The sequence below is a fragment of the Blennius ocellaris genome, assembly GCF_963422515.1.
Source record: "Blennius ocellaris genome assembly, chromosome: 8".
In the NCBI taxonomy this organism is placed as follows: domain Eukaryota; kingdom Metazoa; phylum Chordata; class Actinopteri; order Blenniiformes; family Blenniidae; genus Blennius; species Blennius ocellaris.
In genome coordinates, this window is record NC_137657.1 from 3,055,788 (window position 1) to 3,199,966 (window position 144,179).

Below are 144,179 nucleotides of genomic sequence, written 5' to 3' on the forward strand. Positions count from 1 at the left end.
TCAAGAGGGACGGGCCGGATGGAAACAAATACAGGCAATGTAGGAGGAAAACATGTTAAGAGTCTGCAGAGGACTTGAGACTGGAGCAGAGGTTTAACTTTCAGCAGGACAATGATCGATACATCCAGCAGAGCCACGATGAAACGTTTAGATCAAAGAATATTCATGTGTTGGAATAGATGTTAAGTTAAAGTTATCCAGATCTTCATCCAATTAAAAATCTCCAGCTTGACATGAAGATCACTGTTCACATGAACTCTCCATCCAATCTGGCTGATTGGAACAATTTGAAAAGAAGTGTTTAGAGTTGGCAAAGACTTTCTGCACTGACTACAACTAAAGGTGGCTCTGCAAAGTATGGGCATGAAGGGGAGGAAGACTTATACACTGCAAAGTTTTCAGTTTTTTATTTGTGAAAACAATTGACAAACATGTTTCATTTTGTTTCCACTTCATGTTTTGTTGGTCCATCACATAAAAACCCCAAATAAATTACATTTGTGGTTGTAATGTGTCAAAAAATGGAAAAGTTCAGGTGATAAAGACTTTTACAGGCCAGGGTATGTACAGTGTGTGTGTGTGTGTGTGTTGGTGGTGCACATATAGGTATATGTGCACCACCAACACACACACACAGGTGCCCTCAGTGACCTCCATATTTACATATATAGAGCTTTTGTTTTTCATGTAATACAGCATACGTTACACCAGAGGTGCCTAATAGTGTATCAGTAACCTTTTACTGAACGGAGAAAATCATTCAATTTCAAGAGTATTGTATTACACTGAGGGAGAACTTGTAAAAAAATTCATTCTGGGCAGTGTAGTTACTTCCAATATATTGCATTACATATAAATGGCACACAATGAAAGGTTAATTACTGGTACACAAAAATGTGTCTGAAGGATGAAGGATGTAACTAATAAAGAATATTTATGTAACATTCCTACCAGGTCAACTGTTACCCCCACGTTACATCTTAAGGATGGAACTATGTTTGGATCCAGCATGGCTGAGCAGCTCTTGGGAGGGTCTGAGGCTCCAGGCAGCGTATGAATAGACATGATGAGAAAAGCTGGGATCATTAATGACGACAGTTTAAATCAGTGGAACAGTTTTGGCTGTGCAGATTAGAAATGCGGAGATGAATGAGGATATATGATGCATTCTGATAACTTCTCATCTTCCTGGTGCTTTCACTGATAATCAGTTTTATGTGCAGCTCCAGCACAAAGGACTGGAGCCTAAACGCCCGACATGTATACAACAGGTTCCACCTGCCACCTACTGAATAAATTAGGCTCAGAAAACACACTGGAGTAATGGTTCATCTCAAAGTAGGACCTTTATTAAGGGCTATACACTAGAACAAGGATATGGTAATTAGAAAAGTAGAAACATGGCTCCTGGTCAGTCCAGACTTTAGCAGTGATGCGATGTCAATGGGTCAGAATATGTTGAAAATTGGTAATTTCTATAAATTAAATCTGCTTGTTAGCGTGCTATGATAAGAAACTTCTACACAAACAGAGAACAAGGTAAACTTACAGCGCGATTGTGTTCGGTCTACGGACTTCTGCACCATCAAGACAGAATACCATCAAACAGACTGGACGACATCAGCAAATACTAGAGTGGTGAACTAATTCTTCAACAAATACTACAGCTGTGCTAATGTTATGTTAGTATAATGACAAACTGGAAGGAGCTCGACTACATTAACATCACCCAGTGCAAACCTACAGCTGATGAAGCACAGAAAGTGTCAAGAGAAAGGATTTCTGCAGCAGATTTGTAAAGAGCAGGTCAGCAGCGCCCTCCCTGGTCAGTTTTTAGAACTGCACATGATGAGTGAAGCACAATAGTGTTCATGTCAGCATCAATGATAAACGTCTCCTAAAATCATATAAACAAACATGTGCACATTGTGTACTCAGTATTTTTTTTGTGGTTTTTCAAGATTTTTTTTCCCTCCAAGCAGAGTCACTCAGGATCAAACTTATCTCAACTCTTCACTGATTAGTGTCAGACCACATACAGCGGCTTGCAAAAGTATTCATACCCCTTGAACTTTTCCACATTTTGTCACATTACACGCCACAAACATAAATATATTTTATTGGAATTTTATGTGAAAGACCAACACAAAGTGTCACACAGATGTGAAGTACAAAGAAAATTATACATGACTTTACATTATTTTCACAAATAAAACACTGAAAAGTGCAGCGTGCAAAAGTATTCAGCCGCCTTTTCTCTGAGTGTAACCAATTACCTTCAGAAGTTGCCTGATGACTGCTGAATGATTGAATGTTGACCTGATGACTAAATAGAGTCCACCTGTGTGTAATGTAATCTCAGTACAAATACAGCTGTTCTGTGACGCCTCAGAGGTTTGTTAAGAGAATATTGGGGAGCAAACAGGACCATGAAGTCCAAAGAACACACCAGACAGGTCAGAGAGAAAGTAGTGGAGAAGTTTAAAGCAGCGTTAGGCGATAAAAAGATTTCCCAAGCTTTGAACATCTCCCGGAGCACTGTTCAATCCATTATCCGGAAATGGAAAGAGTATGGCACAACTGCAAACCTACCAAGACACGGCCGTCCAGCTAAACGTCCAGGCCGAACAAGGAGAGCACTGACCAGAGATGCAGCCAAGAGGCCCATGGAGACTCTGGACCAACTGCAGACATCCACAGCTCAGGTGGGGGAATCTGTCCACAGGACAACTATTGGGCTGCACTCCACAAATCTGGCCTTTATGGAAGAGTGGCAAGAAGAAAGCCATTGTTAAAAGAAAGCCGTAAGAAGTCCCATTTGCAGTTTGCCAGAAACCATGTGGGGACACAGCAAACATGTGGAAGAAGGTGCTCTGGTCACATGAGACCAAAATGGAACTTTTTGGCCTAAATACAAAACGTTATGTGTGGCGGAAACCAAACACTACACATCACCCTGAACACACCGTCCCCACTGTCAAACATGGTGGTGGAACCATCATGCTCTGGGTGCTGCTCTTCAGCAGGGACAGGGAAGTTGGTCAGAGTTGATGGAAGATGGATGGAGCCAAATACAGGGCAATCTGGGAAGAAAACCTGTTGGAGTCTGCAAAAGACTTGAGACTGGGGCGGAGGTTCACCTTCCAGCAAGACAAACATCCTAAACATAAAGACTTGAGACTGGAGGTTCACCTTCCAGCAGGACAAACATCCTAAACATAAAGACTTGAGACTGGGGCGGAGGTTCACCTTCCAGCAGGACAACCATCCTAAACATAAAGACTTGAGACTGGAGGTTCACCTTCCAGCAGGACAACCATCCTAAACATAAAGACTTGAGACTGGAGGTTCACCTTCCAGCAGGACAAACATCCTAAACATAAAGACTTGAGACTGGAGGTTCACCTTCCAGCAGGACAACCATCCTAAACATTAAGACTTGAGACTGGAGGTTCACCTTCCAGCAGGACCACTATCCTAAACATAAAGACTTGAGACTGGAGGGTCACCTTCCAGCAGGACCACCATACTAAACATAAAGACTTGAGACTGGAGGTTCACCTTCCAGCAGGACCACCATCCTAAACATAAAGACTTGAGACTGGAGGGTCACCTTCCAGCAGGACAACCATCCTAAACATAAAGACTTGAGACTGGAGGTTCACCTTCCAGCAGGACAACCATCCTAAACATAAAGACTTGAGACTGGAGGGTCACCTTCCAGCAGGACAACCATCCTAAACATAAAGACTTGAGACTGGAGGTTCACCTTCCAGCAGGACAACCATCCTAAACATTAAGACTTGAGACTGGAGGTTCACCTTCCAGCAGGACCACTATCCTAAACATAAAGACTTGAGACTGGAGGGTCACCTTCCAGCAGGACCACCATCCTAAACATAAAGACTTGAGACTGGAGGTTCACCTTCCAGCAGGACAACCATCCTAAACATTAAGACTTGAGACTGGAGGTTCACCTTCCAGCAGGACCACCATCCTAAACATAAAGACTTGAGACTGGAGGTTCACCTTCCAGCAGGACAACCATCCTAAACATTAAGACTTGAGACTGGAGGGTCACCTTCCAGCAGGACCACCATCCTAAACATAAAGACTTGAGACTGGAGGGTCACCTTCCAGCAGGACCACCATCCTAAACATAAAGACTTGAGACTGGAGGGTCACCTTCCAGCAGGACAAACATCCTAAACATAAAGACTTGAGACTGGAGGTTCACCTTCCAGCAGGACCACCATCCTAAACATAAAGACTTGAGACTGGAGGGTCACCTTCCAGCAGGACAACCATCCTAAACATAAAGACTTGAGACTGGAGGGTCACCTTCCAGCAGGACAACGATCTTAAACATAAAGACTTGAGACTGAGGTGGAGGTTCACCTTCCAGCAGGACCACCATCCTAAACATAAAGACTTGAGACTGGAGGTTCACCTTCCAGCAGGACAACCATCCTAAACATAAAGACTTGAGACTGGAGGGTCACCTTCCAGCAGGACCACCATCCTAAACATAAAGACTTGAGACTGGAGGTTCACCTTCCAGCAGGACCACCATCCTAAACATAAAGACTTGAGACTGGAGGTTCACCTTCCAGCAGGACAACGATCCTAAACATAAAGACTTGAGACTGGAGGTTCACCTTCCAGCAGGACAACCATCCTAAACATAAAGACTTGAGACTGGAGGTTCACCTTCCAGCAGGACAACGATCTTAAACATAAAGACTTGAGACTGGAGGTTCACCTTCCAGCAGGACAACCATCCTAAACATAAAGACTTGAGACTGGAGGGTCACCTTCCAGCAGGACCACCATACTAAACATAAAGACTTGAGACTGGAGGTTCACCTTCCAGCAGGACCACCATCCTAAACATAAAGACTTGAGACTGGAGGTTCACCTTCCAGCAGGACCACCATCCTAAACATAAAGACTTGAGACTGGAGGTTCACCTTCCAGCAGGACAAACATCCTAAACATAAAGACTTGAGACTGGAGGTTCACCTTCCAGCAGGACCACCATCCTAAACATAAAGACTTGAGACTGGAGGGTCACCTTCCAGCAGGACCACCATCCTAAACATAAAGACTTGAGACTGGAGGTTCACCTTCCAGCAGGACCACCATACTAAACATAAAGACTTGAGACTGGAGGGTCACCTTCCAGCAGGACCACCATCCTAAACATAAAGACTTGAGACTGGAGGTTTACCTTCCAGCAGGACAACCATCCTAAACATAAAGACTTGAGACTGGAGGTTCACCTTCCAGTAGGACCACCATCCTAAACATAAAGACTTGAGACTGGAGGTTCACCTTCCAGCAGGACCACCATCCTAAACATTAAGACTTGAGACTGGAGGTTCACCTTCCAACAGGACCACCATCCTAAACATAAAGACTTGAGACTGGAGGTTCACCTTCCAGCAGGACCACCATCCTAAACATAAAGACTTGAGACTGGAGGTTCACCTTCCAGCAGGACCACCATCCTAAACATTAAGACTTGAGACTGGAGGTTCACCTTCCAACAGGACCACCATCCTAAACATAAAGACTTGAGACTGGAGGGTCACCTTCCAGCAGGACCACCATCCTAAACATTAAGACTTGAGACTGGAGGTTCACCTTCCAACAGGACCACCATCCTAAACATAAAGACTTGAGACTGAGGTGGAGGTTCACCTTCCAGCAGGACCACCATCCTAAACATGACACCAGGGCTCCAATGGAATGGTTTAAAACAAAACATATTCATGTGTTAGAATGTCCCAGTCAAAGTCCAGACCTAAATCCCATGGAGAATCTGTGGCAAGATCTGAAAAGCGCCGTGCTGGAGACCTGAGACGGTGTCAGAAGCTGCTGTGGCTGAAATGGCTGGACGTCACAAATATTGCATTGTTTGCCTTCTTTTAGTAGCAACTTCAAATGCAAATCTGGCAAGTGAGTTTAAAGTGTTACGCCTCCTCGCCCAGCAGCTCCGAGGGCGTCGGCGACTTTGGATATGTGCTTTCAAAGTGCTGCTTGAAGGTCTTCAGGTCAGGCATTTGGGTCTGGAACCAAAACAACAGATGACGACATGAGCAACAATGATTGAAGGCTCGGTCGGTAAAGCTGCTTTGAAGAACTCAAAAGATGCCACATTCAGGTAGCCAGAGAGAGAAACAATAGAGAAATGTCATCTCTTCCACTGATCTGGCAGCAGTGTTTTAAATAAGCTGAAGAGGCATGACAGACAGGGAGTGTCTGAGCAGGTGGGGGAGCACTGCAGCATACACACCGCCTCTTCAGAAGAGAGGAGTAAAGATGAGGTCAGTAAAGTTGCCCCGTGGAAGAAAAGTGTTACCGAGGTAAAAGCTGGACCATGACAGTGGAATGTGAGGCAGGCTGAGACACTGCATACGCTTGTTTACAGGCCACCAGATGAAGAAGAGAAAAGTCCAGCCTGCCCACTGCACAACATGGTGGAAGTATCATCAGGCTGAAGGGCTGCCACTCACACTCGGCACACCAACTGATGGCCTGCTTACAAGACATCATTTTAACGTAAAAACAGAAAACCTTTGCTGCATTTTGTCCGTTGACGTGACAACAGTGCTCAGAGACACTGAAACACAACGTTTTGAAAACGCTCTGATTATGTCTCCATGGAAATGGGGGAAATGCAATCTGAAACGCTACTGCTCACGCTGTAGTCGTTTTTCTGCATGATGCACAAAAACACGACTCCCAGTCCACATTCTCCAGGGCCTGGGCAGTTTCATCACTAGTACGATCTCCTCGTACAAGTGATCCAACTTCATCAACTGTCCGTGTTCTCCTGTTGTTCATGTTTCTAGCATGTTTTTCTCTGCATGCATGTGTGTGGCTTCATTACAAAAACAAACAACAGCTCCCACTAGTGGTCCAGCATGAATACTACTTTGTTTTCAGCTTTCCTGCTATTGCAGTGCAAACGGACATCATTTTCAAATGTTACAGTCGAAACCATTCCAACAAGCAAACACAGAAACATCGTTCGTCATCGTGAAAATGGAGCCTAACTAAAAAGGAATAATTATTTCTGAATATTACTGTGACATTCATGAGAGGAATGTTGAAATCATTGTCAGAAATGTGGGTGTGTGATGACACTGCTTGGTGTTTGACAACAACAGGTGAAAGCTGTAATCCAGCAGCATAAAAGAATCACTGAAGAGGAACGAGAAACAAATCCTGACCTTAATCCAAGTTGTGGATACCTGAGTAAGATTAAGCATATCAGTGTAAAAGCCCTAAATATGCCCAACACAAAACAGACATTTGGAGCGCTTCATTTGTCTTCTGCGCTCATAACGTACAAGATTTAGTACATGTTCAGGGTGCTTGTGGATGTGGAGCAAACTGAGTAATACCACTAATGGCCATGAGGCGGCGTTGCACAGTATCGCTCATGTGTGACCAGCAAAAGGAACAAAGAAAAAGAAATGGTAGATACAGGCATACCTATGACTTTATCACGCCTGGGCATTGGGACAGAGAAGCTATAAAACACAGTTGGTAGCACTGTTGATCATCCATATTACACTCCCCTACATTCCACTGCCCCCTACTGGATGCACCACTCAACAACCACAATGCAACCACAGGATGTCAGTAAGTCAGTGACACACGGCAGCGTTTGAGTTGCAGGATGGTCGTGGGGTTTTCACACGGTCTGTATTTGAGTTTTTGGTTGGACTTGGGTGTGGCTGCCAAACTAACCTGCAATCGTTGATCCTAGTCGGGCCTGAGTTTAGTGTGAAAAGCAATCTCAGTCAAACGTGGACCAAATGCCACAGGTTTGAGCTGAGAGGTCGTCTAATGGGCAAGGCAGATAACTTTATGGACGCAGTTATCCACAACACACAAAAACTGTGATTTATTTACAGTGTTCAGTAAACGTCTCATAGAAAGGGGCAGCAGTTTCATAACGAGAACACATAAAGGCCAATGACAGTGATGCTTGTTTTGTTGTGAGATACAGAAGTCATGGTAAAATTAAGCTCTACTCTGTTAATGCATCATTTGATCTTGAGAGGAAGTCAGTGTGAAAGCAGCCGTACTAAACTACATCGACTCATTTGTGTGCAAGAGTAAATGTGAACTGTGCTTGGTACCAACCGATTTGGACAGATGCAAGAAGTTTCAAGAGCAGATGTGGGCAGTGTTGGTCCTGGTGGGCCACAGCCCTGCATGCTCAATGCCTTCCTGCTTCAACACACCTGAATGTAGTGAACGCATCGTCACAAAACTCTGGACAACAAGTCACTTATCACAATCACACACGTGTGACGAGTTTTCAGTGACTCCCAACGCTAAAGCTTGTGGTTTGCAATGTTGTGCAAGTCTGCAGAATACGAGTGGAAATAAATGAAATGCGCCAGAAGACTATATCGTTGTGTGTGTGTTTTTGCCCATGGAGATTCATGCCTCTGTGGGGATAAATGGAACATTTCTCCAAAGTAAATCCTCACATTTCTACTCGAAATTGGTTTAAGGTTAGGATGAGCGAGTCAGCCAGAGGCTGCAAATGATGCAACATCCTATTAATGACAGAAGCTAATAATTGATGGAAAGGTAAACTCCTGTATAGTTGATCATCAACTAAACAGACAGAACGCACACTCTGCCTGGCTCACTTCATGCTGATGAGACCAGGGGTCTCCAACTCCGGTCCTCCAGAGAACCTGTCCTGCGGGTTTTAAGCCCTGTTTCCACCGCACAAAAAGGGCGGTGATAGACCGATATAGTCCATTACGGTTTGCGTTTCCACCGCAGGAATTTGTGATTTTCCGGAAACGACCACCCCAAAGGCGGTCGCTTTTCCGCTACCCCTCTGTTGGGGTATCCGGGACCATGGAACAGGTCTGAGTTTGGGGAGCCGTGCGCGCTGGGGTGTGTGCGGGGGAAAGCTAAAGGCTCCCGTGTCCCGGAGCAGCACAGAGCCGCACCGCCCTCGGGTGCGGGGCAAGTCAACGGAGCGTTCGCTCTCTCAGGACAAACACGGAAGTTGTGGCTGCAGCTCTGCGGCTGCAAAAAATAAAAGTTAACTAAACAAGCGCAAAGTGGAGGATGTAAACAACAACAGAGGATTCATAAGATCAAGATCTGCCGCCAGGCTGAGACGACTGTTATAACGTCACACATCTGCGGAGCTCTTAAGCCCCGCCTACTTTTAAGCTCCTTTCTGCGGTGGAAACGGGTACCGGATTTGGCTCCGGTTACGCTTTGCCGTACCGCTCCGTAACGCTCCGTTCCGTCACTACACTTTTTGTGCGGTGGAAACACGGCTTTAGTCTCTCCCTACTTCAGCATTCCTGAAACTCTTGCTGACGTCATCACCAGGGATGTGAAAAAGCCCAATAACGAGTCCTTCATTGCAACCAGGTGTGTTGAAACTGGGAGAGAACGAAACCCTGCAGGACCGAGTTTGTATACCACTGTTCTAAACAGCCTTCCAAAAGATACCAAGATGCAAAGTGAGGTTGATTTAGTTCCAACAAAGAGACGTGCAAGTGATTCAGGACTCATTCAAATACAGGGGAATGTAGTAGCCGGTGTTTCGGATCAACTGGTTTCACTGTTAACTGGTGACGGATTTCCTTTAGCTTCCATTCTTACAGCGGATGATTGAATACAACTCGCAAAAGGCACGACATTACGAAACTTTATTGTAAATGCGGTTAAACAGACTCCACAAAGACAGTTACGGATTTCTGTCGAGTTTTTAACATTTGCTGTTACTTGCAGGAACAAAGTGAGCCGGACACCAGGTTACAGCGAAACCATTTAATCAGCAATACCAGTCACTGTCTCAATTGGCTGGGCGAGTTCGGTGGATGGAAAAATGCGTGCAGAGCATACGAATGTGAGGAGGGCTAAAAAAGGTTAACACCTATACAATTCAGCAAACGTCTTACCAGTAACAAACTTGTCAGTGAAGGCAGTCGACGAAAGAAAGTTGGTAGTCCTGGATGAGACCTCCGGACAGAGTTGACCTCACTAGTGTGCATGCGCAGGGAAATTAATGGCCCGCTGCAAAAATTTAACTATTCTAAATGCAGAAACGACCACTCAAAAATGATCTTGTGATTTTTAAATTTTGTCTTTTAGTTTCAAGATTTAGACTTTTCTTTCATATATTCACCCCATTCTCTCTCTCTCTCTCTCTCTCTCTCTCTCTCTCTCTCTCTCTCTCTCTCTCTCTCTCTCTCACACACACACACACACACAATTAATTTTCCAAAATTCCATCTTCATACAGATATTTGGTCAGACATATTTCCTGCATGTAATATTCATTCATGTTTTTTCAATTTCATTCCACAATCCGGAGAATCCGTTTAAACCATGATTTTATATAGTCTGTATAAAGAGAGGAAAGATTAAGTGAGATTCCACCAAACTACAGACCCCTGTTATTGTGTTTGTATTTGTTATTTCCTGCTGAAGAATTACCTTCTGCGATTAATAAAGTATTTCTATTCTATTCTATTCTATTCTATGTGTCTGAGGACAGCCTGAAATGCATCACCAGTTTCATTATTCCTTGTGGAAATGGGAAAACTTTTATAAATCATACTAAAAATAATTAATTGTTAATGCTCCTTGTTTAACAAATGACTTTTTTTGTGAGTTTATGTTTGAATAAGAGTTTTTGTGGAGATCGTGGTGGACTGATTGTCTACCACAAGGTGTCACAGTACAACAGTAAACTGTCCTGAGAGTTCACGTTCCTCCAACTGTACACACGCGGTATGCTTTATGTGATACACTGTGTATAACTACGGGTATTGTTTGGTTTCATTTGCAACTATACTTCTTATATTTATGGATATCAATTTACCTGTACGAAAAAAATAAAACAAATTGCAACTGAGGTAAAATGCTGCATTTTGTAACCCTGCACCTTTTTCATGCTGGAACCGACAAAACCAAAAGATATTGATTTAGAAACGGCCAAAATATAGAAAAAGCTGTATTGTCATATTTATTTTTTGTATCACACAAACGGTCACAACGTTCTGATCGGGATTAACCAATGGTGTGCGAGTATTCCACCTGCGTAAAAGCATCCAGCCAGTCAGCCGGGCGGGTTTGGATGCGTCTTGAGGCGGCGTCTCCAGCCGCTGATCTGCGCACATCTCTCAGGTTATTCACCTCCAAACAATTACAAAATCCAACACGCGCCACGCGAGGGACTCTAATGTTTTAAATTGATTTGACTTGACATCGGTCAGCGTGGAGTTACTCCTAGAGGACAAGGATACAGGTGGTTTTATTGGTGGTTTTCAGTGAAGTCATTTAGAGCCTTTCTCCTGTGGACAAAGTGAATCTGCTCATGGTAGAAAGCCCAGTTTTTCACGCAAGTCTTTACAAACATCAGAGCGCTGGATGCAACATGGACAGGTAAGAGAAAACATTTGTATTACAGTTCTCCCCTTCACGAAAGAAGAATGGCATATTTCAGTGTCTTAACTGTCTATATCATTTTTTTTAATAATAAGATTAGTGTTCGTACACTTGTTATATTTTGAGTAAAACACAGTAGTCATCACACAAATCACAAAATGTGACAATTTTTTTGTTTCATTATTTTTTTCAGCAGTACTTAAACTAATTGAATTACAGGTAATTTGAGTTATTTTAATGAATATAATTTTTGACTATATGTCAGCCATCAGCTTTCAGTGTACAATTATTATCTTCAGCTTGCAGTTAGTCTGCTTTGTTTAACTGGTATGTACACAAGCAGCTGTTCCTCAGAAGTGACTCTCAATAAACAAACCTCACATGTTTCTGTCAATTACTTTGCAGTTTGGTGAGAAACCGCCTGGGGCCGAGCTGCTGACTTCTCTTGACTCGTCTCTCCTCTCTCAGTAAACGGGAGCTGATAGTGGGACCAGACGAGGCGTCTGCACCTTCCTGCAGGGTGTTCAGCTGCGAGGACCAGGCGTGGAGAAACTACATGGAGAACCCGCTGACGGCTGCCACCAAAGCCATGATGAGCATCAACGGAGACGAGGACGGTGCCGCCACTCTGGGGCTGCTCTACGACTACTACAAGGTGAAACGGGCTTCACTTGTAGAAGCCAAAATGACGAGGAGCAGTTTCTAACCTTGTTCTTTGTGTGGGCTTTAGCGCTGTCAGGCTCCCAGAGAAACCAAGTGTACAACCGGTGGTTTTAAACCTGTGGACTACTCCGTAATGGAGCTGCAGAAGCGCTCGAGCCAGGATATACTCAATCAGTACGTCCAGGCTCTGACATCCATACCCATCAACCTCTCCAGCAACTACAGCACTACTGGACATCTGGGCTCAAAGTCTGAGGCCAGAAACGTCTCTGGAGTCCAAGGTGGAGACGGCGGGCCTCGTCCCCTGATCCGGACAGAGAACCAGACGTCCCTGCTGGACTGTGGTGGTAGTGGCTCCTACCAAGAAGACCCCAGGGAGGGGAAAAGGCTGGTCTTGGAGCAGAGCCGCTATGACCTACCTCTCACTGGCTGTATTAAAAAGAGCCGTCGAAGCTCTCTGGACTCGTATGACGGTGCTTTGAAAAAAGAGGTCAGACCAGCCATTTAAGGAGAGGGGGGCAGACAGTTGGATTTGATCATTTCACATTTGTTTTGCATGGCTGTGTCCAGCAAGTTTCAATCACACAGTATTTATTTTTTCTCTCCAGGTGTACTACAGAAGTCCCTCCGCAGGAACTGATGCCTCGCATTCCATCCTTTCAGCGTAAGTTACCAAAGAAATCACACGACATTTGCATGCAGACACAATGCGAACAGTACAGATGGTTTTAATGACAGATTGCACAAAAACACCAAAATCAAATGCTTATTTTTAAATCAAAAGCTTCTTTTTGCAGCAATGTCACTTTTTGATGGGTGAGAGGGACCAACATATCTGTCCATGCTATTATCTGAAATATAAAGGCACCAAAAGACTTTAGTGGGAATTATATAATTTTTCTGGGATTAAATGGAATTTAAATTCTCAGATAAAAAAAAAAAAAAAAGGATGAGAAGTATATTGTCTATATTTTCCAACATGTCTGGAGCCCCTGAACAGGATAAGCAGTGATGAAAATGGATGGACATTTGGGAATTGGGGTCATCATCAGCAAAACTAACTTGCACAAAATCAATTCTCCATTTTCTACATCAGGGCCATCAAATGTGTTGAGGGGCCACATGAGGTCCAGTTTCCTCTTAGTGTCATTCCTAGTGTCATAATAACCTTTAAGTTTAATCTTTACAGTTTTTTTGTTGTTGTAATGCAGCATGTACATGATGAAAATGTCCATGTTTTCATAAAACCAAACAGTTGCTACTGAAAATGATTACATCTTAACATGAAGCCAATTTTAATGTAACGATAAGGTGCAAAATACAGTGAATTGTTCCAAATAAAGTTCTCCAAAAGCTGTCATGCATGTTTTTACAAACTCACCGCGACCGCGTGTCTCTGAGGCGATAACTTGATAGCAATGAGGTTGCTAGCTTTCAGGGCAGCGTCACAGATCCCTCATCTCACGTCTGTGTTGGTGTGTCCCCTGCTCTTAAATGTATTAAAAATTAATTGCTTTCTTTGCATTTTTTTTTACCATTTGCTTGGTGGCATCCTTGCCAACGCTGAGCAGGTTGCTAGCCCGTCGCTAGCCCGTCGCACGACTAACAGAGAGACACCCACAGAGGAGTTGGTCACCGGTTTAGCTCACGGGCATGTCTTTGGATTGTGTCAAAAACCCCAAACATGTATGAGGGGAAAACATGTAAACTCCTCACAGAAAGGGACAAGCCTGGAGGCAAACTGTCAGAGGACACGTGCTCCTCACTCGTCTTTACTGCCATTTTCATTGAGTTCATTCTTCTATAGTTAAAGCTGTTTATTGGATTCATCTGAAAAGCAATAGCCATGTTCATGTCCATTCAGCGAATCTTCCAAGTCCAATTTCTGCTCTGTATTTACACAACTATGTTTTGCAGTTGTATGTCTGGGGAATGTCTTCGCTCACTGTCTGTCCTTCCCCACAGCAGCAGGTTTCAGTACAGTTTGGACGCCAGCATGTCCCTGCGGCCGCGGCAAGAAGACGGACCCATGATTTATCTGAACCGGGGCCAGTTCTACGCTCTGACGCTATCTGACCTCGGCTTCAGATCGTCCCCGTGTCCAACCGAGGACAAGCTGCAGTGCGGCGGAGCGACGCCGTCTCCGTCTGGAAAGGCGTCCAGCGCTCGCCAGCACGCAGATGTCTGCCAACTACCGCGGGACAGTATTGTTCAGGTGAGTGAGGTGGACGGGTAGCAGCACAGAGAGAGTTTGACAGAAAATGAAACCCTTGACTGGATGACGCTCACCCCACCCCACCCCACCCCCCGCAGAGTGTCGTCATGGTTGTTTTTGGTGAGGACAAGGGCAAAGAAGAGCAGCTGAAGAATTGGAAATACTGGCACTCCCGCCAGCCCACTGCTAAGCAGAGAGTCCTGGACATTGGTGAGATGATCGTCTTTGACTCCAGCTGCTCTCTTCTGTGACCGAAGTCCCACAGAGGTACAAAGATGGGGAGAGACCGCAGGCAACAAACCTGCAGGAGGCTTGACGAAGATCCTGTTCTGTATTCTCAGGCAAAATCCGAAACGATTTAAATAACAGTCGTGGCCCAGTTCCCACAGAAATCCTGTGACGAGCCAGCCAATGAGCGTTTACATGAACGGTGGCGGGAGGAGTGGGCGGGGCCTGGACTGTAGCCATATCCTGAACGATCTGCAGGAGACAGGCCTCGACCTGTGGTGGAAGTCGTGTATTCCTTGTACATCTGTCTCATTCTGTTCAACAGTCTGTATTTCACAGGAACTTCATTTGTGAATTGAATTGGTGTGGTGAACGGATTTCTTTTTTGGATGCAGGACCAGCACATGGTTGAAATTTCATCTGTGGTTGACTGAGCTCCAGTGCAGCGAGAGAAAGTCCATTAATGATTTTACTGGTTTGCTTATAGCAACGGTGTTGAATGCATTTTAGTTTTCTACATTCTGCCCAATTTCATGTGGAGTGGGTCAGACGGGTAAAATGGTACTATAGTAACCTTTAAATTTAAACAAACTTTAATGTCTTTCTTTGTTGTGACACACAGACACTCTCAATGCAAAGTCAATTTCGATGAAACTCTCTTCACAGGCCTTGTGTTTGACACCCCTGCTCTATACAATGTCCTCAGCCTCCAGTAGTTGTAGTTTAATGCTGTGGTAAGGGAGCTGTAACCACCATGAGAGGATGGATATGATCATATATTGATACGGTGATTTAATCTCACCCATCCTGACTGCAAATCGCTTCTCTCTGTTGGTCCAGAGCGTGTGGCTGTTACAGGCAGCAATTTACCAAATATTGCTCTGAGAAGTGTCACATCCTTGGTTCTTCTTAAATATCTGCCGTTTCCCATAACGGCAGGATCTTTGTGTATTTGAAGGATGAGACTTGACCGCAGAAGAGATTGTGATTTTTCTTACAGGTGAGCTGCTACTATTTTAATTAGAGGACAGGTAGAAACAAATCGGGGCACCTGGTTCTTAAAGAAACCAGACGGATAAGCGTATTTGAGGTTTAATCCAAAACACTAATGATTCTAAGTAAATAGGAACCACTCCTTTCAACAATGTGCTGGACTTTAGATGTGCACTTTAGATTTAGGTAAATTAAGACTGTGTGTCATGTTGGGCTCTCTGTGGGTTTTGAAAATAACCTACAATTATAAAAAATGAATCACTGGTATATTCAGTGCCCCACCATGGTGTAAAGGCTGGCACTGTTGACTCATGACCGTATCAGCAATTACAGGCTGGGCTTTAAGTTTTCCCTTTGGGGAGTTTGCATGTTCTCTCTGCATGGATTATTCTGGACACCCTAAGGTTTATAATGCTGTCTAGAAGATGGATCAGATATTTCAGCCATTCTTATTAATGTTGCCTTACTGTTGGAAAATACCGAATCTGTTGCAGAGCGTCTTTGCTTTGTTTCCTCGTGTGTCATGCAGCCGACTACAAGGACAGCGTCAGCAGTATCGGGAACATCGAGGAAATTGCCTACAACGCTGTCTCTTTCACGTGGGACATCAGTGAAGAAGCCAAGGTAAATTATAAAAAGACTTCTGGACAGACTCTTCTGTTTTGGTCCAACATGTCCGATTTTCAAAACTCTGGGATCAAAATCTTTCTGTCAACATGTTCTCCTGAGTCTGTCAGATGAGTAGTTGCAGCTTTTTACATTTGCTAGTAAATAATTACGACTCCTTTTTGCATTCCTGCAATTGTGGGTTTTTTTTAAGGCCAGGACAATATGAAAATAGCTGCGTACAGTCATGTGCTATTGCAGCATCATATTGCTGCTGTGGCTCTGCAGCAGATAAACAATCATTCTCAGACAGTGAGCGATAGCACTGTTGTCATGATTCGGTGTCAGAAGATGAGCTGTTGCAGCTTGATGTGCTCCAACCTAAATGGTGAATAAAGTAATACGACTCGATCAAAACAAATATGATCCAACAACAGCAAGAAGCATTGCCTGTTTTCTAATCTGTAATTTGGAGCTGAGCCTGAAGACACTCCGTCCTACATTTCCATTAATATCTTCTCTGCCTCATAAACATCCACGGCCATTAAAAAAACACATTTCTTGCCCAGTTTAAATTTGATCACATACCTTTTTAAAGTCAGAGAATCTGGTGTGGGAGAGTTTCAGTCTTTACCGTCGATATGAACGTCTTCGGTCGGCTCATCTTCGGCTCAGAACTTCACTTTGTCCTCCAGATGTTGGTGCAGTGACTGACTTTCTAAAAGGTTCACGTCCTTCCTGTGTGAAGCACAACACATCCAATTGATGAGCTACTGATGACCAAGCCTTCAAAATGGTCATCCAACGCTTTAACGTAGAATCCTGAATCTCTCCATTGGACAACTTCATTTGACTCTGAACTGTTTTGGTTGATCCTACATTGGATTTAGTGCTGGACACGTGGTGGACAACCAAGGACGGTCAGCATGCTGAGCCTCTTCCTGAAGGAATGATTTGGTCTATTTTTATGTGCCTTCTAAAGTAAAGGTGTCAAAACATACAGCCTCTGGATGGAAACGTACCACTCCAACCCCACATTTACACGTCTCCATGGCAATGTTTTAAAAATGTCAGTTTACATGGAAACGGCAGAAACTCTGAAAATGACGTCATCAAAATGCCGGGCCATTTCCTATGGCCATGATGTTCATGACCAGCAGCATTCTCACAGTTTACACAGAGACGGAATTGGAGAATTTTCAAAAAGTTGTATTTTCAGTGGCTCTGAGCACCGTTGTCGACATTACAGTATAAATGGGGCCTACTGGTGTCTTGACCTTGGATCATTTAAAAAAGACAGAGAGCAGAATGACAGTTTTTAATCCATGTACTTGGGATCGCATTGCTTTAAGTGTAGTGACCTGAGCAGGGAAATATGGCACCTTTAGTACCTAAGCTACACTGTGATGACCAATTTTTTCAATTCTGTTTCTGTCGACGGTCTTTAGATGCTTCATGATTCTACATGACAACAAGCCACAGTACTTGGTCTTTAGAATGTGTTGCAGTGCTGCAAAGGAGGAGTGGGGCTTTGCAGTGGGGCTTGGATTCTAAAGTGTTGTTGGTTGATTACAGACCAGTTTTTAATTCATTATATCTTATTAATATAAATATAACATTAACCGTTAAAGTGACAACTGATGAAAGCTCAACTCCACATTATTTCTAATTTACAATCACTGACAAAAGTTTTTTTTTTTTTTATCAAGGCACAGCATAAAGCCTCCGTCACTGAAACTAACCTTTTTGCATAAAAAAACCCCACAACATGGCATGGAATTATTAGACATTTTTCAATTCCATAATCCCGCAAGACATGAGTTGTCAGAAAATTCCTTTTTTCATTTTGATTGACTGTTTTAAAAAAACAAAACAAGTTTTTGTTCAGTTTTTTTATGTATTGCTTATGCAAGTCAGAGAATTTCCAGTTCCAATGGAGCGTTTCCACAGTGAGCAATGTTTCCCACATGGAAAGAACCTATATGAGGATATATGCACATATATGACAATATATATGCTGCATCTATGCATATATATGCCACATATAGGCAAAATTGAGGTGCATATATGTGAATATACAGGCCATATAGGTCTCCTGTACTGCTTCTTTATTTCCACATGTGTATGTACAGCCCATATCTCACTTTGGCAACTGTCGTATCAAGGCAATAACTAAGAACTAACTAAAAAACAATTATGCAAGAAGAACTTATGTATGTGCGAACACGTGAAATTGGTATCACATGTCATTGGCATGTTATGTAATTTAACTATGGCAACTAAGTGAGAGGAGATGGAAAGCTATGATGTCTACATGTTTTCCAGAAACATTTATGAGGACAATTCTTTCTTGTATGAAGATAGTGGAAAAGAAGGAAATATATAACAAAATGGTTTGTCGTTTTCTTTATTTTGTCAATCAAGCCTTTTTTACAATTTCAAGTCACTTCCAGATTCACATTCCAGCTTATACACATTCACCGTTACACCCACCAAATGTGTAGAGGCTTTAATATAGTTATGTTATAGAGAGAATGGAAATAGACACCCCACCCATAAAACTTATTTTTATTTTATTTGTTTAGAATCATTTGGTTCAAATACAAGCTCTTTTGAGTCAAGTGTAATTCCTATACTGTCCATTAGACGGCGCATGTCAGGAAGTAAACGGCTTCAACGCATGTGCTCTCTCTTTTCTTTATCACAGGTTAGTAAATACTTAAGATTCACAAATGTAAAGCATATTATCTGGGTTGTAACATGTTAAGGATAATATTGTGTGAGTAAGGAGTCGTAAAACTAAGATTTTTCGAGTGAAATGGGAACGGTGTTGATGCTAACCTGCTAAGCTAATAATCCCACATGGAAAGAACCTATATATAAACATATGTTTTAATATAGGTTTTGATATAGGTTTTGAATATATGTGACATTTATAAAATTGGCCCTTTTCCTATATTTTATGTACATATATGTGTTTTATGTACATATATGTACATAAAATATAGGAAAACGGCCAATTTTATATATGTCACATATATTCAAAGCCTATATTAAAACATATATGTTTATATAGGTTCTGTCCATGTGGGTTGCTTAGCTGCCTTCCATCATTAGTTTGCCTCCTGGAGCTGAATTGATAAGAGAAATAGAAGATTTATTGTTGGAGGGTGAAGAAGTGGCGTGTGGCAGAACTTTGACATAAAAAGAAACGCATGCTGGATTCCAGCTTTGCAAGGTGCTTTTATCGTTTCACATCGAAGGTGCTTTTCCAACAGATCAGACAAGAAGTTCAGACTCTGAAGTTGAGTGTAACGTCACAATACAGATGGTTAATGATCACACAAAATGGTGACTATCTGTGACAGTGGACAGTTTTGTTGCTGCATCATAAAGATTTTATTTCAGGAATTTCATCCAAAACCTCTTGATCAAGAGTGAAGATGACCAGATCTACAAAATGTGCTTTTTTTGGTTTCTAGATTTACTTTTTACGACTTTCCTTTTTAATAAGCACATTTTAGAATGGTGAAAGTTGATGTATTATTTGTGCTGTTGGCATGATGACTCTCATAGTTGATTCAGAGAAATGTACCGATGAGAGATGGGCTGTCACTCAGACAGTGTGAAAGCTACTATAGTTGTGCGAGATGACGCACGTATGTACTGTTTAGTGTACGAGCTCAGTTCTGGCGCAAGTTTGCCCTTTTTCACGCATGACGTAAAAGTCCTCTTTTCAATATACTGACATTGACTTTTTCAAACCTTCTACTTCCTGTATGCTGCTGGTGGTTCCAGGAGAAGTGGTGCATTGATGAGCGGTGCAGGTTGAGTCTGGTCCGGCTGGTTTGAAATGGAGGCTGGTAGCTTTGCTTCCAGGTGAACACAAGGTGATCAACATCAGCCTTTCAGCTGCACACGGGACCAGAGGCTGACTTCATGCTGCTGCTGTAGATTCATCCAATACTGTGAAATTCAGATTTCTAGATGTAGTAACTTGGTGGACATGCATAAATTGTATTTGTGGTGCACATAAATTGCATTTTCTGCCGTAGTTGAGCCGTTGCCAGACAACTGTCGGCATCCTTCTTGTAGGACGCTGTGAATTACGTTGGTAGGGGAGGACGAGTGTGTGTTTTTTCCAGCATGCCTCATACAAAGTCTAGGAGTGACGTGGCTGCTCGTGGGGTCTGGAAGTGTTGTAGGGGTGTGTAGGAGGCTGGTGTGCATGTGCTTGTGGCTTCTCCACCAATCGGCCGTCACCCCTTCAGGTTGAGACACGACGCTGTTGACACTGCGCAGTGAGAAAGTAGTTGGGCTGTGGTGAGGAAAATCCACTGTTATTAGTCTCAGTTGACGCGTTGCTGGAGCTGCTGAGCCGGTTTGACTGGAAGCCTCGGCTGCAGTTGACAATGTTCAGGTGCTTTGGCTTTAATCATGAGAATTTCTACGCTGTCACGGAGTGTTCGAACACGCCTGGAGGGACGCTTGTGGGAGGGCGGTTCTTTATAACAATACCTGAGAGCTCGCAACACTGGAAAAACGTTTATTTCCTTAAACATATTTAAGGAGCTGCATTTGTGGGATGAGCAGCAGAGTATCTGTGCTGTTCTCATGGAGTTCTTTTTTTTTTACTTTCTTTTTGAACACAAGAACAAACACATCAAAGCAAATACAACAACAACAAAAATTAAAAAATAAAACAAAAATATATTATCAAACCAAACTGCAGGGGGAAAAGATTTCAAAACTCACAGGGTCACAAGTGTCTTTGTCAACATGTCTCTTCTCACTCAGTTGAATTTACATTGTCGCTGTTCTTATATATTGTCCATTTCTCCCATTTCTCCTCAAACTGGGATCTTTGTGATCTCAGCATGTGAGTCAAATTTTCCATTAACTGGATCTGCTCTACAGTCTGGATCCATTGCTCCGTCGTTGGAGGATCAGCTTGGTACCACTTCCTTGTTATAGTTTTTTTACAAGCCACTGCTCACATTTTCAACAGGTACTTATCTTTACAGTGTACAGACTCAACTGGAAAATTGCACAGGTGCAGTATATTGACATCCAACGGTATCTTGTAACCCAACATTTTTATTATTTCTGTGTTTATTATTTTCCAATACTCACTTATTTTTGAACACTTCCAGAATATATGGCTATGATTAACATTTACTGAGCCACAGTTTCTCCAACATGGAAGAGGCTGCTTTAAATATTTACTTTTAACTCTAGGGCTAATAATAAAACGGATGAGGTTTTTCCATGAGAACTCCCTCCATTTCTGAGAACAGGTGGTTGTTTGGTGGTTCCTCCACATATGGTGCCAGTCATTACTTGATATTTCAGTAGTCAGTTCTGTTTCCCATTTAGTTTTTATGTGTTCTGTTGAGTTCTTAGTATTCTCTAGAAGTGAATGGTAGAATTTGGATACGAGTCTCATCAACTTTCCTTTATATGCTTCGTTTATCATTTTGATCACTGTGCTCTCATCCATGGAAGGAGTCCCCCTGATTTCTTTATTGTAATATTCTCGCGCTTGTAAATATCGAAAAAAGTCACATCTGTCAAGACAAAATTCGTCCTTCATCTCTTCAAAACTCTTAAATTTCCCCTTCTCTGAAACTTCCCATGTTGTGATTCCTTTTGATCACAACAAACTATTTTTGAACTAAAATCTATAGGCAATGTGTTCCATCTTTCAAGGTCTTTTTGGATTTCTATAGTGACGTCACAATAGTTTTTTTCCACACAATGTATTTCAATTTTCTGTAACCATCACTCCTAAGTACTTTATTGCCTTCAGATTCCAATTAAATTTGTATCTATTCTGCATAGTCTTTGTTGGTAAATAGTTAAGTGCCAGTACTTGTGTTTTTTTGGCATTTATTTTATATCCTGAGAAATTTCCATAAAGCTCCATAAGTTCCATTAGTGCAGGAATTGATTGGTTCGGTCGTTGAAGAAAACAGATAGTCGTCTGCAAACAGTCCTATTTTATGATTTGTGTTTTTGATTTCTATTCCCTTGATTTCTTGTTTTTGTCGAATTGCCTGTGCTAAAGGTTCTATATATAGGGCAAACAATGTGGGGGACAAACAACAGCCTTGTCTAGTTGATCTCTCTAACAGGAATTTATCTGACAGATTACCATTTATTTTGATTCTTGCACTAGGGTTTTGATACAATGTCTTTACACAATCCACTGACTTTGGATTAAAACCAAACCGTTTTAAAACTTGATAGTTAAACTAGACACAGTCAAACGCTTTCTCTGCATCGACACTTATTAATACTGGACTCATTTTTTGTTGTTTTGCTTCTTCTATAACATGTAGAGTTCTCCTAATATTATCCTGCGTCTGTCGCCCCTTTTTAAACCCGGTTTGATCCTCGTCAACTAGATCGGCTATAAAATTATTACGGTAAGTCTCTTTGAAATAATAGATGTGTATAGGTTATAATCTATATTCAATATTGATATAGGACGGTAATTTTCACACAAGCTCCCATCTTTTCCTGGTTTCAATATGACTGATATGATAGCCTCTGCCCATGATAGTGGCATTTTATTATTTTTTAGTGTCCAATTAAATGAGGACTGGATGAGAGGTATCAATTCTTCCTTGAATGTCTTGTAAAACTCAGCGGGGTATCCGTCACTTCCTGGGCATTTATTGTTCTTCAATGATTTTATTGCCTCATTAAATTCTTCTCTAGTTATGATTGCAGTAAAAATATCATTTTGGGTTGTGCCAATTGAAGGCAAGTCCAGATCTTTTAGGAAAGTTTGTTTCTTCTTCATTATCTAATGTGGGTTGAGTGTATAGCTCTTTATAATATTTTTTGAATACTCTTTCTATTTCCTCTGGTTTGTGTAGAATCTCTTTTGTTTGTGGGTCCCTCATCTTAAATATTGTTTGTTCCGTTTGCTGTTTTCGTATTCTTCTTGCTAGACATTTTGTTGCCCTCGGTCCTATTTCGTAGTATTTTTGTTTTAAAAATGTATTTTTCTTCTCAATCTCTTCCAATAGTCATTTATTCGTTTCCGTATATTTATTATATCCACTAATATATTTGGGTCATTTGTAGCCAGATGTTTCCTCTCCAGTTCTTTCAGATAATCAATTTGTGTTTTATATTCCTTTGTTTTCCTTTTTTTTTTTATTGCTGAAGTGTAAGATATCAATTTACCTCTCAAAACTGTTTTCATTGCATCCCATAGAATGGCTGGGTTCACTTCTCCATTCTCGTTTTCTTCTAGATAGTTCTGTATTTCATGTTTTATCCAATCAGTTGTTTCTATATTGTTTAATATTCCTACATTTAGTCTCCACACCGTATTCCTTTTATTGTTTCCTATCTGTATTGTCAAATGTAAAGAGTTATGGTCAGATACGTCCGCTGTGCCAATTCTGCACTCCCTTATTTTGTGTATATCTTGTATGTTAACAAAGAAATAGTCAATCCTTGAATATATTTTGTGGCGTGCTGAGTAGAATGTGAATTCCTTTTCTTTTGGGTGTAGGTATTTCCAAATATCTATCATTCCCATTTCTTTTAGAACAACTTTAGTGAATCTTGATAGATGTGTGTTACTCCTCTTTTGGCTCGTTGTATCCAATTTTTGTTTAAGAATCATATTCAAATCTCCACCACAGATTAAGGTCCCTTCTGTTTCTACTGCTATTTTATTTAAAATAGTTTGCATAAAATCTGTTTTGCTATTGGGGGGTGAGTCTATGTTGACCAGTGTAACAATCTGGTCTTCAAGTTTTCCTTTAATTAACACATATCGACCTTTATTATCTCTTATCTCGCTCATCAGTTCAAATTTAACAGTATTCGATATCAGTATAATAACACCTATTTTTTTATTAGCATAGGAACTATAATAAGCATTTTTGTAACCAAATGTCTTTAGCTTTTCATGTTCACTTCTGTCTAGATGGGTTTCTTGTAGGAATACTACATGGGCTTTTTCTTTCTTTATTCTTCTCATGACCTTTTCCCTTTTAACTGGTGTGTTTAGACCATTCACATTCAGCGACATTAATGTGACCTTATTGTATGCCATATTCAACTGAAAAAAAACATTTCCCCTGATATAAAACAACTTCAAAACATTTAACAAATAATAACAATGAACTTAGAACTTGCTTCCAATGGGGGAGAGTAAACCTTACCCTCCCATGGTCCCTGTTGGTGGGTGAAGAGTAAAACCCCACACAAGGTGGGGGCCCTTCCCTAGACTTGTAGGTACAGTGAGCTACACTAAGTCTGGATATGTCCAACATTAAAGAACGTGCTCTCATAGCCGGAGCTAAACATTTTAAACCACAAACATTATTTTTATCAGTATTTTTCTCCGTGATTATTTTAGATTTGTGGTCTTTATAACTCACTCATTGATCACAGAAGGTGTGTGGAGTCTGTTGCGCCTTCAGCAGGAGTCAGTTAGCCAGCTGGTAGTCCTGTAGTATTTCCCTCGCTCTCAGCGCGGTGCTCTGGCTGGAACGCTGCCGCGCCGCGCGGCTCCATCCCGGGGTCGTCCTCACATCAGTGGACTCGCTTCGGACGTCGACTTCGTATCCGCGTTCCTTCATGTCCACCGCTGCCTCTCTGGCTGACTCGTACGTACGAACTCCGCTGCTCCAGTGGATCCTCATCTTTGTTCGCGGTGTTTGGAAGCGGATGCCGTTTTCCTTTAACTTGTTTTTGATGTCGATGTATGATTTTCTCTTCAGGACAGTTTCAGTGGGGTAATCATGGTCAAACCACATACGTTTTTCACTGACTGTCACCTTCTTTTGCCAGGCTTTTTTAATAATCATTTCCTTTGTTTCATATTGTAAGAAGTTTATAACTACGGATCTCGGAGCATTACCTGGAGGAGGTTTCCTGCCGAGGGCTCGGTGAGCTCTTTGTACCTGTAGGGGCGTCCCCTCCGGCAGCTGGAGCTCAGTTGTTAACAGGTGGATGATGTATTTAGTCATGTCACTGCCTTCAACATCCTCAGGCAGGTTGAAGATTCTCATGTTATTTCTACGTGACCTTGTTTCTAGGTCAGTGACTTTCTCTCCCAACCTGCGGGAGAGCTTCTCCAGCTCCGTCAGCTTGTCCCCAGCCTCAGCGCTCCACTCCTCCAGCTCCGTCAGCTTGTCCCCAGCCTCAGCGCTCCACTCCTCCAGCTCAGTCAGCTTGTCCCCAGCCTCAGCGCTCCACTCCTCCAGCTCCGTCAGCTTGTCCCCAGCCTCAGCGCTGCACTCCTCCAGCTCCGTCAGCTTGTCCCCAGCCTCAGCGCTCCACTCCTCCAGCTCCGTCAGCTTGTCCCCAGCCTCAGCACTGCACTCCTCCAGCTCCGTCAGCTTGTCCCCAGCCTCAGCGCTCCACTCCTCCAGCTCCGTCAGCTTGTCCCCAGCCTCAGCGCTCCACTCCTCCAGCTCCGTCAGCTTGTCCCCAGCCTCAGCGCTCCACTCCTCCAGCTCCGTCAGCTTGTCCCCAGCCTCAGCGCTCCACTCCTCCAGCTCCGTCAGCTTGTCCCCAGCCTCAGCGCTCCACTCCTCCAGCTCCGTCAGCTTGTCCCCAGCCTCAGCGCTCCACTCCTCCAGCTCCGTCAGCTTGTCCCCAGCCTCAGCGCTCCACTCCTCCAGCTCCGTCAGCTTGTCCCCAGCCTCAGCGCTCCACTCCTCCAGCTCCGTCAGCTTGTCCCCAGCCTCAGCGCTCCACTCCTCCAGCTCCGTCAGCTTGTCCCCAGCCTCAGCGCTCCACTCCTCCAGCTCCGTCAGCTTGTCCCCAGCCTCAGCGCTCCACTCCTCCAGCTCCGTCAGCTTGTCCCCAGCCTCAGCGCTCCACTCCTCCGGCTCCGTCAGCTTGTCCCCAGCCTCAGCGCTCCACTCCTCCAGCTCCGTCAGCTTGTCCCCAGCCTCAGCGCTCCACTCCTCCAGCTCCGTCAGCTTGTCCCCAGCCTCAGCGCTCTACTCCTCCAGCTCCGTCAGCTTGTCCCCAGCCTCAGCACTGCACTCCTCCAGCTCCGTCAGCTTGTCCCCAGCCTCAGCGCTCCACTCCTCCAGCTCCGTCAGCTTGTCCCCAGCCTCAGCGCTCCACTCCTCCAGCTCCGAGACCCGTGTCTGGGCCTCTGATTGGCTCGTCTTTTGTGACTGCATCTCCGTTTTACTTTCATCCAGTTTTTTGTCCATTTCTTGTCAAAGCAGCCATCTCTTGCTTCAGCTCTTGCTTGAACGTGTTGAAGTTCTCCTGAAAGTCGTTTTTGAGGCTTTGTATGTCGCTGCGTATGTTAGCCAGCCCTGCTAGCAGCGCTTCCTTGCCGTGTAAGGCCGCAGGTGTGGTTTTCTCCGGACCGTCGTTATCGTTTTCTTCCATCGTGTCCGGTCTGATAGCTGATTCTTTCCCCTTCTGTTGGTGTTTGCCACCTTTCATGGCAAAGTTGTGTCGTCCAAATGTTGAGTTATAAAGGTAATATATGGAGTTCAGAGAGCTCTTAATTATGCGTCTGGTTGCATCAGCGTCTAACCGGAAGTCCCTCTCATGGAGTTCTTGTTGCCAATTCAGACAGGTGCTGACCGTTTAGTATCTGATGGGCGCAATGAGAACTGTTTTTGGGTGTGCAGACGATGAATGAAGGTCCATCACAGCACAAAGGCTCGCGTGCACACTTTTTACTTCAGGGGCCGTTTACAGTCCAGTTTCATCTGGACTGTGCTGGACCGCCCAAATAACCTTTAAATTACTACGATGTCGCTTAAAGTTAATTTGAATGAAACCTTCTGGTACATAATGGTTAAATATCCCCCAAATCCTCCTGTCGCTGTTGCATTATCGGTGTTTTTTTACAAACAAATGTCTTGTGTTTAACTTCCCTGATTTGGAGTCTCTTAAAGACGGATTCAGTGAGAACGTGCTAATCTCGTTCAGAAAGGCCCTGAACATGAATGTAAGGTTTTCAATCTTGGATGATTGCTACGCCACAGCAGCATGAGGACGACGAGGTCGACATCTGAGCCTCCAGTTTGTTAAATTTAATGAATCATTAAAATGAACGAGGATCAAGCACAAAGGAAGGGTTGGGACTTTTCAAATTAATCAACCATCATTTTTCTAACACTTTTCATATAATGAAATGTTCCAAGACATGCTAGACAGTCTAGTTCACAGTGTTCCGAAGCTCCTGCCGGGAAAACATTGAAGTTAAAGAGAGGGATAAATCTATATGCAACATGCAAATTTACTCTGCTGCACATCCTGCAAATGTGACGCTTAAAACTATTATGCATTAACCATTAGAGAACATGTCACTTTCTGATTTAAAATGAAAACAAAAAAACAACAAAAAAAACACTTGACACTGTCAACAGAAGCTGAGAGCTTTGTGAAGACGTTAAGTATTTTGACCTGTTTAGAGCTTTAAATCCAATTTTTTGACTTTCCAGCAGGCTTATTTTTTTTTTATTGCATCAAAACTTTGAGCTGGTTGTAAAAAGCCACATGTAACTCAGTGATCGCCCTGCAAAAGGGTTAATGAAGGGAACTAACCAGGCTTTCTGCTGTATGACATTAATCTGCAAACCTTTTTGTGTTCTGTTAAGTACTGTTTATAGTCAAAGCTAATGGATTAGATTTGACTGCGGTCTGAGTGAACCTACTGAATATCGTTTTAGTTTCACAGGTCTGCAGGTATTCAACTCTGTGAAAGAGGGATTTTCCAGCGAGGGGTCTGGAACAATATGCACTGATGATTCAGTATAAAATCCACATTTACATCAGTGTTATTCATGAGTGTGTTTTTGTTTGAGTCCTTTGGGTGTGAAGCTTAAATGCCAAGAGTGGCACGTCTTTCTTTGGAGCAAATAATGATTACAAAGTTATTTGATCCCGGTGTATTTTGACAACGTCAACAGATATTGAGTTTGCATTGTTGAAATGGAGACATTTCAAAGTAATGGCACCTGTGCTCAGTCTTCCATCCAGAAGTGATCTTCACTTCCACAGTTTCTTTGGCTTCATAACTTGTCCCGACTGGTTGAGGAGCGACGGCTCATTTTCAGTTGCTGCAAACCACCCGGATATAGAAGAAAGTCTATAGTGAGTCAAATTACTGGAAACCTCATGACTGAGTTCACATGTTAAATAATGACTCACACAAATGAAAAACAGCCTTTTCTCCAGACAGACTGCGATGAAACAAAGCAATGGCACGCTAAAGGACTTATGGAACAAATTCACTTTTTGCAGCTTATTGATACCTGGACACAGTTGCTGTTTATTTCTATCAAAGTGGTTGCTTGTTACTGGCAATAAAATCAATGGACAATTAGCTTCTGGATTGCTTAAAGGCTACAGTTGCACATGGGTCTACGGGTAAAAAGTCAAACCTCTGGTCCACTTTGTGGTCCATTTACATGACAAAGCTGCTCGGAACCACTGAAAATGCAGCTTTTTAAAAACTGTAGTAAATAGTTCTTCTGCACATGTGCGAGTAGATGAAGTGTAACAACGAGGTTTGTCTCCAAAGTGTTGTGACTGACTTTATGGTCCAACCAAATTGACTATAAAAGAAATAAATGTTTTTATTGTCTATGGCTCACCATTACTAGTTCTCTTATCTGGAAAAGATGAGGAAATCATTGGCTGTGCACTGATGCCACTTTTTTATCGTCTTCTCTTGTCGACCTGCTGCTGACGTTGATGGATGACATCACGTAATACTCACCGGGTTTGATCAGGGAGTTTTTCAGTTCCCTGTGCAGTTTGGTATTGTAACAGTGTGTCCCTAAAAACCCAGCATTTTAATGTAAATTACACTCATCAGACGTGTTTGGGGGAGCTGGAAGTGCACTATATTGTTTCTGCTCTCCTAAAGTGGATTACCTACAGCCTTGGCCTTTGGGTTCAAACCAGCCAGAAGACCTACTTTGGAAAGAGTCAAATTTACAAAAGAAATGTGAATCTTTATTTAAAAAAAAAAAGTTTTTCCTCACTAAATTTAGAATACCGTCATTTCCAGACTATTGAGTGCACCTGAATAAACTGCACCCACCAAATTTATAAAGAAAAGAGATCAGTATCACCTGAATGCATCACCCTTGTGTCAGCGGCATGACGCTCATCATTGTTTTAAGCAGCAGGTTTCAAAGTGTGTGAAAAAGTCTGGAAATTCCGGTGGTTAACGACGCAACCCAGAGTTGAAAATGTCATCCTGGTGAAAACTTAAAACCTTCCTATGAGGCGAGTCTGGAGAAAGTTGTAGTGGAAGATAACATCTCATTTTAGGGTGTTTATCGTAGGTGTTTGTGAAGACATTAGAATATCTGCTTCGTTTGGGGTCCAAAGTTCCTGATTGTGTTTTTGTCTTCGCCTTCCCTTTGCCAGGTCTTTATCTCGGTGAACTCTCTGAGCACGGACTTCTCCTCGCAGAAGGGCGTGAAGGGGATGCCGCTCACCATTCAGATCGACACCTACAGCTACAACAGAGGTGGCAGCCGGCCCATCCACCGAGCCTTCGGTCAGATCAAGGTCTTCTGCGATAAGGTGAGGACTCGGATTTAACGAACAAGTCCACAACTCGCACTGCACACAGCTCTTTTCTATCCTGGATTTTCCTGGTGTTTTTCAGGGAGCTGAGAGGAAACTCCGTGACGAGGAGAAGAAGCAGCTCAAGAAACTACCCAAAGGTTTAAAAAAACACACGATATAGATCAGAACAGTGGCCACATGGAGTTTTATTACCAATCCTTGATCAAGAGTCTGCAGCTGACATCAAAACTCTTTGAAAAAATGATGATGCACTTTATAGAAATACATGTTAGTATAATAAGACTTAAAGGGACATGTATAATTTAATTGTATTCACCAACAAAAGTATTACTGAACCCTGACCCTTCGTGGTTGCCTGGTAATGGAATCTGATTCCGTCTCAGTGAAGCCCGTCGGCTCGGAGTCGACCTCCGTGGTGAAGAAGCCCAACTGCACGCTGTTCCAAAGCATGCTGGACCTGGACTCCCAGCCCGTCCTCTTCATCCCCGACGTCTACTTTGAAAACCTGCAGCGAGCAGGACAGGTGACCAGCTTCCGCCGCCTCGCAGGAAATACCCACGGGAAACGTCCACATCCATTTAGTTCAGCGTCTTTCTCCTCTGGTTTCAGGTGTTGTCTTTCTGCACTGGTGGCAAGGACAGCAAGGGGTGAGTGACTCCTGGCTCGGGCTGGAAAGCTTCCAATAGATTTCCATGGGAAGCCAAACTGGGGAATTTTGGAAATATCTATTATAATCTATTGTTTTGTCGCTGTATCACAATGCATGGTAGAAATGTATATATTTGTAAGTTGAACATTAGAAATGAGTTAAATTATTTACCACACATCATCAAAACGTGCTTCTCTTGATGTCCACATGTGAGGATTCACGAGTCTTGTGCTCTGGGCTCAGGATTGATCCTGTGAATGTGATGGAGGTACTTGCATGAAATCTGGTTGTTTTAGTGAAGATTATGCTCAAATATATTTTCCTCACAAAGATAAAGTTCCCTATTCGGAGCCAAACTTCCATTTAGTAAATCCTTGGTTTATTCCCAGAACTTTCCATTAATTCTTATATATTTCCCTCATGGAAAGTTTCCAACTTTGAAAATCCCTGCAATGTTGCTGCCCTGCTCTTGGCTAGGAGTCTCCATTGTTCATCCCATCAAATAACTGCAGTCGAAGGAATGAATAGTGATGTTTTTTTTCCACGTTTTTGAAAACTTGGGTGGGTTGTTTACACTAAAACGGCATCGGGAGTTAAAGGAAACGGACGACCTCCGTTCTTCAACATTTTCAAAATTCACTTTTTACACATGTACATGAGGAAAACAAGTTTTCTGAATCACAATCATATCGTTCATCTACATGAAACATTTTTTTAAAGAACTTTGTGTTAATAAAAAGCAATAAATAAATGGTAACAAATCAAACTCCACCTACTGTCACCCACTACAAATTCAGGAAAAAGAAAAAAAAATCCATAATTTTGGTCGATTTAAAAAACATTTTTGAAAAATAAACAAAATGCAATGTTTACAAACACATTGGATTAATGGTGTAAACCCCTATGTTTTGCTCATTATTGCTGCTACCGTGTTTCTGTACCATTTATTAATCTGACATTTTATAAATAATTACATGTACATAAAAATAAACTTGACAACTTTGGCAGCCACCGAGGATCTTTGCAAAAGAGAAAAAAAATGTGAAATATTGTAATGAACAACAAAAAGAGCCAATGGAGTTGCAACAAAATATGCAAACCGTAACATGGGCTCGTTTTCACAGAACTCCAAAAATGGTGGGATCAGTTTCATCTATAAAAGTAAAAAAAAAGGTGCCATGAAACATAAAAGGTCTGAGCACCCAGTTTGCAGTGTGATAAAGCTTGTCAGTATTGTCACATCAGACACTGGACAAGCACTTCTGGTGTTTGATCCATTGTTTCAAGGTTGGTGGGAGTTTTTCTTTTGTTTAAACAGGAGAAGTTGTCTGGCTTTCATCAGTATTGAACACCTGGTGCCTGTTTGTGGCCGCACTGTGGGGATGTACTCATATATTTGGCATACTACGTATATAAAGAGTAGAAAAACTCATGGTATCGTACAGAAAGAAAGGCACAACCTTCATCAGCCGACCTAAAGCCACACGTTAGAGTATCGACAATCGGTAGGAGATTCTCAATCAATTCTATAAAGGAAGACTTAGTCCATAAGTAGTATGGACTATGTAGGGACTTTGAATGTTTTAACTTTTCAGCTGCACTACTTATTTCTTGCCTATAATGTTTTAGAAATACATTTCTCTGAATTGTGTCAATGATGTAAAAATAAAAGTTTGTCCGAGCCGCCGTCTTGGTCCGGCTTCAACCTCAGGTTTAGTTTGTTTATGTTGGTTTACCTTTTTGTTTTGTACGAACATGTCCAAAATAAACTAACACAACAGAGCAAAGCAAAGAAGGCAAAACTAAATAGTAACATAACTAATAAATAATGGCTCAACATATCCAAAAAGGAGTAGGAAGAAGCAGAGCTTATTTCATCCTACCCCTTAGTCACATCAGTCATTTGTACCTTTGTGTTCTATATGAACATGCATATATATATACACACACACATATGTATGTTCTTTACAAGAAAATAAACAAAAACAAACCAGCAAATGGAACTACAGATACATATTAAATCCTCCTAACACCCATGTCTGCAGCCCTTCCTCCCTGTACTTTGTGAACTCCATTGCTTTGTACTTTGTACAGCTCGACACCCAAACTGTTCCACAACCTCACTCACATATAGAAAGACAAAATGACTTCCTTCTGTGTTGAGCAAAACCTTACATATTTTAACTTTAAATCCCCTCTCCAGTTATAATCCCCTTCTCTGGTAACAAAAAATAGGCTTTGAATATTTGACGGAAGTTGGTTGTGTATTACTTTATACTTTATTTGTGGTGTTCGAAGATTTATTATGTCAGGTTTTAACTGGAAGAGCTGAAAGGTTTGAGTGATGTGTTCAGGGGCATCACGTACAGCCGCCCTTCGACATGTTAATGAGCTGCGGGGCTACAGTAGCAAGGCTTACATGATAAACAGGATTAAAACATGACTAATACTCAGTAGCGAGCTGGAACACCATGAGCAGCATATGCCACTGACCACGTTTCTTGTTCATATGGAGTCTGAATCGGCCTTCAACCAGAAATGAATCTGTTTTTGCTCTTCAGACTAGTGAAGCTACAGCTATGTTCAAAATAATAGCAGTGTTTTTAAAAAAGTGAATAAAGCTCAAAATCCTTATATTTTGTATTTTCTTTCATTAGGAACGCTGCACATGGTATTGCACAACAAATCCTGAAGAAAAAAGTATCAATATTTAATTACTTTACAGAATATGAAGGAAAAGGTGATATTTCTGTGTTCAAAAAAATAGCAGTGTCGGCATTTCTCATTACAAACTCAAATATTTACTAAATAAACTGAAAAGATATTAACATTTAGCAATCCTGACAATCAGTTGACTAATATTTCATTGAATAACCCCTGTTTTTGATAACTGCTGCACATCTGTGCTGCATGGAGTCAACCAACCTCTGGCACCTCTGAACAGGAACATTGGACAACCTTCCACCATTCCTCTGCATTTTGGGGTTTTGCCTCTGAACAGCTAATTTTATGTCACACCACAAGTGCTCAATTGGATAAAGGTCCGGGGATTGGGCTGGCCACTCCAGAACCTCAATGTTGTTGGTCTGGAACCAAGATTTGGCTGGTTACTGGTATGTTTGGGGTCATTGTCCTGTTGAAACACCCATTTCAGGGGCATTTCACATTCGGCATAAGGCAGCATGACCTCCTCAAGTATTGTGATGGATCCACATTGATCCATGATCCCTGGTATGCGATATAAAGGTAAGAGAAACAGCCCCACATCATGATGCTTCACGGTCTTCAGAGTGTGCTGTGGCTTGTATTCAGTGTTTGGGGGTCGTCTGACAAACTGGATCCAAAAACAACAATCTTACTTTCATCAGTCCACAAAATGTTTCTCCATTTCTCCAGAGGCCAGTCAACATGTTTGGCAAATTCAATCCTCTTCAGCACGTCTTTTTAGCAACAGTGGGACTTAGCGGGGGCTTCTTGCTGGTAGATTAGCCTCACATAGCGTCTTCTAATGGTCCCAGCACTCACAGGTCCCTTCAGACCGTCTCTGACCTCCTGGAGCAGACCCTTGGCTCAGTCGTTCCCATTCTGACTCTCCTTCAGTCCATTCCAATGGTAGTCTTCCGTTTTCTTCCACGTCTCTCTGGTTTGTCTTTCCATTTTAAAGCATTGGAGATCATTTTAGCTGAGCAGCCGATCATTTCCTGCACTTTTTTATACATTTTCCCCTCTCCAATCAACTTTTTAATCAAAGCACGCTTTTCTTCTGAACAATGTTCGGCACGAGCCATCTTTCATCAGTTTTCACAGAGAATTGCATGTACAACATGTGCTGGCTTAAATAAGGGCCACCTGATTGACACCTGTTTCTTTCACATAATCAATGATCTCACTGATTGACACCTGTTTCTTTCACATAATCAATGATCTCACTGATTGACACCTGTTTCTTTCACATAATCAATGATCTCACTGATTGAACTCCACACTGCTAGTTTTTTTGAACACGCCCCTTTTACTTCATTAGTCAATTACACAGACCCAGGAGCATTCATATCATCAAAGTTGGGTCTGTTGGTTCCTCTGACTTTACTACACCTGCTGGTAAATTATTTTCCATTTATTATTATGTTTCATACCAAAAACAATGATTTATCTGGTTCGTCATGTTGGACTGCTATTATTCTGAACATAGCTGTATGTCTTATCCTCACTAGTGGAATGACGGGGAGTGTAAATGTGTTTATCAGTAACACTAAAACTGCACCCAGTTGATTGGGAAAGAGGTTCATAGCAGCAGGTCTGCCACCAGCTGCTCTTGGAAATAATGACAGAATATAGACTATATTAAAGCAGTGGTGTCTAATGGAGGATGGAATTAACAGAGGGTCCAAGAGTAAAGAAAGTCTGGATTTAGACTTTTCTCTACACGACTTTGGAAATAGAAATGTATGAATGAGGAAACCGTCGCAGTAATGAAATGTCTCTTATTAAAAACAAATGAGTTTCCATCATGAAAACGTGGATTAAACTGCCGATCAGTGACTTTCCGGAGCGTCTCTGACCCGCCATGCTGCAGACGCCCCACCAACCACCTCCTCTTGAGATCAGCGCTCTGACCGTGTTTGTTTCCCTCAGAGGCGTCCTGATGAAGAGAGTTCCCAGCATCCCTGGGGAGAACGTCTGTCCACCGCAGCCCAAGAAGTTTAAAAGAGAAATGGAGAACAAAGGTAACTGGTGTCTTGTGGTGGCTTGGTTCTTCTCCTTGTAGTTTTTAATCCCGACGTGCTGTTGGCTCCCCCAGTGCTCCTCTACGTGAGGAAGGAGAGTGACGAGGTGTTCGATGCCCTGATGCTTCACTCCCCGACGCTCCACGCTCTGATGGAGGCCGTGAGTGTCATGAAGTTTGACTTTAGAGCGTCTGAGCTGCATGTCCACCACCTGCTCTCTGTCTTCGCAGATCTCTGAGAAGTATGCCGTGCCTGTCGCCAAGATGAGCAAAGTGTACCAGAAGAGCAAAAAGGGGTGAGTGAAGGCGCAGAGGATGGAGGGGCACTTCAGTGGAGAAATGGAAGTTCATACAAAGTGATCGATCAGATGGTGGATCTTCCCCTCAATGCAAAAAAAACCCAACGCATTAAAAATGAGCTTAAAGTGACAGTAACATCGAAAAGTCTTCAGTCTGACGCGAACACTTGGTCCTCAGGCTGCTGGTGAACCTGGACGACCACGTGATCCAGCACTTCTCCAACGAGGACACCTTCATCCTGGCCCTGGAGAATTCTGCCGACGCCACGCGGGTCATCCTGTCAGAGATCTGACGGCGGTCAGTCACCCAGACTGTTGGGACGTGTCGCGTCTGAACGGCGATCCACTGAAATGAGTTGTGGAGTGGAAACCTTAGTCTCAGAGCGGCGAGGAGAAATGAAAAGTCCACGCTTGGCGGATGGATCTTCAGTGGCTGATTGGCTACCGAGCTGGATCGCCTCCGACCAGACGCTCCAGGACCGTTAGTTTTTTAATCCTGAGCATTGATGTGATCAGGAGAAGTTTGGAAGCTTCACAAAAAGTCTTGTGTAGAAGTAGATGTGTGTTGATCGGCCATTTGCTCGTGTTTGTAATGTTTGATATTGTGAATGTTCTGTTGGTTCTAGTGGACGAACAGTTCCTCCAGCTGGTCATTGATTCCATAGCGCGGCATTAGAGGGGAAGACTGCTGGTCTCCAGGGGGCTGTTAAACTGTTTAACTCCTTGCGTGTATTTATTGTTAGTTTTTCCTCCTTCCTGGAGAGGCTGCAGTCATCAGTATTTGACTTTAGTATTTCAGTCTTCACGGTGAACGGATGCTGTTGCACTGAGATCTTTTGAACGAGTCAATAAATATAGTTTTGTACGAAGTTGGTCATCCATATGTCTTAAAGTTTACACATCGTACAGCTTCACCTTTTTGTTTCAAGAACTGTTTCACGTTTACATTTAACAAAAACTGTTATTCCCCCCCCTCTGTTTACAAAAATCTTACATGCGCCCCCACATAACCACCTGGTTCAGAGCTGCTATGAGCAGCCAATCCTGCAGGGGGCAGTGTAACGAGAAACATGGAGCCATGATTCCCAATTGTTCAAAATGCATCACAAACTGTGACATAAATGTTCGCCTACTCCTTACTAGATGCAAACGGAGAACTTGTGGCACTTCCTCATAGCCCCTCCTGTCTCCTTTCCTATTCACTTGACCTTAACCCCTGGATGACGTCACGGGGTTAAGGAAAGGCGTTTGGAGGCTTCCTAAAAGAGTTAAGGAAAGTTGTTGGAAGGCTTCCTAAAAGAGTTAAGGAAAGGTGTTGGGAGGCTTCCTAAAGGAGTTAAGGAAAGGTGTTGGAAGGCTTCCTAAAAGAGTTAAGGAAAGTTGTTGGAAGGCTTCCTAAAGGAGTTAAGGAAAGTTGTTGGAAGGCTTCCTAAAAGAGTTAAGGAAAGTTGTTGGAAGGCTTCCTAAAAGAGTTAAGGAAAGTTGTTGGGAGGCTTCCTAAAGGAGTTAAGGAAAGGTGTTGGGAGGCTTCCTAAAAGAGTTAAGGAAAGTTGTTGGGAGGCTTCCTAAAGGAGTTAAGGAAAGGTGTTGGAAGGCTTCCTAAAAGAGTTAAGGAAAGTTGTTGGAAGGCTTCCTAAAAGAGTTAAGGAAAGTTGTTGGGAGGCTTCCTAAAGGAGTTAAGGAAAGGTGTTGGGAGGCTTCCTAAAGGAGTTAAGGAAAGTTGTTGGAAGGCTTCCTAAAGTAGTTAAGGAAAGTTGTTGGAAGGCTTCCTAAAAGAGTTAAGGAAAGTTGTTGGGAGGCTTCCTAAAGGAGTTAAGGAAAGTTGTTGGGAGGCTTCCTAAAGGAGTTAAGGAAAGTTGTTGGGAGGCTTCCTAAAGGAGTTAAGGAAAGGTGTTGGGAGGCTTCCTAAAAGAGTTAAGGAAAGGTGTTGGGAGGCTTCCTAAAGGAGTTAAGGAAAGGTGTTGGGAGGCTTCCTAAAGGAGTTAAGGAAAGGTGTTGGGAGGCTTCCTAAAGGAGTTAAGGAAAGTTGTTGGGAGGCTTCCTAAAGGAGTTAAGGAAAGTTGTTGGAAGGCTTCCTAAAGGAGTTAAGGAAAGGTGTTGGGAGGCTTCCTAAAGGAGTTAAGGAAAGGTGTTGGGAGGCTTCCTAAAGGAGTTAAGGAAAGGTGTTGGGAGGCTTCCTAAAGGAGTTAAGGAAAGTTGTTGGAAGGCTTCCTAAAGGAGTTAAGGAAAGTTGTTGGAAGGCTTCCTAAAGGAGTTAAGGAAAGTTGTTGGGAGGCTTCCTAAAGGAGTTAAGGAAAGGTGTTGGGAGGCTTCCTAAAGGAGTTAAGGAAAGTTGTTGGGAGGCTTCCTAAAGGAGTTAAGGAAAGGTGTTGGAAGGCTTCCTAAAGGAGTTAAGGAAAGGTGTTGGAAGGCTTCCTAAAGGAGTTAAGGAAAGGTGTTGGGAGGCTTCCTAAAGGAGTTAAGGAAAGGTGTTGGAAGGCTTCCTAAAGGAGTTAAGGAAAGTTGTTGGAAGGCTTCCTAAAGGAGTTAAGGAAAGGTGTTGGGAGGCTTCCTAAAGGAGTTAAGGAAAGTTGTTGGAAGGCTTCCTAAAAGAGTTAAGGAAAGTTGTTGGGAGGCTTCCTAAAGGAGTTAAGGAAAGGTGTTGGGAGGCTTCCTAAAGGAGTTAAGGAAAGGTGTTGGAAGGCTTCCTAAAGGAGTTAAGGAAAGTTGTTGGAAGGCTTCCTAAAGGAGTTAAGGAAAGGTGTTGGGAGGCTTCCTAAAGGAGTTAAGGAAAGTTGTTGGGAGGCTTCCTAAAAGAGTTAAGGAAAGTTGTTGGGAGGCTTCCTAAAGGAGTTAAGGAAAGGTGTTGGGAGGCTTCCTAAAGGAGTTAAGGAAAGTTGTTGGAAGGCTTCCTAAAGGAGTTAAGGAAAGGTGTTGGGAGGCTTCCTAAAGGAGTTAAGGAAAGGTGTTGGAAGGCTTCCTAAAGGAGTTAAGGAAAGGTGTTGGGAGGCTTCCTAAAGGAGTTAAGGAAAGGTGTTGGAAGGCTTCCTAAAGGAGTTAAGGAAAGTTGTTGGAAGGCTTCCTAAAGGAGTTAAGGAAAGTTGTTGGAAGGCTTCCTAAAGGAGTTAAGGAAAGGTGTTGGGAGGCTTCCTAAAGGAGTTAAGGAAAGGTGTTGGGAGGCTTCCTAAAGTAGTTAAGGAAAGGTGTTAGGAGGCTTCCTAAAGGAGTTAAGGAAAGGTGTTAGGAGGCTTCCTAAAGGAGTTAAGGAAAGGTGTTGGGAGGCTTCCTAAAGGAGTTGGTGAAAGGCGATCACGTCGGTGTGGCAGTCGGACCACACTTTCACTTGGTGACATAATAATCGACGTTGTCGCAAGTTAGGGACGTCTGCTGTGGCGGGGAAAGAACTAAAAGTTTCTGAAAATGGACGACGGAGGACATTTCTACCACTTCCCTCTGTGGCTCCAAACACTGACATGTCAAATATCACAAGGTTTGAATGGAGCTAAAGGTAAACTGCTAAGGTGAACAAATAAACTATCAAACAGGCTTACTCGGCCTCCTCCTCCACTCAGCCTCTTCCTCCTCCTCCTCCTCCTCAGCCTCTTCCTCCTCATGCACTCAGCCGCTGCCTCCTCCTCCTCAATCTCCTCTTCCTCCACTCAGCCTCCTCCTCGGCCTCTTCCTCCTCTTCCTCCTCCTCACAAAGCCGCAATGGAAATTGTCAAACTGGTCATTGAGGGAATTTCTTGCAACTCTAAACATAATGAAAATGGCTGATGTGTGAAAGTTTGGAAATCAAATCAAACTTTCCTTGACGAGCTTGTCCAGAGTGTTTTGGCCATATGATGTCACTGACCTGCAGCCTCTTGTCGCTGGTTTGATCAAAACCTGGAGGAAATTCATATTCTGACACTTTTCTTTGTGTGACACGTCTCCAGGGTCCAGCGCTGAACATTGCACTTTGCTACCTTTGCCTAATGAATGTGTTGAACTTGAGAAGTGGTTTGGACTTTATTTTGAAAAACCAAGTTTAGGCTAAAAGGCCTGTGAGGAACCAGGAGGCTCACTTCAGGGTCTGGCAACCAGAACACACACATCTCAACTGCATTCTCTATGAAAAATGAATGAAGTAACACATCAGTGTTATAAAGAATAAAAAAAAAAAAAGAAATGTGTTCAGTAATCAGTGTGGTGCCACACGGGAAGTTTCAGGCAGATTGCAGCAGGTTACAGCAGAGACCTCACTTCCTGTGTCCTGGTCAGGGTGTCACCATGAGAATCTTCTTTTTGACCGATTTGGAAGATTCTGATAACTAAGGTATAAATAAGCCCTCTTGGACTCGCTGTAGCACCGAGGAGGAAATCGTCACAAACATTTCACAGTTGAGGTGAAATTCCTGACTTCCTGTTGGTCTGACAGTAGGTGAGTTCATCCTGCAGCTCGACCCACTGGGACTCCCTGGACGGAGGGCAAACCTGCTGCCCGTCTGAGCAAACATTACAAAAGTGTCAATATTGTAGGGGGTTGCTGTGGAGCCACACATGCATGATTCTTGTGAAATATCATATTTGTGCTGGTTTGATGTGTGTGTGTGTGCAAAATGTTCCACACGGTTGTTTAGGCCGTCAAAAATGCAGCAGTTCTGGAGGAAAAGGAAAGATTAACAACAATAATAATAATTTCTTGCATTCCAGTTGGGTCTTTGTCCTGCTTGGTGTGAAGGAGTTTTGAACTTGAACGCCCCAGTCAGAAAAAGTTTCAGGTGTGAGTTTTGAAGTTTCTTTCAGCTGAGATTGGAGCCATTAAACCAGAAGTCTGGGACCTTGACGGCCAAAATCCACGTTTTTGTCACTTTCTATCAAATCTAATTAAAGTAGAGCCACAAAATAAGCAGATCCGTTAAAATGTTTAATGTATAGGTTTGATATACGTACAAATACACTGTATTCATCTAGTTTCTATTGTACTTTAGGAAGGGAAGCATTTTATTACTTTTTAGGAATTGATTTTGGCCATTTTTATCTTATTTCTTTAAGAAAATTGACATTTGACCTTTTTAACTATTTTGACTCTTTCAAGCAGATGTACATGTTTTTAACTGTTATATTACTTTTAGTAATTCCAATTATTTTAGCATTTTCCCCATTTATGGTTTTTAGCTATTTTTTTTAATTTTTTTTTTTACCATTTTTTAAAAGTCCTTTTTAGCTGTGAGTTAAGAGTCATTTTGAAAACAACTGGTGTGAAAATGAACTAATAAGATCAAGTTTTCTTGCGTAGAATCTTCATGGCTGCAGCTTGAAGACCAGGAAGAGAACAGTCCAGAGATTAAAAAAAAAGTGACAATGACCTCACAACACATGAATATGTTGCACACAATATATCGTAAATTTATTTCTTGCCTTTTTCAAATTGACCAGAAAGAAAAAAACAAAAAAACAGAATCCTGTGTTCCAAAACTGAAGTCACTAAAATACAGGATACCATACAAAACCTACAAAATGCAACAATTACAAACATTTTGTTCAACATATAACAATTGTACAGTAGAAATTTATACAATACTATTTATTTCTTTTTATTTGGCACTTGATCACAAGATGCTGTTTTTTGTTTTAGCAGAAATGTTACGTCTGACACACATTTTGTTTTTCTCAATTTAAAAACAAAAACAAAAACCTATAAAGAGAGAAAAGCGCAACTGAGTGACAGTATCATTGCAGTAGTTGTGATTCTCTGGTTTGTTTGTTGGTCTGCATCTGTTTTTTTTTTTTTTTTTTTTTAGTATTTTCTTAAAAAAAAACAAAAAAAAAACAGCAGTTATACAATTGAACATTCAAAGCTTTTCTAATGGGGGGTTCTGTAGGGGGGGGGGGGGGGGTTGTGCTCAGGTACATTCAGCAGAACGTGGATCCTGCTCGGACCTTTTCCAAATGTCACTTTTTACCCCATTCTTGTGTTTTCTGAGAGGAAAATTGGAGCCGAGGAGAAAAAACCTGGACCAGCGCCTGCAGGTTGTTTATCAGAAAAACTATTTTCACATAGTTGGCGTTTTCCCAAAAAAATATCTGTTTACTAAGTTTGATCTGTGTCTGAAATCACTTGTTCACATCTTATGTAGAGAACCATGGAACTCCTTTTTGGAAACAGTTTTTCTTTTTGTAAATTTCTTATTAAAGCACATTGTTTTTTTGTTTTTTTAACTTGGGTGTAGAAAAATGCTAAAAATACTTTATATACTTGAAATGTTGCATTAAAATTGCTTCATTGGTACGATGCATCATGAAATATTAAAGCTCTCTGCAGCAGCCCCGTTTGCCTTCAAGCTGAGTCCTAATAAAGAAGAATGGCAAAATATCAACCCCATTTAAACCCAATATCAATTCTAATGATTCCTAAACTTTAAGCTTCATTTACAGACTTTCAGTTAATTTATCACTTCAATTCCCACACCAAATTAAATCATCTGTGTCTATTCTAATAATTTGCACCATTTTGAATGTAATGATAAATTACAATAAATATCATCCTCAATGTATGTGTTCTCATGACACTTTTTCCTGATAAGAAACATGCACAAAAACATGTATTTTCAAGAAATTCTGCCATATTTATATAAAATTTAAATATCTGTTGCACATTTTGAATTTTGAAAAGATTAAAAAAATATAACCCTTGCGAGAGTGTTAAATGTGATAATGGCTCATATATTCCAGAACATTAGTGGATTCATGACATTTGTATTGTCAGTGTATTTTCTCCTCTTCAGGGATGCTCCAGTGGTTCCAGACACAGGTTCTGTGACCCTACGGCTCCACTTCTCAGCCTGCAGCAGGTTGAGTGTGAAGCAGTAGAGGGCGCAGGTTTTCTCTCCTCCATCAGGATGCTACGGTGTATTTGTGTCCTTAGTTACTCTAATACAAGTTACATTTATAGAAACGGCCCAAAAAAAAAGGAAAAAAAAATCCATGTTTCTGATGATATTCATCTTTACTTTGGAATGTCGTGTTGACGTGGTTCCAAACTACTGGTGTTCTGAAGACAGGCAGGTGAGCTGGTGAGTCACGGAGGGCAAGACGCCACCGGCTGGTGTTTGTTCGTCTCGCGGCCTCAGCTCACCACACCCACTAACCACACCCACTAACCACACCCACTAACCACACCCACTACTGACCACACTGACACATAGGAGCAAGCGAGGGGCTGGAACAACACACACACACACACACACACACACACACACACACACACACACACACACACACACACACACACACACACACACACACACACACACACACACACACACACACACACACACACACACACAGATGTGTTCCATCACCTCCCCCTACACCGCCATGACCCCGGGTTTCACATGCAAGCGCTTAAAAACATCAAAGAGTCTGATAAAGGAGTGGAAAAGAGGAGAAGCGCTCCGCATGCTCGACATCCGGTTTAAATAAAACAGCTAATATTATTATTACTTCACGACATTTGTTCTGAGCTGAGCGCTCCGGACTACGCTGATGCTTTAAAAATTATCTACAAATACTCGTCGGGACAGGAAGCCGTCTGACGTGAAGCCGGAGACTCTCCAAGTCTCTCCGTACTGGAGGAGGAGAAGAAGAGGAGTGGCGACGGGAGGAGCGGCGCTTCACCACACCAGAGGAACTGGAGATGCTCAGTCGCTCGGTGCGTCGTCCCCGCCTCCAAGTGGGAAAAGGAAAGTCCACTGAGTTTGCGGAAAAAAATAGGAAAGTACACAAACGCACGAACACATTGTGAGGGTGGAAAAAGAGGAGAAGAGGGGGAGGGACACCGAGCGCTGGCGCCACCAGCCAATCAAACACAGAGACTCCGGGTCAGACTGCATATGTACAACCATCCACTGCAAACCCGGAATCAGTCTACATACAGAGTGAGGAGGAGGAGGAGGAGGAGGAGGAGGAGGAGGAGGAGGAGTGGGGGGGGGGGGGTGTGGCTCCTGTGCCCATCTTTGAAAGTCCTCAGTACATTTTGAAGGCCCGCGTCCTTCATCATTGTCATCATCGTGTCATGCTTCATCTTCAGTCTGCTCCGCCAGTGGGGAGTTTCAGGCATTCAGGGTCACTGAGTGGCGCTGTGGAGACGAATAGGAAACCTCAGTTCTCTTCAATTCACTGTTCCAGACAGGAGATCCGGTCCGACATGGCATTCATTCATTCATTCATTCATTCATTCATTCATCTGCAGGTTGATCATCAAACTCAGCTCCACAATACAATCTAGTACCTAACATGTGAAAAACAAAAGACTTTCCAGAAGTATTGGGTTTGAGTCGTCAAGCTGTGCTCGTTGATGTGTTTGTTTACAAGACATCAGTCAGGAGCAGGAAGTGGAAGAAATATGGGCTCAAAAGACAAACAGAACAGTGTTCATTAACAGAAGTGTAAAGTAAAAGTACTCATGCGACAATACAATAGTTCATGTTCAGGACTATGAAGTTACCAAACGTTTCAATTCACCTCCAGCTGCGAGACGTTTAACAGAGGTGTGGGGTTTGCTCAAAGACACATCTGCAGTAAAGTTACAAAAATAAAAGCTCTTGTGTTGGAATTGGTAATTGATCCTTTAAGAGTCCGATTTAACTCCGCGTCTCAAACCGTCATCCCGCCTCGGCCGGTTTCACGGAGGCCAAACTCACTGCAGCTCCGTGGATGACCTCTACCACGTTCTGCGCCGCACACGCTCCCTCAAATAAACTCCCTGCAGCTCTCGGCCCGCGAGGCACCAAGCGTTGGTGGCCGTCCTCCTCCTCCTCCTCCTCCTCCTCCTCCTCCTCCTCCTGCTCAGCCACGCAACACGACTGGACACGAGGACTCTGCAGCTTCACCTCCATCAAACACAACTGAGCAGAGTTTCTTCACATTGCCATGAGAAGAAAACTCAAACTGTCACGAAGCTTAGTTTTTAATTTTTCCTCTTAGATCAGTGACTGATCGTCTCAGTGGAACAGTGAGAGGCTGCTGGATTAGCTCGTTCTTTATCTCTCTGTTAAAAGCACTTTGATATCATATACTGCAGATTCATCGGAGCAACAACCAGACAAAAAGCGACACTTCCAAGTAAAAAAACACATTTGATCTCTTTTCTTATGGATTGTTTTCACCATACAAATTTAAAGCAGAATAAGAAAGATAATTATCTTAGAACTGCTTTATTCTGATCATTACCTTGATTCTTAGTTAGAATTCAAACTGAACTCATGGAGAGGAAAACTGGATGAGGAAATGAAGAGTCTAATCCAACACATCCAGTCCAGTTCCATCCTGAGTGAACCGGAGCGGTAAAGTAGAACATTAATAACTTTGAAATTTAAACTTGCTCTCTGTTGTGGCACCCAGTTGATGTGATGAAAATGTCAATATGTTCACCAAAACCACACAATTCCTACTGAAAATAACTAAAATGTCAACATAAAAGTGACTTTTAGTGAAATTCTCTGGGTGTTTCACAATGAGCTGGGTGGTGTCGGTCGGGACTGGAGCCTCATGTTGGACTCCGCCGCTCTACAGGAAGGTGGAGGAATGCGGCTCAGAGAAGAACGCCGCCGCTCACTGAGACTCACGGGGGTTGGTTGGCGCCTCGGGTTTAGAACTGCCCGGCGCTGCTGGGGTCGCACTGCAACAGGCGGACGATGGAGGGGTCGCTCTTCGCCCCCTTGATGAACTCCTCCAGAGACAGCTTCCCTGAAACACACAGCAGGCTTCATCTGTCCCACTGTCACCTTTACTGTTCTGCCTGTGTGTGTGTGTGTGTGTGTGTGTGTGTGTGTGTGTGTGTGATGACAGCAGCTGTCGACCAGCTGACCAGGTGACAGTGACAAGTGGCTCCATACATTAACAAGGTAAAAACAGGCTGCTCCTCCTTTCTCTCAGAAAACACTCCTTTTTAATTTCATTTATTACGGCCAGTCTCAGCTATAAAACCACCAAGACTCAGGACAAGATGGGCCGAGAGTCATGGCAGTCTGGAGGCAGAGATTGTGGTTATTGTCCATCTACTGAGCATGTGCAGAAGAATGATGGACTATGGCTGTCATGGGCATGTGCAGTAGCAGCATGTCAGAAAAGTTGCGTTTTCCTCCGTCTCCATGGAGAGGGAGCGTTTTTAAAACATCCCACCTTTAGAGGCGTTATTTAGAAAGTTGTGTTTTCAGTGGCTAACAAAAATACAACAAAGCTTTTCTGTTTTCACTTAAAAACATCATCGTGTGAGTGGGGCCGGAAATGTTGCAGCTCATCCAGGCAGATTAATATGTGAATGATGCCTCAACCTTTAATTGTCCTTTTGTTAAGCCCCGCCCCCAATCCATTTGAACCAATAGCATTCAACTACCAACTGCTCAGACTCTGTCAGACACGCTCAGCTCTGTAGAGAACCATTAGGGCTGGCAACACTGTAGTTGTTTTCTGGGCTATTTGACTCATTTAAAGGGGTCATATTAGAAAAACCATTAGAAAGTGATTTTTGCACAACAGTAATAATTGTTCCAATACCTGGAACGACGCCCCGGAAGTGAAGAAAGTCAGTCTCCTCTCTCACTGGATTGTTTCAGGTTTTAAAAAGTGTGTTGCTCCAACCAGCCAATCAGAAATCAAACCCTATATAGCGTCATCGAGGGTTTAGCCAATCACAATCAAGGAAGGCTCCATCCTTTGACTCCTCCCATAATTAGGCAGCCCTGCTCTGGCACATGGCGCCACGAGAGGAAGTAATTCCTCCTCTTCCCAAGATGGGCGTGTGTGGGTCCACTGGCTGCAGCCAGTCCAGCTCACACAGACACAGCAGATTCTGAATGCAGCTCCTATGATCCATTTTCAAAAGGAGGGAAACCAAGGAAATTAAGCTGTGACAGCTTGTCCAGGTTAGCAACAGTAACTAATGGCCAAAGGTCCATCCATTACATAGTACGAATTGTGCATCTGGATTTCATGAAGCTGGGTACGACAGTCTGACCGTCACCACAGGGTTGAAGATAACAACTTTGACATCTTCCACCACCACTGCTTCACAGAGAAGCGTTTAATCATCAGTTTTCCACAAAGTGAAGAGTAAAATCCCTCTGTGGGGTCAGTGCAGTGAAGGCTCTGAGCTTACCGTCTCTGTTGGTGTCCATCTGCCTGAAGATCTTCTCCGTCCTCTTCTCGGGCGTCGACTCATCCTCAGGCATCTTCATCACAGAGGAAACCATCTTATATATCGCCTGCACAGAAACACACACGAGTTGGTGAGATTAACTGGGAGGTGTAAAGTTCTAACAATCGATGGACTCTGTGGCTCTCCTCCTGCCAGGAGGTGTGATATCTGTGCAGACACAATGTGAGGACAAAAGCACAACAGACTAAACTGCATCCACAACATGTGTGACAGCCAGAAAGTCCAAAGTAAACCAATTAATCATGCTTCTTTTTAATCCCATTGGAGGAATTCCTTTTTCCATATTTACCCCTCCTATTTCTAGGATGCCGTGAGCAGCTGCACTGAGGAGCTGAGGGGGGGTCAAGGGTCAAGCTCATGGACCCACAGTGGTGACCAGTCCTCTCAATGTGCCCAGTAAGAGCAAAAACTATTCTTCACTTGGGTACATTCATTCTTAGTTCAGATGTTTTCTGGATTATCAGTCACTTTTCTCACTTGTTTGCCTGCTCATGCAACTTGTACATCAAAATGAGCCTGCAGACACCACCTGGAGCCACTAGATGTCACCGTATAACAATGGATGCCGCTTCAGCATCAGGAAAGTCTCCATTACTACTGTATTAGACTGAGAGGACAAACAATATGTGGCCAAAAAGACAAAGCTGCACAGCAGAATTTAAACAAAGAATGAATAGTATCAGGAAACAGAAACACAGCTTCAGAAAGGGTTCAGTGTGCCGGACCGGAGAGAGAGTGGCGAGAAGCAGAGAAACCATCACTGCAATGAAGAAAACAAAGCATCAAGGCTCAGAGCTGAGGAGCTCATTCCCAGAAGGTTATGGAACAGAAGCTGCTGGATTATCAACGCAGCAACTACATGTGGACACGGACAAATTCACGTGTCCCAGACACTTGTAAAAGATTTGGTCCTCTTCATGATGAACTTAATAATAGATGTGACTTGCAGTGTAGAGAACAGCGTCTACAGAGATCCTGCAGGATCAGAAGCTCTTCTACTGTCCCAGAACAGAGTTGACCAGGCGGTTCTGTGATTGTAGCTGCAGCCTGCTGATCCACACAATTCCTCGCAGACTATTTCTCAGTGTTGCGTCTCCTCTGCTCGGCGGTGGAGTGCAGGCTGCCCGGCAGGAAACAGTGAAATCCCCGCCCACCTCTCTCCGCCTCTAATAAGGAGGCAGTGTTGAGGGGAATGGGAGCTGACGTGATAAGGGGAGGGCCGGTGGCCGGGGCTGCTTGTGCTGCCGCTGCACAGACGCAGCTCCAGCTATTATCGCTCAAACACACCCGAGCCGTTACGTTTCCAGGGATTTAGCGGCTGGTCTAATCCAAGTTAACCCGGTGGAACGAGATTAAATTGACAAACCCCCAAAAATTACAAGTAGCCGATGAGAAGTGAAACGATGTGGAGCTCGTAACCTGCTGAGAGAGAGACTGCGCTCCATTACATCAGGCCCAGAGAGCCACCACTTCTGCTTTCAACCCTTTTTATTCTAAAAACATTCCAATAAAAGTTCTTTTTATCAGTGCGAGCTTCAAAACAGGTAAAGTGTGGACTCTTTAAAGGTCAGAAGGTCATAATTACCATCCTGATGGGCATAAAAGTGATTATTTATTCAATGAGAAATCTTCATGAAATCAAGATGAAATGATCTAAGTGGTAAACAGAAGGCCGGCGGGCCGAAACCAGTCCGGAAGGTGTTCCACACTTCTGGTCTGAATAATGAATCTACAAATGAGGAAAAGTTCATTTAAGTTCTGTGTGATCTCTGGATGAGAAATAGAAGAGTATTTCCCAGCATGCTCCTGTTTCTTGCCATTTGGAGGGAACAAATATTCTTAATAAGTATTTATTGCAGAGAAGAATTAATTTATTACTGATAATTAAAGCTGTTTTAGAGCTCCAATATTCAAAGTAAATGTATAAAGATAAATCCAAAAAGAAGAAATCAAACCAAGAAAATAGAAAGCATTTTCTGGCACTGCAGTTGAAAGTGTAAAGTTCATATTGGTGCTTTTTATCTCTGTTTTCACTGTTAACTGGTTGCTTCATGCCTACAACCAGTTATAGGCAACATACAGCCTGGCTTGAAGCTTAAAAATTCAACTTTCTAAAAAAAATCCATAATCCTCCTCCAAATATTTACCATTGAAAAGTTTTTTCATAAATGTGAAACACAGGAGGTTTGACACTGAGCTAAAAATGGCTGCTTGGCAGTGAAAAAGCAAACGTTTCCTGAAGTGAAAAACATTGAGAAAGTAAAAAGACGCAGCTGATTGTGTGATTTTGCACAATCCAAGGCGAGGCTGAGCTCATCGCTGCCTCACTCATCTCTATTTGACTTGGATGATCACTCTGTATTGGCACCATAAATATATGTATGAGGGGCTTTTTCTTAATATTACAAGTGACACAAAATAAATTGCGTTATTTCCATATATAGTACTAGGAAATATTAACTACTACTCAAATCATTCTATGAGCAGGTAATGCATACCTGTATTGTATACATATCATCTGATAATACTACTATCATCTCATAATGGGTATACATGTACAAATTATTCTATATTGTGTACTGTATATGATATTTATACCAGAGGGGTCAAGCACATTTTAGTTCAGGAGCCACATTAAACCCAATTTCGTTATGAGCGGGCCGGACCGGTAAAATTAAAAACCTTTACATTTAAACTTTTTTGTTGTTGCGGCACAGAGTTTATGTATTGAACATGTGTATATTTTCACAAAAGCAAACAATTAGCACTTACAAACTCCTCCTGACGGCTCTGGGCCGAGTTTGATAGCCACGAGGTGGCTGCCTTCATGGCAGCGTCGCTGATACGGCTCTCATGTCTCACACTCCTGGTTTATTCTATGAACATACTCTCGTTTAAAAAAATAATAAAATCTATGTTCTCCTTTGCAATGTCTGGAATGTCTAATACAGGAATATCTCATCTTATGGTCTGATAGCAGCAAGTGGGAGTTTGTGAAGAAGAAGAAGGCTGACAGATTAAGATTGAAAAATCAGTATTTGAGAGATTTTTATCACGCGCTTACTGAATACGACGAAAAAGCAGCCAGACTGTAGGAAAGACCAGGTTACAGTTAGAAATGAATTTGTTATTGAGTGAATCTCAAATGGGTTTGACAGGAAAATGCGATGGACTTAAAAATGATATGAAAGTGAAAACACACTAAACTCCGGCAGGACTAAGAGACGGACTCCGGCTGTTGCTTTTGGCTTCATCAGGATAGACTCCAGCTCCTGTTGCAGCTGTGACCAGACGCTCTTCAGCAAACCTCCATCACTCAGAGCTGATCCTTTCTTCCTTCATACCTACAGAAGCGGTAGAACGCCCGGGCCCCCGCTACCCCTCAATGCTAAACCGCACCTTAGACGCATGCATTGCATCACCTCTTCAAAACACAAATACACATCTCTACATGCATCCAACACTCCACAGGGTGGGGGGGGGGGGGGGGGGGGGGGGAGGCACCTCCTGCTGTGGTCCCACCGTGTTCCGGGGTGAGTGCGGCTGGAGTACGGGGGGCACGCTCACTCAGGCCTGGCAGTCCCGGGGGGGCTGGGTTGTGGTTCACCCTCACTATTCACGGTTGGATTGGTGGAGGATGGGATCTCATAGCGGCCTGGTGGGGGGGGGGGGGGGGGGCCTGGCTGGCGGCCTGGCGGGCCAGGGGGATGCCCCCCAAGTAAATGTACGTGTGTGTGTATGTGTATACATGTGTCTGTGTGTGTGTGTCGGTGTGTGTGCGTATGGTTAGGTGTGTGTGTGTGTGTGTGTGGGTTGGGATTAGGGGATTAGATTAGATTAGATTCAATTTTATTGTCATTACAAATGCAACGAAATGCAGTTTAGCATCTAACCAGAAGTGCAATATTGCAAGGATCAGATATTATATACACATACACACTCACATATATAAATAATAAATAAATAGGGAACAGTGTGAGGTTGCCATTACTAGAATTTACATTAATTACATTATATTACATTTAGTGGACTAAGTGCCATTAACGTGCTTTAATGTGGTGAGAGTTCAGTAGAGTGACTGCTGGTTCTGGTCCGGAGGCTCCTGTAGCGGCGGCCAGAAGGCAGGAGGATAAAAAGTCTGTGTGCAGGATGGGAGGAGTCCTTCACGATTTTCAGAGCCCTACGCAGAGAGCACTTGCTCTGGATGTTCTCCAGGGCAGTAAGTGGAGTCCTGATAATGCGCTGGGCTGTTTTCACCAGCCGCTGTAGTGACTCACGCTCCGCCACAGTACACTTCCCACACCAAGTTGTGATGCAGTTTGTTAGAATGCTTTCTATGGCAGAGTGATAGAAGTGTAACATCACAGCAGGGGACATGTGGTTCTTCATGAGGATCCTCAGGAAGAAAAGGCGCTGGTGTTCCTTCTGGATGAGGCTGGAGGAGTTGATGGTCCAGGACAAATCCTTACATATATGAGTTCTGAGGAATTTGAAGCTGGAGACCCAACGGACAAACCACACACACACACGCACGCACGCACGCACGCACGCACGCACGCACGCACACACACACACACACACACACACACACACACACACACACTTCCACTCCTCATTGATGAGATTTGCTGCTGATTTTCTGCTATTGTTCTTTCAATGATCAAAATCATGTTTTTGTTCTTTGATTTGTGTCATTTCGTTTTTGCTTTTGTTATCATTGTTGTTGCTTTTAATTTAAAAAAAATTTTTTTTTTTGCCTACCTGCTAATTTATACTCTTGCTAGAAAATCCTGTTACTGTCATGATAGAGCTGCTCAGGCTGGTTTAATCTAGAAAATCCTGTTACTGTCTAGATCAGTGTTTTTCAACCACTGTGCACACTGGTGTTCCGCGAGATATAGTCAGGTGTGCCGTTTCATCAAAAACCCGACTTCTTCTGGACTAGTTTGAGTAAAAATTGGGTTTTACACCTTCGTCATTACGTAAGAACGTGGTACGAAAGCAGGTTAAAGCGTTAAAAAAAGAAGTGAATTTCTCTATTTGGGGCAAAAAACTGTGTGGCCCGTAACGGGGATTAAACCCACGACCTTGGCCTTATTAGCACAACGCTCTAACCAACTGAGCTAAAAATTCATTTTTCAGGTGTGGAAAAAAAACATTACATTACGATACTCTTCACCACTAGAGGGCAGCACAGAACTTTGCTAGTGAAATGAAACTTAACAGAGTCAGTGTGGTTAATCTCCACCTCCTGCTACCATCTTGTATCAAAGTACTGTGTCAGTGACAGTGATGGAGAAGTTTTTGAAAAGGAAGAATCTAACCAGGATCTCAGCTCTTCATCCATCAGGTCCAGGTTTCACACTGAGGGAGTACAAATAAAAACAAGAAATTGGGAAATACTTTTTTCTGTATTTATTTGATTCCTGTTGATAAAGCATTGATGAGAATGACTTTATATTGTTTATATAGGCTACAGGGTTTAAGATTTAAAAATTTTCGGTTGGTGGTGTGCCTCCAGATTTTTTCCAAAGAAAAAAGTGTCTTGGCTCAAAAAAGGTTGAAAAACACTGTTCTAGATAGGACTGCTCAGGCTGGTTTAATGGTTAATGGATCAGTGTGATTACTGTAAAAACAAAAAAACAAAATATACACACACACACACACACACACACAGACCTGTTGAGGCCCGTGTGTGTCAGCAGAGGCGTTTGAAGGCTCAACTACCCTCCACAGATGAACGTGTGTCCTGTGGTGAATTCACCTGCATGAGCTGTGCTACATTCATCCACCCCGCGACTTCCCTCAATCTCACCAAATTACCAGTGTGAATGCACTCTCCCATCTTCTCCTGCCAGTGGACACACTGAACGTGGCTGTGCGACCGTCTCCCCCCCCGCCGCTCGCGTCCCAGCTCCCTCGCTGTCTTCATATTTGATCATTATCTGCAGAAGACGAGTCAGACTGGCTCCCATCCATCCCATTCAATTACTCCCACAGCAAGACCAATTATGAGCGTCGGCGGCGCTTCCATGCTCCCTGCAGGACGAAGCGCCCCGGAGCCGTGAGAGACGCTTCTCAGCCGCCACGGCTAATGGAAGGCGGGCGTGAATGGGAAACACTGCGGGAGCAAGAGCAGCGTCCTCGGGGCAAAGTTGTGGACGACATCAAGCACAAAGTAGAGTCCAACAAACTGGACTGTAGGGATCAGAGATTACACAACAAATCACAAGAATATCTGCAGAAACTAAATACTGTCTCCCTGCTTGACTTCCCTGAACGAACTGATCCTGGGTTGTGTGTGAACTTCTCTTCAGCACAAGTATAACAGGAAGTATCTACCAAGGAGCACTGGTGCTTTGGTTCGTATTTATATTTGGAAATGAACAAAGTGTTTTGTTTTTGAAGCGCTGACCTGAATTTGATGGGGATACTGTATTAATGGAGGGACTCAAGTATTTCTGCAAAGATGGAACAAACCTTTGGAAGCTCCTGGAGTGCAATGGCGTTTGGAGACAAAAGGACAGCAGTTGTGGGACTGAATTTGGAATACTGAGATGATTTAACAACGTACTGAGAGACTTTGTTTTGATTTGTTTGAATCATGAACTTGTTCGGGACCAATGCTACTGCTGTAAAAAAAATGATTAAATAAAAGGGGCAAAAAAAGAAAAAATAGTTTTCTAATAAAAATTTAAGATAAAAAAAAAAGTAAAACACATGATAAAGTTTCCACATTAAAGATTATACAATTTAAAAAGCATCTGGCTTGGGGGCCAGATGTAGACCTTTGGCTCTGAGTGGCCCTCAGGGGAAAATTACTGATATTATTGGCTTTGTTACATTTTTCCACATTATTACCTTATTGGTTGTAATAAAAATGAAAGTTTTTATTTACCTATTTACTGAAGTCCTAATTGAGAAGAATGTCACCATACGATCTCTGAGACAAAGTGACGCAGAGCCACAGAAGTCCATAATCAAAAAAGGTGTCAAAAGTTTACAGTTTTAATCCAGAGATAATTCTTATTGAGCACAACTGAAGTTTAATTATTAGTTTGAATGTAGATCGTACGTGTGGGAGATTACGTGAGATAATCAGAGAATTTCTGCAGATGACACGACTCTTTAAGTACTGCACTGAGTCGTGTCATCTGCAGACATTCTCTGATGACACGGCCATTGTGGGGTGTGTTGGGGGCGGGGGGGAGGCGGAGTACAGAGTCCTGGTTGAGCGATTTGTGAAGTGGTGTGGGGAGAAGCACCTGCTGCTGAACGTGGAGAAGACCAGGGAGATGGTGGTGGACTTCAGGAGGAACCAGCCCCTGCCCTCTCCAGTCAGCATCAGTGGGAAGGACGTGGACTTAGTGGACTCCTATAAGTACCTGGGTGTCACACTGGACCATAAACTGGACTGGTCCACCAACACACAGGTTCTACAAGAAGGGCCTGAGCCGGCTTTACTTCCTGAGGAGGCTCAGGTCCTTTAATGTCTGCAACAAGATGCTGCAGATGTTCTATCAGTCTGTTGTCGCAAGCACCATCTTTTTTGCTGCGGTGTCCTGGGGGGTCCTGGGGTGTCCTGGGGGGTCCTGGGGTGTCCTGGGGGGTCCTGGGGTGTCCTGGGGTGTCCTGGGGGGTCCTGTGGTGTCCTGCGGTGTCCTGGGGTGTCCTGTGGTGTCCTGCGGTGTCCTGGGGTGTCCTGGGGTGTCCTGGGGTGTCCTGCGGTGTCCTGGGGTGTCCTGGGGGGTCCTGGGGTGTCCTGGGGGGTCCTGGGGTGCCCTGGGGGGTCCTGGGGTGTCCTGGGGGGTCCTGGGGTGTCCTGGGGTGTCCTGGGGGGTCCTGGGGTGTCCTGGGGGGTCCTGGGGTGTCCTGGGGGGTCCTGGGGTGTCCTGAGGTGCCCTGGGGTGTCCTGGGGTGCCCTGGGGGGTCCTGGGGTGTCCTGGGGGGTCCTGGGGTGCCCTGGGGTGTCCTGGGGGGTCCTGGGGTGTCCTGGGGGGTCCTGGGGTGTCCTGAGGTGCCCTGGGGTGTCCTGGGGTGTCCTGGGGTGCGGGCATCAAGGCAAAGGACGCCAACAGACTGAACAAAGTGATCAGGAAGACAGAGTCTGTTGTTGGCTCCAAGCTGGTCACCTGGAGGAGGTGGTGGAGGACAGGATGCTGGCAAAACTGCTAGCAATCATGGACAACCCCCCCCCCCCCCCCCCCCCCCCCCCCCCCCTCCACAAGACACTGGACCAGCTGAAGAGCAGCTTCAGCAATAGACTGATTCAACCCCGCTGCTCTAAGGAACGTTACAGGAAGTCCTTCCTCCCCACGGCAATAAGACTTTTTAACTCGTCGTCTACCTCCGTCAGAGCCTCATTATAATTACTCATGATTGTTTCTAAGTGCCCATGTTCAGTTCTGTGTTTTACTATATTTATATCCTACCCAGATATTTTATGTCCTACCCAGATATTTTATGTCCTACCCAGATATTTTTAACTTTTACTTTTATATTCTATTCTATTGTATTTTATAACATTCCTAGGTACCAGATTGCTGCAACAAAACAATTTCCCTTCAGGGATGATTAAAGTTATTATCTATCTATCTATCTATCTATCTATCTATCTATCTATCTATCTATCTATCTATCTATCTATCTATCTATCTATCTATCTATCTATCTATCTATAATATAGAGGTAATTTCTTCAATCCCACTGCGGGTCTGAAGTGAAAAGAGAAAGAAACCACGTGAGAAAAGCCCTTAAAGCCGCCATCAGTTACAGTCACGGCTACTGAGGCTAAAAACAGCTGATTGATGTTACATCAGTGCTGGCTGGACACCAGCAGTGGGGCTTTGGGGGTTGAGTGTTTGGCCCGCGGGTGTGACGGCTCGGGGGGATTGTGACTTCAGGGAGGAAGTCGTCATCCGTCCTCTGCTAATGCATCGACTGTACAAACACTTCAGATGTCTTATTCAATCCTTATTGATCCTAAAAGGTGAAGCCTCCTACAAGCACACGGTCTGAACTGAAGAGGTGAAGAGGCAGGAAAGCTGAGCTTTCTAAGTTGAACCTGTGGACCGTCATGACTTGGACGGCCACATGTTGCAGAGAAACGATGGATTCAGTTCCTACGAGAGCAACCTGCCAACTGTGTCGTCTCATACTCATGAAACTGTGAAAATCACACGAAGCTGCAGGATTCCCTCCACTCCCATTCAAGACCTCGAAAAGGCTGTGAGACTTTTGTCCCTGCAGAGGCTTTGCACCAGGTGAGCAGAGAGAGAACAGACAGCCATGAATGAATAAATGAAAATAACGTGTGTGTGTGTGTGAGACAGAGAGGGAGATGGCCATGGACTCTTTCAAGAGTTAAACACAAGCTGCAATGTAATCAGAGTAACACAACAGCTTTGTTTTGACCATTTCCATTGACAAACTGCAGATAATAATTAGCTGGCAGCTACATGCGCTCACATGCATCCCTCCGACACTCTCCTCCTCTGAGAACTGAGGCAAACACCAGCGTCTGACTCATCGCTTTCCCTCCTTTTGTCCCTGCAAACACAGCCACCTTTTAATGAACGGTGGGCAGAGAGTTTAATCTGAATCAGCGCAGTCTCGGGGAGGCTAATTCCTCCTTGAAGTGGCGACAGGTGGGCAACTTTTCTTCATCAGCGCAGGCCTGCAGCTCTAGTGCGTGAACCAGCATTGGTCGTGAGGATGCTGCTAAGAATCATGACTGAAATATAAAAGCATCTCGTTAAAGCATGTGTCGGCAAGGAAACGCAGAGCTGCTACTGTCAGCATTTTGTGAGCAAATATGGATGAAATTCCAATCTCTTGAAATAAATTGATCACAAATGGACAATCATCCCTTAAATCTGTAGCTGGAATGAGTCATGCATCTTATTTTAGTGTTTTTTATTTTAGCCTTTTGCTCATGATTCAGTCCAACTCACTCATTGTAGATGAAGCTACTGTGTAAACAAGATGTTTACACCAGGGACAGAGACCGCTGTGAAGTAAATACATCTACATCAGACAGAAGATAATGCATTTAACTGGATCAGAATCCAAAGATTGCGATCCACTCATGAGCACTGGAGGCCAAAAAAGGGCAAAATCAGACTTTTTCTTCAATAAACGCACACACCCACATTTTTAGTTTCTTCTCAAGAGGAAAATGCCTTTCCTCCTCATCTGTCCCTGTCCTGGCTCTGTCCTGCTCCCCCACACTATTAGTCTGCAGCTCCCTTCCTCATCCATACATCTTCCTGTCCTGACGCCGACTTCCTGCATGGAAAGTTCCTCTCAGAGAGGTGATAGGATTTGAAACAGATATTAGCTGAAACTTCAGCGGGAGAAACTCGCAGCAGCTACATAAACAGAGATATAAAAAGGAGGCACACACACACACACGTCTGTTAAGGTGAGTTGCACTGTGTGCAGGAAGTGCCGTCTACCTTCTACTTTGATTTCTTTCTAAAGGTGAGCTGTGCCCCTTGTGCAAATCTCAGCCTTCAAATGGCGAATATTTGAGAGGAAAATTGCATTGCAACCTACCAAATGTTCCAACCCCCCCAAGATAAGCAGGATTTCAATTAAATGGCTGGTGGATTTTTTTCATGTTTTCCTCTGTCATTTTGTGTGGCTGGTTCTGCCTCTCCGGGCATTTCGGCTGCCGCTTGCCTTCATTACCGAACAGAAAACAACAGGTTATTTGAACACCGTCTGGGATTTTAGTGCAAGAGACGTCTTTCCTCATCCGTCCAGCACACGGCTGTTTTTGGCAGCTCCAGACGCCAAAGGAGGCTTTACAAAGTATGGCGCTCGATAAAATGTCTGTATTGTGTCTTGTCCTGTCATGTTTGTGTGCGCAAACTACAAGCCAACAAGAGAACATATGGTAGGCAATGAGAGAGTCGAGCAGATACGGATTAGGCTAAGCTGGAGCTCAGTCTGCTCCTGTAAATGGCGCACAGCAGACTGTACAAACTAAGTGAGCCTCTTCCTTTCTCCATCAGCCACAGTGAGGAAGGAGTTGAGTTAATGAATCCTGGACTCTTTCCAAAGCTACTAACGGCTGCAGGACTGGGAGTTGTTCTCATCAATCTCAATGTATCTTTTAAGCGCCCAGCCGGCAGTGACAGAAGTCTTAAACGACAAATCTATTTGGAATTCTGTGAAGAGAAGACAGAACATCCTCCTACTCAATTGTTTGTCCTGCTGTACCTGAAATGTCAGCCTGTTTTTTTATCTTGGTTTCTCTGGGGAACACGCCGTGATCACATAAGCAGTTTCTAGGGATGCTCTGATATCACTTTTTTTAAAGGAGGAGTACCAACTTTTAGTTTCTTGCCGGTACTGAGTACCAATATGGTAATGAGTGTATCTGTCATGCTTTAATCATGTACAACACTGGTGTTGCTACATGCTGTACACGCTAAATGTACATATGCTACATGTTTGTTGCTACGTCCAATATTCTCACCTGTACGATCTCCAGCATCTCCGCTTTACTGATGTAGCCGTTCCCGTCCAGGTCGTACATGCTGAAGGCCCACTTCAGCTTCTGCTCCAGCTTGCCACGCGACGTCACGCTCAGTGCAATGATGAACTCCCGGAAGTCTATCGTTCCGTCTCCGTTGGCGTCGAAGGTGCGGAAGACGTGCTCGGCGAACTTGGACGCGTCTCCGTAAGGGAAGAAGTTGCCGTAGATCTTCTTGAACTCCTCCATGGAGAGGTTCCCGCTGGGGCAATCCCTCAGGAAGCCCTTGTACCATTCCTGGATCTCATGCTCGGTGAAGTCGGTGCTCTCCAGGAGGTCCTGCATCACTTCCGGGCGGAGCTTGCTGTTCTGCTTCCCCATGTCTGTCGGGCCTGTTGATCACTCTGCTTACAGCTGAGGAACAGAGAGAGAATGACTGGCTTTAGGAAGACACCAACATCGAGAAATGACGTGCAGAGACACTTCCATATGGATGAACTGGAAATAAATGCTAAAATGTTTGAAAATCCAAAATCCAAATATCCACTTGTTTTTTTTTTTTTTTTGCAGAAACCAAAGTACTGAATACTTCATGTTTATGGCTCTGCAGTGAATCACACATCAACAGGTCGATGCCTGGGTCAGTCTGATGTAGAATGAATTACAATATAAATCTCATTCAGATGACAGATTGATGGTTCCCAACTGCAAAATGAATTATTTTAATACTTAGAAACATCCACACTGAAACTGCAATGAAAACTGTTCAGGAATGTAATGAAAGGTTCGTTCCAGTAACCTTTACATTTGACCACCAGTTGCTCCATAATAAATCCATGAGATCAAGTAAACATGTGTGGGGAATTACAAAAACATTGCTTTATTTCACAGGTATAATAAAGAAGAATACAAGAAGGTTGCAGTGACCTCGCTGTTCAACCTTCAGCCGCAATAGAATTACTTCATGTTTGAGGTATCGGCTCATAATGACTTTAAAAGAAACTCAGATTGTTTCTGATATTAGTAATGGTTAAAATGGTTCCCCGATGTTGAAAGCAGATTAAAATGTACTGTGTACAGTTATTTATTCCTCTTCCACGTCACTTCATCCACTGCTAGAATCACAGCATTGTTCTGGATCTCAGTGGGAAACAGGACTTTGCACATAGACAGAGAGAACACACAAACTCCACACAGAAACACTCTTGGTTGTCACCATTGAGTAGGGATGTCAAACATCAGGCCCTGAGGCCCACAAGAGGTTCTACTCTGGTCCCCGAAGCACCAAGCAAACACCATTTACAGTCTGAGTGATGCTTGACCTTCTCATTAACATCAAAGAATATGCAATTTGCTGATATCACTCTTCCTCTCGCATCTACCTGCTGTTGACAGATGATGTGACAAAATACTCACCAGGTTGTGTCGGGAATCTTTTACGAGTACGAGTACTCCATGCTCAAGCTCTGTCTAAATAGTGAACTAATCCATCCACCCTTTAAAACATGGTTTCCTAAAAGGACAGTCCCACTCATTTGGTCATCATTGCTGCACAATATCAGTTAAACCTGTTGATATATGACCTCTAATAAATATAAACACTTATGTAGATTATGTTAATATCTTTGTTTCTCCTTCCCCTAACTTATCCTTACTTATCTTACTTACCTATTTATTGGCTGGGTTTCAAGGGCAGTATGAGCCAAATCTAATTGGTCAAATATGATGACATGCTGCGTATGAATGAAAAACCGCTTACTGCAGTTCAGACAGACACAAGTTTAATACGTCGACATTCCTATAATGATAAACCCGTGCAGCCTTACATCAATGTGTCGGTGAAGTATTACTGCAGCTGAATCTGTGCAATCGGCAGATGAAACAGTCCGGGACCTAGCGGCTGTGTCCTCAGGAGGCTTTGCTGAGGTATGAAACCAAAAATGTAAGCAGCGCCACTTTAAATCCATCAGGACTAAAGATCCCTCCCTTTTTACAAACTAATGAAACTTTCCATGGAAAAGCGCTCTGCGTGCTCAGAGTACACATAGCACCATATGCCAGACCTGACTTTAATTACTCTATAAAATCTCCCCACACATGTTAAACCAGGATTAGATGTGCTGATAGGAAAAGGTGGTGCAGTCAACTGATATCTAAGCCCAGCCGCTCGACAAACATCATTCAGATTCATAACCTCCCGAGGAACAATTTCTTTTTCCTCTTCCTGGAACAGGCGGCTTGTCGGGCTGACCCTTATGAACCGGATCAAGCTTTATAATCCCCGTTTGAAGTCCATTTAAACACCTGCGGAAAGTGGGACATATACCATTTACGCCAAATAGGACCTATGATGGCTCATTATCTTCACGCATTTAAGCGAGAATAAAGGAACACTGTCTGACTTTGAGAGAGTAAAAGCAGCAGAGCCCATAAAAGCTTGTCTTGTTGAATAATTGCCAACTTTGAGGTGAGAACTTGGTGGCCGCAATCATAAAATCTTAGACTATCTCAAGGAAGAAAGCAAATATTTGTTTCAAAAGCCATTGATATCCATATTAAGAAGACGTCCTGAAACTTCTTGCACTGGTCTGCGTGGAGCTTCTGACTGTGGCGTGTTCAAATGTGCAGAATTTCTGTCTGAAACGGCACATTTCAGCTCTTTCTCAAGGTTTGCAGTCGGATTTATGTCAGGCCATTATTAAAACAGTCCATTTCCAGTAGATGTGAGCTTTTGTCTTGTTGTCCTGCCCAAACAGCCAAGAGCTTCACCTCACAGTGTTCTCACACTGGATATCACATCTTCCTTCAATTTGTTCTGTAGCTTCAGAATCAGAGGCAGCAAAGCAGCACCACAGCATGACCATACGGCGGCTAGGAAGGTCGGTTTGACTGAACAGTCAGGATTCATTACCGGGAAATCCTTTTAAGGCCTTGTTCACATGACGTTTTCTGTCCTCCACCTGTCCAAATGAACGGGTGAATGTGATTAATGACATAAAGAGCTTTGGGGCTGCTCACACAGTTGAACAGCATTATATGAGCAAGTCCATTTTAGACAATGTCCTGTCTCTATGGTAAATGGAGAAACAGGCATTTTTTCTGAAACGCTGGTACTGCGCACCACATAGTCACTAGTCCTTCTGCACATGCTCAGCTAATGGACAATAAGAACAACGTTTCCACCAGTGTCATGACTCCCAGTCCATATTCTCCTGGGACTTTTCTTCTGTCCATATGAATGTCTGTGTAGTCACCATTGTTAATGTGTGTGAATTTTCATTACAAAACAACCAACGGCACCCATGAGTGGCTCAACATGCTGCCTACAATGTTTCCAGGTTTCTTTCACGCCTCTTTTTAAAATGGTGCCACGTAAACACAAAACTTTTCTGAACAAACAAAGCAAAAAATAATTATATGTCAGATAAATACAATACAAGATTTTTATTCTGGAGATCTATGATCACCTTTTGAACTTGCACAGAATAACCCACAGGAGGTTTATTGCCTGTATTCATTGTTTGTGTTTGTCCTATTGTTTTGAAGAAGTGAAGAAGGGAACAGTGACAGAGTGGAAGAGTCTGTTTTTTATCTTTGCTTCTGGTGACATAAACAGGAAGTGCCTGCTGGTGGCCATAGTGCGATTGTGTTGTCATTTCACTGACTGAACGGCCTTCAACGCACAAGACTGACTGGTACATGTACAAGCTCGAAATGCAGCATTTATCCTAAAACTTTGTACAAATAAAATACAACAGAAATAGCTAAAGCTGCAGCACATGCAGTGGCTTCCCTCACAGGGGAATTTAGAATCGATGCGGTAAAAGATTACGTGTTTGTGTACAGTATGTATTGAGCTGTTGTGTGACAGACATGATCAGAGCTCTGCTTCTGCCTTCACTGTGAAAACCCCCCCCCCCAAAAAAAAAACTGTCTCAGGAAATGAGTCAGAGTGTCCTCGCAGCCACCCTGGATATAACAGCATTGTAGCCAACCATAGGAAATGAAATCAAACGAAGAAAGTTTCCTTTTCACATCCGTGTGAGCGGGTCATTCACAGTGCCTGGTCGACGGGAGACCAGAAAAGAAAGCAGGTGACGACTTCTGAGCAGCAGCAGCTCCAGTCGAGTCACGGCTCAGACCAGGATATTTGACAAGTGATGACTTATCGTGGAGCTGAATTATCCACTGATGGAAAAACCTGCGGTCTAAATCACAGTGTAATAACCATCCTGACACTCTTCAGCAAACACGTAGGTGAGAAAGGTTCTGGCTTCTGGATGGGAATAAACCATACAGAAGAGGAGCTGCTGTCTTACATAAGTAGAAGAAGACATTTTTGGCAGGGCATCTTATTTTCTCTTCTTGCTTGTATTACACAGTATAGTTTGCTTACGCTTGCTGAGATTCACGTATAAACAGTGACATAATGAATATGTGGGATGAGAAGATAACAAGGAGCTAAAAGGGAACATTCAACAGGCTGCACATTATCTACCTACAAGACACGCTGGACAAAAATAAAAACAATATTAATCATGTGAATTTTTTGAGACAAATTAACACGATAAAGTTGTTGCAGTTTATTTGTATGAAGAATTTCTATATATTCTTAATTAAACTCATTTAACATAGAGTTCATCTGTCATTGTCTATTGGATTGAAGAGTCAATTATGACAAGTAGTCCTTAGAGGAGCTCTATCGAGAACTGAAGTCATTAAATTGTACATAAGGTGGCGATGTTGAGTCACATTTGTTTGATCTGTATTTTGAATGGATCCAAAGGAAACATGGCGTAAACCTGCTTATAATGTAAACTCCAACAACTTCTGCCATTCTCTGAGTGACTCAATACACCACCTTGTGGTACAAACCTATCTTGCAAGAATAACCCAGCTGACATTGGTAGATATACCAGCACCACATCCCGCATTCGTTTTTACAGTGACGAGTCCATCCAATACTTAAAACAAACCGATAAAGAAACATCCTCCCGCTGGTAAATACATCCACATCAAGTAGTTTTCATGTTTTTGATCATGAATAAAGTTTAGATCTACAAACTTTTTCTGAGCTTTGCTGCGAATGTGGCCAACAAAAAAAAAAAAAGCACAAAAAAGAAACAACGGCGGTGGCTTCTGCAAGTTCTTTGCTTCATTTCGAAGATAAAATGTTACTTTCAGGAGGTTTTATCCACATTTCCACGCCACAGCCTGTGTATTTGCTCTTCATTCAGTCAGAATGCTTTTTGAACAAGACCCGAAAAACGTAAGAAGCCTTGAAGCTGAAGAGAAAGACGCTAACGGGGGATGATGACGTGGTGTTTTCTGTGTGTTACATAATAGCAGGTGCGCTGGATGATTGAGGGTTTGGTTGAAAACTGTTGGAGCTCACGCCACTCTGCTGGGACCGGTCTTGAGGGTTTTGGAGGTGGCTCTGCCGCAGCCTGCAGACTAATGGAATCCACAATGACCCGGACGCTGTCAGAGCTGTAATCACTGACCTGCTGGGCTCCGTCACCTGTTATGCTACCCTATTTCCAGCCTGCGCTTGCACTCCCCACGCACACGCTCTGCTGCTCCTGGCATCCGGATGACATGCTCAGCCATCCCAGGGCGCCGCTGACAACCTACTGGTGTGATGACATGATTTCTTCTTCTTCTTCTTCTTTTTTTTTTAATCCATCTGCTTCTCTGTATGTGTGAGGATTCTCACCTCTGTTTGTGGAGGTTATCTTGCACGGACCTTTTGAATCTATACTTGTTATAAAGCAAGAAAGTTGCTTCAGAAAGAAAAAAAAACAACATTTGTGTGCGTTAATGTGTGAACAAGAGAAGAGGATGTGTATAATGTAAATAGGAGATTTACAGCAGCTGCCATTAAAGTGAGTAGGCACTGGGATGCTTTCTGGGCATCTCGAGGCTGCAGAGTGTCCTGTGCTGCTCAGGATGTCAGGACGAGCTGGAGAGCTCTGCTTCTTGGCAGTTGGCATGGGGGTGGAGTGTTTTCATATTGCTGAGAAAAAACCCAGGCTGGGTGAACCTCACCCAGGTAGTAAAGGGTACCAGGGAAGATCTCTACTTGGAGAAGCTGCGTGCATCAGTTTCCTCCTTTGGTAAACCTGCCTTCGTCCTCGTTTATGTAACCATTCCAGTGGAAGTGCATCGTTTTTGCATTTTCGTTTCAGCAAAGTTTCTTGTTTACACAGCAATGTTTTGAAGACGGAAAACTATGTAGTGTTCATGTTGGACCACTAGTGGGAGCACACACACATGCACACACACACACACGTGATGAATATAATTTTTTTTTATACAGGCATGTCTGGTCATTTTAACACATTTTTAATGATTCCAATGCACACAATTGTATGACTTTCTGATACAGTTTCATTACTTCTGAAAAACTATTCTTAAAAGTCATACAGGAATACAATCTGCAATGCTCGTGTATGTTAATACACTTTGTTGATATGTGTGAAGTACTAAGAAAGTTGAAGATATTTAGGAAAGTAAAATGTACACATGCATTTGAATTCAAGTTAATAAACATATTAGATGTTTTGCACGACTATTTTTGTTTTATTAATCTGAAAGCAAGAAAGTAGCTCTGAAAAGATAAAAGCTTGTAGAGTTTCAAGAGAGAAGGTACACAGAGGAATTCAACTGTGATAAAATTGTCCTCTGAATTCCTCTTCTTCCGACTCTCTCCTGATGGGACTATGCCAAACAAGTCTTTATTTTGATGTCATTTAAAAACATGGTCAGGTGATGAAGTGGAGGAGTGGTTCACTGTGCAGGGAGTGGACAGTTCAGCAGTGGTTGCAACCGAGGCTCGGGAGTTCCCTGGGCGACGTTTTGACATTATTATGGTTTATAGACTACATACCCACATGCTCATGGGAAGTTACATCATGTAGAGGGATTAGGGAAGGGGCTGATCCGATCCAGTATCGGGCTCCGATATCAACGTAATTCACGCATCGGAAATTTCTGATCCAACCTGCGGAGATTTCCGATCCATGAAGCCTCGTCTCCTTCACTGTTGCTGAAACGACTCCACAGTGTTTCCCTGCTGCTGCTCTGCTGGCTGGCTGCAAAATGTGGAATGGATTTCCTGAAGGGAGGCGGGTCTCAATGAGACGCGGAGTAATGAGTCAAGAAATCCATTCCACAGTTTACAGCCAGTGAGCAGGCTAGCGTAGTAGCACTGTGCTATCCAACTTTTCATAACAACATGTCACTATTTGGACGTATTGTACACTCAAAATGCCGTGCAAGCATTGACATGCAATGTTTGCAAAGCCGTTGTACAGCGAGGCGCTGCTCTGCCGCCAGACGTCACCAGCTCGCCAAGGAGAACGGCACTGATTGCGGCATCAAAACATTGAACAGCAGCTCCTTCACAGTAGCAGGAGATTCACACCTCCATGAAGTTGCGTCCTCCTCCACGCTAAACTCCCTGAAAATAGTCCCAATCATTTGTGCTGCGTTAGAAGTGGAAACACTGCTGTTACTGCTGGGTTGATAAATAAATGCTCCAGATTTTTTTGGGATTGTGAGATTTTAAAGACAGAACTAGTTAATTATGAGATGATGACATCACCCAGACCCCCACATTGTCCAAACGGAACAAAAATAGTTTGTATTGCTTCCTTTTCTGACCTCCTACTAACCTCAAGTTGTCTTTTGAGAGAATACATGCAATCATTCCTACTTTACTGGAGAGAGGAGTTTATTACAGCCTCATAAATTCAACAACAATATTAATAATAATATTAAAGCAAACAGCTCTGGTATCGGAATAGTATCAGTATCGGCAGATACACGAAATCGGGGCTCGGGATCGGATCAGAAGTGAAAAAACATGGATCGGTGCGTCCCTAATCTGTATGTACATTTTCTTTAAAGAAACAAAATGATGAATGAATGGCAAGAACAAGAACAAGCAGCGACAAAACAAGTGAGATAAACAACATACTGACAACTTGGTAAAGCTGATCAAAACTACAACATACAAGACTGAGTTAGTCCAGGACTAATCAAGTGCTGCGTCTCCAGTAAACAGGAATTTAGTGAAACAGAAGCAGAGCTTTGGAGGACGCTAAGTGAGAAGAGAAAACTACAACTCTGTTTGCATCTGTGTCATTGTGACTGCCTTGATAACTTTATTACAGTGATGTGTCTTTATGTCCAGACGGGGAGGTATCATAGCACTGACATGGAGCCTGATTCACAATACTGAAAGCACGTGAAAAAGAGGAGAAGCTGCAAAGGTCAAACTGAGTTTTGAGAATGGGAAAGGTTCTTAAAAATCAACCAAACTCCAGAAAGACCCCTTCAATATGAAAATGCCTCCTGTTGTAGTTCATCTGACTCAAGTGGAAGATCCTGTGTCTCACCTCACATTTCTTCTCTAGTAGTCACCAGCACAACAAAGATCCATCTCGCCTCCGTTCTCACTCCTGACGAAAGGATCATTGCTGGAATCAAACAGTGATCCAGGTTCACACTGGTCCCAGGCATCTGATTCAGCTTCATTTCCTCACAACCAAAGCATCTCACACGCAAAGCCAGGCTTGCTAGTTCCGGGCAGACGCCTTCCAGTCACTTCCACTGTGTGCATGTAAAACACCAGGCCTCTTCAGGATGAAAGGATGTATGAATACATTTATGAGGCGGCTGTCGCACGCTGATAGCGGCGAGCGAGGGCCGGAGGAGCGCACAAAGGCACCGTACATGTCTCCCACTGTGAGGGGCTTTATTATCTTTGTGTCAACATTTCACACACACCTTGTTTTCTCCATACCTGCCCTCTTCAACCCCACTTCTCCCTCAACAGATCTCTCCCTTTCCCCTTCCAATCATTCATAAACTGCACCACCTCCTCCTGCACTTTGCATGCACCTTATTTCCATACTCGCTCTAATTTCAACCTACACATGACTGGCTCTCTCTTATGAAGCAATTTCACTGCAGTTACCATGGCAACGCCGGGGGAGAAAGAAACATTTTCAAAACCCATTGATGAGCTTTATGGCCGAGTGAGCTGCAGACACATCGACGCACGCACGCACACACGCACACACACACACACACACACACGCACACACACACACACAGATTCAGTTTGATTGGGAGCTGTGTGTAGGTGTAGGTGTATGCGTGGGTGCAGGAATATAAGGCGAGTAGCAAACAACCACCAGCTGAGATCATGTATTTATCGTTCATTGAAAGCAGCACGTTCTGCTTATAAACCAATAAGAACTTATAATATTTCACAAATGAGCTTTGGAAAATTTGAATGTGTTGTTTCGTTCCTATAATTCATGGATGCACGTTTCCAAAATCTGCTATGTATACGGTCAGGTATGCAGCTTTCTAATACATGATTTACATTTGGCATGCATGCATCTGATAAGCGTAACTCACAGGCTATTTATGACATCTAGAAAATGCACGAAAGCAGAGAAATATTGTGCTCATGGACTGAACCAGCCTGTCTCAAAAGTGAGCTCATCAGTACTGGCCAAGTTATTTAGGAAAAAGGAATATTTTCTTCTATAAATCAGGCATTCTGGTCATAAAGGGGTTAAACAGTCCCCGCAGCTGTTTGCAGCATACATACAACGTCTGCGGGTTCATGTATGCAGGTCAGCCCCTCCAGAAATCCACGGCACCCAGGATTACAGATTAAAGTAATAAAAGCATGACTCATCCAAAGCATCCATTCAGATGGAGCTCCGTTCCCTTTCCACTAAAGCCATGGCGGCGGCAGCTGCTCAGACGGTGAAGGAGGCTTAAAGCCCAGCCTCACCAGATTCCTGCCGAGAAGGAATCTCTGGGTGGAAAAGCCTGGTAAAAGGATACGTGGAGAATTTACAATGTGGGGGTGGAAGTGTAAACACTCCAGTGAACTGAGGGAATGAAGCGATGGACCAGGTCCAGTCATGTCTACTTGTTGAGGGGCTGAATCTTTTGAAGGGAACCGTTTTAGACAAAATGCTTTGGAGGTGTGCATGAAGCTTTATGAGAACGCAAACAAGACGTCGAGAGTTCATTGTTTACCAACTTACATCACAAGCTGCCTATTAACAGAGATAAAACGAATTTAAACTGATATTGTTCCAGAAAAATAGATAAAAAACAATCACACTTGTACATCGTGCCAGCTGCAGAAACAAAGATACACAAAAGCAGCATTTTGGACGAAAGGAGTCAACAGTTTGTTTGGAGGAGATTGAGGAGGACAGATCAATCCAAGAGATTGTGTCCAGCAGAATGATAAAAGTCAAGATGAAATGTCATTAAATTGTAGCTGCCAGGAGAAATGAAGAGACATAGCATTCAAAACTAGATAACTGGAACAACAAAGGCTATTTTCTTCTAACCCTCCTGGCCTCAGTTGACAGAGCAGCTTATCTTCAAATCACAAGGTTGAGGGTTTGATTCCCCATCTCATCCTGTCCAGATGTCAAAGTGTTCTTGAGCAAGACACCAAACCCCAAATTACTCCCAGTGGAGGCTGAACTTCTTCAATGGCTTGTGAAATTTGATGAATCTTCACTGTCTGCATTCATACGTCGACATTTACCCAGCCTATATATCACTCAACAACGTTTAATGGAACACTCCGTGGAAATGGAGGAAAACACAACTTTTTGGAAACGACTCAGTTTTTCCATAAGTTCCTCCTAAATCCTTGCAAAGAGCCCATTTGAGCCCACTTGATAGACCTAAAACATGAGACGCCGCTAAATAGCAACAACTACAGATTTTCTTAAACCTTTGAATCGCCTCATCAGGCAATTATTCTGCCTCAACTCAAACAAAAAGTACGTTTGAGGAGACTCCAGCCAACTTGACCTCTTTAGCTGTTTCATTTTGATGATGAATTTGGAAAACCTGCAGGAGATAATGTTACGATCCTGGTTTTTAAATAAACACGATCAGCCTCAATCCATCTATTCAACATTCATAAAAAAGCTGAAGAGCTGAACCTCTTTCCTGGCCCACTAGTAGCCCTGCTATACTTTTTGTTGTAATACTGTATTGCTCTTTGTGAAGTAACTTGAGCAGCAGCAGGCTGCAGGTTCATATAGCAGGAGGCTCTGTGTGGTGGCTGTACTGAAGAAGAGGCCCCTCAGTGCACAAGCAAAAAAAAAAAAATGATATGTGCAATATAATTTTTACTTTCCACCCACAATGTGAACACATCTGTATATAGTATCATATTTATTTCCTGTAAATTACACACATCATATTGTATTGTTCTCAGGACTGGACTGTGCACCTTACCTCCTTTACACCCCCACCCTCCTCCTTGCACTATTTTCCTGACTATGTTTTTTAACATATTCTGCACTTTTTATTTTTCTTAATATGTTTCTTACATATTCTGTACACTGTTGCACTGTTACTGGAGTCGTTTTACCTGGTATAGTGACAATAAAAGGCATTCTACGTGGTAGTCAACTTAACTCTTCGTATTCCTGGTCTGAAACGTGTTTTCAGAGCACATTTCTTTTCATACGGGCCCAGCTGTGCTCTAATTTGCTCCAACTGTGACTGTTCTGCACACACACCAAAAACATCACACACACACATCTGTTGACTCAATGCTATATAAGCAAACACACAGATAGAAGCTGCACAGTAATAGTTAACGAAGTTTGAAAGAACAAAAAAGAAGTTTGGGAGCGCTTGCTTTCTGAGGTGATATCAAATAATCTGTCTGGCTTTTTATTTTGTTTATTCATTTCTCTATATCACAACAATGTTAAAAGCCAACATAGCGGATGGCTAAGTGGAGGAGAGTTTGTTAAATTTTCAATCAAAAACTAAGAGCTTTGGGATAAGACCCTTGAATATGAATGCAGCGAGTGTTGACCAGCAGAAAGAGGCTGTGATGTGCTCGCACAAAGAAACCAGAGTGAAAGGAAAAGCCAAGCGAGGAAAACTCAAAGAAAGAAACTCAAAGAGGGGGAAAGTTTCCCAGTGAGAGAGAAGGGGGGAGTTTTCTTTTCTCTAGAAACATCTGTACACTGAAATTAAAAAAAAAAAAAAAAATCTTTGTGTGAAGCTGCCAGCAGCTCGAGCCCTCACAACAATGGACATAAGGAACAAGAGGAGAGGTGAGGCAGAGGCGGAGACAAAAATAGCCATTAAAATGAGAAAGAAAATGCTGATGAAAGGATGACGGCGGCATCTTCCTACGTGCTGCAGGGCCAGAACAGACACACATATATGTGTCAGCAATTCAAGCAGAAGTTTAAACACTTGAAAGAGACTTAAAAGACTTAAAGACTCGTTTACATGACAACATTTCAAGTGAAAACGCATGGTTTTTAGACGTTTTCTATTCAGAAAAGCTTTGCGTTTACACGGCAAATGTAGTTCATCAGACTGTTTAAATGAGACAATCAGGCACTGATGTACCTGTTCTTTGGTGGAAAAGGAGATATCTGAACTATCACAGCGATACATAAGACCTCGAAATGTTGGGGAGTTGCAAAGCCAAAAGCTCTCCCCCTCTCAACTTCCTGACAGAGCTGTGGCCCCGCGATGCGAGGTGGGAAAACACAGACGGGCACTGGCAGACTGCCAGGCAGTAGCTGAGCTGAAAAGACAGGGGCTGGATGAGTTTGTACTACTTGGACCACAGCCAACTTTTGCAGGATCTGCTTCCATATTTTCTCCGCTGTTCCTCTTGGAACGAAGCCGACTGTATGCATGGGAGCTGTTCCCTTTAAATCTATCACTGAAGCACGCACATGCACGCACCATTATGAAGTCCTGTCACACCGATTACCGCCGGTAGCTGGTTAGCTTGGTGCAGCCCACGGTCGTTATTTCCCGTCCTTATACTTTTAAATGGCCTCCTTAGGTTGCTATGGCAACAGACTTGATAGGGGGAGGAAAAGGAGGAGGAGGCAACCACACATAGTGTCTATTGATTCAGGCGAAGAAGAGTGCAGCAGAGCAGAAGGGGCACAAGATGACACGCTTTGTCCAGTCAATTTCATAATCAACTAAAACGGTTGTGTAATTTGATCCTGAAGCTGTGCGGTGCAGATCTGCAAGCCATGTCGAAGGCATTAAACGACTATTGGTACTATTTAACTGTGATGTTCTTTTCCGTCGAGCATCAGATATGAAAGTAACCACAGACCCAGGGGGGATGATTGGATGGACTGCTTCAGATATTTTGGTCACCGTTGTGAGAATCGGTCCCCCACGTGGAACCTCACGTTCTCAGACATAAAAAGCAGCCGGACCTGGTCCTCTGAGCTCGTTTCTAATTAGCTTGGCTCCTCGTCTGGGCCGCACTGGTGGGAGCTCTCCGTCTGCCTGGCACTGGATCATTGGACCGCCTTTAATTGGTTGGATGACTAACTGAAGAGTCCCCACAGGGGGAAACAGGATGGAGGTCTGCCTCACTGGAACGTGGCGAGACGGACTCCCATCGGCTGCTGAGACACATACAGCTGACTCTCACATAATTCCGTCACGCCTACAAACGCTTCCACTGAGTTCGAACATCGTGAGGCTTTAAACATACTGAGATTGAGGACTAACTCTGGTGTTTGTGGTGAATATGAGCAGAGTCAACAGGAGGGAAATAAAATGTGCAGAACGTTCTGGAACAGGTTGCTCCGAATTTTAGCAATGGAGCAGCAAAAAAATATTTTCGAAAAAAAAATGGGCGAAAACTGGATGGATGGGGACGGTGCCTCACGGAGGAGAGGTAAGGAGATCAGGAGAGGCAGACACACACAATTTCCTCAGGAATTTTCTAATCTTATACATTATTACATTACAGTCAGAGGATAGTTGTCATATCTATATTCATAACACAATCAGGGTTGTAAAAACACCTTTGACACGACAACTCTGACCATCACGTCAGCATAGAACAGATCAAATCTACAACCTATTGCTCACAAGTACAAATCTCCAACCACTCACCTTCCTACTTCAACCTCTGAAAGTCTGAAATAAACTTTCAATTCTTTATAGCAACTTAGCATGATTTTCCAAATATGATGTATGTCGATGAAATAGCCTCCATAGTTGCCATACAGAAAAGCTTTAAGCTGTGAAACATTTAGTTTCAATATGTTTGTCCAATGTAGTTGAAGATGATTGTAATTCCAACAATTCAGAAAGACAAAATTGAAAAGTTGTGATTGTTTGCCCTGAAAAGGATGATAGGATTGTTTGTGATGCGACTTGTAACTCTGCATGTTGTCCCTGTGGATCCCAGGGTTGTTCCACTTTACACCCACAGTCCAAATCCATGCTACTTGCTAACTCTAACAATTGAAAGATGGATTGGCGGCCTTTCAAGAGTGTTTTGTGCTTTAACCCAGTCAGCTGGGATCAGCTCCAAACCCCAAAGTAGCATGGAGCCACACAGAAGATGGGTGGATGGAGGGAATTGAGCTCTCTGTGGTGTAGGTCTGTTTTCTGAAATGGGGCTCATCTTCAACCTCATGAGCTGATACAATCACTTCAGCAATCAAACACATCAAGTGGGATGTTTGTTAAAAACTGTCAAAGCTGAAGTCTGCTGGATAAAAACAAAGCGACAGAATAATCAGAGAGAGAGAGAGAGAGAGAGAGTGTGTGACTGCAGCACAGCCCGAGCCTGGAGATGGCTCTGATTGAAGAAGCCTCTGGGGACGCTATGAGGCTGGCCACGCTTCCTGTGGTCAAAGGAAAATATAGAAACAGGATATAACATCACGGAAAATAACAAACAGAAGGGAAGTTACATCACAGTGCAGGTCAAAGGTCAGGATTAACCCAGGGAACTGCCATGTGCTCCACGCTGGAGAGCGAGCTCAGATTGACTTTCAATGAGTCTCTTTCTGGGTAAAGGTTGAGCCCATCACCACCTGAGGTAGAATTAATCCCATGATCATCAGGATTCATCTGATATACTCACATTGGTTTGACTCCCATATGCCTGGGAGTTCTGCTTTACAGTTTAAAGTGCTTGGATTGTTATCTTGAGGGATTTGTGGCACGTATTACACAACACAACTCCAACATGTATGCACACTTTTAAGTATGCAATCTTTTCTGGAAAAAATGTGTGTGGGGAAAAAAGTAGCAGCAGCCAAATTAAATAAAAAAAAGCAGGCAAAGAAGCAGATGGCGTGTCTAAGGATAGAACAGTGAACAAAAAAAAAGTTTTTTGGGTGATGCTCCATATCAGCTGCTCAAAATCTGAAGAGGCTATTGCTTGTTTCAAAGACAAATGTTGCTATCATCATAAATCTAAAGCTTTAAAATGCTTCAAGCTTGACTTTGAAACAAATCCTATTCAGATATCTGCATTTTTCATATCCATGGTGTGATACATCATCTAATCTTCAGCCAGAGTCGATATGTTAGACCCTGGAGTCACACACACTCATATCCAGACCTACAGACAACAAAAGCCCCGTTTTCACCGAACAAAATGTCCGGGGATAGAACTGTATTGTCCGTTACGGTTCAATACGCAGGAATTTGTGATTTTTCCGGAAACAACCGCTCCAAAGGCAGTCGCTTTTCCGCTCCCCCTCCGTCGGGGCACCCGGGACCATGGAATAGGTCAGAGTTTGAGGAGCCGTCTGCTGATTGGCCAGTGATTTACTACAGGCCCTCAATATTTTAATGTGTCGGCGGTCAGTGGTGATGCACGGTATGGGGATGGACTGCGGATGCGATGCAAAGAGAAGCTCGGAGCAGCCTCCGCTTTCTGGCGCGGAGCTGCAGGAGGAGTGGCTGCTCCTGCGTTTGAGCAGAAAGCTAAAGGCCCAGGAGCAGCGCACCGGCGTGGCTCTGTGCCGCGGCGCTCGCTCTCTCTGGACCAACAAGGAAGTTGCGGCTGCAGCTCTGCGGCCGCAAACAAATTAAAATTAATTAAACAACAAGCGCAAAGTGGAGGATGTAAACAACAACAGAGAATTCATAAGATCAAGATCTGCCGCCAGGCTGAGACGACTGTTGTAACGTCACATATCTGCGGAGCTCTAAGCCCCGCCTACTTTTTAAGCTCCTTTCTGCGGTGGAAACGGGTCCCGGATTTGACTCCGGTTACGCTTTGCCGTGCCGCTCTGTCCCTGCACTTTTTGTGCTGTGGAAACACGGCACTAGAGTCACTAATTAGTGTAAAATATATGTTTTTGGACAGTTGGAGGAAGCCTAGGTACTCAAAGAAAACTCATGCATGCACAAGGAGAATGTGCAAACTACACACAGTGACCCCCCCCAAAATAAAAAGCAAATGTTCCCACAGGAATGCGGAACATGTGGACATTTTGATGTGGATCATTCTCACATTTTTGTTAAACTTCAGAAAATAACTTAGTAAGAAGTTAAATATTATGATATGGAAGACCAAGACCGTTAAAATGTGTTCTGGAGACCATCCTGGAGTTCTACAAGGTGAACTGTTAGAGTGGACACTGCAATGCTTCATACACATCACCATGATTCAACGTTCTTATCAAGTGCAGAATTAGGAAACCCCCTCCAGTGCAGTGACTCAGCAGATAGCTGACACCATTTGACAGAAGACAAAAAGAGGAATGAACAACTGGTTTATCAATGGTTGTTTGTCATCGCAACACCATGAGTAAAAGTACCTGTCATGTCAGAGACGACATCCAGATGTTACGATGGAACTAAATGAGAACCATTCATGAATGAATGAGTCTTTATAAATGTGACCAGTGTTGCAGCTCTGAGCTTCTGAGCTCATCGCAAGAGAGATTTTGAGTTTCATCAGCTCCATGTTTTTCTACTCATCTCCACAAAACCAGTAAAATTCCCGAGCTGTACCACACTGGGTTAAGTCAAGGACACTGAGTATTTCTCTGCTGTCACTGGCATGTTGCTGTGTGAACGATTCTTTACACACATGCTAATGGGAACCGTCGGCTGAAGAGTTCTGCGGTCGGCCTTCAGCTGATTCCCGTAGTGGGAATCAGCTGGTAAGTCAACTGAATAATGATGCTTTAATGTGCGAACGTACTGATCAAGCGAGCACACTCACACAGAAGCCCTCGGCATCAGAGAAAAGCCAAGCAGGTGTCAGAAGGCACAAGGTCACCACCTGAGATGATCAAACAGGAACCAATGACGAGGGTGACAGAGCCGCTGGAAGCTGAATGTGTTTACAAATCACCAAGGAGAGATGATCACTGGGCTCTGCCACTGCACATGGCCTCTTTCAGCTCACTGTTTGGATTCACAACTTCCAGCCTTCCTGTTTCAGCTCTGATCAGCTTTTCACCACCTGCTGCTTGTGGCGAAAAGGCTCCCAATGCATCAAAGTGCCCCAAAACGAACCCCCGGGGCAAGAAGGTTTCTCCTCAACACTCCTGCAGAGTGAGACTAGTTGTGTCGGTCCTCCCTATTCAGAATATGTGTATGGATTCAGTTTATGTTGGGACTGCTCTAATAAAGCTGCTTATAACACCGTTTAGTGGGACGGTGATGTGTTTGATTCACACCTTTGTGAATATTCAAGTGAAACTATTTACGCCGCTAAAAGTTGACCTGAGGTTTCAAATGTTTCAGTTCTCCAGGACAATGCTGCACTAACCGGAGTTCACCAGAAAACAGCATTCACCAAAAATGTGAAAGCAACCAAATCACTGAAAGCTTCGCATGGTGTCTGTATCACAAAGGTAGGTAACCCGTCATCCTCTTACAGTTTATAAACTTTCTCTTTGCAGAGTGAGATGGTCTGAGAGCATTTATCCTCATCGTCATGGCATCGGCCTCAATGAGACGACTTTTATGTGCCAAAATCAGCTCTGTGGGTCAGTTTCACTGCGAAAGCAGCACATTTGATGTTTTTGTCCACGTGTATTTCTTTATTTGTTGGTTTGTACGTATGTAATTTACCAACTTTTCACAAAAACTACTAACCCAAATTGCATAAATGGTTCAGGGATGATTTGTCATCATCCAAAGATGAATCCATTAGATTCTGCGAGCCAACAGATCCTGCGGACGTAAGGTATTTCCTCCATTGTCGACACGATTAAGCTCTGCGGCGTGCCATCCGTCAGGGCTGACGCCACCGTTAGCCTTCTGCTAACATGCTGCTAACCCCCGCCCCCTTTCTCTGCTTTCAGCCAATCACATGCCAAGTCACTCTAACAGAGCGTTCAAGCCACACAAAAGAATGGGAACCAACAGAACATCATTTAACCTGAACATTGCAGGAACATGACAAATGGTTGAAGGAGTGGAGAAGTGGATCAAATATCCTGGTCATCCATTGGTTTCCATGGTGACAAACGTTAGGGAAGGTATGCGTTCTACATATTGCCCATTCTAGTTTAAAATGCAATTTTATTACACCTTAGCTGACGAGTCAAAAACAGCTGTGTGAATGTAAACACCAAAGTAAACAAAGGGTTACATTTTCACCAGAGCTCAAGAGTTGAGCTCTTATTTGCAACATCGCTCTGTTTGAAGGACGCAACTGAGCCACTACTTCTGAGATGACAAGGCAGAGAAGGAAAGTCCTCGTGGTATCTCCAGAGGAGATATTCATAACAATCCTGGGAGAAGCACTAATCTGTGTGGGCTCGCAGTGCCTCTATCTGTATTGTGAACAGCTGCCACAACAACAAAACAAGACAGAACTCTTCTTCGTCTCCTCTTTGTGATAGCATCTTCAATTGAGGGCGGCTCGCTGCAAACGCACAGTTTCAGACCGCAATTTCCAAGCAGATATTGCAGTGATATTGACAAGTGGCTGCTCTCCTCTCCTCTGGTACAGCCCAGGAAGGCCTGCCAAAGATCACCACAGTACCGCAAGTAACTGCATCTGAAATTTCTCACACCCAAGCTGCCACTCTGTCGTTTACGACCCTCCCTTTGGGAAATAAATAAAACGCTGTATAATGAGCGATTCCTTATCTGCAGAGACCCACATGAGAGAGAAACAAATCTGGACAATATCAAATCTGAATTGGTTTGCTGTCATTCCTCTTCAGACTGCCAGTGTGATATTAAAGTCGCCGCACTATTTTCAGTTAGCTATGAATTCACAAATAGTCAATCCCCTGAAAAAAAGAGCAAATCTTAATTGAGTTGGACAGGGTGATGAATTATTAAAGCTGTATGCTGAGATGACCGTGCAGTCATCCAGCACCATACACAATTTAAAATTCAGAATAACTATTTAAATCAGTTGCACATAGCAGGCAGACATTAATTTTTTGCATAACATGGAAGCAAAAAACATTAGTTGACACTTACTGATGGAAAATCTAATAAGTTTGTACCTCATCTCAATATGCCATTTTTTTTTGCCTGTGATCATATTAGATCACATGATTCTGACTATGTAGGGTTTCTCGTTGCTTCTGGACATCTGATTTTTTAAAAAAAGTTTTCTTAAAACCCCCTTTTATATTTGTATACGTTATATTTATGTTAGTCTATTGTGGTAGAATTCTCATCTGCCACACAATATTCCCAGGTTTGATTCCTGGCCAACACAAAAGATCTTTTATATATATGTCATGTAATATGTTTAGTCCATTTTAAAGACGCAGTTTCGTTTATTATTTTCTCTGATCGGCTTTACCCTTAGCAGGTGCTCAACCTTTTGAGTGGGTGCTGAAGCACTGGAGCATTTAATAAGTACATGTATTGGTATGGGCAACTAGCTAGAGGTTAGTACTCGTACTTTTTAAAAACATGTTATCGGTGCACCCCCAGTAGATACTCTACCAAACTGTAGAAAACATATTCGTTTTTAATAACTGATGGAGAAGGTGTTGGATTTAATAAGTTTGTAGTTCATGTCACGCATTTTCGATTGTTTTTATTCTTATATGTTTTATGCATAATTAAGTATATACGAAGGTTCAAAATGAACTGCCGTCCATTTATATTGATGATGATTTTCTTTCCAATACTAACGAGTGAACAGTGAGTGGTGATACACAGTTCAGTGAAACTGAATCAAAACATTGAAGAGATGGCACAAAATCCCTCAGCAAACATTGTGCAGGAAGCCCTATCTTGAAGAGAGCTGGCTTTGTTTGTCTCCTGTGTCCACCCCGAGATGACAGCATGTGTGAATTCCTCTCCAAGGATAAAAATAGAACATCTGCTTCCCATAGTTCCCAGATCCTGACGCATGGGAGCCTATAGAGCTCAGCTCTCCTTCAGCCAGAGACTGTCACCTCATGTGGGACCTTTCATTCTTCATCTGCCCTCCAGTGTGGCGGAGCTCCCGCTGAATGACCTCCAACCCCTCCATAAAGGAGCCCTTTTGAAAGTGACAAAGAGCCGGGCTGACCAGCTGTCCTCTGGAAACCACCACCGACATGTGTCTGTCTGAAGGAGAGGGCCTTTCACTGGGGGTGGAAACACCGTCGTTCCAGAGTTCCTCTTTTTGTTTAACTCACTGCTCGTCCTGTTCCATCATCTCCATCAGTCCCATTCTATTAAAAACTCATCTTCAGAGCTCTGCTTTTTTTTTAAACTTTCAGCAAAGTCGTTTCCATTTCCATGGGCCTGCTTCATGTCAGCCCCTTGAATCTACTTTTTTTTAAGTCTTCAAATATTGTCAGAGGTCCCAGAAATGTTGAATGAAATGTTGACAAACGTCTGAGTTGTGTATATTCCTGAATGCCAGAATATCAGACACAAGCTGTTAAACACAACTGCAAAGATGAGTGGGGTGTAATGCATGATGGCTCCGCCTTAAAAAGAAATTTCTTCTCACAATAGCTGTTGTTTTGGGTTAGTTTTTTTTTAATGAATCCACAAAAACGTGTGCAGAAAACAATGGGATTATATTCTAGTGGACAGACGACTAAATTGGATTGTCAACTATAAAACTACCAATGATGCTCTGATACTAACACTGTTATTGTCCATCTACTGAGCATGTGCAGAAGAACTATTTGCTAGGGCCGTGGTGCACACAGGCAATAGCAACATTTTTGTTCAAGTTCCCCCTCAGTAATCAAAAAGTGGGGACTTCAGCAGCTCCAAGCACTGCTGTCGGATAAACAAAATCCCAAGACATTACAAAACGTTGTGTAAACAGGGCCCTGAAGAAAGTTTTAAATAAATCTACTATAAATTCTATGGAAATTGTTTGTTCCTCTCCAATTCTATGGATTCTGCTTACTTGTGATAAGTGTGATAAAGATTAAAAAAAACTTTTCAGAGTGTCAAGATGCTTGCAGGAGACCAACAAAGAAAAATGCTTTTGTGACATGAAACCATGTATGGCTAATGTAAGATAACACTCATTTGATCAAATATTGCAACATTCCATTTGTTTTTTTTTAAAAACTCGATAGATATCTAATTGAAAGTTGAAAAATGTCTCAATGGTTGTTTTCCACCTTCTTGTTGTGCAAAAACTGTGCAAGAGATATCAGTGGGGAAATCCAAGATGGCGGTGTTGCGGGCGCCGCCATACTCATTCACAGGCCGCCGCCATCTTGAAATCGTGCGAGGCGTAAGCATGACCGGGAATGACGCACAGGAAGTGATGTTCACATAAGCGACATACAGGAAGTGATGTGTAGGACTGAAAACGTAGGGAATTACGTTTACGGAGGCCGACCCACAGGAAGTTACGTCCCAACCGAACATGCAGGAGGTACGTAGACGACATGAACACTTGGGAAGAGACGTAGCAGGACCCACTCGCCGGATATGAAAAGACGCACATTGATCATTTCTTTTTTCCAGTCTTTCGTATGTTAACAGAAGGAGGATTGTCTTCTCATAAGGTAAAGATTTGCCTTGTTGTCAATATAGAAACGATCATCCTGCTCTAATAAGAAGCAGTAGTTCATCAGTGTTAATGAGAGGAGGAGGAGGTTTGTGGTTAAGTTAGGAGCAATGAACGTTTAAGTTGCTCTTTCTATCCTCGTGCCTTGTTTTGGTGTATTAAGTGTCATTTCTTGCCTTGTGAAAACTTTCTCCAGTAACTTTTGGTGTGTTAAGAGACGAATGTGCAGACATTAAACTGCACCAGTAATCACATCATTCTGTATTAATGGATGTTTACAACATGCTGGCTGCTGTGTTTTTATCCCAGATAGATTCTGTATATATATTCACTTTATAATGGAACTATGTATCTTTATGTGTAAAATTACATTACTATTCATCCTCGGTCACTAAAATGTGACTAATAATTAATGAATTATAATCAGGCATTTAAATGGGAAACATCTATGTGGGATGAAAGTTTTTATCAGTGCATTCACATGAGAAAATTATTAAAGGTTATGAGAGAAATTTTTAATCAAATGTATAACATAATGCAATGAACCATTTAGATGTTTGTCAGTAAAGTTAAATGTTTATGTCTGTGCCACACATATAGAGAACTGAAATTGCATTTCCCTTCACACCTGCATTGACTTGTTCTTTTTTCAGAGGCAATCTTCTATTTTAAATTAAATTAAACAAAAATAATGTGAATACATCTCTTGTTTTGCAGGCTTTTATAATCCAGACACAGAAATGCTGGAATGGATGCAGTGCAAACTTTGCAAAGGCTGATGCATGTTGGTTGTGCCTTAAAATCCCACAAACATCTGGAGGAGTCATCCAGCTGTGGCTGTAAGACCACGAATGAGAGCACAAGGTACTACAACAATAGTTTGTACAATTATTCAATTAGATGTGTGTCGTATGGCAGAAATGACTGAACCACTTGGTGAGATATTTATTCTGCACTCTGTGTTGATGATGTGTCTTTATATGAGGTCACTACTTTCATAAAGGGTTAATCATCAACAGTAGTTTGATGATCACATTGTCAAAGTAAAATATCAACTGATTCTGCATCTTGTCTACAGTTGGTGATTAACATTGTTTAAATCACAGAAACAATAATTCCAGACAGTTTAAGTTTAATCAAAGTGGAACTTCCCTGCTGCGTCTTTTCATTGGTTTTCACAAGATATTTTCTCTGCAGGATCATTGAGGCTGTTGAAGGAGGAGGAGGTTCCTCAGTGTTTTCCAGAGAGCAGATCAAGGTGAGTGAAACAAACTGTGCTGTTACTGGTTCTAATATCTGTTCTCTCTTCTCTCTTTGATCTTTGGCTTCAGAGCTTCATGATGACCTCATGGACTGGAGGGTCGTTCAGACAGAATGAACCTCTGGAAGATGTCGTCTGCATCACCTGCCCTCCAGCAGCTCGTCATCATGAAGATGTTTCAGTGACCAGCAGGTCACAAAACATCTCTTCATCAAGTTTGAGAGTTTTTAAATAACATATGCTTAATTTGTTTACTTTTATTCCTCTGTATTGTAACAGATGTTGGAGCTACTGGAAGAGATGGAGGAGGTCACAGGAACCAAGAAGACCAGAGACTCATCGGTTATGTTTTTGATGTTCTACTTCCAGAAGTAAGACGATCAATCGAATGGAGGACATCATAGAAGTAGAGTGGACAATATTTTGTGTCTTTTTAAACCCATCCACATGCATCTTGTCAGTGTTTTTCAGATCATCATCAACATCCTGATGGGCTCAGGTCACACAAGCTGGAGGCCCAGGTCCTCATAGCCAGTGGGAGAAAGTTCTAACTCTCTCACAGGCTGACCAACAGGACATGATGAACAAGAGTCTGAATGCATCTGGTGATGGTGTAGTAATCTGATTACTTCCTGTTTTCACCTGATAGTAGAGTGTAGCTGCACTGCTGCTGCTCATTACCGTCTTATCTATTGGAATCTATACCTTTACCTTTGGTTCTAATAGTGCTGGTTTACTGGCGGTTCCTAGGTTTTCTAAAAGTAGAATGGAGGCGGAGCTTTCAGGTTCCTCTTATGTGGAACCAGATCTGATGAGATCAGTTAAGGGGGCTGAAACAGTCTCTATTTTTAAGGTTAGGATGAAGAGCTTTCTATTTAATAGTTTACAGTGAGAGTTGCTTCAGGACACCCTGGACCATTTTGTAGTAAAACTGCCACAAGTGAACACTGCTGGACGACCTGAACTGAGCTTCGTTACTACTTCTTTACCACTATTACATGTAATAACATTTACTACTTCTTTACCACTATTACATGTAATAACATTTACTACTTCTTTACCACTATTACATGTAATAACATTTACTACTTCTTTACCACTATTACATGTCATTAACATTTACTACTTCTTTACCACTATTACATGTCATTAACGTGTGCCTCTCTCTCTCCTGTAGTCTGTCTCTCAACCTCCCTGCTGGAGGTCTGACAATGGAGTTGAAGGTGGTTTGAAGCTTTCTGTCCTGATCAGTCTTCAAAGGTTCTGCAAAGGTTTCTTCCTGTTCGATGGAGTTTTTCCTTTCCACACTTGCTCATATGAGTTTTCTCTATCAAAGTCACCTGTGCTTGTGTATAAAATAAAGAACAATGACATGATTCATGGATGGTTTTATTCTTTTAACATTGTCAGAGGTAGTTCTTGAAGGTTTGTCATGGACATTTACTCCATTCCTGCTGAAGTAACTACAGTTACTCTCCATTGTTGTAGTTTGTTTTGCTTAATGCACCACACATTGTCACTGGATGAATGAAGTAGGCAGATCAGTTTAGTAGCTGAACTCTACAGCTGTGGTTCCAGCTGCAGTGTCTTGCTGTAATGTGTTCTGAGAGAGTTGGACAACTTCGTCAGTGGTGTACACAGCAAGTGTATACAGAATAAACGTTTGCTACGTGGCTCATCAACAATCTGGGATATAAATTAACAGGTGCAGCAATGTGAAATATAACTGTAATGCAGAATTTAGAATAGAGAAGAGTGGGGTTAGATGAGACACTATGTCGTCCTGAAGGGAAGGAAACATGACAAATAGAAGGAAAGCTTATTCAGGAGGTCTGAAATAATTCTGCCTCATTTCATTGTCAATAATTCCTGACCAGTAAGACATTATTGCCTCAAATAGCAACGTTTAATTTCTCTCTCTTCAATCCACTTGGCTCTGGACCTTATAAATACTCTCTGAGCTTTATTCACAATATATCTACCTGGATGTTCCTCCAGTGTTCTTGTGCTTCTTCAAACTGAACATGATTCATGAAACCGTGACGTAACTTAAGCACTGACGTCAGTTGTCCTTTTAAATATGGCGGCGACCACATACACGTATGGCGGCGACCAAAAACAAGTATGTCAGCGGACAACCGCAAACGAGTATGTTGGCGCCCGTAAGCCACCATTATGATACCGCACTGGTGAAGTTTCAATTTTGAGAGTAGTATGGCGCTGACCGTGAGCAATAATGGCGGCGTCCGCAAACAAGTATGTCAGCGGCCGTACGCCGCCATTTTTATACCGCACTGGCAAGGTTTCAATTCTGGAGGAGCACGGTTGCATTGCGGATCATGTGCTCTTGCCTCCCACCGACAGTGGCGCTGTGATTGCGCCTCGAAACAAAACATGGCGACGACCTGCAGGAAGCAGCCATACTCCATGTACTACTGCTTCCCACCGACAGTGGCGCTGTGGTGGTGATTCGGATCAAAATGGCAAAACAAAATGGCGGCGATCACAAGGAAGCGGACATATTGTCGGCCATCTTGGATTCCCAATGACGGCTTCTCAAACTGCGAGCAGACTTCTTCACTGTAACAATTGGTTGAGGTTAGATTATAACACTGGTGGCCAGAAGTGATAAAAGAATAGAACATTTAAATACTGTATATGAATTGGATATGGACATTATGTCGAGAGATATCAACATGAAATGTTCTATACACACTGAATATAAAAAGCAAACCTACGCCAAAACGTAATATTTGATTAAGTGAAATTCATCAGCAAAAGGGATTTTAATTCATTAATGGGGCTTTGAATTCAAAGTAAAGGCCCTCCTGTCTGAGTTTGGACCAAATTTGCCTGTCATGATTCTTCACAACATCTCAATCCTCCATGGTTTTAAAGTTAATCTAAGAAAGAAAAGACCTCATTTTTTCACAAAAACAGTAATTATTCCACCTTTTCTGTTGCTCACTGCTTGTGTTTGCAGACAGGATGACATATTCCGTAGGAAATAATGGTTGGTCAATGCTGTCTTTTCTCTCATGACATGTCATTTGTAGAATACTGTTCTTATCCCGATCTGAAAACACTAGCTAATGAATGCGTGACGCGTCCCTCCAGCGCTGCGTGGCTCTGACTATCAGTGAAAAAGCAGCATTAACCTGCAGTGACCTGCGGAATCAAACCAGCACACTGGATAATCGCACGGTTAAGGGTCCTGATCCTTTGTGTTTTGACCTTTCAGGTGAAGCCGAGGGTAAATGTCACAGTGATAATCACACTGATGGATGTTTCCACACTCTACTGGTGATATTTGTTTTTGCAGCACCTGGTCAGTAAAGTTTGAGAGCGGAGTGTAACGCACTGAGAGTGTGAGGACCGGAGCTTGTGCACATATCACTGCACACAAAGTGAGTTAGCCTTTCTCTCCTCTCCTATCCAGCGATAACATGAGTGGTGCTCTCTCAGAGTGGCTGTTTATGAGTGAGGGCCCACATTTAAAAACTGCTTCCACTTCAGATCGAAGCCACGTGCTGCACGCAACTGTCAATTATGTCATAAAAACTGCAGTTTCGTTCTGTTAAAGCAAACTCTGTGGAGCTGTTGACCACGAGTGGGAGTATAAAACTATACGTTAAAGTGAGCAAGTGCATTTAGGCATCACGTACAAAAGGCGAGATGTGTTGAAAGTGTTGCTGATGCAGAATTTAACATTTAATAACTGTTTTATAGATAAATGGCCAGAGGGAGTACCAAAACCATGGTCTACTTTAACCATCAGATATTATACAAACCAATATAAGCATGATATACATGTATACTATATTACCAAAAGTATCTGCTCAGCTCTCCCAATCATTAGATTTTTGGCAATATAGCGTAATGTCCATCTTCAGCAATTTGAACTGTTGAACATTTGTCGATAATCATTTAGATTCTAGTTCAGAAACAGCCAGATGGAAAATGTGAGTTCACACCATCAGCAGCCACAGTCTGTCTCCAGTCTTCTTTGTTTTGATGGAAAACTGATTGAGTGAAGGCTTTGCCCTTTCACCTCCATCTTTGACAAAATGATTTAAGGTCTAATGAAGGCAAACGGCCGGTGCACCATGAAAGAGATCTGCACTCATTGCCAGCAATGAAATTAACATTAATACCCTGGAGAGGCCATTCCCCCCCACAACTTCTTGAATTTGTGTAATCTCTTTCTAATGAGGACTTGGTTATTTAAAAGTCTTACTTGTCAATCCGGTTTTGGTTTCTTTGACTCTTTCTTGTCCCTACTTTCTGTGCTGACACCACCTCAGTAAGAGTTGCTTAACAACGAGATTTTTGTCACTGTGAAACAATTGCCCTGCTTCATTTCTAAGATCTTGTCACATTCACAGATATCCACAGCGTTTCTCCACAAGGCCTTTGAGAGATCATTAGACTTTGGCAGAATCGGCGTGTGAGAGTTTCAAATACTCTGTTATCCTCTTCTCATCATTCACACCTTATCTGGAAGCTCACATGTTTGTTTTTTTTAAAGAATGGACTGAAGACTTGTCAGGGAAGCACCCTTCACTTCTCCTCTCATCTTTAGATGAGCAGCATCCTCTTATTTTCGTTGCTGTGACTAATCGTTTCTCTTTTATTTATCAAAGATATGAGCCCAACATTAAAGCAAGGACTAAATGAATGCTTTGTTGGACTTAAAATACGAGCACTCTCGCTAAACAGTTAAAGACATCATGTCGTTGAAGCGCAGTCACACACTCTCTGATTTAGTCTTGGTGTCCTGAAATTGCTCCCACACTTACTTTTAACACTCCATAATGAAGTGAGAGGAATCCAGACAGGGAAAGCTTCTCACTGCCTCCCCGGGTGTCTGCCTCGTATCTCTAAGTGTATTTCTCACTTAGACTCCTTCTTATTCCCTCTCTTCCTGTCTACTTTCTCAGCCTCTGGTCATAAATCAAAAGTTACATAAACTGCCTTCGAATGAGTTTCCACCAGTATCCCATGAGTCGCCCCGATGCACAACACAGGATGTTATAGAAGCAGCGCACCCAAGCCCGTGCAAATCACAACAAAACGCTACTTTACCGCTGCTTTAGACAAATGTGGGCATAAACACATCGTGCAGGAGCCTCAGAAGCTGTGTGGGCTTTTTAGGATGCGCAGAAGGAGTCAAATCCATTTCTACAACCACATGCATTATGCATGCACTACTACACTCACCTGGACTCATACATCACTTCAACATCAGTGTGTGTGGAGTTCAGCAATGGAATAATGTCCAGTAACATAGCAATATGAAATCTCATAAAGCCAACAACATAATAACTTGGTAAATAAAATAGTAAGACAAATAATAATACAACCATACTTAAGAGACAGTGTTGCATACTAAGTATCTGCAATGAATGATTAACTCTCACCTTTATTTCTACTGCACCAAGAATAAACCGGAAAATAAATGATTATGAATGGAGATAAAACAAATAGCTGTACATAAAACTCCCCACAGACACAAAGCAGAAAAGACATTACAAGGATATGAAACTAAATGTGGAGAGAAGGTTCAAACTGAGTTGAAAGCCAAAGAAGTAAAAATTGGTTGCGATATCAATAATGTGATGGCTCTAACCATAGTTTTGATAATCAAACTGCATAGAAACTTAAATAAATACTCATATATTCATGTACTATCACAATATTGCCTGCAGTTATTACAGATTTCCAAGATGTTTTCCCCCCCAATGCTATTTCATATGTTCATAATAACTTGTCAAAATGTAGCCAATAGTCTTGGCTACAGTTAGGCCTTGTTTAAACGACAACGTTTAAACTTGGTCTCAATGACCATATTGGCGAGTTATTACATTTAAAATAGCTAAAATTGTTATGATATCCATTGTTAAATATGGAGGCATGTTATCCAGCTGCACATGTACACATGTTATGTAAGTGTCGAGGTGGGAGAGTAAGACAGCTAGTAACAAGAAAGTACTCTGGAGGGGAAAATGAAAAACCACCACTCCTGGAATCTTCTCAAGTGAACTATTAAACAATATTGACGGATACCAAGGATGTAAAGGTCGTGGCTCAAGCCCAGGTTCAATGTCTTAAGGACACTTTTGTTTTTGTGTTAAACTTTCAGAAAGTTTCATGCTTACATTGGAATCTTTTGGAAATGATTTCGGTTCCCATGGAAACAGAAGAAATGCTGAAAATTGCAGAGTCGGAGCGTTTTCAAAATGTTGCTGTCGTCTAAACAGAACTCCCAAAACGCTATGAAACTTTGAGTTTTTACTTGAAAACCTTGTGTGAACAGGATAACAGCCTCAATTGGCAGAAATAACTCTTTTTAAAATGTGTTGAAATGACATGATATGATATTTTCATAGTGTGAATGTGAAAGTGAATTTTGACGCCATCACAGCATTCTGAACGGCCAACTTCAGGTATTACTGTTAATTGGCATTTAACATTGATAGTGGAAAATATCTCAATATATTGATCAAGACTGAAATCATGAGTCAGAACGAAACAGGGTGGGTGATCACAGCTTTCCTACAGATATGAATGGTGGAGCACAAGGGTGGTTTGTGATGCTCCTTATGCAGTGAAGGAATAATAAAAAAATAAAAAAATCACATTTCTGAATTATGAGCTGGACACCAGTCCAATGGTTTCATCTGATTAAAAAACACTTGGTTATTAATCCGCTCTGATCAGCTCAGCAGGTGCTAATTTGCAGCCTAAACTTTTGCATATCTGTGCAGAATGTAATGAGATGGGCTGTGGTGGGAGGATACAATGACAGCGCCATGTTATGTGGCGCTGGCCGGTGTCCACTTCATAAAGCCGCAGGACGGGGGCGCTGCCGAGGAGAGGACGACCCAATGAGAGATGAAGTCTTGCAGCCAAAGGGTTCAAGAGAGGGGAGATGGTTTGAAGGAGAGCTGAAGGAACCACAGTTCCCCTCCCTTTTCCACTCTGCTCGGGCTAAATGCAAGCTAGCATACTTTTGATTGGGGCATGCTGAGGTGTATGTGTGTCCGTGTGCGTGTGTGTGTGCGTGTGTGAGGGGCATCATGAAAATTCCGCTTTGGGGGGAAAAACCAGCACTTGCATCACCACGTTATTGATTGGTTTTTAGCAGCCTTGGTGGTTGCAACAGTCACATTTTTTTCTCTCTGCATTGCTCTGCGGTTTTCCCATCGGAAGCAGCTGCCACCTGCCCCCCCCCCCCCCCCCCCCCCCCCCCCATCTTCCTCTCCAGCCCACACTACCACTGCTTCGGGAGGAAAAGCCATGTGGAGCCACAAATCACACAGCACCTCCGAATGTTGGTGCTCTGGCTTGTTTTCAGGAGGGGCTGAGAAAGAAGACGTCGACTCTTTCAGATCAGTGTTGTCCTTCAAAAGCCTGCACACATCACGCCTTCTGCACCCACCAACAAAGTTCCAACACACAACTTCCCCCCTCCACGATTATGCGACTCACACGTGAAATAACAATAATCATTAAAATGCTTCATCCAGCTTTAACTTGCTGCACAATCCCTTCTGGAAGCAACCGTCGGTTGCTAAAGCACACAATACACACAAACAAACACACACTCACACACACACAAAAGAGAAAACAACAGGAGGCTTACCTCACTTTGTACAAGCTGTTCAGCAGTCCATCACCCAGCACTTTCTCTGGAGGCTAAGTTTGAGGCAGCGGCAGCAACAGCAGGAGGAAGCAGCGAAGAAGCAACAGGCGAGAAGAAAAGGAGAGCACCACAAAAAGAGAGAAGACGAAGAGAGAGCTTGAGAGAGAGAGAGAGAGAAGAGGGGGGAGAGGGACTGAAGCAGAGCGAACAGGGACTGTCAGACTCCCAGAGTCTCCTGGTCTGAGCTGGAGGTTTATTCAAAGCCTGCAAACTAACTGGCTCTTCTGCTGCCTGCCGCCCCGGCCTGACGTCAGCACGGTCACATGACCCCGCTGTGGTGTGGAGGGGAAATGAGAAGGGGAGGGGGGAGACCAGAGGGAGGGAGGGGGGGGGGGAACACACAGACAGAGAGAGAAACGGAGAAGCCTGTGTTGCCGTGGTAACAGGGACACTGCACCACAATGATTTCAATAGGTCATCTGACACAAACACACACACACACAGACACATACACACATTCTTACATGCAGAGAAATTGTTGAAGGATGGAGTCAGAAAACTAAAAAGGAGAACTGGAATCAGAGAGTGACTAAGATAATCAATGGAAGCCTCACTGCTTTATAATCTCCTTTTAAGACCTTTTGATCAGATTCGGTTTGCTAGCTGGTATCCATCATCACCAGAGGACCCCCCCAAAATGACTCCAGTGACGAACTCAACTCATGACTAATAGAAGAACTGTGCAAATCTGCAACATGAAGAGCTGAAACAAGCTGGTAGAATAACTTTCATGACTTTTGGGAAGTGGGCAAGCCAGAGCTCTGGTTTCGATCATATTTAGATACTTCCAAGTCTGCAAAGTGAGGTGTGGATGTGCTCATGTGGCATTGGTGGGCTTCTTTTCTCTATATATCTTTCAAAAACTGAAATCGATTGGAATAAATTGGCACGGTTCCTTCAGGTAGCACGTGTTCGTGCAAAGGTTGGCATTTCTGCCAATCTGCCACCCAAGTGGATTTGAGGTTGCATGACATGCGAAGCCAAAACAAGACAAACACCAAGCTCACGTCAGAGTAGTGAACACAAAGGTAGCAGTCACCAGGCTGGGGGCTTAACATAAACACCCTGTACAGAGGCAACCAAATCTCCCTACGTGCACCTGTATGGCTCATGAGCTAACGTGTTAATACCATTAACCTCACTGTGGCGGGAGGACCTCAGCACACTGCAGGACAGGATGAACTGACAACACAGCGTGTTCTCTGCTCTCTATGGAAGTGGAATAGCCATGGTGTTATGACCAATTTACCAATTAAGAGGTACATTCTTGATTTTATCTCTGTTCTTTGATCTGGGACGGAGGGGTTGTGTTTACTAAAGAGTGAAAATAAAATGTCAACGCTAACAGGCTGTAAATGGATTACTAAACTCAGTTAGCAACTGTAATTATAGCACACACACATTGATCTGTGATAAGAGATGGTGAGTTCAATCCCATCCAGCAGTGGTGGAAGATAATCTATGAATCACTCTGATCACAGTTCGGGAGACTACCCGCTGTAAACTGATCATTGTTCAGTCAGGTGTAGCTGCTTATCCTCAGCTCTCAGGTCCAGTATCTTATGATCTCGGAACATTGTTAGAGAAGTCCATGAATGAAGCGGTTTCAAAGATGGACTGATGGATACTACATGAAGGCCCGAGCCAAGACTGTATTATGACAATCACATATCTGTTATGCAGCAAGTACATTTAAATCCATGGAGAACTGATAAAAGGTCTAACTTTTGGTCTTTTGACATAATCTAAGCCACTATTCATCATCATAGTTATTCAATGGGGATCAATTTAGAACTTAGAAACGATATAGATTTATGAATGATGTTGTGATATACTTTGAATGTCTTCTGGATGTGACATCATAAATCAATATTATAACCATGACAAAGACCCTCATGTCTCCAGCAACAGTAGGTTTACCTTCACCAAGGAAAATTGGGGCTTGCTGCATGCTCAATGTATGTATGTATGTATGTATGTATGTATGTATGTATGAACGTATGTATGTATGAACGTATGTATGTATGTATGTACGTATGTACGTATGTATGTATGTATGTATGTATGTATGTATGTATGAACGTATGTATGTACGTATGTATGTATGTATGTACGTACGTACGTACGTACGTATGTATGTATGTATGTATGTATGTATGTATGTATGTATGTATGTATGAACGTATGTATGTATGAACGTATGTATGTATGTATGTATGTATGAACGTATGTATGTATGTATGTACGTATGTACGTACGTATGTATGTATGTATGTATGTATGAACGTATGTATGTATGTATGTATGTATGTATGTATGTATGAACGTATGTATGAACGTATGTATGTATGAACGTATGTATGTATGTATGTACGTATGAACGTATGTATGTATGTATGTACGTATGTATGTATGTATGTATGTATGTACGTATGTATGTATGTATGTATGTATGTATGTATGTATGTATGTATGTATGTATGTATGTATGTATGTATGTATGTATGTATGTATGTATGTATGTATGAACGTATGTATGTATGTATGTACGTACGTATGTATGTATGTACGTACGTATGTATGTATGTATGTATGTATGTATGTATGTATGTATGTATGTATGTATGTATGTATGTATGTATGTATGAACGTATGTATGTATGAACGTATGTATGTATGTATGTATGTACGTATGTACGTATGTATGTATGTATGAACGTATGTATGTATGTATGTACGTACGTACGTACGTATGTATGTACGTATGTATGTATGTATGTATGTATGTATGAACGTATGTATGTATGTATGTATGAACGTATGTATGTATGTATGAACGTATGTATGTATGTATGTATGTATGTATGTATGTATGTATGTATGAACGTACGTACGTACGTACGTACGTACGTACGTACGTACGTACGTATGTATGTATGTATGTATGTATGTATGTATGAACGTATGTATGTATGTATGTACGTATGTATGTATGTATGTATGTATGAACGTATGTATGTATGTATGTATGTATGTATGTATGTATGTATGTATGAACGTATGTATGTATGTATGTACGTATGTATGTATGTATGTATGTATGAACGTATGTATGTATGTATGTATGTATGTATGTACGTATGTATGTATGTATGAACGTATGTATGTATGTATGTATGTATGTATGTATGTATGTATGTATGTATGTATGTATGTATGTATGTATGTATGTATGTATGTATGTATGTATGTATGTATGCATGAACGTATGTATGTATGTATGTATGTATGTATGTATGTATGTATGCATGTATGTATGTATGTATGCATGTATGTATGTACGTATGTATGTATGAACGTATGTATGTATGTACGTACGTACGTACGTACGTACGTACGTACGTACGTACGTACGTACGTATGTATGTATGTATGTATGTATGTATGTATGTATGTATGAATGTATGTATGAATGTATGTAACCAACCTTTCACAAAAACTACCGACCTAAACTGCATGAAATCTTCAGGAATATCTGTCCTCATCCAAGGAGCAATCCAATAGATGTTGAGATCAAACAGCTTCTGGAGAGGTAAAATATTGACTGTGTTGTCGACACACTGGTGAGCCACTAGCTGGTCAGGGCTGCAGCATGGAAGCTGCTACTAGCCGCCAGTTAGCACACTCTGTAATTTTGTTTCACAAACAAATGTGGCGATGGTGAAGCTATGCACTCTACGAGTGCATATTAACTATCGTGTTGCATTATTTTTATGTGTGCATGAAGCACATTGAATTGCCATGTTAAATGAAGTTACCTCACTTTGGCTCACCTTTAAAAACCCACAACATCCTAGAAAGTATTTAAAATAATGTTTCAAGTAAAAACACACAATTTTTACGTTTACAAAAACTACATGCTAACAATGTAGTTAGCATGCCAGGGTACTAGTAGGTGCTCTTTTTTGTTTTTGTAACGATACCACACATTTTGGAAGTGTATATTGAATCAGGGAAACATCTTAGTGTCTTGTGTATGCAGAGTTTTTGCATTTTTAAAGGAGCGATGTGTTGTGATGATTTGGTCTGAAGCAGTCAGCGTACACACAATAGCACCTCCTTATCCCATCCTCCACACACCCAAGCTGAGAGCATGAACGGCTTCGGCCTGATTAGATTCATTTGAATAGCATCTGCTGGCCAGTTGAATGGAGAACAGTGGGGCCCACTTCAGGGTTGGGAAGTTTGGAGTGTGGGGGGGGGGTTGGGGTTGAGGTCAGCCAAGAGAAAGCCACCCCCCCCACTGGACCACTGTGAGTAAGGGTATGTAGTGCTGAGAGGGAGGCGTGTGTGGATGAAGATGGAAGGGAGGGACACCTCAAAGCCTGTGGCGAGGACGAACATGACCGAGGAGCAAGACAGAAGCACAAAGAGCCCAGGTGATGCAAGGCAGTGAAAGCAGAGTCTGAGAATCTGACGGTAGAACTGTTTGGAGAGAGAAATGAGTAAAGCGCGAGTCCTGGGATCAGCAGGCAGCATGACGATGCCTTGAGGTGAAGGAGTGGTCTTTGAGAAAAGGTCCTCCATGCTTTACACAACCTGTCTCTGCAGGATGCCGGGCCGCGATCGATGGTGCATTCACTGGCAGCACTTCAACACACTTCATGTCAATTTCAGAAAAAAACATACATTTGGTGCTTTAACCCACCATGTGACCTTTTTACAACCAGGCTTTTCACTGCTTTTAAACCTTGAGCAGCACCGTGTTGATGCGTGCTGTGTGTGTGTGTGTGTGTGTGTGTGTGTTCGGATGTAGGGTGGGTAACAGGCACTAGAGGGAATTCCTTCCTCTTGAACACTCAGGAAGCAACAGCAGAAACAGAAAACAACTTCTCTTTCCAAGGTAAACCCTTCAGAAGTTGTTCCTTTGGAAGCGGAAACACTCGCTCGCGACACTGAGTCAGTGTTTGAGACCCTGCTCTGAATCACTCCATTATTGTTTGCACGGCGGTACTGAATTCGCCTACAGACAGACAAGAAACTCAAGTTAGGCATGAAACAATAGAAGCCCCTTAAATGCAACACAAATAAGAAATTGTGAGGAAACGCTGAAGGAAGCCTGCTGCCCATGGCTGTGATGGATGAGTTGATGGTGGTTGGGAGCTCCAACCAGCTGGCTGACGCTGTATCACAGAACTGAGATTTTAATCTCAGCAGCTGGAGGTGATAGATAGCCTCAGATTATAAATTGGATTGTGAGCTGTCATGGGAGGGAGGCCTGCAGCCTGTTAACAAGATTGGAAAATGACAGCGGTAATAAAGTTTCACCTCTCAACCCCATTACCAACATGTTTTTGCCGTCCTAGCAACAGAACCAAGACACCAACACAAACCACACGGCGGACAATCAGACCACCTAACAATGAAGTGATTTCATGGAAATCAACACTGATGCATTTTCAGGTCATGCAAAACACAGTCATATAGATTGACTGTGCAAAAATCAGGGAAGTATTCTGTGAGAAAGATATGCAGTGACAATACTACTGCGCATGCACACCACTACAATAGTAAACAGCTCCTCTGCTCTGTGTAGGTAGGTGGAGTAGATGGAATTGAGTGTCCTGACTCTCAATACATCTTCTCCTGGGAATCGATATTATCATGATCACTGTCAAATTTAAACTAACAACAACAACAATAATAATAATAAACCAAATTGGTCGTCTGTCCACTAGAATTGTACGTGTGTAGGTATGTGTGTGTGGTTTCATCACAAAAACAAACAACAGCACCAACTATTGACCCAACAGGAAAGCATTTTCTTTCAGTGTTTCTGTTGTTTCCGTGTAAATGAATTTGAATTGTTTTCCATAAACTCTAATGTTCTCTAAAACGAAAGCGCAAGTTTTTCACTTAAAACGTGGTGTAAATGGTCTAAAGTCCTTTCTGGCTGTGATGAGATTTTAGTTGTGATGACATGCTGGTCCTACAGAGGGTGCATTGTTTTATGACGGGGGTTTTCATCTGACTACAACAGCAAGAAGAAGACAAGATGGACGATTCCAGTAAAACAGTCCAAATAAACAAAAATCGCAGTTAATCGACAATAGAATTGAAACTTCATACATCCCAAGTACACTGCGAGTTGTACGTACAAGTTATTGAAGATACAATGACATTAGAAGAATGCTAACCTGCCACACTGTGTGCAGATATGTTCAAATCTGAAACGTAAATTTAAAGATTTGGCTTTTGCTGAATGTGCAATATAAGAAGAAATATGTTGATTTGACAGTAATTACATGCTTTTGACTTTATGCCATTTTCTATCCAATTTCTTCAGAAGTTTTTTTTATTATTCTGCATAGCATGAACTCTGCACCTTGTATTGAATTATGTTATTGTGGTTACTTAATATTGGATTTTTAGAGTTCATTATAGTGATAGGGCAGCTCTGCACTAAAGTCAGTCAACATGTATCATACAAAGGCTCAGCACAGAGTACAAACAAACACGGGACACATTAGCAAAATTGAAAATGGAAACATGTACAGGGATCACTGTAATAATAGCGTTTTTTAAAGTGAAGATTTTATATCACAAAGTTGGTGTCAAAAAACAGAGAAGAAAAAGAGACAATAGGACTAAAAGCACAAGACAAAGGGAATACAGTGTGGGGGGTGGGTTTGCCTCAGAAAGCAACCCTAGTGACAGGAGATCTTCGAAACGCAAGGCCTTGTAAATGGCTGTCATTATCCCAGAGGCACACACACTTCACATGACAGCGGAGATCTTCAGGCGTCCTGCTGCTGAGCTCCACTGCACACAGAGCAACACTTTCACACGTATCATTCATCACCTATCCTCACTTCATGTTGAAAGCACCATTCACTGATAAGGAAGAGCCTTTATGAAAGCAAGCTTACCATTAGTAGAGCGAACCAACCTCCCAACACCAGTGATTATATAGGTACTCCACAGTGTACAGCATATTGTCTGTACCCCACTGGACGTTCTTCTTTACTGTGATCAGAATAATCATGATCAGTGGAGTACAAAACAAAGAGATGAACTGATATGAAGTCATGTCAGATAATGTAAATTATATAATGTGAGATTATTATTCATCTATTCAGAGTGAGGCCTGAATCCACAGAGGAGAAGCTGAGTCTCATAATCAGTGAAATGGAAATGACCTGATGTGTCTCAGGTGGAACCAGAGTGTGATGTTCAGTCACTGGTAACAATGAGTCTGTCGTGATGGTAAAAAGTTAGTGGGTACAATGAAAGCAGCAGAATAGAAATCCTTTTGGATTGTTGCTTCAGTCTGCTGGACAAAATGAGGTTGGCAGAATATTTATTTCCCAACAGGAAGCAGACTGTGAAGGCCTCACAGGAACAATTCAAAAGCATCAAAGTGTATCTTGTGGAGTGATCTGAGTCAGAGCGTGGAGTTGAAGATGCGAGTGAGTAGCAGGTTGAACATCTGCTCACAAAGCACGACGTTTCCAGTGAAACACAAAAGCTTTGCCTTTTCAGAGAATTTTCACATCTACATTTTGAAAATGGCAGAAATGCTGAAAACAATGTTGTTTTCATATTGGGCCACTAGTGGGTGCTGTTGGTTGTTTTCGTAATGAAACCACACAGGAATGAGTGCAGAGAACAATAAACTATAACGATTAACAATGGTGAGCTAATCGGACTTTGGTATGGACTGACAATGAAGATGGAGTTCTGGCATGAAGGCGGTCAGGAAAAATAACTAAAATAACTTTGTTGGAGCAATGCACAACCACAATTCACTCTGCAAGATCATTGTCATACTATTTAGTACATTAACCTCCAGAGTAAAGGGCTCAAATGATACACACACTTTATTTTGAGGCAGCATTCAAAACGCCTAACTATAAACTGGTGAATTTTGAAGGATTTCTGAGGCTTTCATTTTGGAGAGAAGTTGATTAATCTTATTAGTCTCGTGAAAAATCCCAATGAAGCGTGAAGGCTGTTAGAGAAAGGGCAATTTCAGCAGCCTCATATGTTTATTACCTGCTGCGACAAGGACATCATGAAATTACAACGAGGTATGAGTACTAATCTTGAGCTACCGGCAGTGCAGAGCGTAGCACAGTGTCTATCTCCACACTAACTCGAGCACGCATTGCATAGACCGAGGGACTGAGCTTACTGTGTAGCCGCCACACGCTCCAGCTCACTGTTTATGAGTGCATCAGTCATACTTTAATCATGTTTAGCATGTGTAGCATGTAGCATCGCTGGGCCGGAGCCCCAGAATGGTTTAGCACCGGCCCAGCTCAAAGCCGTCAAAACATCTTGTGTTTTCAGGGATTAAATGAATAAAGCATTTCTAGAAAACAAGTTTGATATAGAAGTAGATGGTTGAATATTTTATCTCCAAAGAATCTACAAACTAGAACTGTGCCCACTGTCTGACAGAAGACTACAGATTTGAACGTTTATCACCTCGTTTGCGCATCTTTGGTGTGGGACACTCAGTGGCCTCTTTTAGTGGCTCATCACACATGATGAGCAGCCTCACACTGACACTTCCACAACAACCTTTACAAAGCATATTTTTAGATAATCCACGGATTACAAGGGGTGCTTCGTTACAGATACTACGAATATTGAAATTATACTGAGGGCGGTTCAATATTTCCGAATAGAGGGTTTCATGTACCAAAGTGATCTGGGAAGCACAATTAGTGGATTATGTCATCACGCCACTTTGAGGTGTTATTCTGCAGCACTGTGTCTGTTTCCTCACCGTGATGGAGGAACGGTTTTGTCAGAGCGTCTCTGTCGGGACAGCTTACAGGCTGTGTGGACGACAGCGACGAGGAGAATGCGGCGTTGCACAATCACGAGCAGCACATTACTGTGCCAACCAAAACACGAACCAGCAGAAATCTGGACGGAAAGCATCTCACGCAGACACGCACACACACACACACACACACACACACACACACACACACACCATATGGTTGTTGATGTGACTGTCCTGAGAAGAGAGGGAGGACATCCACTGTCCAGCGGCACAACTTCACAGACAAACGTGAAGCCGAGCAAGAACTCCCATCGTGTAGTAGGGTTTTTATCCTACACAGCAGCTGGAGCAGAAAGCGAGGTTGTACAACTCAGCGGCCCTACAGGAGGCTCCATTCACAGCTCGCCGCAATGAGCGAACAAGACGGTTTTGAAAATAAATCTCCTCCTGGTGTGTTATGTAAGCGCAGTGCATGGGCTGGGCGAGCCGACGCACCTCGCTGAACAGGCTAATCCAACGTACCACACAGCCTGCCAAAAGCAGTGACGGCAGCGCTTTAGACGTCTTTGTCGTTGTGTAATGAGACAGGTTATCACGATGCACGGTAATCCAGCCTGCAAACTTCAAAAATAAAGGAAACAACCATCTGTTGTTTCAGTGGAGAAGCATGGAGGATGAGAGGATGAAACACTGCACGGATGCATCATTCATCTCTTCTACTGAGGCTGCAGCAACACTGAAGTGGAAGGATTCACGTTCAGGTGGTATTAAATTAATTAGCGAGGTGGGAAATTACACAGCCTTCATTTAATCTGCTGCTACTGAATTAACAGGTCCAGTGTCAGGTAAGACCTGCCAAAGATCTTAGCTTCATAATCTTTTAAAACACGTGCTATCAGCATTTTAAATGCAGTGATTAATCAAGAGTATTACAGACTGTTTGCTCATACTCATAACATATTGCTTGGAATGTTAAAAATATTCTTACTTTGCACCTTCTTTGCATTTATTGGACAGATCTCTTTAACGGACGTGATCTGTGACAGCAGCAGATGACCAGCTTAATGAGGACAAGAGATACAGAGATTAATGGGAAGATTACATTCCATTACACTCTGATATAAATGAAGCTGAATGCAGCAGAAAATGTGATTTTAATGAGAGAAAAAAGTGCTCATTATCCATCTCGTTTTAATGGTTCTTACTAGCGTTCATTCATGTGTTAACACATTTTCACCAGGCTTACTCTGCACCACAACAAAGAGTTGTTTCTTTTAGCAATCTGACCGACTCAAGATGGAAATTCACTGAATGTGGCCCCTGAACTAAAACGTTTGGCATCACTGATCTATAGGAGAGTTCATCTGACAGTGAGAAGGTGATGGTTGTTGTGACAAAGTAAAGCCAGATGAGAAACTGAAACACAGTTATGACTTGTTAAGAATAGATTCATATGAAGTTAATTCTCATAATTAATTGTACATTTGGAAACACTTATGCACATGACTCATTCTATGTGCCACCACGAGAAGCACAAACGGATATCTAACATGTGTGTGCTGTCATGACAGGTGGTTTGTTTAATCTGTCTCTAATAATCTCAGGATTAAAAAAAGGTGGGATTAAAGCTAAAAAGACATTGCATGCTGTGGCTTTACAGTCAGAACCGCCACTACACAACACACACATACACACAGTGAACAGGAAACTGGTATGATAACTATCACAGTAGAACAGTTGTGATTGGCATTACTCTGCAGGACATAAACAAATTACAGCCCGTGATCAGTTGTTTATCAGCTCCTGGTAATTATCAAGTATTAATTATGTACTTCGGTCTCTAATAGCTTCTCTTTCACACATTCCAAAACTGTATATTCTACACAAATAGTATTAAGTGTGATGATGTGTGAATAAACTGGACTAAACCTAAATCACCCTTCTAAATTTGTTCAGTCATTCTGCAAAATCTTCAGAGTGTTGCAATGCTTTTCTTATGTTCTTCTCTATTAGGCCATCAAACTCATAATAAATAATAATAAAAAAAAAACACTGCAAGATTGATTTTTTTTTTTAACTAAACAGTAAGATTTGCACAACAACAACAACAACAACATTAACATCAACAGCACCACGTTCCATGTGAAATTAAGGAAATCTTAAGAAACCATGCTTTTCCTTTTAAATACTAAATAGTAGGAGACAGTGTTGTAATCTTTTGATATTTGTTTGATGGAAAACGTGAGTCAGACAGGAAGTGAAGGCTCACTCCTCTCACCAGTACAGCTGCTAACAAGCCAAAAATACCATGAAAACGCATCTGTAAAGTAAACATTAAGTTTCCATTAGTAAAATCCTTAGATGTACGCTACTAACTCTGACATCATGCTACCCCCCGCCCCCCCCCCCCCCCCACCCCCCCACTCACAAATGAACATTCTCTACCTCAAAAGAGACATTGTGTACTGCCACTTTACTGTTTATAGGATTATATGGTGTATATATTTTTAAATCTTGAAATTGTTATTTCTAATATATTGTTACATGCCTTTTGCACTGTGGGTCTGAGAGGACTGAACTTGCATCTGTGCTGTATGTCATGCATATTAGCACACTTGACAATAAAGCTGACTTTGACTTTGACTTTTGACTTTGACCTGCGATTCTAATAAAATGATATACATGTGGCTCAATAGGAATTCTTCACATCTCTACAGGGCGGTCTGTAAACTCGACATGACTTCATAAGAGTGTTTTGGGGCTTTTGAAGATCATGACTTTCTGCTACAGTGAAATTCTTTTTTTGTTTCAGAAAGGGTTTGTGTTTTATGTGGTAACATTTTGAAAATGAGGTCCATTTACAGGGAAACAACAGAAATGTTGAAAATAATGTTACAATGTTAGTCCACCAGTGGGTGCTCTTGATTGTTGTTGTAATAAAGCCACACATAAACGCATGCAGAGAACAACATGCTATCAGCATTAACACTGGGAGTACACGGACATTTGTATGGACGGATGACAAATGTACAGTAGCAGTGTTTCACAGCCATTTTTGTGTTTTGGGTGGCTGCAGCACTGTTGCCATGCTAAAGGAATGACACTTTTCTGTTTTCGCTTGAAAGCATTGTCGTATAAACGCAGCCAAAAGTTGCTTGGAATATTCGTAATTCTAGCGTGCTGCTGATTGACCTATCCCAGCCACAAAAATCAGCAAAGCTAAGATTAAAAAATAAAATTGCAAGCAACAACTGTTTTCTCTCAATGAAAGCCAATGGAAAATGCCCTCTGTTTGGCAGTGCGTTTACTGTGTCTGACTCAACCTTTAGTGTGTCTTCTCAACTCAAAGTGCCGAAAAGGACCTCATTTTCTACAATAGTTAGTGACGAGTGTTGTGAAGGAACAGGAAAAAACAAGAACAACACAGATTTGTTATACAATCAGCGAAGTGTCTCAAGAGTTACTCAACAGCATTATAACCCACTCCATCCTCAGTGATTCAGGAACTGTAAACAGAAGGCAGAAGAAAAGACTAATGACCAGCCTGTGCCATCATTGTTTTGTTTTTTTTGTATTTTAATGGCAGATGGCAAGCTGGAGAAAGAGGATTAACCAGAGCCTCCCTCCTCAATCTCTGTCTTATCAGAAAGCAGCAGGTTGGAGCTCGGAGGAAGAAAAAGACACATCGACAACCCCCGATGACTCACTCAGATCCCCTGCTCAGCACGCGCACGCGCACGCACACGCACACGCACACACACACACACACACACACACCAGTAATATTGCACAGAAACAGAGCTCTTGTTTCTGCATATCGATGGTGGTGTGCTGGTGTCGGGGGACGGACAGAAGAGTCTCGCCGATCAAATCTCAAACTCAATCAAACTCAAGGAATTCGCTCACTGCAGCGACGGCAACAGCCTTTAATTTCTACTGGCTGAGAACTTGCTGTGAGTCACAGTTTTGTTTTTATTTCCCAACTTTGGACAATAAACATGCACGCGTGCGTGCATGTTTATTGGCACGCACGCACGCACGCACGCACGCACGCACGCACGCACGCACGCACGCACGCACGCACGCACGCACGCACGCACACACACACACAAATATAACATATCTAAATCTGCTTTCCAGCCTACATTTGTTTTGTGAAAGTATTAATTGGTTGTTGTCACATAAACTATGTGTGATTCTGCTACCCAGATATTTCCCCACACAAGTTTCATATGCAAGGTACAGCAGTGGCTTTACATTTGCATCAGATCTGTACAGACAGGAGACCAATTACCTCATTAAATGTTCAGGACACATTTGCATGGAGCCCTTTATGCTTGTTTGTAATGTTTGTACTTCTCCCGTCAGTATAGAGCCCGTCACCGACGTATCTGCAGAGTGTAATGGACTTTATACAATGGAGTACAAGGAGAAACAAAAAAACCACAACGCTAAACGAGCAGTTGTAGTCCTATTAGGTAATGCGTACAGAGAAAATAGTTTTGTTATTCCATTTCTGAAAAGACAATATACATTTGTTGTCTTTATTTGATATACCTTTATATAATATACTATTGTCCTGTAATATTATACAATTCCCTGAACACATCAGATGGTGTCATTAGTCCTCCTAAACATATGTGGGCAACATTTCTTGTCAATGTGAAAGAATAAGCAGGACACAGAAGGTTTAATGTGTTTACACATATTATGATATGAAGAGTCAGAATAAAGAAACCAGATGGAATCAGAGGAACCAGTGAGAAACTCAAGAGAAACTACAGATTCCTCTATAAAGGACTATGAGGTCCCTGAGGAGTGACCCTGACCCCCGTCATAGACTAAACGGACTACTGTGGGCTGACTAAAAAGAACTGTGATTAGAAATCATTTTTGTTTGCACTATAGGGAGTGTGTCTCTGAGGACAGCTGGCATGCAGGCTCTTTCTCCGACGGCTCCATGTGTCTTCTTCCCTGCATAGGCTGCATAATGTCACATAGCAATATAGAACAGAAAAGCCCAGATGTGTCTCAGCCGCTTCCTCCTGCTCCTCTGGGGAGACCCCAAGCCGCTCCCAGACCCACCAAGAGGGATAATCCAAACTAAAGCCGGACTACATTCCGTACGTCTCTATCCAGGGTGGTTGAGCTCCTCGCTCTGTCACCAAGACAGTGAGATTACTGCTGCTGATCTCATTGTTCATCTTCCTGTCACATGAGATTCTCCTCCATGTGGGGTACCACCTCCCCGACCTGCAGAATGCCTGTCATCTTTTTAGCAGCAGGATCCATTTGGGAAAAAAAATAAAGACAAATGAGAAAGATTGCCACAAAGAAAAGACATTTGAAAAATCTGCAAGGCCTGGTAGACCTAAGCTGATCCACGGTGTGGAGGCTGTGATTGCTGGGGCTCATTCACCTCCGGTAAACAATCTTGAACTGGAAGCGACCAATGTGGCTCAGTCTGCACCTCTTAATGGCCACAAGGGTATTACTAATTCCATCAATCAGCAGCCTCTTTATGAAGAAAGTCATTTAAAGTGATTAAAATCAATGGGTTAACTAATGGAAGCCAGAGAAAAGAGCACAACACATTAGTGATGTGAGCATGCCTCTGAGTTAAGGTAGCAGGTTGTTAGAGTATTATTCCATTTAGTTACCATATTCATGCTTAATCTCAGTCTTATTTCTTCTGTCTTTATTTAGCAGCGTCACTCAGGCGCTGTTGTTTAACTTTGACTGGTCATGTGTTCTGAGCCTTGGTAGAAACACTCTGAGCAAGACTGATAAAACAGGAACACTGCGTCTTCCCCGTGGCACCACCTCGGTGGTGATCCACGCGTAGAGGACGCCCTGAGATTGTGCTTACTCTTGATAACTGTCAAGCGCAACAACTTGTCTATTTCTATGATGCATATCCTGTAAACCCTCCCATTTGTTAATGGAAATAAAAAGCACAGGAGAACGACAGAAGCTCAGAGCGGGTTGGAACGGTGACTAGAGCACTTCCTGCTCGTTCTGCTCATGAGTAAAAGAAACCTACCCTTGTTGTCTTCTTCTTTCTTGCAGATTTAATAAATGTCTCTAGCCTAAACCTGACACAGGTCTAGAGGCAGATGTATAGAAGCTCCTGGATGATTGAATAAAGTGTGCTGCAGTAACAGAGCAGAGGTTCCATTCAAACAGGTTAACATCGACTACAGCTGAACAAGCAGATTGTATCTGATATTATACAATAGACGCAGAGACGAACACCTCTTGACTTTAGGGACTACAAACATTTTTTATGTTTTAATAACAGGTGAGTCTGCATTTAATCCATTTATTTCACAAAACTGCTCAGTTTAAGCGTTCCATTAAAATATTAAACATCAGGAGCTAAAGCGGTGGCGCATCAGTCTGCAGAGAACATTGAATTGGTCAAAAAGAAAACAAAGAGTGCAACATTAGAGTGACAGAGAATACAGTTTCATAGAAATAACAGACAAAATTAGAGATGAATGCATGTTTTGCGTTGAACAAATTGGCCAATTAAAGTTGGAGGGGCTGTCCACACGAGAACGCCGTTTCATGTAAATGCACCGTTTTTGGCCAATCATCCACACGAGGCGGCAATTTAGGAGCCTGAAAATCTTTTGTTTTTAACAGGGGTCCATTACGATGGTGTACATCTGTGTAAAATGATGATGTCATTACGATGTCATCCAATAACCACAAAACTACGTGCTCCAGTTGAGCTGCAGAAGCTCCTGATACCAAGCAGGAGGACCACCACAGACCTATTGAACTGGAGCAGCAGTTGACTTCTAAGTTTCTAGACCAGGGGTTGGCAACCCGCGGCTCCGGAGCCGCATGCGCCTCTTTCGTCCCTCCACTGCGGCTCCTTGAGCCTCGGTCCCACTGCAGTTCATCCCGGAGGGACGTAAGGAGGCAAAGCGCACCCAGAGCGCAGTCCCGCTACAAAGAGTGGGGTAAAATGCGTGAACGACGCAGCGATGTAACGTCATTACGCAACAATAATGGCAGCGGTGGAGCGCCGACAATTCCGGGAGGTTCATTGCAGACTTGTTGAGAGTGACGGCAAATGATGGTGAATTACACAACAAGTAAAGGACATTGAAAGCCACACCACTCACACTCATGGTTCTAAAAATCCCAGATCTCCCACATATATCTTCCATTTTAATAATGTGTAGCAATAAAGGAGCTGTAGGAGTCTGGTTCGCATTGCCGAAGTCGGACCTGTTCCCAGTGCACGTTGGCCTCCGGCAGGGGTGTCCTTTATCACCGGTTCTGTTCATTAACTATATGTACAGAATTTCTAGGCACAGCCGGGGGCCAGAGGGGGTCCAGAGGGGGTCCAGTTTGGGGACCACAGGATCTCATCTCTGCTATTTGCGGATGATGTGGTTCTGTTGGCTCCACCAAACCTGGACCTTCAGCGTGCACTGACACGGTTCTCAGCCGAGTGTGAAGCAGCTGGGATGAAGATCAGCACCTCTAAATCCGAGACCATGGTTCTCGACCGGAAAAAGGTGGCTTGCCCCCTCCAGGTCGGTGGAGTGCCCTTGTCACAGGTGGAGGAGTTCAAGTATCTTGGGGTCTTGCTCACGAGTGGGGGGAAGATGGAGCGTGAGATCGACAGACGGATCGGTGCAGCGTCTGCAGTTATGCGGACGTTGTATCGGTCCGTCGTGGTGAAGAAGGAGCTGAGCCAAAAAGCGAAGCTCTCGATTTACCGGTCGACCTTCATTCCTACCCTCACCTATGGTCATGAACTATGGGTCATGACCGAAAGAACGAGATCCCGGATACAAGCGGCTGAAATGAGCTTCCTCCGTAGGGTGGCTGGGCGTCACCCTCAGAGATAGGGTGAGGAGCTCAGTCACCCTTAGAGATAGGGTGAGGAGCTCAGCCACCCTTAGAGATAGGGTGAGGAGCTCAGTCACCCTTAGAGATAGGGTGAGGAGCTCAGTCACCCTTAGAGATAGGGTGAGGAGCTCAGCCACCAGGGAGGAGCTCGGAGTAGAGCCGCTGCTCCTCCACATCGAGAGGAGCCAGCTGAGGTGGCTCGGGCACCTGTTTCGGATGCCCCCCGGACGCCTCCCTTGGGAGGTGTTCCGGGCATGTCCCTCCGGTAGGAGGCCTCGGGGCAGACCCAGGACACGCTGGAGGGACTATGTCTCTCAGCTGGCCTGGGAACGCCTTGGGGTGCCACCGGAGGAGCTGGAGGAAGTGTCTGGGGTGAGGGAAGTCTGGGTAACTCTGTTCAGACTGCTGCCTCCGCGACCTGGCCCCGGATAAAGCGGTAGACAATGGATGGATGGATGGAATAAAGGAGCTGAGAGCTGCAATGCATTATGGGAGTTTCTGTTTGTGGTGTTTTAAATGTAATTATTGGGGGTTATATTAGGTTTGTAGTGTTGGTAATAATTGTTGTGCTGTGTTTTTGTTGCTTAGTTCATGTAGTTTAGTTTATTAGTTGTAAGTCGTTAACCAGCAGTGAAGATGGTTTTATGTGTCGTGTCCTCCTGGTATGGTCTGCCTGTCGGAGTGTCAAAATAAAAGACTGGTGTGCACGTCTGTTGTAAATTAAAAGCTTTTTCTCTCGCGTGCTTCTTCGACACTACTCACCATAATATCACAGTGATATTGTGAGTGCCAATGTACGCGTTTGCGCATGGGTGAGTTGGACTGTGGCGCATGTGGGTGTGTGTGGCTCTCTGGGTGTTCAGTGGGAAACGGGACCAACTGGCTCTTTGAGCATTAAAGGTTGCCGACTCCTGTTCTAGATGCTCCATGTCTTCTTCTGCGTTTTTGGTTTTTTTGTGAGTCACAGCACCCCTAAAGGCCTGGCACACGTACTGCATGGCCTTAGGCATCGTGATGAGTCGTTTTCATAGTGACATGTGGACCGGAATTTCTTTCTCTTGAGAACGCCGGGGAGTTTTGTCTAAAACTGTGCCAGCTGAAGCAGCACCAGACCACCAAACACCCCGAGACGGTGCACAAACCCAAAGAGTCTATCCTCAGAGAAAAGGAGCCCGTTGCCCAAGATTATAAAAAAGAAAGTGTATGTCACATGCAGTATGTGATGAAATTCCTTGTGTCCCTCAAGAAAAAGGTTGAGAATCACTGGTGCAAAAGTGAGATATACATAAACGTAGCCACGGAATTTCAATTCTATGGTCGATTGGTGGACAGCATTGTCATAGCCTGGGAATGGGAGAAATCCCTTTTTGATTTATTGAAGCTTCAAACCAGGTTTGGCTGGATATAAGCTGATAATGTGTGTTGATCAAGTGAAGAATAGTGAATGTCAGTGTATCTCTGGTGACTGCAACAGCCTCAAAGGGGGTGTTACAGTAAGAAGCTACAATAGTGTTCTTGCTGCCATCTCCACCAAATCATGTCATTAAATCCTAAAATAATAAATCAGTCTTTACTGTGGTGAAACCCCTGCTAACAGGCAAAGGCTGTCAGAGAGGCTGAGGTCATTCTAACGTGCGGAACCTTTATTAAGTCGAGCCTGACCTCGGAGAGAGAGCCAGTGGGAGGCCCTTCAAAAACAGCACCTCCTCACACACACACACGCACGCACGCACGCACGCAAACACGCAGAACGCACGCAGTCAAACAAAGACATGAAAATTAACTAAAAGTCTGGAGGGTTTTAGAGGAAACTCTTTAAAAGCATTCAATTGACAGATACGGAACATCTACCATACTCCTTGAACAAACGATCATTTAACATGAGACCATGAGGACTAAGAAATCACTTTAGCAGCTAATAAATTTCCCCAAAAACACACCTTGTTCTCATCTTGTATTGTAGAAACACAATTTGTCATATTAATAAGTGCTTGAGCTGCTCTGTGGGGAAAGACCTTCCATATTTCTAACCAGTTACTTCAGTGGTGGTTGTGGATCTGTGCAACTGGACAGCAAAAACTACATATACACTTCGTTCATATAGAATGCAATGCTTTACCGTCTTCCAGCCACCCACCACTAGTTTGGGTTAAAGCCATGCAAATAATGGGTCGGTGGTGCGAGCTCCTCCAACAGACTGTGTTTAGGTGAAACATCTGGAGTCTTCTCTGCGCTCCTTCCTGGAGCTCCAGCCTCATGTAGACTAGCAGGAAAATGTTTGGATGACTGATTGGGTGGATACTTGACACCACATATTCAGAGAGACAATCCATGGTGCCCACATCACCATGCAGCTCTTGTATCTGTTTTGACTGGCTAACCATCCACTTATTCCAATGTAGAATCACACTTAACACTCAGCGTCAAACAAAACCGGACTATTACTTTAAAACACAAATAATTGAATCCAGTGACAGACACGCTGAATGTAAATGGTTTAATCAGTTTATACCTAATGTTAATCAACAACAAGTTAGATGAGAGCTCAAAATTGGCTTTTCTGTCCAAACCATTGACTGCTATCACTTCCACTGACACCACATTAACAGTGTGCCGAGTGAAAACCATCTATTTCAGGAAAGCTCTTCAAGAAATCAAGAGTTCAGAGGTTAAACGGACTCCAAGTGACATGAAGTATAAGTGTGTTAGGCGCAGTGGCAGGCTGCTCTTGTTTTCAGCAGTGGCGCTCCAAACAGGACGGGCTGCAGCGGTCTCTCTAGTGACAGTTCACTACTATCCAGGAACAGTGAACATGCGTGTGTCAGGGAGTGAAGGATGTCCAGGCTATGCATCTCTTTTAATGTTAGGAACAAACACACGGCTCTCGTATGTGTGTGAGACTGTGTACAGTCAGCCATGTTTAGAGGGATCTGGGGGCCTGGGAACGGTGTGGAAATATCACACTGGGCTTCCTCTGGCTCATCTCAGAGTCATGGGAAACAACAGTGAGCAAAAACAACAAGGCGCGCACTCTGGCTCACACGCACGCACGCACACACACACACGAGCTTCCCCCACTCTTCAACACTGATGTAGTGAAAGACAATTGACACAAAACTGAAATACATGTAAAAAAATCTAACAAAAAAACCCAAACATCATTTGAGCTCTAGATGTTAAACATACAAATAAGTGTAATTGAATCAATGTTTCCTCCAAACGCTATTTTTAGTGTTTTACAAGAAGAAGAGCTTGTCCTGTTCAGGATCTGAGGGTTGTTAATATGAGCATTGCATTAGCGAGAACGGGCATCTGGTTCATGTCCTGAAACAAAACAAGCTACAGGCCAAATGTCTTTAACTTTGGCATTAAATATTTAATGTTACCCCATAAAAAACTCTAAATTAGCATGAATTACAGACGTATTATTTAGTCTGGCATGACTTTATGAAGACCACATTACTAATGTGTGCAAACCTTTGGTGTCTTCTTGTGAGCTCCCCGGGAGACTTCTGCCTTCCAGACCACACACTCCACTCAGTGGGATCTGTGAAAAATAAGAACAAGTTATAAACTGAGCCCAGCATGCACACTACTTAAAAAGCTTAAAACATATGTGGTTAAAAAGTGTTAAAAACTATTGCTAGTCTATGTCTGTTTAGTTGACAACGGTGCTCAGAGCCACTGAAAACAGCATTTTTAAAACAGTGCACACGGTGGAACTTCTTGAAAAGTCTACAACTCTGTGGAAATGGAGGACAATGCAACATTTTTAAAATGTACAAACTCTATCCCTGTGTAGACAGAGGAAACATGCCACTGCGTGTGTGCACCACGGCTATAGTGAATCGTTTTTCTGTACATGAGCAACTGGGTGGACAATAACAATGTTTGTCTCCACAGTGTCATAACACCCAGTGCTAGTTTTAGAGTTGACAATCACCTGCAATAGCAATACAACTTCACTACTGATTATTTCATGGATTTCTTTTACCCCAAAACGGCACCATTAAAGAGCACCCTAAGCATTTGAGGCATGTGGCTTCTCTCCAGCTACCCTTGACAACTTTATTTGCTTGATATATTATGTGAAGACTAAACTGAAGTGCTTTGGGTTGTGTAGTTTCCAGACAGAAAGCAAGAAAGTCACAGTCAAAGGCCCCAATTATACAACGTTTTCAAATGAAAACAGAAATCTTTCATTGCGCTTTGGGGTCAGCTTACACAACAACTTTGGTCAGAGCAACTGAAAATAAAACTCACATGCGCGAGTAGATGGACAATAACAACATGGTTGTCATCTGTCCAGAGGAGTGTCCCTTTACTTGTTAAAAATTGTTAATGTTTATAGAGTATTGTTCTCTGCGCACATGTATGTGTGGTTTCATTACAAAAACAAAGAAACAACAGCAGCCACTCGGGACCCAACTTAAAAACTACATTTTTTCCAATGTTTCTGATTTTTATCACTTGAAACGTTGTGTAAATTTTAGACTTATTTTATCTGAGTTAGATAAACATGTCTGGCATCAGACAACACCAGGATCTATATGTGAGTCTTCAAAGTGGAAGATTTTTAGAGTAAAAATTATCACTAGGTGGATCAGAGCTTAGAAAAATGTGATCATCAGTACCTCCTTCACTTCAGATGTTCAGGAAAACAGTCAGTTTATTTGTAATTCTAAATTCTGAACAGCAATGTTCAAATTAACTTTATGAACAATTCAATTTGATTGCTCTGCTGAAAGGTTTGTCCTACTATGTAGGAAAAAAATGCTAATGTACAAGAAGAACTGGCTTTTAAAATAATCGGGAGATGACATCCTGGGTTTAAGTGAGACGACACCAAAAACATACCAATGTTTTATATATGGCTATCAAGCATTGTAGTTCAGCATTAGTGGAATGGGACAGGCCTAAATGCACCTGCAAAACCTGCTTCAGCCATTATTTCAGTATTATTAAAGCCCGGAGTGCTCAACACAGAATAAAAATCAATTCAGTCAGAAAAGATGACTTCCTCTCTAAAAAATAGAACTTACCTTTATGAAATATTGAAAAATGTTTACTTTTACTTCAGAAGAAGAGGACGCTGCCTCCTCTGAGACTGCACAACTGTGGACATTTATTTTAACTGAATATGAATACATGTGTGGCCCTGCTATGTTCTGTCTCTTCTTTATAATATCAAAAATGTGTATTTGAAAACAAAGACATTAGAAAAGGAAAGAAAATAAATTTAGTGTGAAACACAGACGTTATATTTTAACAATTTAGCCATAAATTCATGTTTAAACCATCAGTGTGGAATAAAAGCCAATGATATAGTGAAGATGTGAAATTGTCTCAGTTTTTATAGCGTCATCCTTAAGTAGCCTCATAAACACATAGCAATGTTTACATCATGACCAATCACAGGTCACTTACTTGTTTTCAATCAATTCACAGCTAAAAACAGGCCTGGAATTTGGCCTGAGGCAAAGATATTTACCCACGGAGAAATTTAAACACAAATGGTGCTTTTAAGGCTAAAATCTGATTCACCAACATGGTCTTTCTTTTGCTTTTTTGTCACATGAAGTCATTTCTTAGTAGTCTATCAGGGAACACAGCTACTGTAGTTTTCACAGAGAAATTGCACAATTAACTGAGAATTACTGGAATTGTACAAGCTCTCAGAGTCATCTATTTTTAGAGTGGTGTAGGAAACTGAGCTGGACAAATCCCAAAGCTCACATCTCATTTCAGAAAAAAAACCAAAAACACTATGTCGAAACTGACAGCAAGTTTGGCCAGCTGGGTATAGTTTGCTAGAAACTCAAATAAAAACAGGGGAAAAAAAGTTGGTCTACAATATTTAAGCCCTCCATGATAACTACATTGGTTTTGAATGCAAAACGTTACTTTTCTGAAACAGAAATGCAAAAGCAATGCGTAAGCAGGGCCTTAGTGAATTAAAGAGTGCAGTCTGGAGGTCAAAGCCAGAAAGAATACGAAGACTAAAACAAAAAGATAGATATGATCTATTCAGAAACATTTTCTTCCCTCCGTCCTTCTTCACTTCTCCAGCTCACGCTAACTTTGCAGCTAGCTCCATTAGCTTCTCGACTGAGCCATCTACAAGCATGACGTTTTTTTTTTCCAAGAAGTTTTTCAGCATTAATTTGCCTGTAACTGCAGTTTTGAAGTTTTTCTTTGTTGTGGCGCAGAGTAAAAGTGATGACAATGTTGACATATTAAAAAAAAAACAAACAAGCTACAAGGCTACATTTCTAGCAATGAGGTAGCTAGAACGAGGTAGGATCCCCAATATTTTAGCTTGGGCCCCAGTGTTGTGTTTCGTTCACGACTCTTCCGAAATTTGTTCATAAAAATAAATGCGTTCCTTAAATCTTTACCAGTTTCTTGGTGGTTTGACCGGATTGGAGCCTCCTGCGAGCCGGCTTTGTCCCACAGGCCTGATGTTTGACACACCTGTCTTACGTCTAAAATGTCTCTAAACTTCAGTCTGTGTCATTCACTGGCTACTCAACAAAACCTTGAAAAGCGATCACAAAAAAGCTAACAGAAGCTCACAGCAACATGAAAGTCTCTAGAAAACTTTGCACGCGAGTATACAAAGCAGCAAAAGTAGCTTTGTTCAACAAAGCTCCAAAACTCATTTGAAGTATTTTTGTCTGAGAAGGCAAATACACAACAATAAAGCCAACGAGTCAATACAGCAGGGTTTTTTGCTCCATGAGAGAGAAGTGTTTGCCTGGGCTCTGCCAGTACGAGTCCATGCCATTAAAGCTGTTTCCTGTTGGGTGCTTGGAGCCGGGGAAAGTCTGAGGAAAGCTGCCTTCCGTCTTGCAGGAACTGAGGAACAGAGCGGCTCCTTGGGTTCCTGTCCTCTCACTTCCCCGGACTCGCTCACACTACACAACTCCACATCCTCAAACCCTGCATCTGTGTGAGCGCATGTTCAACACAATAACTCTTTGTTATGGAACAAAAATGCAGAGCAACACACAGATTTTGTCTGTCTTAGTATACACCAGTGGTTCTCAATTATTTTCTGTCCCGCCCCCCCTAGAGGACAGAATTTTTTTCAGGGCCCCCCCCCCCCGAATTGTACTACCATTGAGAACTTGATAATATTTATTTATTTATCTGTATAAACCACTGTATGAGTTGCTGGCACCAGCATTCTGCATACAATCACCTGATTATCAAAATAAATCTCTATGGTGTGAGGTTTTATGCACCTTGTGATGTGGTGGGCAACTTTGTAAGAGGCTAACAGGCTTTTTGTTTACTGATGCCGCGCTGACACAATGACCGGCTTGTTGGCCATACTCATGGAGTTTACCATGAAACAACTCCAGTGGCTTACTGACATAACGGGTGTATGGTCTCCAGGTGTATGGTGTATGGTCTCCAGGTGTATGGTGTATGGTCTCCAGGTGTATGGTGTATGGTCTCCAGGTGCCGTCTTCATTTATTTGGCTTCATGCTCCGCTGCCAGAGTTTTTAGGCATAAAACACAAACGGGTGTTTCCTGGTTTCCGACGTGTTCACGGTAAACCTAAGGGCGATGTAGCATCGTCATATCTCCTGCTCTTACTAGCTTTATGTTTACTGTCACCTGTTTTCTTTTCCTCTGACGCCTCATCCTTTTTTCTTTTCACTCCTGTCAGAAACTTCTCCACCTCTCCTCCTCCTCCTCCTCCAGCTCTGTACACCGGTGTTCATGTGTAGTACTTCTTCTTCTCTACTGGTTGAACAGGCAGCCTGTTGATGAGTTTGAGCACTGCTGCCACCTAGTGGCTGGAGGCACTTTTTTATTGTTCAAGCATGAATAAAGACACTAATACTGAAAGTCGCGCCTGCCTCGCGCCCCCCCTGACACCCCACCACGCCCCCCCAGGGGGGCGCGCCCCACCATTTGAGAAGCACTGGTATACACTAAGACACATACACGTAACGTTAAATTAGTCCACTTCCAGTTCAAGCCACGAGGTGGCAGTGTTGTTATCAATCCTCAACTAGAGTCAGTAAGAAGTCAATTCATGCAGTCCAGTGTCAAACAATAACATGCCACCAATGGCTAAAAGGTATAAAATACTGAACAGCATGGATCAATCCATCCGTTCGTTCAGAGAGACAACCACAAACACACTCACTTCACACCAATCACAATTCTTTAAGAGTCCAACAGTGAAGCTACAGCTGTCCGTGCGGACGGCTGTAGTCAAACTCCAGGACTCTAACCCACAACCTTCCAGCTACGAGGCAGGACTGCTAACCACTGACCAACCTGTCCCTCATTTAAAAATCTAGTGTAAGAAATTGCCATTTGAACATATTCCGACATTAAATTGAGAAATGTTTGTTTCTTTTGATTTTTCTAAACTGAGTTTTGTGAAGTTTGCATGAATACTTACTAACGCTGAATACATTATTGTGAATGATGGCAGTTTTCAGGAGGAAGCTACAATTAATCACTATAAAGTAGAGATTTAGCGACATCACTTTTTTAAAGGATGTGTAGTAACATAGCTACCAGCCAACATCGATTACCAATACGAGTACTTATTAAATGCCATGAAGCCTTATTCATACTCCAATAAGCAGAGAGAGAGTGTGAAGGCTGTGTGTTGCTGTGAACCCCCTGAGCACAGCCTCTGTGTCGATGCCATGCTCACTTCCTACAGCCTTGACGCTCCAGTACACGAGAGTACGCATAGTGTCGCGTCTGTCTACAGAGCTCTGTCCGAACTAAAGAGGGACTGAGTGATTTTAAACTTTGGAAACCATTTGGTTTGTTGTTGATGGATATGTGAATGTCTGCACCGTCAATAAAGTGAGATCAGAGAGGGAGGGTAGAATTTCTTGACTGTTACAGTGACAGCACAAGCCTATATGGGAGAAGCCCAGAGAGAAGGCTCCATCTATCACTGGAACAGTGAGAGCTTTCTGCTGTAGTTTTCTCGGAGTCAGTGGAAAGATTTTGCACACATCGTACATGTGATCACACATTTTAATGATTGGAGATTCTCTGCTAAAGCTGTAAAATGCTGATCTCATAGTAAACATTCCGACTCTTGAAGCTCATCACCACTGAGGAAGAGAACATTCAGGGGTTTGTTCACAGAATAACAATGACCTCAAACCATCGATGTCTACAAATCACTGAGCATTAGTTCTCCTGGTTTTGAGCAAGCTGCTCTGGCTCAGGGGTGGTTTAATTGTCCGATGACTTAAAGCAGAACCACTGGTGTTTGTCATGTTCTCACTCTCACATGCACACAAATGTATGTAGGAAAGCTACAGACTGTCCTGGACCTCAGCATATTTCACACACCATTTGTGACTAAAACAAACATGATTGACCCAGCGGTTGGCCCGTCTGATGACCATTTATGGAATGCAACTCCTGGCTAGAAAACAAACTCACTGTGAAGGGGGGAGAAAGAGAAAAGCGTGAAAACAAAACTAATAATAGCAGTATAAATATCGACGAGGGGGGCCAGTGTTTGTTTTAGGGGGATCGTGTTCGACATCATTGCATCATGTGAGACGTTCAAGCAGCTCATAATGGATCATTAACCATCGCAGCAGCAAGGCTGTTTTGAATTTTATCACATCTTCATCAAGTTTATGTATTTGTTTCCCCCTCTCCAGTCTCTTTCGACCTGCAATGACGTGTGTGTGTGTGTGTGTGTGTGTGTGTGTGTGTGTGTGTGTGTGTGTGTGTGTGTGATGACACACAGGTTTCAGTCACATTGAGGAAAAACAAATGCACTGAGAGCCAGAGCGTCTGGAGAGCTCAGGTTGGCTACGAACAAAATGTGGCAACAGGGAGATGTCACCCTCTCACTGGTGCCATGGCAACAGGTTCCAGGCACATAACGTAGGTACGAAAAAAAAAAAAACAGTCAAATCAGGTGTAATAGAGGAAAAAAAAAACTGCAGTGCTGCACGAGCTCGGCTGAGAATGGTGGTGGTGGGAGCATTAAAAAGCCCTCTGAATGTGTGGGAGTGTGTGTTAGAGTGCGTTCATGCAAAACATCAAGCGCCTGAAGCCGTGTCAAATGAGCAGGAAGACGGTGTAATTCCAGGGCAGAAGCCTCCTGGACTGGATTCCGGTTAGATTCATTAAATAAATGACCAGATGCTCTGACACTCACAACCTGGTGAGAAAATCAAAGTCAATCCAAGGCTTGAAAAAGACTGTGTGATCATGACGTTTTGCCATTGGGCTCTCCAGTGTACCGTTCCTCTGAGCGACTGCTTTGCAAATCCTGGTCAAGGTTCCTCACACCATGATGAGGCACAGAAACCCAGTTCCTATGAAAATTAGACACATCTGCGCCAGTGTTTATGGAATTAACTCGCGCACTAAACAAAGTGCTCCAATGACTTACATTTATTCATAGGTCCAACCTAAAAGTTTGCATTACACTCATCCCCTTAATTAAAAGGCACACAACTAACTTCATGATGTGCTCACTAATAGACTACCTTGTCATCAACGCAAATATGAAGATTTGTTCAACCACTGAACCGCGAATCATCTCCAATAATTCATTCAACTTCCACCAGTCCTCTTGCAGGACTACAGATTCAAACGATTCTTTGGGCCCATTCACACAACGTTTCACATGAAAATGTGAGTTTTCACTTCAAAAGTTTCATATTCACGCAGCACCATTTTCAAAATGATGTCCATTTATATGGGAACAGCAGAAACACTGAAACTGATGAAGTTAGCGTGTTGGGCCACTAGTGGGTGCTGGTGTTTGTTTTTGTAATGAAACCACACACACACACATGCACACAGAGAAGAATACATTATAAACATTAATAATGGCGAGTACATGGACATTCTTATTGACAGATGAATAAGTTGGATTGTTATTACAGGTGACGATGCAGAAGAGCCATTTACATTTTTTTAATTGCACTGTATGAATCCCCAGAGGGGAACTTTCCTTCCTGAATTGACCCATCGGTAGCGCTCAGGGGGAGCTGGTACTGAGGTGGCATTGCATTGGCTCTTCATGTCTTTTAGGATTGAATTTAAGTTTCTTTTAATGTATTTTAAATGTCTTAATGGTCTTCCACCTTCCTATCTTGCAGATTTAGCTTTACCTTGTGAACCATCAAGAAACCTCAGGTCCTCTGGCACCAGCCTGTAAATCTTCCCAAGGTTAATAGAAGAACCTACTATGAGGCTTTCAGCATGACACTCCTCGTTTATGGAACAGCCTGCTGGAGAACTTGAAGGCTGCAGAAAATGTTGCTGTTTTTAAAACCAAGTTTAAGACCTTCCTATTTAAAAAAGGCTTCCAAGGAATGTTTTTAACCTGTTGTAAGAGTTTTGAATTTTATATTTTTCATTTAATTGTCTAAAACCACATGTATATAAAATATAAAATGGCACTGGGTGGTCGGAGAGGTGGGATTCACTCTGTTGTTGTTTTTAACCTGTAAAGCACCTGGTCCTGCATTCTACTGCACATAAAGTTCTATACAAGCAAAGTCTGATTAGACATGAAACGGACTCCCAAAATGCTTCAGAAGTTTTTTGCATTTACTTGAAAACGTTGTTGTGTAAATAGGCCCTTAAAATACTTACTTCCTGGTTACCCTCAGTAGTGACGAATGGGGCTATACACTGTTAGAACATGCTGTGACTGAAGGTTTGTTGCTGTTTCCTTAACATATGCACTTAAGTTAATATTACTGTGAAAAGTCATGGGCAAGAGTGACAATGACGATTGGACAAAATACCAACTTCAACGTCAACACCACCACCTCCAACTTGTGAACCAATCATTACAAGAGAGCTTTCTATGAGAGTGACCTTATATGGCATAGAATTATGAAATTGCAACCTGGAAAGATTGAGTATGAACACTTACTAAATTGGATTATTTCAGAATGTAATGTTGGATTACCATCCAACATCAACACCCAACAGCAGCATGATTTGTGGAGCTCAACGGAAACCAGCTGCCTTTGCCAAAGAGAAACATATGTGACACCCGCTTTGGTAGATAGGTGGCAGTCTTGTAATCTGTCCTTGGTCTTTTCATTCACTGAAGAAATCAACGAGACAGCAAAACGAGACAAACCACATTCCCAGTGTTAGCACACCAGGCTTAGAAGTACAATAAGTAATGGCTGAAACAGGGAATACTTCACTACAGAGTGACAGCCAAATATAAATTAAACCCCCAATCAAAAACAGTGTTTCTGGGAAATTGTATCTGATGTTTGTAAAGATTATGAGGCAACATAAAAGGCCAAAAGACTTCTACTATGATTGTGTGATTACAAGCATCGTCTGTGAGGTGTAACCTGTCAGGAGTCACACACCTCGCTCCAGCACCGGATCCTCTCTGACACTCCTGCAGGCAATCAGCTAATTGATTGTCAAGCAGTCTTAAGCCCTGCAGGGAGGAGGGTCCGGTGCCAGAGGATTGCTAGTCTTCACTCCATGTGGAGGTGAGTCAGTGTTGTCCTCCCCGGGGGGTGAGTGTCCTCCCCGGGGTGGTTCCTGTTCCCGTTCCTGTTCCGACGCCGGCTCCAAGAAGTTCCCCGTCCGGGTCCCGTCCCGGGTCCAAGAAGTTCCCCGTCCGGGTCCCGTCCCGGTTCCAAGAAGTTCCCCGTCCGGGTCCCGTCCCGGCTCCAAGAAGTTCCCCGTCCGGGTTCCGTCCCGGCTCCAAGAAGTTCTGTTCCAAGAAGTTCCCCGTCCGGGTCCCGTCCCGGTTCTGTTCCAAGAAGTTCCCCGTCCGGGTCCCGTCCCGGTTCCAAGAAGTTCCCCATCCGGGTCCCGTCCCCAGAAGTTCCCCGTCCCGGTCCCATCCCGGTTCCGTCCCCAGAAGTTCCCCGTCCGGGTCCCGTCCCGGTTGCAAGAGGCCCCCCCTGAGATTCCCCCGGGCCCCGTCCCCGTTTCCAAGAAGCCCGCGAGTTCACCGGGCCCCGTCCCCGTTTCCAAGAAGCCCGCGAGTTCCCCAGGCCCCCAATGCCCAAGATCCCCGAGAGGCCCCCCCCTGAAGATTCTCCCGTGTCCAGTCCCGGTTCCAAGAGGCCCCCCAGAGTTCCCCCGGGTCCCGTCACCGTTCCAGCTCCCCTTTCCCTGTTCCCTCAATAAACATTTACAGTTTGCAAACAACTTCCTGCTTGAGGTCTGCTTTTGGGTTCAGGACACTCCACACGCCGGCTCCCCGCCGTGACATAACCAGCTTTTTCCTCAATAGATGGATGGTTTAAGAAAAATGTGGTTATTTTTAGCATGATGGTGCCTCTGTAGTACTGTACAACTACTTGTTGACAAACTTTCATTAGATTGCCTTCAAGCAGAGAAGGGCTCCAACTTCACCTTGAGTGGGCCCAAAGGGTAAAGTAGAGCCATAATGGTCTTTAAACGTATACTTTCAAGTTTTATTTTGCACAGAGTATACGTGATGTAAATGTCTATATTGCAAAACTTAACCATTACAACCAATAATGACTACAATCTCATCATGAAGCTAATTTGAAAGATATAATACACTGGTGATAAAATGCAGTAAAGTGTCAAAAAACTTTCCTGGTTTCTTTGAACTTTTCAGTTTGCTTGGAGGTTTGACGGCCGGACTGGAGCCTCTTGTGGGTCAGTTCTAGCCCACGGGCCTTATTTTTGAAACCCCTGCCTTAGAGAATTGCGAACATGGTTTTTAATGTTTTAGTTTCCCATCGAGTTCAGGATGAAGGAACCAGACATCTTAAAATCTAAACAATTGTCTAGGTCTTAGAACTGATTCCTGGCATTAGACTGCCTGTGCCAGCAGGCAGATGGATGTTCTACTGAGGAGTGACCTCTCGGCGTGGGCCACTGATTCCACAGATTTCAAACAGCTGGGTCAAATGATTTCACTCACACACTCTCCCTGGAAAGCAAAAGCCTGTTGGACTGAGTCTCAGCTATAAAACAAAAAAGCTACTGCGCTCTGTAATGATCAGGATTTGACCTTCTTAAATAGATGTGACTTTGTTCAAACTTGGCGAGTACACAATTAGAACTTGGAACGACACCAATCACCTGACTTGTCTGAGGGAAGGAGCCTCCCCAGGAAGGAAATTGAACCCGGTCAAATCGGAAGTTTGGCTGTATGTTGGAATGGTATTTACAAAAAGCCCACATAATGCACAGAGGGAAAAACAGGGAAAGACAATGTAATGCTAACGTCCGAGGATAGCAGCCCAGGCAGCGTGGGTATGTGGACGAGACACGCTCGCTTGCTCATTCGCTCATCCACTCAATAAAACTTGGCTGCGGCTGAAGTGTGTTGTCTTCGTACCACATGCACCGTGGTGAACTCCTACATGTAACCCTCCCTCTACTCCTACCTCTTTATTTTGTTGCACTCCCCTTATTTGCGGCAGAGCGGCTGCCGTGGTTTGCGGCCCACTCATTACCTCGTGTAACTGTCGCTCCAACAATCTTTCATCCTACCTCTCCTCCGCCGCATACTGGGAGGCAAACTGGAAGATTACATAAAGGAGATGTAGGCAGTATGTGTGTGTGGGTTCACCTGTGTCACTCCTAAGGCTTGCATAATTCAAACTTAAATTGGGCTGGAAGGTTCTCATTATCCCAATTACTTCAATTAGGTGATTATCAGTGAGTTTGGGGGTGTCGTACTGGATTACGGTGGGATTTCAGTGCTTCTCTTCTCCTCCAGCAGGGTTTTAGAAGTGAAATTGCACATCCAACCATCTACTGACTGTCATTTTCTGGCAGGCACTGTTTACAATTGATTCCTACTTATTTAAACTCTTTGGGTTCACATGAGCCTTGAAGACCCACTTCCAACCACTCAGTTTTGGTAACGTTGTATGGTGGTGGCTGGAGTTTTCTACACCTCCCAGCCACAACAACAAATACCTGACTGAGTTGCAGAGATGTATAGAATATGGGAAGCCATGCTGTTCCATGCACAGAAGGCACTAAGGAAACAATAACATCTAGATGAGCTGAGACATTTGAGGAAGTTGTGAAACTGTCTACCAATGTATATGAGGTGTTAATCAAGCACCAGTAAATAATGGTGTACACTTTGTCAGGCACTGAGGAAACATCTACTAGTGTACATGAGCTGCTCCGTGTTGACGGCGCAAATGCTTCTACTGCACGTTTAAAAAATCTGTCTAAATAAGACACTTTACTGAAACAAGAATACAAAAACGATGCATTTTCACTTGTGTAAACGAGGCCTACAAGTCTACTGAACCTTTAAGGAATTCTCTGTAAACAGTTGCTAATGCACAACCGAGGCATGTTAGGCATTTTGGGAATGTTGTTCAATTTCCTTTTATACTGATTCACAGTGATGAATAAAGCATTAATAAGAAATAGCATAGACTAAGTGAGGCATTTAACAGTAAATTGCGGTATCTACAGTATATATGTGAAACATTTTAAGATATCTGCTAAGACATGAAGCATTCAGGAAATATCTGCACCGTTATTTCTACTGACTTCCAGAATGTAAAGTGATCATAAACCATCAGTAAAAGGTATTGTGTAGTATAGAAGGCATTTAACCAACTTTGTCATTTGCATAAGCAGCTGAGGCGTTCCATGATAAAAGGTATTCCAAGCAGGGGATGTCTGAATTCTGTCATTTTGTCTGAGGTTTTCTTTGTGGATTGTAGCAACTTGTTTGGGGGTCCACGTGTCTTTAAATATCCGTAGATCACTGCTGGTATTGATGCACATCAGTTTACACACAAGTTCATTTTCAACTAGTAATAGTAATAGAGTAATAATAACCACAATGATCAAAATGCAAAAGTAGCTCATAAAGGTATTAAGTTGATTTAGAAAACTACAGCAGCAGGTAGACAAAACGTTTACCAAACTCTCGCCACAATCGCTGGCTCATCTCAGAAAACCTCCCTCCTGTGGAGTTGCTCATACTCCGAGTCTTTCACACTTGTCTGCCAGCAACAGGCATTGCAGCCGCCACAGACTTCTCACATCGTGGGGAAGCCTTGTGCTAATTCAGGACATGTCCAGAGACTCCTGGCCAACCAGGGAGTGAAGCCAAAGCCTGTCAGTGAAGCTTAGTGGCTCCTCTCAGCTCTCCTGACACAGCTCCAGTGCTACTGATGCCATCACATCTGGACATCTGTCTGGCCTCGGTGCTCGGGGCGTCACTCTCCCTGGAGTGAAGGAGTGTGTGAGTTCACTCTGCTGCGGTACGCAAGGTGTGCCAAGAAATATGCATTCCTGCACTTGACTCAGGGCCTGTTTAGATGGCAACGTTTCATCGTTGCTGCGTTTTCGTATAAGAAAACCTTTGCGTCTAAACAGCAATGTTTTTTAAGCTACACAAGTCTTCCCATGAAAAGACCTCACCTGTATGGTGATGGCCAGAACAGAAAACTGAAGCGGGGCTAATTTTTAGACACAAAAACCAGAAAAGTCAAACAAGGAAACCAAACAAAGAAGAAGTTGTCAGAGAAGTTGGATGCCATATGCATGTTGGAAAGACTGAAAGGCGCAGTGACAGATCAGTGTGAAATGCTGCAGCTGCTTCACATCAACACAGTTCATAAATACATGAACACTGGTATGCTGCTCACTGGACAACATGTTCAACACCGACTTTCACCGATAGAAAACTATGACTGTTTAGAACACTACAGTGAATGTATTGTCTTAAATTCCCCAAAAATATTATTGCACCACAGCCGTAAAACTAATATAAAAACGTGAGGAATTTGAGACATCTACGCTTTAGCAAAGAAATGCCAAACAGCCTCATCTTGATCGGTCGAGATGGTTCCTGCCTGCACGTTCACTTGGACCACAGTCCTGAGAACTAGTTCCAATGTGTTTCAAGATTGGGTTCTAAGATGGACTATAATGAATTGGAACATTTACTTCCTGCAGCACTATTCATGCTTTCCATCATGTCCTGGCTGGATTACTGTCCAGCAGCATATTAAACCTAGCCAGAACCAGGTGGTTCAAAAAGCTGCAGCCCGCCTTTTAACTGGAGCAGAAGCTACAGAACTTGCTCCGACCTCACGTTCATTTCGAGAGTCTCTTATTTGTGTCTAAATTGTTAGATGGTGTGCTCAAGCCTTCTCAGCTGCTTTACTCCTCCACTCCTGCTCGGGGCCTCAGGTCAGCTGATCAGACGTGTCAGTAGTACTTTTTATTTTTCTTCTTCCAAACTAATTCACATTTACACATTAAAGAGACTCTTCCAGTATTTAAAAAAAAAAAAAACTTTTAAAACCAATTCCATTTATTGGCTTCCCACCTGCATGAGACTTTGCTCTTGTTTTTATTATTTTATTGTTTGTGTTATGTGTTTATTAATATATTTTTCCATTTGTTTCAGCTGTGTTTGCATGGGCTCAATGACTTAGCTTGAATTGAGTATGTAACTAAGTACATTTTATTTATAAAGCACTTTTCACAGATAAAATCACAAAGTGCGGTACAACAAAATGAAACTAAAACAGCAGCAGCAACATTACTTAATGGATAATAAAACATATGTGACTTTAAAACTTCAGGAGCCACAAAATAAAAGCTAATACAAGTTAAAACGCAATTTAACTAAAAGCAATTTAACAAAAGCTTTTTCTGAAAAGCGCGGTTTTCAGGTGCTTTTCAAAAGAGTCCACACAGTCCAGCACATGAAGGGACTGATGCAGGTTATTCTGGGGGGCTACTGCCTGGAAAAGTCAATACGTGAAGAGATAAATGCGTGGATGATCATCTCAAGATCTGATTTTGACAACATATTTACATAATTACTTTAGAGATATTTCTCAGATGATAAAAACAGTCTTTGACCAATTGATGACAGTGACCCTCTAAAGACTATGACTGATCAAAAACAACCCCAAGGTTTCTGAGGCTGGTTTTAACAGAAGCACCCAGAGAACCGAGGGAGGTTTTGATCAGAGGCATCTTTTTATCTGAAGTAATGATCATAGTTTCTGTTTTGTCAGAGTTTATCTGCAGGTAATTCAATGTCAACCAGTTTTTGATAACAGATACACATTCCAGAAATCCAGATAAGAAGTGAAACTCTGAATCATTGAAGGAGCAATACAACTGAATATCATCTGCATAGAAATGATATAATGCATTTTTAAAACAACGGATCAGCCGACCAAGAGGCATCAGGTACAATAAAAACAAAACGTGTGTGTGTGTGGTTTTCTGTCTCATTGTGATGGACTTATTTATGTCCTGTCCAGGATGGACATGTCCTTTTGCCCTGTGGCTAAATAGAAGTCAGCCCACCACAACTCTGATCTGATTTGCCACACATTTTGTCTATCATATCTACTTAATGTTAAATTTGCAACAGAAATACCAAACCATGTGGGATTGACAGCACTATAGAGTTCTGATGTTAAACCCCATGTGAAACCATTTGTGGCAGTATCTACACACAAAGCATTTAAGTTAGGTTTGCACTTTATCTTTCAGAATAACGATATTGCAAATGCATTAAAGATTAATGCTCTGCAAATTTATGTAAGGAATCTGAATTATTGCAATTAATTCAAAAAGTTTTTGTGATGAACTAATGAAAGCTTACTTAATTATATACACAAGTATAGCCAGAGTTCATGGAGCTGAAGTGGATATAAACCAGGGGTGTCAAACACATTTTCTGTTCACTTTTCTAATAATTCATGACAAAAATCATTGTTAGGAAATAAGGCACAGAAATGGTGAAAATTCCTGCAGTGTCATATACAGCCAAATGATATCCTGATACCTCTCAAAGCCTTTTCTGATGGAGTATGAAGGAACACAAAATCAGTGTTCACAGCTCGATTTAGCACCGGGCCCTGAAGCCCATCACCAGATTCTTAGGCGTCGGCAGTTGGCCTCTGAATTTCTGACGATAATGGAAGCGAGAGGTGCCAGAGCAGAGTGATGTACAGTCAGACGCACGGCCAGCGGAGTTGCAGCGGCCAGCTGGTGCGTACAGCTGACATCTCAACGAGGTCCTCCACACATACAAACAGTAAACACCATCCAACGAGAGGAGACCTCAGTGTGTGAGGGGAACCGTACGGATCCACTCTCACAGCACGGCCATTGTTCTCCAACATGGACAGCGTGCAGCTCATCTCCAATGGCTAAAATACTAAATTAACAGCTATTTTTCAGTGTCACTAGCAACAGGATCAAACTGTAAACTGTTATGTCATAAAGACAGACTTAGTGACGGGCTTTAATTACTCCCTCTGGATGATTTTGAACATGAATTGAAGATTACATTTACACAAGAGAGCTGGAGTGATTGAAATGCTACAGTGAAGCCGACATGACTAAGAGTGCGTCCCGCATGCAATAATGCAAATGCATATTGTAAAAGTCAGAGGCTGTGTGTTTCAACACGATAAAGGTCTCCTGAATGTCTCCTCATTCTTGTGATCTCACACGAGACGGGCTGCTGCTGCATCGCTGCCGTGAGTCACGGGTCACCCAGTGGCGTCCCACCAATCACAAGGCCAGGTGTCAGCACTCAGTCATCCCCAGACCGCAGCTTCCCACTGAAACACGATGGCTGCTTTCATGGAACGTAATCCCTCCGCAGCAGGTTGTATAACATGAAGCGGGCAGCTTTTTAACCTGTCCCATGATCCTTTTGTGTAAATGTGAACTTTGACATCAAAGTCTGGTCAGAAACCTTAGCAATGTTGACATCATGGAGGTTTGTTTGTATCCATGCTGCAGTGCGAGTGCCACAGTAGTTTGGCATTAAATTACAAGTTAAACAAACATTCTGTGAAAGCGTCTTCAATTCCAGACCAGCAGCCGTTTATTTTGATTTTAATTGTTTCATTAAATTGTCAGAAGAACATTTTCATGGCGAAAGTTTTATTCCACTACGCTTAGATAAACACATGCTTGGCTTCAATTGCTCTCTCTGACTAAAATACACCTGCAACCCAACAAGAAATGTTTTCTTCTGCTTGATATATTCTGAATATTTCACAACTTTTTTCTCCTCCAAACAATGTTGCCATTCCTCCAAACTTTCAATGGAAGCAAGTGACTTTGCAGCTTTATTTGCTTGAGATAATAGAATAGACTAAACTGAACTTTGTTTTGGAGTATTTTTAAAAAGTTCCACCCTGGAAGCCGCTTTCCAAATTTTTGTTTTCAGTGGTTCCGGACAACACCGTGTAAACACCCCCCAAAACACACTCCCAAAACACAGCGAAAGCTTTGTGTTTTCATTTGAAAATATTGGGTAAATGGTGGCTTAGAAGTTGATCTATGCAGTTTACATTTTCACAGAAAAGCCAAAACATCTTATTTTTATATATCAAAAGACAACATGTCGTGGTACCATGAGATACCACAAGATGTCACTGTATGAAAACAGCTACAGTACCACAGTAATAAGCTCTATTACTGTTGTATCTGACTGGAAATACAAGCACAATGTCGCCAAAAAGCACACAGTGAATCTAAAACTAAAGATTTTAAATTAATTGTATGTATGCTTTCCTCTTCAAAACACATATTTTAACAGATGCGACTCACATTCAGTATAATACAGTAAATAAAAGCGAGTACGTTTAAGATCTAATGAGTATTGATGTGAAACACAGTGAACTGAAAGGAGTGGAGACTTTACTTTCACACGCACTGCTGCGTGATGCAGCCAAACTCCAATTAGTCAGCACAGTAGTCACTAAAGTTCACAGTTACTGTAGCATGGACACTGTACAAATCCTGTTTCACCATCACTGTTTCTGTAGCTGAGAGAGGATGGAAGTTACAGCAGCCAGAAATCTAAGAAGAACCGGTGAAGGGAGCCTAGTGATTTATTGAATTCATGAGCGAGCTGCTCAGCTGAACAAACAACAGACTCCCAAATGATCTGGCCATGAATGGGTGGACTGGTGAGTGGGCAGCACGTCATGTTATCTCCTTCAAGCTGTCACTGGCACGTCTGTGGGAAGCTGACAACTGATGATCCAGTTTGATCTCAGCCAGAAAGCATCAGTGGTGTCAATCAGAGCAGGGCAGAGGCAACGGCTCTGTGAGTCACATTCCTGTGAGGGATTCTGGGACATTTGACTGCATGGAGGTGCTTTAACGATGAAGCATGGGGCTTGACATTTAACGGTACATCATGGAAATGTGGTTTCAAGCTTTGCCCTGCAGGTGCAGCCCTGTGACGGTAATACCCGGGGTTCACGTGTGGCATGTGCCTCCAGCCTCCGGACTTAAGGATTTAAAACGAACAATGCATTATGAGCGAACATGCTAAGTCACAACATGGGGAGGGGGGGTGGCATCGGTGGGCCACAGGACAGCAGTGTCCCTGGTTTCAGTGAGGAATGCCAACAACTTCAAGCTATCCATGAAGGACAATCACAGACAGTGTTTCCCACACTGTGTTCATGTTTGATAAGAGCAATGAGCCAAAGACAATCAAACAGCCTGTGAATGATGCTGCACTGTCAGTCCTGGTTGGATTCACCTCCTCACTGCACTAACCACTCATGACCTGCTAAAATAAATACAGGGAACAAGAGAATCAGCCTCACCACCAGAATATTTCAGTTATCTGCATGGACTTTTTAGATTATAGTGGTGATGACTTGTACTGAATTATAATGACAGGTGTTCCTGTTATTTGGGTTTTGCCACTGACACAGACAAGAAAACATGAAGAGGGGGACTGTGTAGGAGAAACTAATAAAGCTATAAACTATAGACTTTGTGGGTGAACTTAGTGTGACCTTCTCTAAACTTTAAAAGACCCAGCTGTTCAATGTTTGGATACTTTATGCACAACTTGCCGTTTTGTGACAAGAAGCTTAACAGAAAAAAATCACAACAGGTCAATCAATGGACCCTGGTTCAACTAGCATTATATTTAAACAGTCCTGCTCATCATGCTGTTCACATTTTGACATCATGAGATCAAGACGACGCCCAACAATCGACAAGCAGTAGCTCAACTTTAAAAACTTCAAACAGAATGTTCTCAGAGACACTGAGCTCAGAGCATCACAGAGTGCCATCAGCAGGTTGGGCAGAGATACAGAGACTGGAAGAGTCACAGAAAGACGGAGAAGTGGACGTCCTTTGTCCACATCCCACAGTGATGACCACTTCATGGTGAACAGTGGAACCGGATGGTGAATGTCACTGAACTCCAGGGACATTTAAGGAGGTGAGAGGCTCCAAGTCTCAAGTTGCACCATTGAAACTGTTTACATCAACTTGGTCTGTGTGTTGGACCACCTGCTGGGTACCGGAACACTCCATAAGGCACAGGTGTTGTCGTTCTGATGGACCGGGGAACATTTACACTGGACGAGGGACCAGTGGGTGTCAGTGCTGTTCTCTAATGAAAGTCTGTTCACTTTGAGCAAAAATTATGTTACCATGGAGATGCTCTGCATCAGCCTCTGTTGTTCACGAGATGAGGCTTTGATGGTGGAGGTGTTACAATGTGGGAGTGTCAGGTTAATACAGAGCTGCCCTACACTTTGTGAATGGTTCAGTGACAAGCCCAGACAACCTGAACATCATTCATCTAGCCATCGTGCTCCTGCATGAACAACACAGGCCTCAGTTAGTCTTCATAGACGACCATGCTCCAGCTCATGGAGGAGGCGTCATCAGTAAACGGCTGCTGCAGACTGAAGAACCTCAAATGGAGTCACCTGCTCTTTCTCCAAACATGAATCCAGAGAAAAGCTGTGGAGAGGCTCTGAACTCTGAACCCCGACCCTCAATGATCTGAGAGTCCTTCAAGGAGAGTTTGAAGCCTCAACAGACAACAAGTCCACTTTGAATAGCAGGAGACGTTGTCAAGCTGTAATTGATGCTCAAGGCCAAATAACAAGCTATGGAGACATTGACATTTTTCTTTGCGGTACACTGTCCACTATGGTTAGCTTTTGTTCCAATAAATCGTTTTAGATGACACAACCACCACTGCATGCATCTAAAAATGCCCTACTTTCATCATATATCGCTGTAATCGAAGCATACCTGACGATAAGGAGGTCGTGTCTACATACTTTAATATTTGATAAATATCTAAATGTGTTTCTTGATTTTTGCAGGTTATTGTACACATCATATTAACTTAAATGTAGTAAATGTATGTATTTGTATCTGCACAGAGAGAAAACCCTCATAGTTTCAAATGAAAGCCTTTGTGACTGCATTCCCCCTGGATGAATTTACCTCTGCGAATAATAAAATATTTTCTATTCTCATCTGGACTGTCTGGCACAGTGCTCTCGTTCACACCAGCAGATCCTCTGCCTGACCAGCAGGTGAGACCACCACGTCAACACCTACACTGCCCAGACCACTTTGCACTGACAAATGTGGAGTGTCACCATTGAAGCGGTGGCAAATATATGGCCTTTGGGCGAGAAATGGCAAAACAGAGGGCAGGCTTTGACCTTGCATAGTGGAAAAAAAACATTGAGTCTCCTGATTGAACAAAGCTATGATGGCGGTTTTATGGAAACATCCATCCATCCATCCATTGACTACCACTTATCCGGGGCCGGGTCGCGGAGGCAGCAGTCTGAGCAGAGTTGCCCAGACTTCCCTCACCCCAGACACTTCCTCCAGCTCCTCCGGTGGCACCCCAAGGCGTTCCCAGGCCAGCCGAGAGACATAGTCCCTCCAGCGTGTCCTGGGTCTGCCCCGAGGCCTCCTACCGGAGGGACATGCCCGGAACACCGCCCTAGGGAGGCGTCCGGGGGGCATCCGAAATAGATGCCCGAGCCACCTCAGCTGGCTCCTCTCGATGTGGAGGAGCAGCGGCTCTACTCCGACCTCATCCCTGGTGGCTGAGCTCCTCACCCTATCTCTAAGGGTGACTGAGCCCCTCACCCTATCTCTAAGGGTACGCCCAGCCACCCTACGAAGGAAGCTCATTTCAGCCGCTTGTATCCGGGATCTCGTTCTTTCGGTCATGACCCATAGTTCATGACCATAGTTGAGGGTAGGAGCGAAGATCGACCGGTAAATCGAGAGCTTCGCTTTTTGGCTCAGGTCCTTCTTCATCATGACGGACCGATACAACGTCCGCATAACTGCAGACGCTGCACCGATCCGCCTGTCGATCTCACGCTCCATCTTTCCCCCACTCGTGAACAAGACCCCAAGATACTTGAACTCGTCCACTTGGGACAAGGGCACTCCACCGACCTGGAGGGGGCAAGCCACCTTTTTCCGGTCGAGAACCATGGCCTCGGATTTAGAGGTGCTGATCTTCATCCCAGCTGCTTCACACTGGGCTGAGAACCGTGTCAGTGCACGCTGAAGGTCCAGGCTTGATGGGGCCAACAGAACCACATCATCCGCAAATAGCAGAGATGAGATCCTGTGGTCCCCAAACTGGACCCCCTCCGGCCCCCGGCTGTGCCTAGAAATTCTGTCCATATAGGTGATGAACAGAACCGGTGATAAAGGACACCCCTGCCGGAGGCCAACGTGCACAGGGAACAGGTCAGACTTACTGCCGGCAATGCGAACCAAACTCCTACTCCGGGAATACAAAGACCGAACAGCCCTTAACAAGGGACCCCGGACTCCGTACTCCCGGAGCACCCCCCACAGGACATCTCAGGGGACGCGGTCGAACGCCTTATCCAGATTCACAAAACACATGTGGACTGGTTGGGCGAACTCCCACGAACCCGCAAGCACCTGGTGGAGGGTATAGAGCTGGTCCAGTGTTCCACCATCAGGAGAACCTGGTGGAGGGTATAGAGCTGGTCCAGTGTTCCACGACCAGGACGAAACCCGCATTGTTCCTCTCGGATCCGAGGTTCGACTAACGGCCGGACCCTCCTCTCCAGTACCCTGGAGTAGACTTTCCCGGGGAGGCTGAGGAGTGTGATCCCTCTGTAGTTGGAACACACCCTTCGATCCCCCTTCTTGAAGAGAGGGACCACCACCCCGGTCTGCCAGTCCAGAGGTACTGTCCCCGCCCGCCACGCAATGTTGCAGAGACGAGTCAGCCACGACAGTCCCTGCACATCCAGAGACTTAAGGAACTCTGGGCGAATCTCATCCACTCCCGGTGCCTTGCCACCGAGGAGCTTAGCAACAACCTCGGTGGCTTCAGCTTGGGTAATGGACGAGTCCACCTCTGAGAACCCAGCCTCTGCTTCCTCAATGGAAGACGTGGTGGTGGGATTGAGGAGGTCCTCGAAGTATTCCGTCCACCGCCCAACGATATCCTCAGTTGAGGTCATCAGCTCCCCACTTCCACTGTAAACAGTGTTGGTGGAGAACTGCTTCCCCCGCCTAAGGCGCCGGACGGTTTGCCCGAATTTCCTCGAGGCCGACCGAAAGTCCTCCTCCATGGCCTCTCCGAACTCCTCCCAGACCCGCGGACGGAGGGCTCGGCCAGGTGTTCCCAGCAGACCCTCATAACACGTTTGGGCCTACCGAGTCTATCCGGCCTCCTCCCGGTCCAGCGCATCCAACTCACCACCAGGTGGTGATCAGTTGACAGCTCTGCCCCTCTCTTCACCCGAGTGTCCAAGACACGCGGCCGGAGATCAGATGACACGATCACAAAGTCTATCATTGACCTCCGGCCTAGGGTGTCCTGGTGCCACGTGCACTTATGGACACCCCTGTGCTCGAACATGGTGTTCGTTATGGACAAACTGTGACTGGCACAGAAGTCCAATAACAGAACACCGCTCGGGTTCAGATCGGGGAGGCCATTCCTCCCAATCACCCCCTTCCAAGTCTCACTGTCATTGCCCACGTGGGCGTTGAAGTCCCCCAGGAGAACAATGGAGTCCCCAGTTGGGGCACTATCCAGCACCCCTCCCAGGGACTCCAAGAAGGTTGGGTACTCTGAACTGCTGTTCAGTGCATAGGCCGAGACAACAGTCAGAGACCTGTCCCCTACTTTAAGGCGTAGGGACGCAACCCTCTCGTTCACCGGGGTGAACTCCAACACATGGTGGCTGAGCTGTGGAGCAATGAGCAAGCCCACTCCAGCCCGCCGCCTTACACCGCGGGCAACTCCAGAGAAGTGGAGTATCCAGCCCCTGTAGAGGAGCTGGGTTCCAGAGTCCAAGCTGTGAGTGGAGGTGAGCCCGACTATATCTAGCCGGTATCTCTCAGCCTCCCTCACAAGCTCGGGCTCCTTCCCCCCCAGCGAGGTCACATTCCATGTCCCAAAAGCCAGAGTCCGTGTCCGGGGATCGGGTCGTCGAGGCCCCTGCCGTTGACTGCCACCCAATCCACATTGCACCCGACCCCTACGGCAGCCTCTGTAGGTGGTGGGCCCACAGGAGGATGAGGAGGAGGGGCCCGCGTCATCCCTTTGGGCTGAGCCCGGCCGAGTCCCGCGGGCAAGAACCCGGCCACCAGGCGTTCGCATGCGAGCCTCCACCCCGGGCCTGGCTCCAGGGTGTGGCCCCGGCTGCGCCAATCCGGGCGACGTCTCCGTGCTCCTCGTGTGTGTATCCATAGGGGTGGTTTGAACTGCTTTTAGTCTGACCCGTCGCCTCGGACCTGTTTGCCTTGGGAGACTCTACTGGGGGGGGCAAGCCCCCCGACAACATAGCTCCGAGGGTCATTCGGGTGCTCAAATTCCCCCCACCACGATAAGGTTGCAGTTCAAGGGGGAGCAAGGGGAAACATGTACAAGCTTTTTTACACGTGGCTTGGTTGAGGAAGAGGGTCGTTTCTTAAAACCCGTTTACACAACGTTTCACATGAAAACGCATCGGTTCATTTTTGCATTTTAATTAAAATTTTTGGAAACATCGTGCTAATGGGTCCTTAGATCTTTTTGTTGCCCTGAACCTATTGAGACTAAACTGGACTGTATGTGGTCGATAAAAGAAAATAATATTGACACATTTGCCATAAAGTGTATGATGACAGAACAACTCATGTGATGTGGCTGTTTATGACCGTTCTGTCACGTTCACATTCAGAGTAAAGAAATTAGTCACTGACTGAAGATCATCTTCTACATTTACTCTCTAAACATCTCCGGCGTCTCTCCAGCCTGGAAGCACTGACATTACCAGCACCATGCAGAACACATGAATGAAAACACATTTCTATTCTAGAACGAACTAAAAGTGAGATGCTTTGCTGAGAGTATTGTAACAGAGACATTCAGAAAGCACAGGTCACCAGCATTTCAGGCTGGCAGTAATTATGCACATAAGAGTAAAGAGAAAAAGGCTCGATGTCTAAAAACCGCTTCGAGCTGAGTCATCCAAACACAAGAATGTCACAGTAGTAGCTCATTTTGAAAGAAGAATAGCATCTAAATATCTGATTTGTGCAGAAATTATTCACACACTCCATTTTTCATTGACAAGCGTTGCTTTTGGAACATTTCGCGTTAAAAGAATTGAACTAAAAAGTGCACAGACAAACAATATTGCAACAATTCTACTCAAATCTGGTAAGATACCATTGGAGTTTAAGATATTTTAAGAATGCATTGGTAGAATAAATTCCTGTGTAAACAAGGAGCTGTGTCGAGGCGGTCCGAGTCACTCACCGGTCCAGCTGAGAGCTTTCAGACAGCCGGGACCCTCCAACTGAGGGGCCAGTCGCTGCAGTCCACAGGTGAAAGACCTGAGGACGGAATGCAGAAATCTCAGTTAACATCTTAATATTGTCCGATTTCAATGTAGAAAAACTAATGTATGATAAAATATCTGTCCATATAAAGTGATATGAAGTAGCTCAGCAAGAGTGAAAGTCTTGATTTAGTTTGTTCAGGTTCCTCAAAACTGATCAGTAGAAGCTAAAGACACACACAACTGTTGTGGCTGAGAGGAGCTGAGCTGTAAAGCAAAGTTTCATGTTGACTGTCTAAATGCTCTGTTGGTCTACAGCCGGTTGAGATGGTTCATCTGATCAGGAGGCCCAGAGGTCGCCACGTGTGAGAGCTTGACCAATCCGACTGGGGAGGGAGGAGGCCCCGAGGTCGGCCCAGGACTCGCTGGAGAGAGTAGATCTCTGGTTTGGTCTGGGAGCGACTTGGAACCTCCACAGCAGAGCTGGAGAAAGTGGCAGGGGACACAGATGTCTGACTTTAATACCCTCTGGTCTGCCACTGTGATGCAAGAGGGAACATGGATGGATGGATGGATGGATGGATGGAATGATTCTTGGGATCTCTTGGACCCTTTACTGACGTGGAAACAGGGGAGACTTGTGAGCTGCAACTGAAGGAGCCATTGAATTGGTAGAGCCTTGAAGATGCAGCCTCTGGATCGGGCCTCAACTTTTGACTGGAGTTCAGAGATTCTTGACAGGCCACTGAATTGAAGCAGATCTAATACTCACTGGCTCACCGTGTACACCAGGGGTGTCAAACACATTTTAGTTCAGGGGCCATAATTAGCCCGATTTCACCTTGGGTGAGCCAGCGGCTAGGGAGCGTAGACCCCCCCCACCCTCACATACTCACACAAGACGACACCCAGGGGGGGGGGGGGGGGGGGGGGGGGGGTGCATTAGGGTCACCTCTAGTCAGCTGGGGAAGCCCCACACCCGAAGCCCCACACCACCTGCCCTGGCCGGCAGCCCGGCCAGGCCCGACGCCCAGCACCCCCACCCCACCTCCTCTCCGCTTCTGAGGCCACGTGTAGTTCACTGTCCTTGGGATTTCTCGTTCACGAGACCCCCAGGAGCACTCCAGGCAGGCTCAAGAGCTGTGTTTGAGCCCACTGACGTCACGCTGTCCAGAAAGAGCGTGGCGTGGGTGACTGCAATCTCTTGAGAGGCCGCCATTTGGTGGACGCGTCGACTCATTGCATTCTCCCTCCGTGCGCCCCTAGTGGTCGTTATGGTCACCGCCTCGAACCAGACGCCTCCCTCCCTCTGACATCCGTTCGAGGTCATTACACCCACTCACACTGACCCTCCTAGGTTCGCCATCACCTGGTGGACACTCGTGGTCATTACATCCCCACTCAGACACACACACACACACACACACACACACACACACACACACACACACACACACACACACACACACACACACACACACACACACACACACACACACACACACACACACACACACACACACACGTAGATGACATGTGTTACTTGATTGTGTTGGTTTAATAAATAATTTCTGAATTATTTACAAATGAATGCATTTTTGTTAATAAACGCCTTTTAACTGAATGGATCAATTCCTGGTAATATTGTGTATTTATTGTTGACAATTCACTGGTTTGTAACAGTCTGTGCTCGAATCTCATGCCTTCCCTGTTATTTAAGATTGTTGTATTTGCACAGGAATATTAACTAACTTAAATAACCTTTTTACAAATCAGACTGATATTTGGTATTAGCCATTTCCGGTTTAGTTGGTGGTGCCCCAATTCCTTATTATTTGATGAATCATCAATTTATTCAAATTGATAATTTTTCATTCATAAAGTATTTTTGATAATTTATTAACTTTTGAGTAATTACTAGTAAATGACCGTTTACTTCCATTAATAATTTCAATGTATCATCAATTGCTTCCAGTAATCTATTACTTACAGTAATTTTGAATGCCAATACCAACCATAAATCCCAACACATACAAAAACCTTCCAGTATATGACTCAACACTGAAAGGACACATCCATCCCACTCTTTCCTTTCATTCTCTACTAAATTAATCACAAAAAAGAAGAAAGAAAAAAAACTCCCTGAGAAAGCGTCTGCAGCAGAGCAGCTCCATTCCTTCTTTCTTCAGTGCACATCTGTGCTACCACCCAGTCTGGTGACATGCAACCTGTCCCAGATGTTGTGTCCTCACTCACTGCGTACGCTCCACACAGTGACAAGGAGAGGTGAGAAATCTACTCAGCACATACAGAGTTAGAGAGGACATTGCTGCTGCTTCTGTCCATCCATTGATCTGCACAATACAACACCTCTTTCCTGCTGCTTTCTGATGTTTCACACTTCAACAGCACAAAATTCAATCACAGCCATGTGAATTCCCTGAGAGCTGCTGGGGAAATAATGACACAGCCTGCTAATGGTAAATAGCCGCAGTCACAGGTTAGTCATGCCATCGATTGGTGAATTAAACTTTGCAGACTTTACGGTGTTTTAGTTGCATGTAAATGTGGAGTTTTTCCTTTGGGGATTCTGGTTTAATCTCACAGCCCCCAAAAAAACCATGCATTTGAGGCCAACTGGTGACTCTAAACTGCAGAATGGGTGTGAATGTGAGAGTTTAGTCAGCTGGAAGGATGAACAGAGCCATGTAGTTAGATGGAAATATGGTCTTACTTGCTGCATCACAATACGTATATAATGTTATACTATCATCAAAATGGTTGCTAACATTCAACTGTTATTGCATAAATACATGATTACATCTTTAATTCCCTACTGGTCTAAGGTATATTATTGAAAGTGATTATCTAGTGTTATGCTGAATAATGAAAATCCTGAAGCTTATTAGAAAAATGGAAATAATGTAACTCAGTGACATCAATGAAAGTGTGTGCTCTGCAATTATATCATGGAAAATGACCCTGAATGCGCCGGAAATGTTTAAAGTTTCATCACAGTTTGAAACAAATCTAAATTTATAATAAACAATAAAACAAAAAATCACCCGAGCAAGAAAATGTACTTCTTCAGTGCTCTGTGATAATACTGCGATGGAAAGGATTAATACTGAAACCATTAAAAACAAGACTTTTACATGAATGATGAGCTTGATGAGGATATTTCAATAGATCATCAATGAGGGATGGAAACGCGAATGGAATAACGCCATCATAACGGCGTGCAGTATGGCTGTGCAAAAAATCGATTGAATCGATTTATCGAATTTGCAGCTAAAAACAATTTTGATTTTGCAAATTCGAGTTTTTTCCCCCCCACCACAGTTTTGTCCTTGTGGGTTACTGTAGCGCACCGTGAGCCAGCGCCCTCCCCCGCGCACACAGTCACAAACAACATGGCAGCGTGCTGCAGGGAACTACTTCCAAAGAAAGGCGCAGTTAACTCAGTGATTTGTAACTGTTTGGTTTTGAAGCATCAGACGAACCACAGACGAAGCCTCGCTGCAAAATGTGTTTAAAGGCTGTAGCTACAGGAAGCAGCAGTACAACAAATCTGTTCCAGCACCTGAGGAATAAACATTCCGTAGAATGGGAGAAATGCACCTGGCTCTGAAAAGAGACAGCAGCTCCAGCACACCTGATAAAAAGCAAACTACACTACTTGAGAGCTTTACAAACTGTGTGCCTTATGATAAGAACGGTGCGAGATGGAAAGCCATTACAGAGGCCACCATGTTTTATATCACCACCGACATGCTGCCAGTGTATTCCGTCGAAAAGCAAGACTTTAGTCACATGCTGAAAACTTTAGATGCGCGGTACGCAGGGCCGCCCCTGGCCAAGTGGGGGCCCTAAGCAGGATTTTATTTTGGGCCCCCCTTCCAATAACATAATAATAATAATAATAATAATAAATTACAATTACTAACGAATCAAATGAACAGCTCTATCAACAGAGGAACAAGAACTTTACAGATCAAGAGTGGAACAAGAACTTTACAGATGCACACGTCTGCATTTTCTGGATGCAAAGTCACCAATGAGCTCATCATACGGCAGCTCTGTGCCACTTCTGAGTTCATGCTAATCACAGCCAGGCCACTCAGCCGTTCTTGTGCCATTGATGAGCGAAGGTAAGTTTTCAACAACATCCCACCTTCAAGTGAAGCACGAGCCTCTTCTTGTTTGGACTTTTTCTTTCTTTTGCTCGCTCCCGAATCGTATTGATGTTTGGAAGCCCCCTCTCTCTCTCTCTCTCTCTCTCTCTCTCTCTCTCTCTCTCTCTCTCTACCTCTCTCTCTCTCTCTACTCTCTACCTGTAAACAACTGCCTGTTGGCCCATCTGACCGCTGATTGGTCAGATGGTGATGCTTCACGCTTTCAATCATTGCGTCTCTCTCTCTCTCTCTCTCTCTCTCTCTCTCTCTCTCTCTCTCTCTCTCTCTCTCTCTCTCTCTCTCTCTCTCTCTCTCTCTCTCTCTCTCTCTCTCTCTCTCTCTCTCTCTCTCTCTCTCTCTCTCTCTCTCTCTCTCTCTCTCTCTCTCTCTCTCTCTCCTCTCTCTCTCTCTCTCTCTCTCTCTCTCTCTCTCTCTCTCTCACCTGTACAATACAAACTGGGGAAATGTTTCAAAGATCTAACGAGCACATGTTTCGTTGCTAAAGATAAGTTTGTTTACATTTGTTTACCCTTTGAGTAGGCTATATGTCTGCCACAGGCATGTTTTTTATTTGCACTATGCTGAAATGTTGAGAAGAGTTTATTTTTTTAATTGTAATGTTATAAAAAATGTATTCACCCTGATTTCTTAATCAGATAATCTAAGGTACTTTGAAGTTGCTGTTGCACTTTTGTTAAAACCTGGTTAAAACTAGAAATTGTTGAATGACAAAGCCTCATTACTTTTTATTTTGGGATTGTTATGCATTTTAATTCTTGAGGACAATCACAGCAATAAAGTTGCACTTTTGACAATATATCTGATGTCTGCAGTCATTTTGAAGTGCATTGAAAAAAAAATTGAAAAGGCAAATCGAAATTCGAAATTTTCTTTAAAAATCTGAGGTGTTTTTTTTTTAGCAAAATCGCGCAGCCCCTACTGTGCAAACAACAATTCCACAAGAGCAAATATAGGAGACGATGGAAAGGGGGTTTTAAAAAAAACTTCCTTTAAACATGAAGAAACTGCAGAAGAACATTTGCAGTTTTCTCCTTCAGCTGTCATGTTCCCTTTGTATGGACGGCAGCCACTGCTTGATTAAATAAGAAAGACTAACTTTACTGAAACATAACGTGGCCAAGGGCTTTCATTCGTTGGTGGGAGTGGGCGTGTCGTCTCTGGTTGGGCTTTAATGACTTGTCAAATCACAGTTTCTACAGTTTTTCTAAAAAAACCCACAACAATCTGTAAAGATGATGATGTGGACGTTACTTGCCCTTGTAGTCGGCAACAATAACTCAAAGTGAACAGTCTTTCTAATTGAATAAAAACTCAATATTAAAAATGAGCCCTGAAGACAGAAGGAGGACAGGACGAGGTCAACAGCTGAAAGGTTGGACATGTTTTGAACACAGACCTTATCTTTAGGATACTTTCTACTGTCAAGAGGTAGAATCCCAAGAAAAAACTGAACAATCATCTCATCAATCAATAGTAAAACTCACTTGACTAATAAAAAAGGAAAAAAAAGGCTGAACGCTTGTTTTTCATAATTATTGTGTAAATGTGGATTTCTTGAGTTCTGAATGAGACATAATGTGACTTAAATGAGAGCTATCAAATAAAAAATGACACGAGGATGTGTTGGAAACATGGTCACTGGAAAGATCCTTTTCTACCTCGTGCTTCAAAAGCAGACAAAACAGAAATACCTTACCCTACCTATCCTGATTTAGGATGCATATCCTGGTCTGAAGCTTCATTCCTGAGGAGATGAAGATCAATGAATCTACAAGCAGCCTCAGATCCTCAGACACAACATTTCATCAAGTCAAAGATGGAAACCAAAGGTGACTTTGCCTTTTTCCACCGGAGCTGCAGGAATGTTCTTTCCCTTTCCAAATAGTCCCAGAATGAAAACCTGGAACTGAAAAGCCACATAAAACAAATAAATGTAAATGTTTGACATGAGGGAGAGCTCCAGGATGTGTGTGGTTCTTCCTCCCTGCACTGAGAGCAGCTGCACAACGTATTGAAGGTCACGTGTGGTAAACATGACCGGTTTTACGCTTTGTTCCCATGGAGCACATCCACACTGAATCATGACAGAACTTTAAACATAGCAGCAAAGTGTGATCAGAGGCTGTTACTTTACAAAGAGTGATAATTAGAACATCTTTAACGATGGAGCTTTATTCATCTTCTACCTGCTGACCAGAGGACGGAGCTGCATGGTGGAGCAATTGTTCTCTCTCACCCCAAACACTGGCCGGGCCATTCTGTGTGTGTGTGCTTCCTCCTGGTTCTATGGTTTCCTCACACAGTGCAGATCTCCACATCCAGAAGAACCTCCACACCCAGAAGAACATGAGACCTCAACATCCAGAAGAACCTCCACATCCATTAGAACATGAGACCTCCACATCCAGAAGAACATGAGACCACCACATCCAGAAGAACCTTCAAATCCAGAAGAACATGACACCTCCACATTCAGAAGAACCTTCACATCCAGAAGAACCTGAGACCACCACATCCACAAGAACCTCCACATTCAGAAGAACATGAGACCTGCCCATCCAAAAGAATCTGAGACCTCCACACCCAGAAGAACATGAGACCCCTACATTCAGAAGAACCTCCACATCCAGAAGAACATGAGACCTCCACATCCACAAGAACCTCCACAACCAGAAGAACCTGAGACATTCACATCCAGAAGAACATGAGACCGCCACATCCAGAACAACCTCTACATCCAGAAGAACACGAGACCTCCACATCCAGAAGAACCTGAGACCTCCACATCCAGAAGGACATGAGACCTCCACATTCAGAAGAACCTCCACATGCAGAAGAACATGAGACCTCCACATCCAGAAGAACCTCCACATCCAGAAGAACCTTCACGTGCAGAACCTCCACATCCAGAAGAACATGAGACCTCCACATCCAGAAGAACCTCCACGTCCAGAAGAACATGAGACCTCCACATCCAGAACAACCTCCACATCCAGAAGAACCTTCACGTGCAGAACCTCCACATCCAGAAGAACCGTCACATCTAGAAGAACCTGAGACCTCCACATCCAAAAGAACCTTCACATCTAGAAGAACCTGAGACCTTCACATCCAGAAGAACCTCCACCTCCAGAAGAACCAGAGACATTCGCATCCAGAAGAACCTTCACATCCAGAACCTTCACATCCAGAAGGACCTCCACATCTAGAAGAACCTTCACATCCAGAAAAACCTCCACATCCAGAAGAACCTTCACATCCATTAGAACCTTCACATCTAGAAGAACCTGAGACCTTCACATCCAAAAGAACCTTCACATCCAGAAGGACCTCCACATCTAGAAGAACCTTCACATCCAGCAAAACCTCCACATCCAGAAGAACCTTCACATTAAGAAGAACCTTCACATCCATTAGAACCTTCACATCTAGAAGAACCTGAGACCTACACATCCAGAAGAACCTCTACAGGTGAAGAACTACACTAAGTTAGCTTAGCCTGCTAAATGCTATAAAAGTGTGGCTACACATTATCTGAAAAACACTGCATGAGGAGTAGAACCTCCTGTGTGAGACCTACCACCCCCTCTGCTGTCACTCTCTCTCACACACACACACACACACACACACACACACACACACACACACACACACACACACACACACACACACACACACACACACACACACACACACACACACACACACACACACACACACACACACACACACACACACACACACACACACACACACACACACACACACACACCATCCGCGAGCACCGTCAAGCTTACCTCACACCGTGGGCCTGAGCTTGTTTAAGGAGGGGGTGGTCAGTCTCCACGGGGTCCTTCACGTGCCGGGACCGCTGATCGGGGCAGACCGACTCACAGGAACACATGGAGCCCCAACAAGTATCCGTGTGGACGGAGGGGCAGCGGAACGAAGATGCGCCGCATCGCACCGAAAACACTCCACCACCTGGACATCACGGCTACAAAACACTGAGCAGCACATACAACTTGTACTTTCATCATAGAACATTTAACCAAGAAATGTGACTCAGTTCATACACTTTTATTTGTGTTTAATAAGGTATGGGTGTGTTTCAGGAGGCGTATTCGTGCACATTTGTAGAATCCATAAAAAGAGGGTAGTGAGAGGTCTGTTTTTTAAAGCTCTCTAACGAAACTCTAAATTTACATTTTCACAATACTCTGCCGCCATCTAGTGGTCAATAAGAAGAAACACAATATTTTTTAATGTCTGCATAAACTGGAGCTGTGAGACAGGGTCCTTTCTGCAGGTTGAAGCCCTCTCCTGGCACATTGTTTTTATCAGCTTGAAAAACGACTTTCTCTAGATCAGGACTGAGGCGCCACGCCCGAGCGAGCGTGCCCCCCGTACTCCAGCCGCACTCACCCCGGAACACGGCGGGACCACAGCGGGAGGTTCTGGGGGGAGCCCCCACCCCCCCTCCACCCTGTGGGGTGTTGGGTGCAACCCCGAAAGCCAGCTGATCCCCTCAAGACCCTGCGTGACTAAGTGTAGTTAAAATTGTGGGCGGCGCAAAGTCGGGGGAGGGGCAGACCACAGTTAAGTGGCCTGGACCCCCCCACCCTAGGCTCCGTCCACTTTGGAATCATACTTGCTGTGTTATTAATGTGCACAAAGGTGAATGAATTGTCGACCTCTTCTGTGTCAAGAACTCCAAAATCCTTCAACCTTGACTGTTAATTCTGGTAATTGTAATTAATTTAACTATTAATTCAAATTCCTGATTAACTGTTTAGTATATCTTATGAGACCGATAGAACTGAATTGGCTATCATTTCCTGTTAAGACAGGTGGTGCTCCGAGGTTCTGATACACATCAGATAAAATTTCAATAACATTATTAATAACTATCTTTGATCATTATTAATCATTATCGATAGCCAACCACAACATAAATAGTGATCCATATGAGGTAAGAAATCCCTACAATCCCATCGAGTCAAATGGACAGAAACACACCAAGAAATACTGGATAACATTGTGACACAGCTAACAAATCCACCCATCATGGCATACCAAGACTTGGAGAAACCATTTGTACTGCATGTAGATGCCTCAGAAGAGGTGGTTTTGTATCAACGACAAGACCGTGTGCTCAGAGTGATCGCTAATGATTCCCGAACATTAACCGCTGCAGAAAGGAACTAAAAGTTACACTCTGGTAAACTTGAATTTTTGGCACTGAAATGGGCTATCACAGAGCGTTTCAGAGATTATTTATTTCATGCGTCCCATTTCACAGTGTACAGTGAAAATAATCCCCTGACATGTCACCAAAACAGCAAAACTCAATGCTACAGGGCAGCGCTGGGTCGCAGAATTGGCAGATTACAGATTCACTCTCAAGTACAGACCCGGATCAGCCAACAAGGATGTAGATTTCCTGTCCCGCAGACCAAGACCCATTGAAGAACTCATCCAAGAGTGCATCGAGGAGTGTCAACAGGAAGTCCTGGAATCCATTATTCATGCTGTGAGAGCTGAAAACAAAGGCGAAATCAACTGGATCTCTGCTGTCACGTGTAACCCAGACGTATTGCCTGAGGAGAGTTGCGTCTCTGCTCCAATTAAAGCATTGACAAAGGAGGGGATCAAATCGGCACAAACCTTAGACCCAGTAATAAGTGGAGTCTTGACTCTGAAGAACACACATACTCACCTGCGTCACAAGCAGAAGTTAGGAGAAGGTGAGAAAGTCAGAGAGCTCCTCAGGGAATGGCCTCGACTGCACATGAGAGAAACAATGTCCAGGAGTCAATTAGTTTGACCTGAATCCTTCAAACATCTGATCTACAAACATCTGCATGAAGAAATGGGACATTTAGGAGCAGATCGAATGGCCGCTCTGGCCAGAGAACGCTTTTTCTGGCCCGAGACAGGAAATAGAACATCATGTGACAAGAGTTTGCTGTTGTCTTAAGAGGAAAAAAACCAAACAGGGTAACAAGAACACCCATCCAAAGCATTGAAACGTCTGCACCTTTTGAGATGATCTCAACTGATTATCTTCATTTGGAAAAAAAGTAGGGGAGGAGAGGAATACATACTTGTGATTGTGGATCATTTTACTAAATATGCCCAAGCATATGCCACTAGAGATGAATCTGGGAAAACGCCAGCAAAAAAACTCTTTGATGATCACATCATGCGTCTTGGTTTCCTGTCGAAGATCCACCATGATCAGGGAAAAGAGTTTTAAAATAACCTCTTTTGAAAGCTTCAAAGTTATCCTGGGATCCACCATTCACGTACGTCTCCCTACCACCCACAAGCAAACCCAGCAGAACGCTTTAACAGAACTTTTATTGGTATGCTGCGTACACTGGAAGAGACTCAGAAATCAAGGTGGAAAGAGCACCTGCAGAAAGTGGTTCATGCGTACAACTACACAGTGCATGAATCAACAGGTTTCTCACCCTTCTTTCTTCTATTTGGACGTGAACCAACCCTGCCAGTTGACTTGTTATTTCCCAAGAGGAAGGAAAAAGAAAGTCGCCGGTCATATAGTGCCTATGCAAATAGATGGCGAGAGACCATGGAGGAAGCCTACGAGATCGCCATGAAGACTATGAGAAAAAGTGCGAGAAGGGGGCAGAAGAGTTACAATCAGCGTACATGGAGTTCCACGCTTGAGCCTGGTGATCATGTCCTGGTAAGAAACCTCACACCCAGAGGAGGCCCTGGGAAGCAGCGCAGTTACTGGAGGACATGGTTGATGTAGTTGAAGAAAAGAAAGAACCTGACAGTCCAGTATATGCAGTCAAACCAACCCAGGGAGAGGAGAGAAAATGTGTGTTACACCGTAACCTACTCCTACCATGTCCTTACCTGGTTGAAAAGCCCGAGGTCAGTAAACCAAGCCTGA

General features: G+C 43.3%; 2 protein-coding genes across 6 annotated transcripts; one reads left to right on the forward strand and one right to left on the reverse strand.

Annotated features, from left to right (window-relative positions):
• Positions 1–11,220: 11,220 nt before the first annotated feature.
• Positions 11,221–36,245, forward strand: LOC308134025 (grainyhead-like protein 2 homolog). Of its 3 annotated transcripts, none has more exons than XM_080501616.1 (15): positions 11,221–11,448; positions 11,857–12,106; positions 12,182–12,604; positions 12,723–12,778; positions 14,080–14,329; positions 14,428–14,539; positions 16,080–16,174; positions 29,549–29,707; positions 29,793–29,850; positions 30,097–30,236; positions 30,323–30,360; positions 34,998–35,089; positions 35,164–35,249; positions 35,320–35,384; positions 35,566–36,245. In XM_080501616.1, exons 2-15 carry the CDS (start codon positions 12,008–12,010, stop codon positions 35,678–35,680), a joined length of 1,788 nt encoding a protein of 595 aa, XP_080357742.1. In that variant the 5' UTR covers positions 11,221–11,448; positions 11,857–12,007; the 3' UTR covers positions 35,681–36,245. The 3 variants fall into 3 exon arrangements, with proteins under 3 accessions (XP_080357742.1, XP_080357740.1, XP_080357741.1); XM_080501614.1 differs by having other exon boundaries at positions 11,920–12,106; XM_080501615.1 differs by having other exon boundaries at positions 11,920–12,106; positions 14,083–14,329.
• A 4,487-nt stretch (positions 36,246–40,732) lies between these two features.
• Positions 40,733–109,007, reverse strand: ncalda (neurocalcin delta a). 3 transcript variants are annotated; one of them, XM_080500667.1, is made up of 5 exons: positions 108,945–109,007; positions 58,055–58,465; positions 46,510–46,615; positions 44,978–45,098; positions 40,733–43,489 (listed from the first exon to the last, which is right to left on the reverse strand). In XM_080500667.1, exons 2-4 carry the CDS (start codon positions 58,430–58,432, stop codon positions 45,001–45,003), a joined length of 582 nt encoding a protein of 193 aa, XP_080356793.1. In that variant the 5' UTR covers positions 58,433–58,465; positions 108,945–109,007; the 3' UTR covers positions 40,733–43,489; positions 44,978–45,000. The 3 variants fall into 3 exon arrangements, with proteins under 3 accessions (XP_080356793.1, XP_080356792.1, XP_080356791.1); XM_080500666.1 differs by lacking the exon at positions 108,945–109,007 and adding an exon at positions 88,744–88,983; XM_080500665.1 differs by lacking the exon at positions 108,945–109,007 and adding an exon at positions 88,739–88,983.
• Positions 109,008–144,179: the final 35,172 nt, after the last annotated feature.

Excerpts from the sequence above, each read along its gene's own strand:
- ncalda (XM_080500667.1), bottom strand. The coding sequence starts at position 58,432 with ATGGGGAAGCAGAACAGCAAGCTCCGCCCGGAAGTGATGCAGGACCTC. Across the intron at positions 46,616-58,054 it reads AGATGCTGGAGATCGTACAG|GCGATATATAAGATGGTTTC; the intron begins GTGAGAATATTG and ends GTTTCTGTGCAG. Across the intron at positions 45,099-46,509 it reads GATGGACACCAACAGAGACG|GGAAGCTGTCTCTGGAGGAG; the intron begins GTAAGCTCAGAG and ends TGTGTGTTTCAG.
- LOC308134025 (XM_080501614.1), top strand. The coding sequence starts at position 11,381 with ATGGTAGAAAGCCCAGTTTTTCACGCAAGTCTTTACAAACATCAGAGC. Across the intron at positions 14,540-16,079 it reads GCAGAGAGTCCTGGACATTG|CCGACTACAAGGACAGCGTC; the intron begins GTGAGATGATCG and ends TGTGTCATGCAG. Across the intron at positions 35,250-35,319 it reads TCCACGCTCTGATGGAGGCC|ATCTCTGAGAAGTATGCCGT; the intron begins GTGAGTGTCATG and ends CTGTCTTCGCAG.